This window comes from Amaranthus tricolor, chromosome 8 (assembly GCF_026212465.1).
Source record: "Amaranthus tricolor cultivar Red isolate AtriRed21 chromosome 8, ASM2621246v1, whole genome shotgun sequence".
NCBI classification, from domain to species: domain Eukaryota; kingdom Viridiplantae; phylum Streptophyta; class Magnoliopsida; order Caryophyllales; family Amaranthaceae; genus Amaranthus; species Amaranthus tricolor.
The window spans coordinates 26,698,197-26,840,447 of NC_080054.1; the positions used below are offsets into that span (position 1 = coordinate 26,698,197).

At 33.7% G+C, this 142,251-nt stretch overlaps 13 protein-coding genes and 2 long non-coding RNA genes across 21 annotated transcripts in view; 9 read left to right on the top strand and 6 right to left on the bottom strand.

The window, feature by feature from the left end:
• Positions 1 to 4,565, bottom strand: part of LOC130821184 (NADH dehydrogenase [ubiquinone] iron-sulfur protein 5-B) — a 5,434-nt gene extending 869 nt beyond the window's left edge. The window contains exon 1 of the mRNA XM_057686867.1: positions 4,192 to 4,565. Coding sequence (XP_057542850.1) covers positions 4,192 to 4,341 — 150 coding nt within the window. The 5' untranslated portion in view covers positions 4,342 to 4,565. The remainder of the gene's footprint in view (positions 1 to 4,191) is intronic.
• A 5,300-nt stretch (positions 4,566 to 9,865) lies between these two features.
• LOC130821186 (uncharacterized) lies at positions 9,866 to 12,368 on the top strand. 3 transcript variants are annotated; one of them, XR_009045305.1, is made up of 3 exons: positions 9,866 to 10,172; positions 11,026 to 11,103; positions 11,927 to 12,368. It is a non-coding gene; the product is annotated as an uncharacterized LOC130821186 (long non-coding RNA). The 3 variants fall into 3 exon arrangements; XR_009045304.1 differs by having other exon boundaries at positions 11,026 to 12,368; XR_009045303.1 differs by lacking the exon at positions 11,026 to 11,103.
• Positions 12,369 to 13,294: 926 nt separating this feature from the next.
• LOC130821188 (uncharacterized) lies at positions 13,295 to 22,631 on the top strand. Its single transcript, XM_057686873.1, has 14 exons — positions 13,295 to 13,901; positions 14,423 to 14,542; positions 16,354 to 16,419; positions 16,500 to 16,601; positions 17,427 to 17,510; positions 17,592 to 17,710; positions 17,803 to 17,904; positions 18,394 to 18,510; positions 19,408 to 19,473; positions 19,619 to 19,685; positions 20,524 to 20,577; positions 20,666 to 20,755; positions 21,579 to 21,617; positions 22,307 to 22,631. Exons 1-14 carry the CDS (start codon positions 13,830 to 13,832, stop codon positions 22,424 to 22,426), a joined length of 1,218 nt encoding a protein of 405 aa, XP_057542856.1. The 5' UTR covers positions 13,295 to 13,829; the 3' UTR covers positions 22,427 to 22,631.
• Positions 22,632 to 23,343: 712 nt separating this feature from the next.
• Positions 23,344 to 39,444, bottom strand: LOC130821187 (dynamin-2B-like). Of its 4 annotated transcripts, none has more exons than XM_057686868.1 (23): positions 39,263 to 39,429; positions 38,988 to 39,177; positions 34,910 to 34,960; positions 34,715 to 34,835; positions 34,495 to 34,587; positions 34,149 to 34,210; positions 33,906 to 34,023; positions 33,438 to 33,777; positions 32,274 to 32,421; positions 31,993 to 32,094; positions 31,764 to 31,883; positions 31,327 to 31,410; positions 31,054 to 31,181; positions 28,726 to 28,810; positions 28,450 to 28,597; positions 27,702 to 27,778; positions 27,221 to 27,277; positions 26,550 to 26,688; positions 26,316 to 26,464; positions 25,813 to 25,926; positions 25,666 to 25,733; positions 24,725 to 24,900; positions 23,347 to 23,978 (listed from the first exon to the last, which is right to left on the bottom strand). In XM_057686868.1, exons 2-23 carry the CDS (start codon positions 39,135 to 39,137, stop codon positions 23,758 to 23,760), a joined length of 2,751 nt encoding a protein of 916 aa, XP_057542851.1. In that variant the 5' UTR covers positions 39,138 to 39,177; positions 39,263 to 39,429; the 3' UTR covers positions 23,347 to 23,757. The 4 variants fall into 4 exon arrangements, with proteins under 4 accessions (XP_057542855.1, XP_057542851.1, XP_057542854.1 ...); XM_057686871.1 differs by having other exon boundaries at positions 38,988 to 39,169; positions 39,263 to 39,424; XM_057686872.1 differs by having other exon boundaries at positions 23,344 to 23,897; positions 38,988 to 39,426.
• Positions 39,445 to 41,818: 2,374 nt separating this feature from the next.
• LOC130821189 (40S ribosomal protein S8) lies at positions 41,819 to 44,879 on the bottom strand. Its single transcript, XM_057686874.1, has 5 exons — positions 44,726 to 44,879; positions 44,511 to 44,583; positions 43,531 to 43,861; positions 42,820 to 42,986; positions 41,819 to 42,193 (listed from the first exon to the last, which is right to left on the bottom strand). Exons 1-5 carry the CDS (start codon positions 44,727 to 44,729, stop codon positions 42,115 to 42,117), a joined length of 654 nt encoding a protein of 217 aa, XP_057542857.1. The 5' UTR covers positions 44,730 to 44,879; the 3' UTR covers positions 41,819 to 42,114.
• Positions 44,880 to 45,847: 968 nt separating this feature from the next.
• On the top strand, positions 45,848 to 48,781 carry LOC130821190 (B3 domain-containing protein REM16-like). Its single transcript, XM_057686875.1, has 4 exons — positions 45,848 to 45,967; positions 46,985 to 47,489; positions 47,586 to 47,770; positions 48,251 to 48,781. Exons 1-4 carry the CDS (start codon positions 45,854 to 45,856, stop codon positions 48,572 to 48,574), a joined length of 1,128 nt encoding a protein of 375 aa, XP_057542858.1. The 5' UTR covers positions 45,848 to 45,853; the 3' UTR covers positions 48,575 to 48,781.
• Positions 48,782 to 51,966: 3,185 nt separating this feature from the next.
• On the top strand, positions 51,967 to 53,212 carry LOC130821739 (B3 domain-containing protein REM16-like). The gene is made up of 3 exons (XM_057687523.1): positions 51,967 to 51,993; positions 52,097 to 52,768; positions 52,880 to 53,212. Exons 1-3 carry the CDS (start codon positions 51,967 to 51,969, stop codon positions 53,210 to 53,212), a joined length of 1,032 nt encoding a protein of 343 aa, XP_057543506.1.
• A 1,326-nt stretch (positions 53,213 to 54,538) lies between these two features.
• On the top strand, positions 54,539 to 65,723 carry LOC130821191 (DExH-box ATP-dependent RNA helicase DExH9). Of its 2 annotated transcripts, none has more exons than XM_057686877.1 (14): positions 54,539 to 54,950; positions 55,626 to 55,826; positions 55,909 to 56,127; positions 56,893 to 57,231; positions 57,636 to 57,740; positions 59,050 to 59,160; positions 59,674 to 59,924; positions 61,287 to 61,410; positions 61,508 to 61,790; positions 61,865 to 62,019; positions 62,792 to 62,941; positions 63,014 to 63,246; positions 64,116 to 64,380; positions 65,054 to 65,723. In XM_057686877.1, exons 1-14 carry the CDS (start codon positions 54,696 to 54,698, stop codon positions 65,237 to 65,239), a joined length of 2,877 nt encoding a protein of 958 aa, XP_057542860.1. In that variant the 5' UTR covers positions 54,539 to 54,695; the 3' UTR covers positions 65,240 to 65,723. The 2 variants fall into 2 exon arrangements, with proteins under 2 accessions (XP_057542860.1, XP_057542859.1); XM_057686876.1 differs by having other exon boundaries at positions 54,540 to 54,950; positions 64,943 to 65,723.
• A 1,262-nt stretch (positions 65,724 to 66,985) lies between these two features.
• LOC130821192 (DNA-directed RNA polymerases II, IV and V subunit 11-like) lies at positions 66,986 to 69,880 on the bottom strand. The gene is made up of 5 exons (XM_057686878.1): positions 69,716 to 69,880; positions 69,517 to 69,606; positions 69,344 to 69,422; positions 68,268 to 68,363; positions 66,986 to 67,347 (listed from the first exon to the last, which is right to left on the bottom strand). The coding sequence occupies exons 1-5, from the start codon at positions 69,766 to 69,768 to the stop codon at positions 67,315 to 67,317; spliced, it is 351 nt and encodes a 116-aa protein (XP_057542861.1). The 5' UTR covers positions 69,769 to 69,880; the 3' UTR covers positions 66,986 to 67,314.
• A 3,041-nt stretch (positions 69,881 to 72,921) lies between these two features.
• On the top strand, positions 72,922 to 78,670 carry LOC130821195 (uncharacterized). The gene is made up of 5 exons (XM_057686879.1): positions 72,922 to 73,143; positions 74,974 to 75,042; positions 77,034 to 77,156; positions 77,455 to 77,639; positions 78,179 to 78,670. Coding segments are annotated over exons 1-5 (453 nt in total). The 5' UTR covers positions 72,922 to 73,068; the 3' UTR covers positions 78,180 to 78,670.
• Positions 78,671 to 83,998: 5,328 nt separating this feature from the next.
• LOC130821250 (uncharacterized) lies at positions 83,999 to 88,064 on the top strand. Its single transcript, XR_009045316.1, has 3 exons — positions 83,999 to 84,427; positions 85,159 to 85,228; positions 85,644 to 88,064. It is a non-coding gene; the product is annotated as an uncharacterized LOC130821250 (long non-coding RNA).
• A 1,972-nt stretch (positions 88,065 to 90,036) lies between these two features.
• On the top strand, positions 90,037 to 102,075 carry LOC130821206 (auxin response factor 1). Its single transcript, XM_057686886.1, has 15 exons — positions 90,037 to 90,546; positions 93,413 to 93,539; positions 95,187 to 95,290; positions 95,673 to 95,768; positions 95,872 to 95,928; positions 96,642 to 96,794; positions 96,995 to 97,079; positions 98,218 to 98,308; positions 98,466 to 98,630; positions 99,624 to 99,743; positions 99,818 to 99,893; positions 100,021 to 100,189; positions 100,275 to 100,729; positions 101,026 to 101,216; positions 101,498 to 102,075. Exons 2-15 carry the CDS (start codon positions 93,494 to 93,496, stop codon positions 101,667 to 101,669), a joined length of 1,980 nt encoding a protein of 659 aa, XP_057542869.1. The 5' UTR covers positions 90,037 to 90,546; positions 93,413 to 93,493; the 3' UTR covers positions 101,670 to 102,075.
• Positions 102,076 to 103,202: 1,127 nt separating this feature from the next.
• Positions 103,203 to 116,153, bottom strand: LOC130821205 (CLP protease regulatory subunit CLPX2, mitochondrial). Its single transcript, XM_057686885.1, has 15 exons — positions 115,242 to 116,153; positions 114,182 to 114,243; positions 113,981 to 114,081; positions 113,760 to 113,843; positions 112,440 to 112,486; positions 111,524 to 111,598; positions 110,094 to 110,171; positions 109,467 to 109,523; positions 108,153 to 108,223; positions 107,956 to 108,055; positions 107,755 to 107,859; positions 104,828 to 104,890; positions 104,631 to 104,753; positions 103,853 to 104,008; positions 103,203 to 103,416 (listed from the first exon to the last, which is right to left on the bottom strand). Exons 1-15 carry the CDS (start codon positions 116,043 to 116,045, stop codon positions 103,342 to 103,344), a joined length of 2,001 nt encoding a protein of 666 aa, XP_057542868.1. The 5' UTR covers positions 116,046 to 116,153; the 3' UTR covers positions 103,203 to 103,341.
• An 835-nt stretch (positions 116,154 to 116,988) lies between these two features.
• On the bottom strand, positions 116,989 to 134,191 carry LOC130820130 (protein root UVB sensitive 6-like). The gene is made up of 13 exons (XM_057685384.1): positions 133,731 to 134,191; positions 132,884 to 132,982; positions 132,197 to 132,310; positions 129,989 to 130,060; positions 129,789 to 129,899; positions 128,051 to 128,170; positions 122,188 to 122,289; positions 122,025 to 122,097; positions 121,810 to 121,893; positions 120,658 to 120,722; positions 120,441 to 120,542; positions 120,168 to 120,350; positions 116,989 to 117,637 (listed from the first exon to the last, which is right to left on the bottom strand). Exons 1-13 carry the CDS (start codon positions 134,070 to 134,072, stop codon positions 117,578 to 117,580), a joined length of 1,527 nt encoding a protein of 508 aa, XP_057541367.1. The 5' UTR covers positions 134,073 to 134,191; the 3' UTR covers positions 116,989 to 117,577.
• A 4,831-nt stretch (positions 134,192 to 139,022) lies between these two features.
• LOC130820768 (2-C-methyl-D-erythritol 4-phosphate cytidylyltransferase, chloroplastic) overlaps positions 139,023 to 142,251 on the top strand; it is a 6,535-nt gene continuing 3,306 nt past the window's right edge. The window contains exons 1-5 of the mRNA XM_057686275.1: positions 139,023 to 139,324; positions 139,409 to 139,480; positions 140,031 to 140,086; positions 141,127 to 141,206; positions 141,303 to 141,385. Of these exons, the coding sequence (XP_057542258.1) occupies positions 139,115 to 139,324; positions 139,409 to 139,480; positions 140,031 to 140,086; positions 141,127 to 141,206; positions 141,303 to 141,385 (501 nt within the window). The 5' untranslated portion in view covers positions 139,023 to 139,114. The remainder of the gene's footprint in view (positions 139,325 to 139,408; positions 139,481 to 140,030; positions 140,087 to 141,126; positions 141,207 to 141,302; positions 141,386 to 142,251) is intronic.

A 142,251-nucleotide genomic window follows, 5' to 3' on the forward strand; every position in this document is an offset into this window, starting at 1 on the left:
TTAGTCCTTAATCTTCTTTACATTTTTGAATAGGTTAAAATGCCACATGTCATTTACTAATTGGCTTGCATTTTCCCTCTCCAGTACTTCCTAATCTCCAGGGATCCCTTCTTTTGTTTGAAGTTTAAACCTCAAAAAAAATTATCCATAAAAGTCAAAATACCTATTCAGCAAAAAAAAAAAAAAAAAACTTATTCAGCATATTGTGTGTGATACGAGACTAATTTAGGTAGATACCATAAACGTAATGGTCAAACTTGTTATATAATTAGTGCAAAGTCAAATTGTTTATACGAAGTTGTAAGAAACTCCGGAAGTAAAATTTTACAACAAGAAAATCAACAGAAAATGTACAGAAAAATTGACTACAAACATCACATCATTTCTTTACCTTCTTATAAGAGTTTCAATTTAGGATTATTCTCTGAGTAGTCCCAAATTTAGGTAGTGGTTTCCAAGTTAGTCCTTGGTGACCTTTATACCCTGATGATTAAGCAATTTTTCTTACTCCATTAATATTCAGTAACTCCCTTAAGTTCTGCTTATCCCTCACCTTATTCTCCCTACAATCTTGCCAATTACCATAGTTCCTTGTCCTCTAATACTCCCTTGTTGACCTAGATATCAAAGTCATTCACTCATTTAAAATTCTCCTCGGAAGTACAGCCATCTTTGGATTTTGCAGTTCCACTGGCTTAATTAGAGTGAGAGAATGTGAAGAATGTTTTCAATTTTATCACTCATATATCTTCGAATTTTCTTCAAAGAAGAAGCATCCAATGTTGGAAGACATACGACAAACTCAATAAAAAAGAGCACAAAATCTGATGGTGAATCTCAATTTCTATGCTTATAGCAAGGCTTATTTGATTTTGATGGGAATCAACAAAACAACACTCTTATCTTCTAAACTAGCATCTAAGAACTACTTTGTTTTGTCAGATACTTTTGACCAATTTATGTGAGAACTTTGACAACCAAAATACCAAATGTTGCAAGTAAAAAATTGAAGGGACTAACATTGTATCCCAATCAAAAAACCATCAAAGTACCAAAATTAACAGCAGCATAAGTTCAAGTGATTTGCATGCGTGACTAAGCATAAAATAGTTCACAAGTGACAAATAGCTCTCTATCATACCTATATATTTGTAAATCTCTAAAATCTATATACACAGTCACATGAGACAAACTCAAGATTCAATGAGCACTTTATCCAGTAATATTAACTTCTTTCTACTCTTCATTTGTGGTAGCTATTTACTATCAACTTGCTTATCACTCCCTTGACATTCACTTCATACATCTTTGTATTGGAATGTAGGAGGGAGTTCGAAAATGTGCTCTTGCTAAACACGATTAGCTTTATTGCTCTACACTCTAGCTAAACATCTCTGCCCATTCAGACTCAAAATAACTAGCTCACCTATTACTCTAATTTGGAGAGCAAGAAATGAATGCAAGAAGGCTAAGAGTATGCCATAGGAAGATAACTTCTTTCTCTACCCATGTCTACTTCATTCCCAGACATGGTACATAGCATTCACTGTATTTTAGAAATCTAAATACATTGACTTGTTGGTGGACAATGATAAAATGAGAGCTTTTACATACATAACCAAAAACATAAGTATTTAGAGATCAAACCTGTAAAGGGCCATTTGGTTCACCATGTAGTAACACGTATGGGTTTGGACTTTGGATACTAAACTCATGGGTTTGGAATGAATGATGTGTAGAAAAGCGTACTTGATTCTACTTGTTTGGTTAATTTCTATTTTATGTGCACTCTCTTCCCTACCGCTCTATCAAACTCTCCAATCTCCAGAACTGAGACCACCAACTCTCTTCTTCAAATGGTTTTTATCTCCCTCTACTATGTGCTTTTTGTCACTTTTTGTACAATATTAAGGAAGCAACACATAAATTGAGGCATATATCAAAGGAAAATAACTTGGTCATTTGCTAGAACAATTCATGATTTGTGAATTCAACACAAACAAAACTTTACCATCGCAATTAATAAATCTTGACCAATCTATAAAAGTTCCAAAATAAGATGATTTTTTCCCACCATTTCCATGCTTACAATTCAAAAGAGTAGCCACAGTTGCAACCACTAAACAAAGGGAAGTAGAGAAACTGTTGTCGAAGCAAAAAGAGAAAGGTATTGGCCATTGTAAGGGAAAGATGGTGACAGAGAGTAGTGATTGTAGATGGGTTTTCTAACGTCCGACTAAAGGCAGAAATGTTGTTCTTGAATAAAAAAAAATAAACCTAAGGTTTAATTATATGGGTGCAAGAACCAACAAAAGCCACCTACCCCCAAGGTTATGTGAAGCCCATGCCCTTGGGGGTTTTGAAAGTGGATTTGTAAATTTTCATAGTCAAATATAAGGTATGGGTTTAGCCACTCAAGTGATTCCAAATCCACACCTGATATTTAAAAAAGGTGAGCCAACTACCTCCTAATGCCCACCAAACTTCCCAATACTTATAAACCCAAATGAATTTTTAGTAACTAACAGATCCAAAACATGAATAAAAACCAGCTCCGGTGAAGAGCAGAGCTAAAACATGATTACATATAGAGTTTAAAAATAGTCATCATAATATAATCCCAATTTTATGCTACAAGATATACAACTGATTTCAATGGACTATTTTAGTAAAGAACGCAAAGTCTCTCGATCTAGTGTAGACTTAAAATGTCAAGGCCTTTATTCTGTCCCAATGTCCAGCTGATAAAAAAGTATCCTCTCCATCATATTTTCTAAATCTTCACTGTTGCATAGTGGCATCTGCTCCCACATCGCAGGCTAAATTGGCTGCATTTTCTCAACTCTACTTAAGGAACACTAATGAATAATTATATCATGTTATTGTACGATTGCATCAATCACAACCATCTATGATTCTACCAAGGATCAAATAAGTCATGTCAAAAATAAGCAGGTTGAAAAATCTTGGCGCAAACCAACCAATCTATTTAAACATGTCAACATCCTGTTGATAATGATTAAATGATCAATTGTGTTAACCCATTTCACCCCTTGAAGCTATAATTTCTAGAAAACTTCAATGATAAATCATTTTCAGTCAAATTTCAAATAAACATAGCATAACGTCATATTTAACTAAGCACCGACCTTTTATTATATTAATATATTAATATTTCATGAATGAAGTGAGATCTGGTATCTTTTACCTTCATATAATATTAGAACTTTATAAAATTCCATACTTAAGTTAAATAGGTAACTGCAAGTTGTGTCAAAAACCAGAATGCTTATCTCACCAACATTCATTAATCGGTTAAATTTAAACATGTTAAAAACGCTTCAACTCTAACCCATTTATTTAGTTTGAGGTTTAGTATCCAACTTCACTTACTTGATTCCGCCTCAAATCTCTCAGGCTCTCAGCTTAACAAGTACTAATCCATAAAGCAATGAATCCATGATACCAGCCCATTAGTCTCCTCTATATCATTTCATTTTACTCAAAAAGATTGTCCAAGTCTCCAAACACCTTCTTATTGAATGATATTCCAACTCATCTCCCCTCACTACAATTTGATCAATAATCCAACAAAATTTTGCAAAACCAAAAATACCTTGAAATATCAATTGCATTAAGACATTCCTAATTCAAAAGAAAAAAATAGGAAGGCCGTTTAACCACCAATCACCTCTAGATGAAGCAAAAAAACTCCTCTTTTGAAATTCATTCACGCTACCCAATCCAATCAAAAAATCACATAAACAATGCGAAAAAAGTTTGGGGAAAATTAATGAACCACCTATTATTCTTCATTCTCTAGATAGAAACCAAACAAAACTAATTCCAAATCAGCAAGCAGTTCATAAATCTTTTTCAACCTCCTTCATACCAATCGCAACTAAAAAATCCACACATCATCTATCCACAACAAAACCATTTGAACTACAATATACCTGGTAGTTTAAACTACTCATTAAAAATAATTAGGATAAACTGAACAATACAGGAAACTATTTCACCGCTAAATCAGCAATAAGCGAAACAAAAAATTAGGGTTTCATATAGTAACATGACATAACAGCAGAAATGTGTGATGAATGGTGACAAAAATGAGAGTGATGCAGTGAAATCGAAAAGATCTGATCTGAAAAGATAAATGATAACAAAGAGATAGGGAAGAAAACAAACCTCTTTAGAGTGATGAAGACACTCGAGATAGTCTTCGCGAAGGAGAGAACAATCCTTAGGTTCACGACAACGAGACATACATTCACTGAAATCAATCCAGAAATCGTAACATCTACCCTTGTTGCCCGAAATCCCCCATCCTGACGCCATTGTTGCTCTCTTCAGATTCTCTCTCTCTCTGGTCGACTTTTCAGAAATGGACGAGTTTACAAGGGATCACCGGATCAGCCCACCCAATTCCTAAATCAAGTATCCTTACAAATATTGTTTTCATACAAAATTCAAACAGCTATTCTCTTGGATACACTTTTATTCGTGAGACCTATCTCAAATCCTTCTATTCGAGAAACGTATATCAAGTCCAGCTGTAACAAATATGATTTTAAGCTATTTAATTATCGTTTTAACTAAAGATTATTATACTGTATTTAATATACTGTATTTATTTATAAAGATATAAAATTAAATAACTAAGGTTTATCCTCAGTTTATCTTTTCTCTTTTGTCTCGGTTTATCTTTTCTCTTTTTCTTGCTTAACTTGCCCACTTCTTCGTTTCTCATCTTCTTCCAACTTTCAATCTCCTTCTCATAACTCAGTCTCATTCTTCAATCTTCACAGTTTGAGTCTCAGTTTTCAGTAGTTACTCCTCAATCATAATTGCATTATTTATTTTCGCCATTTGAAACAAATTGCCTCTAAATTGAACAATATCGACATTATATATTGCTTTTGAGTTTTGAAAATTAGTAGAATATTAATTTTAAAATTTAAAATTTTGCCTAAATCAGTAAATATGTATCAGTCCAAATTTTCTGCCCAGAATTTTATAATAAAAACTATAATTAAATCTGTTAAAATAATCAAAAAATAAAATTGAGTACCCGGTATTTTAACCCGTCTTATTCGGGTACCCGCATTAAATGGGTCGGGCATGGGCCGTTATAAAGGTACCCTGTTAGCCGGGTACCAGGTAATGAACACCTCTAATCCGGAGGGCCTAGCTAGCCCGATGGAGAAAGTTCGTTTCATTTATAGATTTATGATTTAAAAAATTTGAAAGAAATAGTTTTAGTAAAGATAATAGAAAAGAAAGTTCTATCTATAGGTCGATGACTTTAAAAGAAAATGTTTTGGCAAAGAAAATGAATAGGTATTTGATTTATAAAAACATAAAATAAAGATTATAGAAAAAGATTTTATAATGTATTTTTCTAGTGTTGAGTTTGCAAAAATATAAGTTTTGTAAGATATGATTTATAAAGCCTACCTGCATATGCATTTGAGTTTATAGTATGGTATCTAGCTTGGACTTTTTGGCTAACACTACATGCCGATGTATGACCTACATGAAGGTTAGAGTCTCTAAAGCAATGCTCAGTCATTTTGTGTGATTATAATTATAAGTTTTCCTTTTCGCTATATTTTATTTATAATTAGTATTTTGGTTGGGTTGTGAGAGGATTTAAGCTATGTTAAATGCGTACTCAGTATAAGCTGACTATGTGGTTTTGTTCTTTGAACCTATCCTGGTGGGATATAGATTTTGAGAAGATTGAGATTGATGAAGTCAACGGTAGTTGAAAGTGTAAAGATTAATAATCAACTAGTAATCTCAACCAACCATGTAAGTAAAGCAAATCTTTTATTTAAAATTATTTTAGTATTATTTTTGGATTATCAAGAAAAGATTCCACCCTACGAGGTGGTGTAATTTTGAAATGTTTGGTGCGTGTGTCAAGTGCTGGTTGTTATTTTGAAATGTTGATTTTGAACTTGCAGGGTGACTTTAAGTTAAATGAAAAATTTTGGTTTATCTGATTTACAAACGGAACTCTATCGGATTTTCTGCAGAAATTTATATATTTTAAATTGTTTTTAAATGATTCTTATAATTTAATTTCTTTACATATTTCAAAGGTTGTAAACTCTAATATTTAAATTCTTTGATAGATGTCTAGTGGATAATATAATTAGCTGAGTAATTGATTATATTATCAATGTAATAGCCCGATATAAGTGTTAGGTTTCCGCATTAGTTTAAATCAATCTTATTTAATCAGCTGGTTAGTTTCGGATTGTTACAATTGACCATTAAAAGTTAATGCCTACTAACCGTATTCTTAATGCCTACTTACATTATTCTTAATGCTTATTTATCGTATCCTTAATGCCTACTTACAATATCTTAAATATCTACTTACGTCGTCCTTAATGCCTACTTACAATATTTTAAAAAAATATAATGGACCGGCCCAATTAGAGATGGTCTCTTAAAGAGACCGTCTCTCACAAGAATTTGCGAAATTCAAATGGTTATTTTTTTAATTCTCAAACTATTTACTCTAGTTTTAATTATTTTTTAAATATAATTATTTTAATTGTTCTCTTTTAAAAAATTATGGTTATTATGGTTAAGGTTGAAAGTTCGGTTTGTGGTTTAGTTTTTCATAAAATCAAATCAAACCAAATTTATTTCGGTTTTTGATTTTTCAATCCATTCCAAACTAAGTTGGAATCAAACCAAACCAAATTAAATTGGTTTAGATTTTTTCAGACCAATCCAAACTAAAATTTTCAACTAATAACAAATCTAAACAGCAAATCGAATTAAATTACTCAAATTATAAAGCAAACATATTTAAAATCATAGTTGCAAAAATAATGGGAAATGACAAAATAAAATTATAATCATTGCATTAAGGTTTATTGTTGTATAAGATTGCTTATGTCGTATTTATTAGTATTGCAAATTAAAATCTTCTATTTGCACATCAAGGTGCATAAGATTCACTCAATAAGTAGTTTAGCTCAATGTAAAAAGTAATCTTGTATTTCAATTCGGTTTAGAATTTCAGTTTTTGGTTCTTAGTATGCTCAAACCAAATCTAAACCAAAATATTTCGGTTTTGAAAATTTCAATTTAAAACCAAATCAAGTTTTAAAAAAAGTCCAAACTATATTTCTTAATTGGTTTTATTTGTAGTTTTTTTCCGAATAACTTTCACCCCTAACTATGGTCTTTATAAATCAATTTCAGGCTAATTTTATGTTAATGTTTTTTTTTTTTTTTTTTTTTATGTTTTTGATTATGATATGATATTATATGTTGTTTTACAGGCAGGTATATTAATATGTAGTTTATCAATGTAACCTCTCTTTGTATGAGATTGCACTCGATTTTTAGTAGTAATATTTAATGTGTAGTTGAACAATAAGACAAAACAAGACAGAAGTTTATATAAAAAATAGTAAATAATACGAATAAAGAGAATAAATTTGTAGATAACATTTAAGAAGGAATTTGATATTAACTCGACTTATAGTAATCGATCGAATTTTATCTAATGTTAATCCAATTAAATCCCATTTTTATATATAATAAAAACTAATCAAATCATAATTGAATTTCAATTGGGAATATACCAAAAGAAGAAATCTAATATTTAATTAAAATAAGATGATGTAATTAATGCAAACCGAAGAATCAACCTTGACTAAAAAGTGGTGTAAGTTTGGTAAGATTCAGAATATTTTGACATGTTTAACAATTATATTTGTTTAATTTTTTTCACAAATTTTTTTTAATGTATTATTAAAATTGTTATACTAAGTACTAATAAAAAATTATAAATAAAAAATACTTTTTATGATTAGCTTTTGGTTACATGATAAATTTCACAAAAGTTTACACTAAAATTAATTTTGTTACCTTCAATTAATTTGGTTAACCAACCAAACCGTAATACTTACTGATTACCTCTCAATAGGTCGTAAGGCCCATAATTATATCACATTTACTTTGCATAATAAATTGTTGTGAGAGACGATCTCTCTGAAAGACGCATTACATATATAGGCTAAATAGCCTAATTAATATAAACTAAAGAAAATGAACTCTCACAGGAGCAACTAAACTCCTTAATAGATCCCATTCAATATAATTAGAGTTTAGAAGGGTTTGAAGATGAAAAAATTGAAATTATATAAATAACAAAATTTTTTGTGTGATACGGTTCGCCGTAAGACTTTCTTCATACATGAGCTGAATAGGCCAAGGCGTTCAAAATAGACCCGACAATCCAATATTCAACCGAGTTTATAATCGAATCCGATTTGACCCGACTTAAAAAGAAATTTATAATTATGTAAAAATCAACATGAACACAAAACTTGATTTTAAACCGACCCGAATTAACACCTCTAAGCCCAACTAACATAATTATTAGCATACTAGATAGATTTCCCGTGTAAAACACGAATGCTATAAATATTTACTGATATGAACAATGATATTATAATATAAAATTAATTCATTTATAACATAAACTTAATTATTAAATCTTTGTATTTGTTATGATATTATCATTATCAAAGTGAATAAATAATTTATTAAACAACAATATTAAAATATATACTCTTAGTAATTATTAATAATTAAGACAAATAAAGATTTTCATGTATATTCTTTCTTTGGTTTATGTAAGGAAATATAGTATTTCAGTATATCATCACATATAGTTATAGTTAATCAACAAATACTACATGTTTTAATGAGTTAATTGTTTCCTTAAATATTATAAGTCAAATATAAAAAATCTTCCCTGCTAATGATAGAAGAAAGGCGAGAAAAATTTTAATGACAGTATGATACATGTCTCAAGTCGTTTCTTCATTAACATATTTTACTTCATTGATAGATTCCCGTGTAAAACACGGATGTAATGAATGTTTACTTATATGAATATATTAATATTAATTTATAAAATTAATTCATTTACAACATAAACTTAATCTTTTAATCTTTGTATTTATTATAATTATACAATTGACAATGCGAAGAAATAATTTATTATATAATTATATTAAAACATATATGTGAAAAAATAGACAAAAATTTTCCATCAATCAATAAAATCTTATCAAAGTGATTATCGTAAAGCTATATTATATTGATGAAATCACCCAAACAAGTTCAAAAAAGTCTGTCAATAGTTTTTACTTAATTTTAATTACTACAATTATAACATGTAATAGAATACTTTGTTTATTATAAAAAAATATTCTTTTTTTTATGGTCCTATCATAAATAGATTTTAGATTTTTCATCAATATATTATATTTTTATTTCATTTGTAGTATTTTATCATATATGATTATAAAATATTTTTAAAAGAATAATAAAATATATAAACTGAATATAAAATGTAATATAAATTTTGAGCTTAAAACTTAAGATTGTGCATAAAATAATAGAAAATTAAATTATTGTATTTTGTCGTTTTATGGTTGGATGACTTCTTAATTGGCGAGTTTTTAATGACGTAATTATTTAATATTTTAATAACTTTTAAAGATTTTACAATTTTATTTAATTATTTTTGAATTAGTTTTAATAAATTTCTTTTATATACGAATTTAACATACTTATATTAAAAATAAATTTGACATTACTAAAAATAAAGAGGTTCGAATCAAAATCATTTTATTTATTAGAACTTGTGAGCATACATAAGTGAGCATACATAAGTGAGCTTTCTTCGTTAGGTACTTTAAGAAAGTAATGTAGAAATAAATAAATAAATAAATAAATAAATAAATAAATAAATAAAATAAAATAAAATAAAATAAAAAAATATTAGGATTTTAAGTAGTAAACACCCATTGCTCCCTCATTTTCAGAAAAAAAAATCAGCTTCCCTAACTCCTTTCTCCCTCACTCACGGCTGTCCCTTGCGCCGCAGCCCTCACTCACGGCTGCCCCTTGCACCACAGCCACCGGCAGACACCTCCCCCCTTCCACGAGCAGCCCCAGGCAGCAGCATAACAAGCTGCGTGTTCTTCTCCCCACCAGCAGCCGGCTGCCCCTGTGTGCCGCCAGCAAGACAGCAGCCTTGTGGTGGTCTCCACCATCCCACACGGCCTCGCATCACCACCACAAGAACCACCAACCCCTTGACCCATTTCCTAGTTCCACCCCTTGTAAGAAATCTCTCACTTTTCTAATTGATTAATTTATTTTTTTTCTAATTAGAATCTACCATATTTATGAGTTGTGTGTTGATTGTATATTAGTTTCATTGAATTTGAGTATGGGTAATAGTTAAAAGGTATTATCTTTGAATATGAAATAATTAGGGTCTGATTTAGAGATGAAATTACTAATAATGCGTGTTTTATGCTATATTTTGGTGGTGTGATGATTGATTGAATAAACTTAAAGTTGTTTTGAGACTTAGTCGATTGATTGTTGTTGTAATAATTAGTAATGTGATGATTGTAGTTGGCTATGAGAGTGATTTTTGGTGGTTAAATTGAGAATAGTAGTTGCTAATTGTTGTGGGTTGATTGTTGTGGGTTGGTTGTTGTGAATTACAAGTACTCTTATTAGGTTGTTATTGAAGTCATAATGCATAATTTTATTAAGGCCATGAGAATAATACCAACTTTTTGTAGAAGGTTGTTAAAGTTACTTGTCGTGATGTTTGATCATAGTTCTTTCTAGCTTTGGAGAAAGTAACAAATAATATTGTGATTCGATAACTCTAAGATTTGTCTTATCGTTATATTAGTGTTATATTAAAGTTCTAAGGCTTAGTTGTGATTAGTTATTTTTGGATAATGCGAACCGATATACTCCAAACTTGTTGATGTGAAGAAATATTCACATATACTTTTACTTTTAAATTGATGAAAAGACTTGTATTGAATGAGTTGTGTGCGTGCTAGAGTATCGAAAACTCATGTTGAATGGATGATAGTGGTTACTTTAGTATTTAGTTGGCATGACAAAGTAGTTAAGAGAACTTATTAGTTCTGTTCCTAACTTGTATAGGTTCCCAGTTTATAAGAGGAAAGTAGAATCTTAGTTGGGTGACTTTTGTAAGTTTTGGTCGTGCAGTGACGCTTACAGGTGCGTACACGCAGTAATTAACTATCATATTCATTGTTTCATAGTATTATCAATATTTCGTGGTTATATGCATCGTATTAGAATTATAGAACGCCAGAAAGTAAATTCTGCTATCGAATAATCATAATAGTGATATAGGCAAGTAGAATGAAAGCATTAGGAGACTATGAGAACAAACTCCTAAATAGTAGAGAACGCATCATGGTTGTGTGTGGTATCGAAGTGATTTCCTAGTTATTAAGCATTGATTATGATTAGTTGGCGTGACTCAACTGGATTATGTCCGGTTGATTTAGTAGTCTCCTAGGTGAGATCCGACGGGATCACCGTAAGGGGGGTATGAGCATACTTTTGTCATTTGTCGCCGAGTGGCCAATACCGCCCCTTGACCGAGGTGTTACCATGCGGGCCTTGCAAACCCTAATATGGTGGCCTCTTCACTGGATTGGTACCCTAGTGTGTTGGTTTTCCTGAAGGTAAGACCTGAGAGGGTTAGCTGGAGGGGATATGAGCTCATACTTTGCCATGGGCGCCGGGTGACCGATAACGCCCTTGGCCGTGTCACTATGCCATGAATAGAGAAAAGATCCACTACCTTTGAATATGCTTTGAGGGATTAGTAGTTGAAGAGAAACCATGGTTAAATATAAGTGTTTAGTCAGATGAGTAGATTCGTATTGCTGTGCTATGTCATCGTCTATTCCCTTGTTATATGATTCTAATTGTTATAAATTCATTGATTACTGATGTGTATGTGTTTGTTCATGACTTTCTATGATGTTCCTGCTATGATACATTTGACTTTGGTCATTATGTTGAGCAGCAGGAGGATCATAGCTTGGCATAACAGGTATAAGAGCTTCTTTTGCTTGGCTTTGGGGAAACAGTGGAGTACGGTTATAGCAATTACTATACGATTATCCTGACGTTGTAGCTCTTATATTACTTGTTAAGTTTTGAGTTGTATAATTACTTTTTTTTTGAGCCATGTGATTCCTTGTGAATTTATAGTCCGTTGCGTAGTTTTTCTGGATGTATGATCGTAAGAATAATTCTTTTGTATACGTTAACGTTGGAACCACGATCCGTGTTGGAATTAGAGAATTGATGAGCCGACGATAGTTCATCTCGCCGTGACACCTTTTGGAGGGCTTTGATATCTTCGATTTGTTTAGTTGAATTACTCCATTTATCGATCTATGTTATATCTTCAATTTCAGCAGAGATGCTTTTGAAATTTCCACTCACTCACCTTTTTAAGTTAATCTCTAACATTTATTTAAATCCTTTTCTTTTTCTTTTTATGTTACATCCGAATGTCCGCCCGTCCTTCACGATTTTGGTTTTGTTTAAGGGGATGAAAATTCAGGGGTGTTACGTTACTGAAGCAAACTTTTATTTTATTTAAGATTTGAGTTATAAAAATTATAGGTTTATATAAATAAGTATATTTATACTCAATCAAAAAATATTATATTTTCAATGAGTTAATTGTTTTCTTAAATATCGAGTCAATTATTAAAATTTTTCATATCAACAATAGAAAAAAGACGGGAAATTTTTAATGAGAAACGTGTCCTATGTTGTTACTTTATTATTATATTTAAATTATTTTATTGATAGAATACTTTGTTTATTATGAAAAAAAATATTCTTTTTTTATGATTGCATCATTGAAATATTTTAGATGTTTTTTTATCAATATATTATATTTTGATGTAATTATCATGTATGATTATAAAACATTTTTAAAAGAATTATAAAATATATAAACTGAATAAAATATAATATAAATTTTGAGCTTAAGACTTAAGATTGTGCATATGTTAATAGAAAATTAAATTATTTTATTTTAGTCTTTATATGGTTGGATCACTTTTTAATGAAGTAAACTTTAATTTTATTTAAAATTTGGGATAAAAATAATTATAGGTTAATATAAGAAATATATTTATAGTCAATTAAAAAATATTATATTTTCAATGAGTTAATTAGTTCATTAAATATCAAGTCAATTATTAAAAGTTTTCATGTCAACATTAGAGAAACGGCGAAATATTTTTTAATAAAAAAGCGACACGTGTCTTAAGTCATTACTTCGTTAATATATTTTATTTCATTGATAAGCTATCGCCTCAAAATCTCTTATAACCGTCAATAATAATAAATTGGTTTGAAAAAATAGTCAAAATTTGAAGGTGACATGATTAGTCACTCCAATGCCCCACGCCGTTCCCCTCTTCTTCCACACACCACAACACACCAATCACTATCACCATTATTATTATTATTATTATAAACATTAAAGCACATAACTGTTTCTTTATTTTAGTTATTTATTTACCAACACATTTATGGAGTTTTATCTCAATCAAATTAAACAGTACAAAATTAGATTATCACCTAACCCTTTCAAGTCTTTCAACCCACTTAAAAGTAGTTTAATTATTTGATCTAAATAATCAAAAACTCAAAATTCAAATTTCTACCCTGATACCCGTACGTATCCATACCCAGATATCCATATCCGTATCCGTATTCGTTTCTTCTGCCATTGAACAGCCAGAGGAAGAAGAAGAAGAAGTATCATCATATTGCTTGTCAACTACGGCTATTTTCTGTTTGCCTTTATAATCATAATTCCCATTATTCTTATTCTTTACTTTTTTAGCCTGCCTTTTCTTCCTCTTTCTGTCTACTTACATCATAAAAGGCGTTAGACTTTCATGATTATGGTGTTTTTTCAACTCCATGTCTCTTCAACTTCTTCAACTTCATCCATGGCTTCCCCTTTTTCTGTAAGTTTCTTTTTCCACTTTTACTCCTGCTACTTTTTTTTCTTTATTGATTGATTTTATGTGGGTAACTGTCGAAATTCAAGTTTTGATTTTTTTTTTTTGTTTAGAGATTTGGCAATTGTTTCCATGAAAATGAAAAGGAATTTTTTTTGGATTAATCTGAAAAGGGCAATTTTATTTTGGAGTACAATGAAAAGGGTAAATTTTATTTTGGATTTAAATGAAAAGGGCAATTTTTTTGGAGTAAAATGAAAAGGGCAAGTTATTTTTGGATAAAAAATGAAAAGGGTAATTTTTTTTTGAGTAAAATGAAAAGGGCAAGTTTATTTTCGATTTAATTTGAAAAAAATGAAAAGGGTAGTTTATTTATTTATTTATTGTTTGAGAGGAGAATTGTAGTTTACTTTATACTACTATTAATTAAGTTTTTGGATGAGAATGGATAATTTTTAATTTTTTTTATCGAATTATTAGTAAAATTTCTGTTTGTATAAGTAATGAAGAATTTTCTTTCTTCTCAGGTAAATGCTTTCTCAGATACAAAGAACAGGTTGTATATGTACAGAATTTTGATAGGAGTGTCTCTAATTTGCTTCACTTACTTCATTGGAACTGCTTTAGTTGCCAAAGATTACAGAGAAGTTAGATTCTGTACCCTTTAGCCTTTAAAATCTCTTTGTTTTTCATTAAGTGTATTGTAGAAGTACTCTATATACAGTGCTGTTTCTGACAATATTCGGGCCCTAGGCGAAAAAGAAAAACTGGGTTCTTGTATAAGTAAAATTTCTGGTTTTTTTTCTCCAACTTAAATATACGAATTTAAGATCATATAATGATAAGATACAAAAATTTAATCAAAAAACTGATTTTAAATAATAAGGATCTACTCAAATTGAGCCCGTCATGAGTTAGACCCTGGGCGGTTGCTCCTAAAAACTACCCCAGGAACGGCCCTGTCTATATAGTTGTCCTTTTGTTTGCAAATTTGCTTCAAGATAATTAATTTTTGGGTCATAAAGATTGGAATTTTCTGATTTGTAATGTTTATAGCATCAAGTCCCTCTTATGATAGACCCTAGTTCTTTGGAGGTGGGGGCAGAGAGATTAATCGTATTGAATATTAATTACCATGAGCTAGTGTAAAATATCCTGCCTAAAGGTTTTTTTATTTTACTGTGACGAAATATAAGCCGATCTATATGTGATATTGCAAAAGGCGTACCACGATTCATGACCGATTCCATGGTTGTGAGCTTGTATTTTTGCGCTATGCCACGTGCTCGTCAATTTGTTGAAATGTTCACACTGGTGCGATTGAATCGGAAGTTGGCTCTTATAGGTATGTGAGTGGATGACTAATTGTTGAGGTGAGGTGTTTGACCGTGAGTTGTCTTAAGGATGGATGCAATAGTTGTTCATGTTTAGAGCTCACATGTGCTATGGTATGGTGTTTACGCATAAACCATGAAAATTAGATTTTGGTGGTTTGTCTGTTCTATTTCTATGTGAGAAGTTTGTGAATGCATGAATGTCATCAGTTTGTTCGATAAATCGTATAGTAGCAGTTAGCTATGTTAATGGGACTCGGGTACTCATGTTGGATATGGGTGCATGTCCAAGTTTCAAGCTCTTCTATTTTTTGAAGAATGTCAATGATTTTGACCTAAAATGAAGTGTCAAAGATCTTACATGGGCACTTGAGGTATAAATGAAGAATGCAAATTAGACTTCTATTGCCTTAATATGGTAATAGACCCATACGGTTGTGGCACCTAGTTTAGCTTTATGCGCCTTCACTAAGTAGGGATTTTGGGTATTTCATCAGTCATCGGCTTGCCTTTTCCAAGCTAAAATTTGGATCATGTTTGCTTGTAAATGACACTGCCCTAGGGCTAAAACTATCAGTTTTAGCTTTTGGTTAATTTGATTCCTTGATATGATATCAAAAGCAAGCATGACGAAAGATCATAGCTTTGAATCTCCTCTACTCCTCATTACGTTAAGTGAAATAATTAGATCTGTGTATGAGGAGGGCATGCACCGCATTTCCAAGCTTTGCACTTCCTAATACCAAGACCAATACACTTGCTTTGAGTTTTCAATCTCATCCGCCGTTTCAGCCGTAACTTACCACTAACTTTTGGATGAGTTGATTCCTTGACCGTTAAAATCGAACTGAAATAGTCCTCAGAATGGAAGATGCCTTACTAGCTTACTTTTGTCCCAACAATTCATATTGTGCAAATATTAGAAGCACCTTCTATTCTGATTTTTTCCTGAATAGCTTTCACCGACATAACATGGAGTTTCAACTTTCAACTATACCACAAAGACAACGGTGTCAGAGCCCTAATCCCAAAAGACTTGAATCAACAATGATATGTAGTTTGATTGTGCACTTATTTTGTAATAGCTTGTGATTAAATCTTTCTGATTATATCACTCTTTGCAGAGAATATCAAAATGGCCAATGGAAATGATGGGTTCTGCACATAAACAAAAATCCAATTTTTGTAAGGTTAGTTGATTGAGTATTTTTTTTTTGGCATGCCAGATCTTTCAACTATTATTTCAAATGTTAATCTAGTTGAATCTTAGAATCAATGTAGGCCCCAAGGAAGTGAAGCATTGCCTGAGGGAATTGTTGTCCAGAAATCCAACCTGGAAATGCTACCCTTATGGGATTCCTCCTTAACCAAGGTATGTAGTATGCTATATTACTTGGACTCTTTATTTTGCTTCACGTACCCATGTCCGATCCTTGATACTCGGACATTGGATTGACAATCACACACTTCATTTTAGGCATAAAATAGAATATTTAGATGTATCCAACACTTGGACACGTACTAGTATCCACTATCCAGCATCATTACTCACGTCCAATTAACATAGGTAGTATGCAATAAACTATTGGTTCTAAATGCGAGTTTTGCATTATTGAACCATGTCATTCGATAACGAACTGAGAAACAGACACGAGGCATACTTTATAAGCAAAATTAGATGTTATTTGTGATTAATTTGATAACGGACTTGTACACAATAAGACCGGCATAAGAGAAGAGTTGGCTGCATATAAACCTGATGAGGTTTTCTTCTAAAACCAATTGGTAATAGGAGGAGTAGACCGTCAAGCTTATATGGTAGTCAACCTCTTTCTAATTCTTCGATGTGGGATCACATCTGAGTTCTTTTTCCAACAATTTGATGGATGATGCCTTTTGTTATGCAAGACCGTAAATAATTAATTGGTAGAATTTGTTGAATTAATCAGTAATTTACTTTAAGACAATATTTAGTTGCACTAAAGATTTCCATTATGTTTTCACAAATTCTTGTATGAGACGGTCCCACCGTGTGACATGCCTCATATTTGGGATAAGTAGCCCAATAATAGAAACTTTTAGCTTATGGGCTTCTTGTTTTGAGGTCGTCTCACCGTGAAAGGGTCTCATACAAGACGGGCTGATATGTTTTTATGTTTCGGTTTTTTAGTGTGTTCGCTTCATTTGGTTATTTCAGGTGAACTTGAAGCCTTCTTTAAACTTGTTGGCAATCGCAGTAGGAATGAAGCAACGGGGGATAGTAAATAAAATCGTCGAAAAGGTGATAGCTTATGATATATGACGAGTTTTGTCGCACTGCTTATTCATTATGCTTATCATCAATCCTTGTAATGCAATTCAGTTTCTTTCGTACGACTTTGTTGTCATGCTCTTCCATTACGATGGCATTGTCGACAAATGGAGTGAGCTCAAGTGGAATGATCGTGTGATACATATTTCCGCTAAGAACCAAACAAAATGGTGATTTTCCGATCTATAAAGTTCTTTATCATGGTGTACGCGATGTTTAGGAAGTTTGCTATGGGAATGAATTGGATTTTGTTTTGGTGTAGGTGGTTTGCCAAGCGTTTCTTGCATCCCGATATAGTGGCCGAGTATGACTATATATTCTTATGGGACGAGGACCTTGATGTTGAACATTTTGATCCGAAAAGGTAAATTGTCACGTTTAATTTTCGATAGTACTTTCTAGAGTAGTATTTCGGATCGCCCTTCTGACTAGCATCTTGAAATTCCAAAAGTTTTGTTGGTTTGCAAACTTTCATCATGATCGTACCCGGTGTATCTCATTTAGAGGTGTCCTAAACAGACCCGACGACTTGATATTCATCCGACTTTGTAACCGGACCCAATTTGATCCGACTTAATAATGAATTTACAATTATGTAAAAATAAATGTGGACACAAAACCTGATTTTGAATCGACTGAAACACTTGACCCGAAATTGACCTGATGACCCGAATGAACACCTCTAAATTCCTATTAATAGGAATTATGTTCAGGGTCTGGGGAGTGAAGGACAACGGCAACTCATACCGTTATCAAAAGATATAACAAAGTTGCGGCTAGTGAGACCCTCGGTTTGTTATCAGACCCAGGTAATTTACATAAAAATGAATTTAATTTTACAAATTTGTCGCAGGTACATCAGCATCGTTAAGAGTGAAGGACTAGAGATATCACAACCAGCTCTTGATCCTGTTAAGTCCGTCGTTCACCACCCAATCACATCTCGTAATAAAAATGGAAGAGTACATAGGTATGGGATACCAGGTTTGATGAAATGATCTAGTGATAAATTATAATGCAACTGACCAGCAGTAAAAGATTTGTTCTATTACCTCATTTCAAATATTTTCCGGACAATGAGTTAGGCTACCAAGTTTTATTCTCATTACCACAATAGGTTTTGTGAGCAAGATAAGTTCAGTTGAGGGCTAATAGTTTTACATATGGAAAGATGGTTGTATAAGATTACTGATATCAAGTGAATAGGACATGCTCTAAAATTCATCATCCCAATGAGTCCCACTTAATGCATGGTCTGGGGAGATGGGGAATGAAGGCAGATCAATACCCTCATGACTAGGAAGTTGTGATCGAAGGGAGCCCCATAACTCGAGTATGGCACATGAGGAACTTGCAAAGGAAAAGCCTGCAAGCAAAAAACATCACCATCGAAGAAGACAAAAGTAACCATACTACAAGCAGACTAAAAAAAACTAAGAGACTCACGCACGCTCTTAAATTCACAATTTCAAAACTCAGGGTCAGTCCCGCCCCTCGCTTTTTTGTTGGCTGAACATAAGATTTTGTTATGCCAATAAGGTACTGACTTCGGAGTACACAGGACCGACCCTGAGTTTTGAGAGGCTCAGGGCAAGATGACAATTATGGACCCCTAATTATTATATAGAAGTGGAAGAGTAGGAATATCAAGATTAGATAAGTATGAATTTTGGTAAGGCTTGTATAGTTTTTGGGATGGCCCAGGGCACGGGTCCTCTCGCCCCCTCATAGGGTCGGCCCTGGGAGTACAAGTACGAAAAAGTTGTTTTTCTTTTGAACGGACATTCTCTCCCTCCTTGACTTCGTCCCTTTTTTGGGTACCAATTCCTAGATACTTTTTTTACACATCTTTTTTCTGAGTGAGCAGAAGATATTACAAATCAAAAGGAAGTGGAAGATGTGATGAAAACAGCACTGCCCCTCCATGCATAGGGTAATCATCTTGAATTATGCAATTTGGTTTATATGAATACAGTTTTGGTTGTGAATTTTTCGTGCTTTATAGTAAAGATTCTGTTGATTTATGCACTAGGAATTAGGGTTTCTATACTCATTCTTGTTTAAAATTATTGATGCAGCTGGGTAGAAATGATGGCACCAGTCTTCTCTAAATCGGCTTGGCAATGTGTGTGGTACATGATCCAGGTACAGGCTTTTTACCGAAAAATGCAATTCGAACTTGGCTTCATTTGGGATTGTTTCTATTTACTGTGAACATATAAATAGAAGTTTTTAGAAAGTCTTGTTGATGATTCTATATGCATTAGCATAGTCCAATAACAAGGTTGCATCACGAAATAAAACGGTAAAATAAGCATTTTTATAAAAAAAAATACCTAAAATAAGTGTGTTGTTGTCCGAGCCTAAAGTCAGGTTTGTTCGCTGTTACTAACAACGAACAATAGAAAAAAATTACTTTATTTGCTGTTAGTAACAATGAACAAAGGGGGACAATATCATAACGTTTGAAGGGACAAAAAAATTACAAACTATGTTTGTTTGCTATGACTAACAACGAATAAATTATTTGTTGATTTTTTTTTTAAGTTATGACATTGTGCCTTTTAACAAAGTAAGTTTTTTCTATCATTCGCTGTTTTTAACAGCGAACAAACCTAATCTTAGGCTCAGACATGAAGACGCTTATTTTGTGAATTAAAATTTTCTGAAGCTTATTTTGGGTATTTTTTTATAAAAATGCTTATTTTATTCAATCTTTCGTTGCATCACCGCATTGCAATTGTATCGCAAGGATATTTTATTTATCGTGACCGAAAATTAGGCCGGATTGACCGCATGATCCATTTCGCGATTGTGACCGAAACCTTATTTAGTTGCCAAATGATTAATTATTTCTTTTTTTTTTTTTTTCTCATTTTTTTGCTTTTAAGGTACTTATCATCTATGTTTGGCTGGGTCATTTGGCTGCCCTGCCTTAGAAATTGTGATTTTGAGCTAAACAATTGATTTCTATGTCATGCAGAATGACCTGATACATGCTTGGGGCTTGGATAGACAACTCGGTTATTGTGCACAGGTGATCCTTTTTTTGCTGTTATTAAAAGCTTCAACTACTACAGTTTTCGGTGCCGCTAGCTGATTTTTACATTTGTTCTTATTTTCAGGGTGATAGAACCAAAAATGTTGGTGTAGTGGATTCTGAATACATAGCTCATCTTGGACTACCTACACTTGGTGTCATAGACCAAAACAAGGTGGGTGTTCTTTACATTTATGATAGGAGCTGTTGCTTATACAACTACTACAACAATGCCAAAGCCTTAATTCTAAAAGATTGAACTCGGGTACATGTATTAATAAATTAATGTCAGTGTAGGCGTCCATGTGAATTTTTCTTTTCCATTCATTTCGATTTTCTACCATCTCGACCTGTAGTCTAAATTAGTGTCGTTCTTGGCATTTTATGGATCCTTGGCAAACTGAAAGAAATGGGCTCTCTCTATGGAGGATCGATTCTAAACTATAACGGGTGTTTGAAAAAATAATAGGCATACTCTACATATCATAATTGTCGTTATAAATGTAGACATGTTATATACTTCATAATTTTTTAAGTGTATTTCATTTACCAAAATTTTCTGATATCAAAGCCCTTTTTAATTTGAGCTCTATGCAAATGCCTACCTCGCCTATAGTCAAGAACGACCCTGGTCTAAATCTTTCATATTCTTTTCCGCTCCCACTTTCCGGGTCATCTTCAGTCTTCCTCCTTGAACCCGAGGAAAATGATATGAAGGATTTGAACTTATTTGACATATATTGCTACTATTTTGAATTTTTCACTTCATTTAGTTACTAAACATTCTACTAGAGCCTATTTAGGACAACTCTATTGTTGTAATCAAGGCTTTGACATTTGTTGTACATTCTGATATGTTCATCTGTTCTTACTCAATGCTACATAATTTCGTGAATTTTTTAATTTGTAGATATATTTTCATTTAAAATCCCCCATTCCGATCACAATATGAAATATCCTTTCTAACGAGGTGTTTTATCTATTCGATTGATTTGCAGGAGTTATCAAAGCCCGTAAGAGTTGATAATCGATCTGCTGTAAGTTCTGTGCTGCGTTAATTGATATATGTTATCAAGTTCATTTGGAGGATTTTGTTTAACTATTTGCCAGTTTCATTTTGTCCAAGTGCAAATCTTTTTAGGGCTTTCTTTTTTTTTTTTATCGAACTTTAATTTACTTATTTTCTATTGAATCAATTTAGAGGAAAATAAGTACTTCTAATTAAGGTTCTTCAACGATATTCATAGGTTGGTCTAGGAAGAAAGTTTTAGCTCCCCCTCGTGAATAGGGGTTTAATTTTTATCACCTGAAGGAAAATCAATTCTCGTTCCCCTTTTCCCCGTTGCCCCAAACTAAAAAAATAAGGTTCTTCCGCCAATTAGAATCGGAACAATTGGAACACAAAAAGAGTAAAATATTCTAGCCAAAAACATAGAAATATAACATTCTATTACTCCAACGCCACGAAATGGTTCCCACGTAAATGGGATTTGGAGGGTGGTCGTTGAGTAATTTTTCCAACTTATTAAGAGGAAAAAACAGATTGAATTGGAACCCTGATTAAATCACTCGGCTAAAGCGAACAGAGTTTTTTTTCCTCTAGTCTACCTTGGTGCTCAAATATACTTAACGCAGTTGTACTGAAATTAAATATTATTATCTTCATATATTATTTCCTGATAATCAAATAAAAATAATATTAATAAGAATGATTATATTATTATAGGTGAGGAGACAATCATTCATTGAAATGAAGATGTTTAGTGAAAGATGGAATGATGCAGTGAAGAATGCAAAGTGTTGGACTGATGTATACAACAAAACTGAAGAACAAAGTAAGTTATAAGTCAATTTTGAGTTGCAAGAAGCCAGCCATATGTACAGGCATATACATATACACATTTTTTGTATTGCGTCGTCTTTCTTGGGTCGTGATTTATTACTGTACATATTATTTTATTTGATCATGTCATGTGTAAAAGAAAACAATTAAGTAAGATTTTGTTGGATTCTTTTTGCTTGTATAGTTTTAAATATTTTTATTTTTTAAAGGTATTTCTATCTTGAAGTAGTGTATTGGCAACTATCTAGAGAGATATATTGCATGAATTTTGTTAAAGAGGGTGACACATTTTCTTTCCTAGTTGATTTGGAATTTCTAACGGGTAATCCAACTAATTTTGAATAAACTGAAACTATATATATATATATATATATATATATATATATATATATATATATATATATATATATATATATATATATATATATATATTGCGAAGTTTCAGTGAGAACTAAATTTATATGAGAATCATTCCGCGTGACAAAAAAATGTTACTTTTATATAGAAAAGGTGTTACTTGTGGACAAAAAAATGTTATTTCTATTCTAAAAAATAAACATAATACAAAGATATATTTTTTCGAAAAGTAATATCTTTTTGGGTAAAAAGTAATATCTTTTTGTGAGTTTTTTTCATAATTTTTTTAACTTTTTGCCTAGAAGTATCATCTTTTTTTTAAAAAAAGTAACACATTTATAGTAAAAAAGTACACATTTTTGTAAGGCAGATTGGTTTTTACGGTTAGGTTCTCACCAAAACTTCTTCCTATATATATATATATATATATATATATATATATATATATATAAAGTGAAATCAAGCATGGCATAATCTAAAATAGGTCTATCAAAAATAAATCCTATTTGGTCGAGTCTTATCACAATTATGGCAAGAATCACTTTTTCCAGGTAACAGGATCTAATAATTTTGGTTCCAAAACAAAAAAAATTCATAGCTGGATCATAGAAACAAAGTCGAATCATGTATTACACCCGGATGTAATATTAGTAACAAGAACCAAATTATCACTCTTTTGGTACTTCTATATTTTTATATCATCTTGTGCAAAGATGTTCAACAATCAATGTGAAAGACATCATTTCCCCCCGAGAAACAGGGGAAACAAGAAATTTTCAATAAACAAACTGCCGATACATCTCAAAAAATCCAGTTGTCTGGTGAAAGGATAAACCCGCCCAAATCTATCTACAAGAATCACCTATTCTTCTCCCAATCTACAAAACTATAATAACATATAAGACCAGAAGAAATCACAGATGTATCGTAATATTTAAATCACCACAAATTCCGCCTATCTTTATCTTCGTGTGGATCTAGTATCTGCCAGATGAAGGTGGGGCCGGAGGCAATCGTGTTGGCGTGCGACGGCTGTTTGAGCTTGAACCAGAACCAGAATTCAAATCACCGTTTTGAGCTGGATCACTGTATTGTCGACTGGGAGTCCTAGATAAATCTGTAGGCCCATTAGCAGCAGCATCAAATGCAGTTCTCCAATCATCCCCAGCCCCTGACCCCCCAGTTCTTGGGCTACTTTCTGTACAGAAATAATAAGACAACATTTTGATATAACGTAACAAAGCCCCTGAAGATAACGGCACATTTTATTGTTTTAAGATATTACATTGGCATGCACCTTTTGCTGAGTGTATAAAGAAAGAATATTAACATATAAATTGAACAGCGAAGTAGGAAAAGCCTTATGCAGATAGGAAATTTCGATTGACTTTTCTTGGAAAGATCCAAGTTAGGTCATATTTAGGTTGGGTAATATTCAAGTCTATTAAAGATACATTTCTTTCAATCAAATGAAAATCATGTAATTCAATCTCACGCATAAACAAGATAATTAGGTTCATGTAATCATGCTACGTGTCAGTTTCCCAACACCTAGATGGGAAATTTGTTAGGGAATAGTGACATCAACCAAACGTTCAACCCAAATTATGCCTACAATTCTCTCAACCCCTCTCCAGCAGTAAAACCTTTCAGTTGATACCAAGTTTAAAAAATGAAATCATTCTTAAAGCTAATGAGGGAAATTAATAATGATACATATTATGTAATTTCACCAAGTATGTGAGGTGCAATTTTACTTTGGCAGGGAAGTAAAGAATTTTGAAGCATTAAAAATTCTGGAGCTTCTACAGTACAATGAGCATAGGAACAGGCATTACCACTTTACCTGTACATCTAATGTTCCCCAAAAAACCATAAACAAAGGCCAAATCCATCAGGTGTAAAAAGTACTGCTAGCATCAATAACAGATTATAAGATGATACCTGCACCACTACCACCATCAGACCACCCAGATGCAGCAGCTGCCCGGTTATCATGAATGCTTAGTTGCCTCACAAGCTTTGATAAAATGGATGACTGCTTTGTATAACGTTCTCTTTTACGTTTCACATTCTGGTCTTCTTGAAGGAGTTCCTCAATCTTTGCAGAGCTTTGACCACTAAAATGAGAAGCAAATATACAACAGAACACATCAAAAGAAAGGCAAGAAGAAATAAGCAATGACACGTCTTTACACCCACCCTAAGAGAAAGGAGATCAAGGCTAAGTTTTCCAATATGAAAATATGTAGTATATAGTAAGCTCAAGTCCAAAAAGTTCAGACATATTCGTCTGAAAAGAAAGCAGCCCAACTTTTGTTCAAGTAGTATAAACTGTAGAATAAATCATCCGAGTATTCAACTTATGTTTGCCAAATAAATTTCAAGAAAATGAACATAAACATGCAATATTCGAGAAAACAAATACTAATTCCCTCTAAAATAACTTCTCTCAAGTTTCCTAATACAAGGTCACATCCATTGAGATTTAAAATTACCTCTAACCACAAAGTACCTTGATATTCACTCTAAAACATCAAAATCAAGTTTGCTTGCAGTTCCGTTTGCCAAAATCGCAAATTGGTGTGCACAAAAGAATTTTGTCCAGCACATTTCCAGTAAATTTTAGCCCAATCAAACTTTCCCCTTGTGTTCAAATGCTTTCTTGCTCATTCATTGGTCTACTCTACTAACCCAGCTCCTACTTTTACAGCTCACATATAATTATTTTAGCAATCAATGAAAGTACTCACAAATCATCACAATAAAGATCTGACCAATTTATATATCAGACAGAACATTCCAGGGATTACAAACAAGGAAAATCAGATCTTAAACGGCACAGAACCTAAAAATGTTAGTCAAGAATTCACAAAGAAGGCTACCTTATGGAACTGTACAATTGATTAAGCATGTCCTCCTTAGCTTTCTCCACTTGGCAAAGAACAACAGCCTGTTCCACCAGGATCACCAAATATAAGAAAAATGGAATCGTGTCATAATGAGAATTTTGAAGAGAGAAGATTACTGACTTTTGGCACATTTGCAGCAAGGCTATTTAGGACTGCTTCTACATACCCCCGCACTTCCTGGGACATCCAACGAAGCTCTTCTTCTGGGTCGGCAGGTCTTCTGGCCATTGTGTCCTATAACAATGTACAAATTTGCAAATTTTAAGCACATTGATAGGGGGCGAAAACAACCCTAAAGGCAGATATAATTATATTCACAAAGATCATCAACCAAATATGCAGGGAAAAAACATTGGATGACACTGAAGCAGAACAAATCCAATGTTTATAAAAAATGCCAAATGTCTAGTATAATTTCGGTCGTGATTGTCATCCACAGATATATATTGTTCCATAACCATTGAAAGCAAAATACTGTCAAATTTCTAGAAAATTATGATTTCTAGACCATATAAGAAGCAAAGCATCTAGCAAGAATTAATAGTTAACATATCATTTAAGATAATGCCAAACCTATCCTTAGTAAACACAAGAACAAAACCCAAAAAGAGAGAAACACTCACAAGAGAACCATCAGAATGACTCTGACGGATTGAAAGTCCATGTTCACCCGTTCCTTGACCGGTTTTAAGAGTTGCAATGCTCTTCAACTTGTTTATCCACTCAACCTTGTCCGCCACACTCTCCGCTTTCAGCAATACAGCACTATGTGCTGCATATCAAATGAACAATTTAATCTACAACCAAAACTTGATCAGACAAATAAAATGAATACACTAAGCAACTACTTTCCAAACCTTTAAGAACAGTCTTGTATGGTACTTTATTTGTCAACTTGAATGTAAGACTAGGACCTGTATCAGGTCCATTAGACTTCTTGTCCTTGGAGCTTTTAGGAGAGTCTTCCTCGTCAGATATTTCCTCAATTTGACACTCCTGAGAAATCATAGCAAGTAATTCAAAAGATGGGTCAGAAGTAAGATATTAAATGGTGTAATTATACTGGATTGCATACTATTAAGCATAGTAGTTGCACATCATGGAACTGGCAGTAACGGCTGTCATGCAAGTAGAACTGCATCACATTCTAACAAGATTTTTGATGTTAGAAAATGAATTTTGTATCTTCAAGCAGGCGTTAGTGTAATGAAAATTAATTAGAATAATTTTAAATCCAGTGTACAAACAACAAGTTAAAAGCAAATTAGTGGGTAATAGCAAGGCATTTGTGGTTTTAATAAGCACGGCCTGCTGATAACTTAATAAATCTCAAGACAAAACTTTATAATGTTTGACAAAAATATATATATTCTTTTTAAAGGAACCTTCATTTTTTTCAACTGTGATTGCGGAGTAGAAGCTTACTAAGTAGCAGTACACAATATATTCAACAAATTCAACAGTTGCAATCAACCCACAAAAGGAAAATAAAGACGACACTGTGACTCTGAATAATAACTATTTGTACCTCCAACGTGATTACACCACGAAAATGTCTTTCTTCTTGTTTCTCCGTGTATCCAAGCTGCAAGAGAAAAGTGTGAGATTAATCTATGAATACTTGCACATTGTAGTCAAACCATTGTGTAAATGAGTGGGTTTCTTTGTAAATGCAATAGATAGGAGTATAAACTGATAAAACAACCAAGGATTTTGACACAAGAAAGGAATACTTAGAAGAGTCCAAATTAAGCTCAAGACATTCAATTTGAAACACAGAAAAAAATGTGAAAGGGAAATATTTGGGCTCTTCAATACATGAACAATAGATAATAGAAATCATCAAGGAGATAAGAAAAAATCAAAGCTAAGCAACAATTACTCGGGCATCTGAAACTTCTCTTGATGCAAATTTTGACGTGAGATAATGATGAGACCAATACAACAAGAGATAAAATTAGAAGAGAAAGAGTATAGAGCTCAATTAATGTCTACATAGATATACAAACCTTTCCGGTTTTTTCATTTAACACAAACCATCTTCTGCTCCAACTGTTGGTTTTAGCACTCTTTTTCAACAAGAAACCTGAAGTTTTCAATTAAGAAATTGAGCCATAAAAAACAAAAGCAATTGAGAAAGTAAGCAAGCTATGCAAAATCAGGGATCAGATTCAGCCATTCAAACTCAAACTATTGAACATTCTTCATGAACAAAGCTACACAAGTTACATATGGCAAGACATATCATACACACATCAACTATTATTGAAGTTCCAGTAGTTAATTTCTTACAAAACCTTCTTGTCTTCATTAAACCGCTCATTCAGGAAGCAAGGCTACTAAAATTTGCATTAGTTCTGACCACTTATACCCTTGGTTAAGATGAAGAGATAGAATAAGTTTGTGGATTAAATTAAAAGATCGAGAGTGAGACCATTAATAAAAAAGAAAATGGTACAAAATCAAATAGACAAACTAAAATAGAACATGGTGCTGGTTGAGAGGGAAAGAGAGAGTAACATGCAATACAAAGTAGTTAAAAGAAAGCAATGACACATCAACATACATTATAGCACATCATAAATTCATATAGGTTCATGTAGTAGTTCATAGGATTTTCATATGCAGAGTCACAGTACATAATATTAGGTAACTATTGTGATCCATTGTGTGATTTTGATAAGGATCCTAATTGAAATAGAGACAACACCAACTCCAACAAAGGATTATTTTTCTATTTCATTCATAGGGACAAACCTGCAGTAATCTCTCCCTCAGGCCCAGCTGTCTTTAGACCAGAACCCTCTTGTCCCTCTTTATCTTTGACTTTATCTTTGTCTTTGTCTTTGTCGGACTTTGAATCCTTCATTGATTTTTGTTGACTTCCAGTAAGAGGACTTTTTGCCTACATAAACATGAAGACCTTCAGTATTTTGAAAGCAAAAAATGGCACACATAAAAGGTTTGCATGATTCTGTGCTCAAGTACCAGCCAACAATTCTAATTAAATATAAAAACAGAAACAAATCCTACCCTATTCAACATTGATTGCTCTGCTTCCAAGCCTTTCTTGGAAGATCGGCCTTTTAGTTCTTCTTCACGTCTCTGTCTCTCCATCCTAGTAATCGAAGTAAAAAGGGGTTATGATATGTCATTAACTGCATATGTAAATTAGAAATTAAGGATGGTAAACAAACTTCAAAAGCAGATGATGCAAAGATCAAAATAAGTACGAGTGATGGCAACTCGGCCAGAATCCGACCCTAGTCACTTGTTACAAGTCCAACAGACATAATTTGATGTGAATCAGCAAAAAAACACCAGGCTTTAAATCTCATATATAAAGTCCAACTTCACATCATAGGAGGGACAGAGTCAAAATCTATAAAAATCCGACAGTCCAACTAGAATTTGGCTCCAAGCCTCACCAACGACTCTAATTTGTTCATCGGTTGTGGAAGCGGTCACAAAAGTTTGGTTTCAGTAACGGTCACAAAACGAATTTCTTAGTTAATATATATGGTCATGCCTATTTTTCAGTCATGGGAAGCTCAAAAATCTTTTACAATATGGTGATGCGCCTTGTTTTTCACCATTGCGTATACATATTATTAGACGAATTTCATTTTAAAAATCACCAATTATGTAAAAAGTAACTTAGTTTGGTAAAAAAATCTAACTTCTAGCAAATGAGTCGAAAAAGAGTTCGACTAATAATTCTTATAGTTAAATAAAGAGGGTGCAGAATGTGCAAACCCCACTACGACTTTGAGCAATTGGCATTTTAATTTCTATGAGTACTCTCTGAGTTAGGGTTTGCACATTTACTAATGAAACCTATTCTATATTCCTCAAGGCATCTATTCAAAATGTACTCTATTATAAGCCATGCACATGATTCATTGATTATCCGGTACGTACAAATTGGCTAATCCCACCTTAGTATTAAAAAGGTGTAGCGCATACATGTGTAAAGGGTCTCTAGAGACTAGGCGCAAGGTCAAGGCATGGCACTTGCATATGTGAGGCACACGTTTGTTACAAAATTGTACATTTTGTGGAATTTTTTACAAGCAAACTGAATAACAATTATGAATAAATGGTGGAAAAAGTTCAAACACCTGCTGCCACTTAAGTAATAAGCCTACTTTTCTCTGAGATATTTTGACTTTTCTAAAGTGAAAAGAACGGGGAAGAAAGAGAAAGGTGGAATACTCGCCGGGTGTCACATGAATATCCAGGAAATAATTTTCAAAATAAAAAAAATGGACAAAAGTCCAGACTGCATAATGGGTAGATATCAGATTAAGGCCAAAGCAAATAAATTTGTAGAGAGAAGCAGCAGAATTTTAAAAGAAAGACGCAGCAAATTTCAAAGAGAAGAAAGAAGCAATACATGAAGAGAGAGACGCAGCAGATTTCAAAGAGAGAGAAGCAAAGAGAGAAGAAAGAACAAACGTTAATAGGGCTGCAGACACGGGTAAACAAAACATGAAGATCACTGGAAAAGACTCATTGACGGTGCCTACCATAACTAACACCAACATATAGTCCAAATTTTCCCAACTTTGCAAATTAGGGTTCTGGTTTATTGTTGTAATTGAGGGGGTTCATGGTAATTAATTTTTTAAAGCTTAGGGAAGGTTCTGCTTTATCAGGAAAAAACTTGGATAAGGTTCTGTGGAAGAATCATTTATTTTCACTTAAATTTCCTACTCAGATCTTCAGTCTTAGTTATAAACAAAAAGGCAGTAAGGCGCACAAGGCATCTTGAAGCGCCAGGTCAAAAACAGCCTGAAGTGCATGCTTTTCTTGCGCTCTCTGGAGTCTGGACATTGTTTTTCCTAGGATAATAGAAATGATTATCTTCACGCTTCCCTGTGATTGATGCCCAGGCGCGCCTAAAGCGTGCTATAAAACTAAGAATCCCATAATGTCAATAAAAAAACACGATCCATCAAAACATGCTCACCTGTAGTGGGATACAAGCCACACGGACTAAACTAACAGTATAACTATGGCACTCAAACCCCTTCCAAGAGTCAAATGTCAAGTCGCGTGTCAAACACACAGGATTACAACCATAAAATATAATATTGGACACATTAGAGTATCAGACATAGCCGTCGTATCAAATTTTCATGTTGTGCCAACACCCAACAGGTGGGCTGAGTGAGATGTCTGAATACACAGCAATATACAACCAAGCTACTTCACACAAGATATAAATTTAAATGTTATCTTGGTGAGTTGCTTTTCAATTTCCATCCCAAAAGCTAGAGAGGCAGGGGGTGCACGACCACTATCCATAAAATAATTTAGGCAAATCATTAAATGAAAAAAGAAATATTGTAAAGGTACCGTCTCTGAACTAGACGAATGAAGTGTTGAGGTGGGACAAAGGCACGCTCCATATCTACCAAATCAACTACCATTTGCTTTGCTTTGCCTTTAAACACATCAAGTGCGGAAGTTGCAATTGCAATCACCTGTTTTTTATATTATATCAGATAAGTATGTGAACAACCAGCTCTATATATTTTGCTTTTCCATTTGTAAAACAACTTACACCTGTCCTTTATTACACAAATCAGAAAAAACTAGATTACATTGAACCACATATACAAATATTACCTCTCTCTTAAACGGTGGGTATCTTCCAAGACCTGGTGTAGCATTCGCAGCTTGAGACACTATATCCACAAGTACATGATGTACCTAATTTAACAAGACATCCGAATATTAAAAGGGTAGAAACTAGAAAGTGTGGGTTCAAGGTGCAAGGAATTTGGCCTGTCCATAAGTAGTTAACAAAGAAAACCAATCTCCCATAGAACAGCGAGAATGGTTATATGCAAAGGACAAACACAAATGGAACAAATTATTGCTAGCTTGTAGTAGTGTGAACTTGCCCTCCTAAAAAGGAGGAGATTCATCCAGGTGCACGCTACTTGCCACAAAAATATACTTCAAAAGCAGCCAGTGTTATGCAAATCACATCCTAATTTCTAAATAATATACAAAACAGATCGGCAAGAATGTCATACTGCACAATATGATAATATGACTACCTCATCGACACAAAGCCGTGATGGTTCTTTTGCCATTTCAAGGATATTCTTTATCAAGGATCTTAACCCCTTTTCTGGAGATATAAGATATGGTTGGTAACCATCTGCTTCAAGTACAATCTAACACAACGAAAATGAGAAAGAGAACAAATTAGTTTAAATAAAAATCCTGCTAAAAGCAAGTGAAATCATGGATGGAAAAAAATAGATCTAAAGAAAAGGTAAGCACCCTTTTGACATTGTTGATATCAAAGTGTCTGTCCAAAGGAAGCTGCTTAATCCTATTAGGAAAATTTCCCTCGAAACTGGCAACAATCTTCCACCCATTCCCCTGAGAAAAATTTAAAAGCAATTTTAAGTTAAACGGTGCATACAAAAATCCGTGTCAAAAAGTGTGTGTCAAATTAAGTTCCAGGTGAAGAGATGTGAAGAGACAAGATATAAATATGGAATTTATTGCTTTTCAGATAAAAATGGGCCTGACATCCAGGATAATAAAACTCCTTTTACCTCACCACCAGTGATATGCCTAAGGAATTTCTCTTCAAATTCACGGCAAAGCTCTAATGCCAAAGCTCTAGTACCTTCAGAACTGGAAACCATAGATTCCCCAAGCTTCACTAATTCATCCTGAACTATCTGAGACTTGCCTTGAAGTCTGTAAAATACAACAAAAATGAGAAGAAAAAAAGGAAAAAAAAGAAGCACATTAATTTGATTACAGTTTTGAACTTCTCCACTGCTATCATTTAAAACTCAGATTTATTAATATATTTTCTGTATCAAAAAAAAAAACTCAAATTTATATGTTTAATTCCTGAGTCCTGACAGCACTTCCAAAGTTCCCCTGCTCTTCGCCTCACAATCACACGCTTCCTCTATTTGTTCTTAATTAGGTCGTTTCTCCCAAACAACTCCCAGTTCCGAGAGAAATGAAAAAAAAATGGAGGAAGTATAAGTTGCTGACAACACTTCCTCTATGGTTTCCAGCTCCCAATTCTAGACGGCACTTCCACAGTTTCCCTGCTCTTTGCCTCACAATTACACACTTCCTTATTTGTTCGAATACACTAACCAATTTGTTCGGAATTGAAGAAAAATAAGTTGCTGTATGTTAACTAATTGACAAACCAACAAAGTGGTTTATTCAAAATTTTACAAGATATTTCAATTATAGAAGCTCTAGTATCAGGACGTTGTAACACCACAAGCACTACCAACATTCCAACCCCACTTACGATAGGCAACATAGCAACTACCAGTTACTCCACCCCACCCCGCCCAAAAAAAAACCCCAAAGAATAATTTTGCACTTAGTTTGGAGATGGGGATAAGAATAGCTATTATTGTCGGACTATAAAAATGAAGGTAAATTCAGAGAGATAAAGAATAAAAGTGTTTTAAAATAAAGAGAAAAGGGGATAATAGTATTATTGAATGATTAACATTTACTATGAAAAAAAGTGTGAATTTTTTTGTGACATCAGCATGAGACATATATACAGGTATACAGCAATCAATTAACATAGATGATGCCGTTGATCGAAGAAAGCTAAACAAGCAAATCATCCTGAGATGTAGCTTCCTAGAAAAAATGACAACTGCACCTTCAAATGAAGAGTTTAATTATTTGTTTTATAGTAGGGGGTGTGAGCAATGGCAAGAAGGATATACCCAGAAAGGATATTAGGAAGCCTAACTTTCATACGATTGCGTATTTGTGTAGCTAAAGATTCCACCAAAGCTATTCTACCAAGCTTTCCTTGGGGCGCCCCCGTTAAGATAGACTTGAGGCTCTCACTTTCAGCTCGCCAGGCAGTTTCCAAAGAGTTCTCAGATCCACCATTTCCAGAAGCAGTGGCAATTGACACGGACTGACCAATTAGAGCAACCCATGGCATGTCAGCTGTGCTTCTTGGCCCTTGACCCACTAACAAAGCCTGAACAGCAGCTAAGGCTTTAGATTCTGAGACAGCTTGATCTATTTTGCTGATTACACCAATGGTTCTTGTTCCTACATTCAATCAAATAAGACTTACAACCAAAATAGCAAGCAAAGATCAACAAGAACAAGTATATTACAATTATATTGCCTAATCAGTAATTAACAAAATACTTCACGAACATAACGCATCAACTCACCTTCTGAGTCATACTCCTTCGCAATCCTGAGAGCTTTGGAAGAAGCAACTTCCGGCGCCTGAGAAGCAGGAATTATTACCAGCAGAATTGCATCGTTGTGTGCAACATATTCACTGATCTAATTTTAAAAAAGAAAATAAGTCCATCCATCCAACACAGAATAATAAGCAAGTCAAGAATAATATGCATATTGCTACAAACTAAGAGGCTAAATATATGCTAAGAAAGTACTATACAACTCACCATAGAATCATCCACAATTCGTTGTTCAAATCCAGGCAAATCAATTAATTTCAAGGGAGGAGCTGGAAAAATCAATGCAAAGCCATCAAAAGGAAACCACGAAAGAAAGGAAGAAGTGCAACTTTTAACATCTAAGAAATTTTTGGCAGACATTAAATTTTTAGGCTGTAGGACTTCTAATATCTATATTTGAAGAGCAAATTCACATTTGATAAGGGTTACAATAACCAAGTCATAACTCGTAAACATCGTGCATAATTTGTCAAATCGACACATATTGCAGCCTCATTACACCCTGCACATTTGATAGTAACCAAAAGTGACAGCCAAAGGAAAAAAAACAAACCTGCACTTGTACGCAACTTCAAGTTTATCTCGTCACGACTCTTTCCGGATGAACCTTTGCTGAGCCTATCCTGAAGAGAATGCCTAAGAGCACCTATGGTCAGCCCAATTGAAAAGAATACAGGTTAGTTGCAAATATAAATTTTGTGAATTTATCAAGATAATCTTAGATCAAAAGCTAGAGGTGAGCAAATAGGTCATGTTTCTTTGATTAGCCTTACTTGCAGACACCTGCTGAGTTTTATTGTCAATTTGCAACACAATAGACTTGCTACTTAGAGAGCTATCTCTGTTCAAATCGATGCTTATTGGAGCTCGCGTAGCACCATTTTCACCAGTTGGCTGTTCACAGTATTAAAAATCACCAATCATGCACCTAGTTTACAAAAAAAAAACTTAATCCACGAATTTCTTACCAAAACAGGATGTCCAATCAAACTATTCAACACTGCCGATTTACCCGCACCCTGAAAAATTATTACAAGAAAAAACTTTGCACTTAGTGAATGTTAAACATAAACAGAAAAAGACACTAGAGATACCTCAATCACCAGAATGATAACCAACAAAAAATCAATTGTAGTCTTTGCATTCTCACCAGCATAAAATCAAAAAGTAGCAGAGACAAAGTAGAATCATAAGCCAAACAGCTGTAAAAAATGTATCAATAGGTAGCACAACACCCCAAAAAACAGAAACTTGTAAATTGATGCATAGACCCCCTAATATTTCATAGTAGCAGAGAAAAGTTTGCACAACAATTGAGTTTATTATGAGCATGAAATCAATAGTTGAGATTATTTGAGAAAGCACACCCCATACTTGGGAATATTATGGAAAAACTAATAGTTGAAATTATTTTAAGCAAATGGACAATAATTGAAATTATTATTGTCTATTTTTTTCATTTTGATATTGTAAATTTTCAAACAAATTTTATATTGACTTTTCTACAAATATTTTATTTTTTGATAACTTTTTCTATTAGTATTTTGAAACACTTACGAGATTTCATTTTAAGGCAAATTATTAAAAAAAAAAAATTAAAAAGTGGACCATATATAAAGCAAAGGATTTATTAGTCTCTCCTCACTAACCCCTCATAGTGCAAAAATACAATTTTGGTCACCATCGTGGTAACGGTCGAGAAACGGATTTAGAAGTCAATGCAGTTAATTTTGCATCCTATATTGACCTATACATCCGATACTGTGATGCAACCATGTTCATGAGCTCCCTTCTATTTTAACCGCTCATTATCTACCTTACAACCTTAGTATTGAGATCCTTTGGATTTTGCGCAGCCAAAACATGGTACCTAGACTAGGAAAAGAGGAGAGAGCTCAAATTAGTTAGCTTCTCTTATGATTTAGCGAGCCAAGAGCAACAAACCAGGAACATCAAAACTACAAGCTTAGTTCATAAGGAAAAAAAAAAGACTAAAAATAGCATATAAAACAAGAGAAATCAGGATGCATAAGTGGCTACAGTTTTGATTTTCTTCAAAAATAATTCAGCCAACCCCGATAGTATTAGCATTTATGTCATGCATTTTGAAACATTTTGGCACAAGGTGAAGAGATTTTAAAAAGTGTCCCTAGGAACACAATGGACATGAGGCGTGGACGAGCCCATTGCTCGGACAATTTAACACGGCTAGATAAGGCGATTCCTCTAGGTGAGAGCCTTACAGAATAAAGCACCTAAGGCAAGCGCATTACATAAGCCGATGTGATGCACACACCTATAAGGTATGTTTTAGTTATTCAATTATTTTATCGTTTCTTTATCTTCAATAATTTTGCTCTTCTCTTCTTTAATCCTCTTCTTCTAGGTTATTTTAAGAATTTGAACTGATTTTTTTATGGGTTTTTTAGGGCACCTTTAAGCCTTGGGAAACATAGCACCTTAGGGTGCCTTAAATCTTTTAAACTACACTCAGGATCAAAAGGGGTAAGCCAAACTAGGAGAATATGAGAATTACAACAAAAAAGTTAAATGTAAGTTAAATGTAAGTGGATAATATACTTGGATTAACATTGGAATTATTGTACTATATGAGTATTAGATGGGACCAAACAAAGAATAATATATGTTAGCGAAAATCTCTCACGTTGATTTGTTTTGGTGATGACCTTATATTGTTGGGATCAAGGAACATTGTTGTTAAATGTTAAGTTCTTATCAAAGATTTAAGGCAAAATGATGATTGATGATAAGGACTACTAGGAGAATATGAGAATTACAACAAAAAAAGTTAAATGTAAGTGGATAATATACTTGGATTAACATTGGAATTATTGTACTATATGAGTATTAGATGGGACCAAACAAAGAATAATACTCCCTCCTATTCAGCTGAACTGTCCCATTTGACTTTTCACACTTGCCGAGGCAACATTTTAACTCTTAATATCTCAAATTATGCTTAATTAAAAATTATAAAAAGTTGATATTAATAATCCTTGTATTGAGACGAATCAAACAAGATCCCATATGACTATGTTTTAACTTATAGATTAAAAGTAAAATACAAATTAAGAGTGATAAGTGAATAGTGCCAAAAAAAAATGGGACAATTCAGCTGAATAGGAGGTAGTATATGTTAGCGAAAATCTCTCACATTGATTTGTTTTGGTGATGACCTTATATTGTTGGGATCAAGGAACATTGTTGTTAAATGTTAAGTTCTTATCAAAGATATATTATGAGAAAGATAAAAAAATTTCACAAATAAAAAATAATTATAATTCCATAACAAAAGTGAATAATCAAGAGGAGTAAGATAACATTAAACATAACAAAAAGATTTGGTGTATTAAATACTTATATAAGTTGTCTGTTTCAGAAATTAAAAGCTAGTAAGTTGTGACTTGTGCACTTAGAGTGTTAAAAAGCACTTCTTATGAGTTGAGTAGTTTTCCCCTCCAAAAAGAAAATTTAATCATTAATAGATCTAGGCTCCTCCATAACATGTTCACTCAAGGAAAGATACAACATCTTTGCTACGACGAAGATTATAAAGTAAAAATCCCAACGTATCAAAAAAAAACCTATATATAATGGCCTAAGGAAAGCTAACCAATGAAATTTGAAATTCACAATTAACGCTTACTCGTCTGTGCCAATGAGATTGTTATATTTCCTATCCTAGAAATGAATAAAACCAGAATTAATAAAAGAAAATGTGTACTTGTAAAAAAACACCATGAGGCGTAAAGAGTATAGTGGCGCACACATGCTAAAGGCTTCATTCAAATTTGTAACTTTCCAATGATGTGTTTGGATCCGAATCAAATGGATTCCAACATCAACTACGCAGTAGGAAAATCCTCAAATATTCACAAGGACGTTGCAATAAATGCATGACAACCTTGAGCACAGCTAAGTAAAGACACAAGCTTGCATGAAAGAACAAAGACATACTTTTTTAACTTAGTATAAAATACCCTACTACACATTCAATAATAAGTTGCCACATCAGCTCATTCCATTGTTACATGTGCATGCATGCGGCCCCTGAAAGTGAGATATCATTTACATTTAGGCAGCCGTCACCATTCACCACCACTCTATTATTAAAAGTTCTATTTACTTCTGTCTCTTATGTTGATTTCTTCTTTCTCACGTTCTTGAATGTTCTATGCAATTTCGTTCTAGCATTTCTTCGCTATCCTTTTTATCCGCACACACATTTTACCAGTTTGTTCCGCATTTCGGATAATTATGGTTGTATCTACTCATAAAGCTAAGGAAAAGTTGTGAGACCACAAAGATTAGACTAACGGTACACACGAAAGTCAAAAAGGAGATTACTTAGTGATCCAGAGTTTGGACAACTCCAAGTCAATGATGACATATAAATACCCTCATATTCCCCACTTTCAAGGTATCTAAAATTAACTTCTACTCACTTATTGTTCTTAAACATTTATTAAAGCCTCACACCATAAGCAAACCCTGGTAAAGTTCCTCCAAGTTAAGGCCACAATACACTTGGGGTTAGAATTAAGCTTTCTAGGTACTCGCTTTTCATACTCATGGACTTGAGTGTCAGGGCAGGCATCGGAGTCAACCTATGGGCCCCTCTAACACACCAAGTCATCGGAGTACTTTTATAGCACGAAGAACTAGATAGCAAACTACAATGTAATAAATTTACATTTGAATGAATAACTAACCGCCTTCACTTCCAAATCATGGAATGGGAGGGTAAAGTTCTTTATAGAATGTGAAATGGTTTGTAGTGAACGTTGCTTAAACACATCATGACTTTCAAAGTTTCAGTATAGGTGGTAAAACAGATAATTCTTAGTCACTAAGAAAAATGCAATAGCACGGACAGAATAACATATCTAACACTCCTCAAATGACATCAAAAGGCCAACCACTAGGTCATATTATCAAAATCACAGCATTCAAATCAAACCTAAAACAACAAATCGAAGTAGCTCTTACTGATCAAGCAAATGAATTTGAAAAATGGAAACTTACTACATTGCCAAGAGCAACAACATTGAGGAAAGTAGAGTTCCGTCTAGATGAAGAAGAAGATGAAGTATCATCAACATCATCATCAGCAAGAACGGCAGCAGCTTGACGCATGGACTCAGAAAGTTGTGACAATTCTTCAATCGCCTCCATAACAAGTTATTCTTGTAAAAACAAGATGAAATCTATAAAACTGGAAGTAGATGAGATCAAAGCAAGAGTAGATCAAGAGAAAGAGATCGAAAGTGAAGCTAGATGAATGTGAAGAGAGAGAAAACCTAATGAGGAAAGTACAAATTGGAAGGAGATCAAGAGATTCCTCTTCACGCAAGTGAGAACGAACCAGAAAGAGAGAGAAAATTCAATTCAAATGAATTTTCTTCTACTCTCCCTCGTAGTTAGATTTTGAGGAGGTGGTCTGTCTTCAATTTTGTGGTGCGTCATAGCAACAAAATTATTTAGTAACAAAATTGGAGTTTTGTTTCAATTAAAACAGAAATTATATTTCTTATACGAAAACAATAAAATTATAGAGAATATATTTACGGCCCGTTCGGTTGATGGTAATAAAATAATGGGAATGAAATGTTGTAATGGCAATAGTAATGAAGGAATGGATATGAAAATTGGTAATGAATATTCTTTTGTTTAATGTGCATGACTAAAGAATGGTAATGAAAGATAATATTCCATTGATTGCATTTGGTTGTTAGTAATAAAAAATGGTAATGACTCTTAGTTTCATTATTGTATATGTGTATCTAAAAGCATTATTGTATCTAAATTATTCTATTTAATGATTCTTTTTTTAATAATAATATTTTTTTGGATAATTATATACATTACCTTTTTTTTCTTCATTATTTTTTTTCTTCAGCTCGAAACAACATTACCTTATTTTATTACCATAGTAATACTTCATTACCATTACAGCCTAATACCATGTTGTTTGATGGTAATAAAAATGGCCCTTTTTGGTAATTTCATTACCTTATTTTATTACCATCCATTACCATTGAAGGCATCCAAACAACCAAATTTTTTATTACTTAATTTTATTACCATTATCGCCCTCTAATATCATGTACCAAACGGGCCATTAGTGGTTGAATGTTTTCAAGATGAATAAGAGTTTTGTATGAATCTATCACTATAATAATAGGCGTTTTTTCATTTTAATAGTAAAATCAAAATACGTAAGGAGAAAAAAGTTTGGCTAAGTTTAATATCGAGTTGATTACAATTCCTTTTTTAAAAGGAAAAATTACCCTGAATAATACGAACTTTCACTGATTTTTCTACAATAATACGAAATTTCAATTAACCATGAATAATACGAACTTTGATACATATTTCCCGCTGGCATACCATTTTACCTGTTACCGGTAAACTTATTCATTCCTTTAAAATTTTTTTTTTGGCTGATAAAACTAAGTAAGAAAAATTACCCTGAATGATACGAACTTTCACTGATTTTCCTACAATAATACGAACTTTCAATTAACTATGAATAAAATACGAACTTTGATACATATTTCCCGCTAGCATAATAAAGAAATAGAAAATTTACCGTTTCTCCAGGTAAAGAACCGGTCAGGTATGCTAGCGGGAAATATGTATTAAAGTTCGTATTATTCATATTTAATTGAAAGTTCGTATTATTGTAGGAAAATCAGTGAAAGTTTGTATTATTCAGGGTAACTTTTCCTTTTTAAAATGCAGTTGTTGTATTATCTCAAATTGAATGTCAAAATTAAAGTCAAGCTCAATTGATGATGAACCCAATTGATTGTAATTTGAAGTTGTATGCAAATTCATTATTCATTATTATGAAAAATGAAAATCGGACTTGTTATTTAAAACAATGTAGCTATTTTAAATTTGTTTAGAATGACCATCTTTAAGGTTATTAAAAAACGTACAATTAATTTTTTGTTTAGGTGAAATATGAGTTGATCAACATTCGGTAAAAGTTTAAAACAGTTCACTTATCATAAAATAGTGAACAAACGCAATTTATTTATTTTTAAACAAAATTGTGTAAAGAAAGAATAAAGTTTAACAATAAATTTAGTTGCCATTTGATTCAATAAAAAAATCATTTATGATTTAGTTATAAATGTTTTGAATTACGGGGAGCTGAGGAGAAGAGACGGTTAAGTGAGAAGAAAAATACTAGGTGAAAATCAATCATAAAACCTAATTCGAAAAAGACAATATTTACTATAATCAAAACAAGATCCAATTATCAGCTCATTATCGCCTTATGAGTTTGAAATGTATGTTACCTACCATGATCAACGTTGGTATAAGTTTTGGGTCGATTACCAATCCAGATTCAACATTGAGACTGTTTGGTTAGCACCCTGTTAACTCAACTTTTGGTCGATTTTGAGTTGGCCATTTGGGTAATTTGCACTTAAAAATTCCAAAATAAACAAAATATAAAATATTAATGTAATTTTATGAGAATCAAAGAGCTGCATTGTGTTGCTATTTCAATGTTCTTAGTATGCGGATTGGTAATGTTAAAGCAGAAAGCCAGAAACAGTTGTTTGAATATTATCTATCACATATAATGATGAAATCAATTGGTTAAGGAAGAAACAGTTGGGGACAGACGATACTGTCATACTGATAGTGGCATTTAAGAGGGTCGAATAGAGCAGGCATCAGGCATCCGGAGTGCAGGCTTTGGGCGTCAGGCCATCTGCCAAAGCAAATATCCACCTTTGCATACATAATTGCAGTTAGAACTTGCAAGAAGCTTTGCAATTAAAAATCCTTGATACATAATTCCCTAAACAAGTCAAATATAATAAAACCCTTGAAAAAACATCTCAATATGATGCAGACTATCATAAGATCATATTAACTTTTAAGTTGCAAAACTCGAACAAGAGACAGAATAGCAGGCCGTAGCTTTGAGTAATCTCAAACGGGGTTTTTTCTGTGAACTAACTACAGCATAATACGAAGCATCACACCACATATAACAAAAGGCTTTGGATAAAGCACATAACATTAACTTAATCTCAAGTGCAAGTCCAATGCCAAAGCAAGGACTTAGGACCAAGGAGAAATTGATGACAGAGAAACAAATATGAATATGATCCTACAGCAAAAAAATCTAAGCGGCTCCTGCTTTGCCCTTCTTCCTTTGGATTTTCTTCATGTAAAATTCCAGCTCTTTTCCTTCCAAAATGTATCTGGCAAATTTCAATTCAAAGCATTTTATTAGATAGTAAAGAGGAGGGAAGGAAGAGAAAATCACAACCAAGTACCAACAACGAAACCAAGAGAAACAAATTTAACTATAGCAAAACATACCACCGATGTTTAAGAAAATGATTGGAGTTTGGAGAGAAAAAACACGGGGAATTTAAAATTTCTTTTACTAGGGAGTACATGATTTTGTTTAGGTATATTCTCTTTGTACTGGAACAAAGACAAGGCCCAAATACCTCAACAAGTGACAGCATAAATTTCAGCTATACTCCCTTTGACCCACAAAATTTGTCCAATTTTCTTTTTTAGTCTGCTCCACCAAATTTGTCCTATTTTTATTTTTGGTCATGACCCACATTCTTTTTTGAATTCTCATTTACACATTTAACTTGTCTTTTCATCTCATCCACACATTTCTGCCAGTACCTCACAATATTTATTTTAACTCCTTTTTCTTGGTTTCCCCCACCAAATGCCTATGGGGTATGGGTAGAGGAAGCAAATGACAAATGTAATTATCCTCATATTTGAGCATTAGTTTTTGCTGTTTGTCTATCTTCGTCTAAATTTCTTCACTTGCTAGAAGAAATGAACATAAATTACTTACCCATCAGCACGACCACATTGACCAGGACGGGATGAAATGCAAGCCAACAAACGACCACTGCCAAATTGCTCTTCAATGTGAGGATCCAAAGTGCGATTTTGCTGGCGCTTTTCCAGCTTTCGCACAACATGATTACTCTTCTTAGCTTCTTCAGTCGCCTCAGCCTCCTATCAACAGGTTGAAAAGTGTGATGATGAAACCATCACCTAAAAACAATTCACTAAAAAGGACAGCATGAACCCCAAATCCTTTAACATACTTCCTCCAGTTCAGTTCAACCAAAAATCTCACATTTTTAAAAGTGGTGCATTTAAAATGAAGTGTATATATATATACAATAAATACACAGAAAACACATCCTAAAAGTAAAGCCCCCAAATGTTTTAGCAGCATATAGCAATAATATCAAATAAATTTTTTTAATATAGTCGTTGGATAATTGGATACATAGAAATGTCCAACATTTTTAAAGAAAAACAGTATAAATCAATATGGACCGCACACAAAACACTAGGAGCATTCACACAGAAGCACAATGTGATATAAGTCAGATGAGAATTGTGAAAAGCAATCCAACACCAAAAACCTAAAATGATCAAATAAAATTATTATGTTCTAGGTTCACTCTAGAGCTTGGTAACCAAGCTTTTACATCAGCATAAAGCAGATGAGGTGCATAAGAACCCAGTAACAATTTTGAACTGAAATTACCTCTGTTTCTTTCTTGGCTGCAGCAGCCTTCTTCTTCCTCCCGATGTCAACACCATAGTGTTGGAGATACCACTGCTTGAATGGTGCAGCATCAACTTGGACAATAGCACTCTTCAACAAAGTCTGTGTCCTCACAAGCTCATTGTTGGATGCATTGTAAACAACGTCTAAAATACGGGTCTTGCGAGTCACAGCCTCGCTACCCCATGAATAATTTCCAGTATCCAACCTCAATGCTCTCCACTTGACATTACCACCACGAACCCTAACCCTCCTTACTGTCTTGTTGCTTGACAGCTTTGTCATAGCAGGCTGCCTCCCAAGCTCATACCTTTTCCATAATAAAAGAAACCCGTGAATAACAAGTCGAAAACATTTTTGCACAAACACAAAACTGACTAAAGAGGCCAAAAATTCACCGAGGACAACAATACAACTGAATCAGGGAATTAAACAAGCTAAAAAATCAGATAAGAGTCTAATAGTTGAAATGATTATGATTCAGAATTAATGTCAGCCGAGTGACAAGCAATATCCCTCAACAATACTCAGCAGTCAGAAAAGCAGAAATATGATGACATTGCAAAGCGGAGCAATAATACACAATAGTTTGTTAGGCCCAATTTATGTTATACTCTTTTCGAAATTTTGGGGCTAAAACAAGTAACTACACTAAAATAAGAGTAATGTAGAATACTGTATACAAGCATTTGAATCAACGTGACACAGGGAAAGCTTATATGGTTGCAAACTAAAGCAGCATATCTAAGTAGCATTGAATTCAATAGAGAAGGGTCACCAATAAGTGACATTAATTGACTCAATCCGCGATCTTGGAAATAAAATATTCAATAGACGTAATCCAGTAAGAAATTCACCAGTTCAACTCCCAAAAAGCACAATTAAAAACGATGATAAAAAACAAATCGAAGTTAAAAATTCAATTTGATTTTAATTATGGAAATAAATAAAAAACATACTTTCTCTTCTTTCTCCAAGCCTTCTTCTTGCCACCAGTGCCACGCCTCTTGTGCATAGAATCACGAGAAATACCTGCAAAATTCAAAATTAAATCCTAATTTAGAGAACCAAAATCAAAATTCAACGCCATTTCAAGGTAAATTTGATAAGAAAAACATCTAGATAGATTTAAGGTAAACATAACGAATAAAAGAGAAACTTGAAAGGTTTTTACCCATTTTTTTCGCAGGTAGATGAAGAAACTAGGGTTCCTACTTCGTACTCTGTGTGAAAAAAGGGGGATGAAGGCAGTAAGAGGATGAAGAGGAGATGAAGATATGCCAAGAACCTAAAACCCTAGCGAGGGATTTTAATTATGGGCTCGACTTAGGGCTTTTTGCAATAATTGGGTGGCAACCCGACCCAATATATTATTGTAAGAAAACACTAATAAATGAACAGAAATTATTGTGTGAGACGATGTAACATTCCCCATACATGTGCCGAATGTCTAACTAATACAATTATTAGCATACAAGGTTCTTGTTTTGAAGTTATCTCGTCGATAAACAATCTTACACAAGAATAGCTTCTAAATGACTCTAATCTAATTGTAATTATGTTTAAGACGATTTCATTAGGGAACAATTGATTAAATACCCTAACTAAATCAACTAAAATAATTATTTTCATATACAAATTTTTGTTTGTTTAGTATATAACACGTAATTATGAATGTTAAACTTACTATTTCAGGAAATGTATCAAGTTCGATTCTCAAATAGCCCTTTTCTTCCTCATTATTTCTTGTAATCTAAAAGAAAGTAAGTAGCTATCCATATGAAACACGTTAAAGAACAGCACAAATTTTCAAATAAGACTGTGTAATTCACAGTGAGACAATTTCTATTGGGTTGTCCAATATATACTTACAACTTAAAAGTGATCTGTTACAATCGTAAAGTAATCAATTAACCTTAACGCAATGAATTATAACCTTAAAGGGGTTATTTATAATCTTAGACTGATCACTAACAACTTTAAAGTGATCACAAATTAAATTATTAGTTGATTGCATAGGTGTATCTGATTGTGATGGTGAAATCATCACGCAAGACTTGGTGAAAGATTAAAGGAGTGGAATTTAAAAGTGGGCTAACTATCCACATGAAAGTAGCTAAGTCACCCTTTTCTTAGCAATAAATATTGAATAATTATGTGCTAAATCCTTGAACAAATCCATCTACTAAGTAGTATGTACAAATCCCAAACTCTATTTTATTGCTTTATTTAATTTCTTTTTCTTTCTTTTTACATAAATAAAATACTGGGTTTTATTGACTTCAGGTGTGAAGAAATAAGAATGGAAGACAAATGTGAAGAATGTGAGAGTTGGGCACAGAAAATGTATTGGAAGCACTTCAAATGCCTGCATTTTTGTCAAATTCTGGAGGGTCATGACTTTCATTCTCAACTTGTTAGTATTATTCCTTTTCTTTGCATGCATCTTCCTTTTTATTCAATTGTCATCATGAAATTCTATATAAGATATTCTAGGGTATAACCTTCGGTTTAAGCTTTTGCTTGGTCGGGTCTTTTCACTTGGTATTTAGCATCAAATTTTTAATTTTTGAAAATTATAGGGACGAACATTACATCTAGTCCTAGAGCATCAACTATCAGTATAAATTTTTGGTTAAGTTGATTTCTTTATAGTAGAAATTATATAATTGGAAATGTTTATAATCAAACTATCAAAGTTACACCATTGAAACCATGAAAAGCATATGTACATGCATAAATGTTAAGGTATATAGAATTAGTATGATATGATGCATGTCTTTGTAGACCATCCCAGACCCAACTTCCTTATCACCTTCGATAAGGGTATGGTATGCCGTCTTTCATTGCTCCTTAGACGGATAAACCTTGATCATAGCAATATAAAAAAGATGATGTGGCAGTTGTGTAAACAATGACCTGAGTTACTGATATGTGGCAGTTGTGTAAACATTGTTACCTGTACACATAGATCCTAATTTTGGTGTCCAACATGTGTCCAAGGGTATCTCTTCAATGCCTTAAATTTTGTGTGCTACAATCATTGTTTGATCACACTGATTTTGACTAGTCTAACCAGCTAATTTTGAACCCATCAGCTTATTCGAAAATAATCTTTCAACCAGCTAATTTACCAAACACCATCAGATAGTTTGACCACTTAACTCGCTAATTGTATCAAAACAAGCTGAAATGGCCTAATAATCTACTTTGCCAAACACCCCTTTATATAGTAAGTCAGTACGAGTGTCGACTGCACATTTGTGTCGATATGGGTATGGTGCCTAAATGTGCCGTGTCTAGGTAACATTGAATATACGCAGCCAGCGATAGGTCTAGTAACATTTCAGACTTGTTTGTTCGTGGTAGCAATAAACTGTTGTCGTCGACAGTACTGCCCTAGTGCTTACTTATAGTCTTATACATTGATTAGGTAATCCCCCGAAAGTTCTCCGATAATGTAAAGGCAAAATTACAAGAAACCGTAACTTTAAAAGCGCCTAATGGAACCGCAAGTTGGCAAGTAAAGCTGATGCCAAGTGATGATGCGCTGATTCTGAAAGATGGTTGGAGCGAATTTCTAAATGCATTCTCTGTACAAATGAATGACATTATGATCTTTAAGTATACCGGAGAGTCTTGCTTTCACGTACAAATATTCGATCGAAGAAATTTATGTGAAAAGGAATCATCCTATTTCATCCGAAAATGTGATCACTCGGAATCTGATAGATTACATCAGGACATGAAATTTGTCGAGCAGAGCCCAGAAGAGGTAATGCAGGAAGATTTTGCGTCGACCCCACCAAATAAACGTACGGGCGATACGATCAGCCAACCGAAAGTTTATTCTGTTGATGATACCGGGACTGCAAATGAGAAAGCTAGGCTTAGAAAACCGGCTTGTACTTGGGAACCGGTGGCACTTCCTCGAGCTGGTATGGTAAAATAAGGTGTTGGGCTGTTAACATAAATAGATTTGGTTGGTGAAATCCTGATATTGTCTGTATTTTTGTGCGGATTTTTGCGAACAGGAACGGATAAAGAGAAGTCGATAGCGAAAGAACATAGTAAACATAATGTGACTTATGTTTCAAGGAGAAGGCCTGTGACTGAAGAGGAAAAGAATAGGGCATTTCAGATGGCTAAGGAAGAAGTAACTGAAGGAAGTTTTCTAGTAGTAATGCGACCGACTCATGTTTACAAGTCATTTTTCCTCGTAAGCAATATTTTCAATCATTTGAATATGCTAAATAACGTTAGTTTCAGCGTACCATGAACATTCGTTATTTGTGTCACATATATAATTCGCTATTAGTTAGCCTTTTGAATTCGTAATTTGCTCAAAATCGCCAAAAGTAGCTTGTAACCGAACATATTTGTTTTTATTCACGATTTTTTGGGAGATTAGCGAATTATATGACCCAGTTCCTGATAATTCCATCCTGTACTTAGGTCATTTTGTTTGTAGAAATATGTGTTTCGCTCTAATCTATTGCATTTTAGAATGATTCTATAAAGCAGTGTAGCATAATTTGTCAATTAATTTCGCTGTTTGATTCGCTCAAAATTATCCTAAAATCGCCAAAAACCGACCATAATTCTCTTTTTCATTCGCGATTCCTAAGGAGATTATTAGTGAATCATGTAACAGTTTATGAATTCATATTAACATGCATTTTTTGTGTAACATATGCAGACAATTCCAGCGGAATGGAATTCGAAGTATCTGATGAACTACGAAAAGGGACCTGTACGTCTTAATATAAAAGATCGAACATGGTTAACGAGGCTTGTATTCACTTCCATGCGACGTGGTATTATTAGTTCCGGCTGGAAAGAATTTTCGCTAGACAATTGCTTGGAAGAGTTCGATGTTTGTGTGTTTAAGTTAACCAACCAAAGGCATGAGCCGTCAGTCCTCAATCTCGATGTTAGCATATTTCGTGTTGTTCCAGAAGCGGTTAAATCCATTCGCGTACGTCCAGCTTACAGTAGGAATCGCAAGCTTTCATTGCCATGATGTGATCATTGCGTGCACGACTGTCGTAAAAAAACGCGCCCTCAAGTTTCAAGTGTGTCGATTTTTGAAGCTTTTGTAGACGTATGTTCTACATTTAGCGTCTTACCGATCTTAGCCTAGTGCATGTATATAGAACATGTATGTAAAGGGCGTACGATAGGCGTTATGTTTTGTTGTATGTGTCGTTGAAATTGATGGATGCCATCTATCTATAATCTATAAAAACTACTAATAAAAAAACAAGACCGACACGTGTTAGATTCTCAGCGAAAATATTCCTGCTAATTTTTGTATTAACATGGCAGGTGAATTTGCAATAAAAATCATTCCCTAATATAATATAATTTAATGCGCATAAAAAGATTTGATGGGCAGTATTTACCTTAGTCAAAGAGAATATCTTCTTGATATAGAAAAATGAAACATGATTAAATTTTTAAACCGATATTATTTTCCAATATATTTTCCAGAATAAAAGAGAACAATATCTTGATATAGCAAAATTATTTTTCAAGATTATTTACCAACTATAGAATAATTATATCTTAATAATTATACTAACTTGCAAATTCTTGTCATTGCTACTACTTATCTACTTCATATTCTTATTTGCTTAAAAAATTAGTTTTATTTAATAGATGGGTGATTTCACATATAAATAAATTTTTTAAAACAATTATGTGAATGGTAATATTTTTTCAAGATCTTTAAAATGAGATCAAATTTGTAATATTTTTGACTCTTTTTTAAAAAAATCAAAAAATCATTCAATTATTCAAAAATTAAGCTTTATTATAAAAAATAAATTTATATTAATTTATTAAAACCTTTAAAGTAATTTTTTTCATACAAATATACTTGTGAAAAAAATAAATATAAGATCTCACTTAACTATATTTTAACTAAAAGAGGTCGAAGAGTGAGTTATTCTTTGAACAACAAATTGACAAGAATTATGTGACATAGTCTGAAAACTAAAATAAAGTGATATGAATTTGCATCTCACTTTATAATTTGACCAACATTAAAATAGATTATATTAAATAGCAACTACTTGCCCACTTTTTATTTGCTTATCAAAAAGTAGTATTATTTACTAAATAGATTATATTAAATAAAAACTACACAAACGGTCTTTTTTATTCAAGATATCTAAAATGACACCAACTTTTTAATTTTTTTTGACTCTTTTTAATAAAATTGAAAAACTTTTTCAATTATTCAAATAAAAAATAATTAAGCTTTATTAAAATAAATTTTAAATTTTTTATAAAAACCGTGAATTAATTGTAATCATTTAATTGTTGTAATAAACTTATGTTATTCACAATACATTTAATTTTACCATTTATTATTTTTATAATTTTATTGAAAAGAAATTTTAAATATTCATTATATATATATATATATATATATATATATATATATATATATATATATATATATATATAATTGTTAAAATATTGACTAATAACAATCTATATAATCTTTAAAGTAGATAATCATTAAAACAAATATTATGCAAGTTTAAAATTAACTCAAAAAACTATTTTCTAATCTCCGTGCATAGCACGGGTATCTATCTAGTTTTGATCTACTAGTCTTGTTGTCTAGTTGAACTTGATAGAGTTGTCTCTAACAATAGTTATCTTAGTCTATTTTACTAATTTTATGTGATGCACTATTAGAGATGGTTTCATCAGAGACTCAGAGTTTCGGAATTGATTCCGTACTTTGAGGTTGTCTGCTGAGAGACGGTCTCTCACAGGAGCGTTGGAATTGATAATCCCATCTTTGTCTTTCAAATGCGTTCATTCGGGTCATTAGACCAGTTTCATGTCAGATTAAAACAGGTTTTATATTCACATTGATTTTTATACCATGGTAGATTTATTTAAAGTCTGCTCAAAATTAATTTAGTTATAAAAGATCGAATAAAAATCGAATCGAGTCTGTTTTGAACAATGCTTCATACAAATGTAAAAGCAATTCACATGGAAAAGGCTTATAATAAAGGATATAATAATGAAATTAAAAAGCCAAAGTGGTTTCACCTGCGGGTCTGCCTCAATAGGGGCTTTACATAGGGCGGACTTTTCAAGCCCCATTTAGCCCGGTTCCACTCATTTTTATTAAAATAAATTATTATTATTATCCCTATTGATCAATTTATAATAATTAAATTGTAGATACATTAATAATCCCCATTGGCATTGTCATTTATAATAATTAAATTATCCATCAATTATGCTATTTACAAAAGTCCGTTTTCAATTCTTATTAAACCCTTTTATAGCCTACTTCATTTTAATTATAGTAAAATCCGTTTTTGACCCGATCCATTTATAATCCGCCCCGAACAAAACCCTTCTAAACTGGGTCGAATGAGGACTCAAAATGGGCCCCGGCTCATGGAACACCGCTGCATGCAACTAGCTAAGGGACCTTGTTCTTAGAATATAAATAGAAATTACAAAAGCTACTCCACTTAGTGCTTAATTTTGTTCTTGGTCCATGTACTAAAGTACTAAGTACACACCTAATGCTTTGTTTGATTTCTATTTGTTTCATTTTACATGAAATAAAATTCTTGGTTTATTGACTTCAGGTGTGAAGATATAAGAATGGAAGATAAATGTGAAGAATGTGAGAATTGGACCCAGAAGATGTATTGGAACCACTTCAAATACATGCATTTCTGTCAAATTCTGGAGGGTCATGATTTCCATTCTCAACTTGTTAGTATCATTCCTTTTCTTTGCATGCATCTTCCTTTTTATTCTATTGCTATCATCAAATTCTTGCTTATATCTTTTGCAATCTTGATTAGATTCATTGCTTTTGATCCAAAGATACGTAGAATATATAATATATTCTGGAGCGACAACCAATAGCTTAACTTTTGATGGGTTCGGTCTTTCAATTGGTATTAGAAAATAGAAACCAACACGACAAAAAATTAAAATTCTAGAATGGTTTTTAGCACTTGGATTTTGAGAACTCACCTCTATAATTGAGAATTTGAGATTCCATAGAGATTTATTATGGGACATCATTGCACTTATATCTTAAAAAAAACAAATTCTCGGTTAGAGCATATACCACTTTCTTCAAATAAGATCTTGCTTACCTGTGTTATTTTTGATTCTTACCGTCTCTCGTCCCTCAGCTTACTTTGCACATAGTGAACAGGTTTTCTCATATAAGTGTTCACTCTAAGACTATAACTAGATAAAGAGTGATCAATTTAGAAATATAAATGATCAGTTTAAGACAGTAAGTGTATATTGAGCAGCCTAATAAATATGGTTTCACCATAAAACCGTCTGATTTAAGAATTTGTGAAGTACATAAGCGTGTCCAATTAAGGGCCGAGCATGTTTGACGCAAACATGCATTGTGTTGGCTCGGGTACTTTTGTAGCTAGCTATGTCCTGTGATTCAGACCTGTTCATTCTTAGTAGCAATTACATTTGTTCATCTTGGTAGCAAATTGAACCTTATAGCTTACAATTTGATTAGGTAATTCCCAAAAAGTTTTCCGAAAATGTAAAGGAAAAATTACAAGAAACGGTAACCTTGAAATCGCCTAATGGAACCGCGAGTTGGCAAGTAAAGTTGATGGCTCGCAACGATGCGTTAATCCTCAAAGACGGTTGGAGAGAATTTCTGAATGCATTCTCTGTACGAAAAAACGACATCTTGATTTTTAAGTACATCGGGAAGTCTTGCTTTCACATACAAATATTCGATCGACATACTTTATGTGAAAACGAAACATCCTATTTCATCAGAAAATGTAGCCACTCGGAATCTGATAAAACACATCAGGATCAGGACCCGAAATTTGTTAAGCAGAGTCCAGACGAGGTTATGCACGAATACTTGCACGATGATTTTGAGTCGGTCCCACCAAAAAAGCATAGGGGCGATATCGCTTCTACTGAAGAGAAACCTCAATTTCAAAAACAGTCTTGGACTTGGGAACCGGTCACACTTCCCCAAGATGGGACGACTAAACAAAAGTCGATAACGAAAGAACATCGTACGGATATTGTGACTTATATGTCTAAAAGGCGGCCCGTGACCGAAGAGGAAAAGAATCGAGCGTATCAAATGGCTGCGAAAGAATTAACCGAGGGCAGTTTTCTGATGATAATGCGACCATCACACGTTTACAGGAAATTTTTCCTGGTAATATTTTGATTTTCGATTTTGTACTAAATCGATGATCCCTTCGTTTTATGTTGTCCGTTCTAATCTTAGATTGTTACTTGACATGCGTTTTTCGTGTAATACATGCAGTCATTTCCAGCAGAATGGATTAGCAAGTATTTTACGAGCTATGAAAAGCGACCTGTGCATCTTAGAGTGAAAGATCGAACATGGTCGACCAGGCTTATATTCAGTTCCAAGAGACGCGGTGGGCTTAGTTTTGGCTGGAAAGATTTTTCGTTAGACAATTGCTTAGAGGAATTTGATGTTTGCATGTTTAAGTTAGCCAGCCTAGGGCATGAGCCAGCATTACTCGATGTTAGCATATTTCGTGTTGTGCCAGATGCGGTGAAATCCATACGTGTATCTCCCGCTTCTAGTAAAAGTTCCTCTAACAGGCATTGCAAGCTTGCGCAACCGTAGTGTGATTATCGTACATTGTATGATTGTCATAGGCTCGCTAGAAGGCGCTCGCTTGTTTCAAGTGTTGTTTCTTAAAGCTTTCTAGCTAACTTAGACTTGTTTTTGTTACTGGTAATATGTATAGAACTTTAGGTTTTGTTCTTTTGAAATATGTTATTGAACTTGATCGACTCTTGAATGTAAGTTGATGTAAACTAGATGAGGTTGGCTCGGTTGGGGTTGTATAAGAAATGACTCTAACCATGTTTAAGTTGGTGGTTAGAGATTTAATGATGATAGAACGCTACTCTAAAAAAATGTCAACAGTTTAGTGGTGTAAGTAGTTGCTTTCAAAACGTTATAACTTGTAAAGTTTTAAAACCTCAAGGAGCAATTTAAAATTTTCTCAATAAATTAATAATTTAATAGGTATCATAAACGCAAATTTTACCGGAACGGTAAAATTTAACACAATTAATTAGACAATTAAATATCTGACAATTACAATTATACAACTACAACTACTTAGACAGATAACATCTATCCTTTTTCATTGCATTGCCACCACATTTGATTTATTTGCCCCTGGAAATCATCTCTTTAAAATCTCTCTTGCCTAAATTCTCTTAAATCAATCTCAACTAATAATTTGTGTATTAAACTAAAAAAGAAGGTCAACATCGAAAATGTTGAGATAACTAATTTTATGCAAAGTTTTAGAATTTTTTTTTACATTTATTGATTTTTTATTAAAATGGGTTATAACGTTTAATTCATATTATCAAACTTTTAAAATTATCGAATTTTTAATTCATGCATGATGTCATTGTAAAAATTAGTTTATAGAATTTTTAATTAATATAATGTTAAATTTATCAATACAATTTGTTTTAAAAAAGGGCCAAGTATATTCATAGGAGCAGTTACATTTTGTACGACTTGGTCATTTATTTTAAAGATTTTAATTTTAACTTTTCACGAAATTAATCAAAAATTAGACAAAAACTTTTAAAATGTGTATAGAATATTTACAAAAAAATTTATAATTAAGAAAATTTATTTTTTTCAAAACAGCTAGTCTCTTGAAAAACCATTTCTTTAAGAGACGTATCTCAAGCCATTAAAGATTAATATCTACTTACCTTATTTTTAATGCTTATTTACTGTATTTTTAATGCCTACTTTTAAAGATGGTGAGACCATTTCTCACAATAATTTGTGTTTTACAAAAGAGGTAAAATTAAAATTTAAATAAAAAATAACGATAAATTAAAAAAAGTTAAAACAAATAAGAAGCCATTTTCCAAGTTAATGGGGCAGCTCCAAAACGTCTATATTAAATTAAAACTCGTGTTTTCGTTTCACTTTTCAGTTTTTCAATTCACTCGTTCTTCAGGTTTCCGCCGCAAAACCTAACAGAAATTGCATTCTTACTAGTTTTCGATTCACTTGTTCTTCAGTTTTCCAATTCTATTTAGATTATTCTTCCCACAACATTAATACAATGGATTCTGATTCTGTCAAGAGGAAATTATCGCCGTCATTAGAGGAACAAAAACCCCAGAAAATCATTAAACCCAACATAAACAACGACTGTGTTGCTTGCTTCCATGACGTTTCTTACCCAGAAGGCTATATCGTGCCTTCTTCTTCGTCCCCTACCCCTGCCATTACCACCCCTGCTAAAGAATTTAACTTTACTCTCGACCCTTTTCAGGCTGAAGCAATTAAGTGCCTTGAAAAGGGAGAATCTGTTATGGTATTTTTTTTCCCTTCTTTTTTTTTTTAGGGTTTTGTGTTGTTGGGTTTTTGAATTTGCTATAATTATGTTGTGGTTTGTGGTGTTTTATTGGAAATTTGATCCAATGTTTGTTGTTTTGTTGACAAGTGTGAATTCCATAATGGGATTTATGGTTATGTGTTGTTTAGTTTTTCAAATTGCTAAATTTGCTGTGATTTTTGGGTTTTTACCGAAAATTTGATCCCATGCTTGTTTTATAGAGAACTGTGAACTCCATAATGGGATTTATGGTTATGTGTTGTTTAATTGTTCAAATTGCTAAATTTCCCTGTGGTTTGTGGGATTTTATTTGGAATTTGATCCCATGTTTTTTTGTTTTGTAGAGAAGTGTGTATTTAGGAATGTGCCAAAACTAATTTTTAGACATTGTATATCAAGTCTTCTTCCATTTAAGCACCAAAACTTGTTTGATAGATGTATTGAAATTTATGAAATGAACCAAATGAACTGAATAACGGCTATCACAAATATACACACACGACTACAACAGTTAAATTTTTGGATGTACAACAGCACTTTGACTTCTTTGTAACATTCTGCCTGCTAATTTTAGTGCAGATTCTTTTTGTTACTTCGATGAGTGATTGTTGTTGGTTTTTATAAAATAGCCTATTGATCGACTATCCTCGTTAGGTGTCAGCCCATACCTCGGCTGGAAAAACGGTTGTCGCATCATATGCTATTGCTATGTCATTGCGGAACAAGCAAAGAGTGATATATACTTCTCCTATTAAAGCTCTTAGCAATCAGAAATATCGAGATTTTAAAGAGGAGTTTGGAGATGTTGGTTTAATGACAGGCGATGTCACTGAAGCTCCTCTTGCTTCCTGCCTGGTAAGCAGCTGCTGGCTAATTGTGTCCATTCTATTATTGTTGTCTTATTCGAGTAGTTATCCGAAGTTACATCATTGTGTAGGTTATGACAACAGAAATTTGGCGAAGTATGCAATATAGAGGATCAGAGATTATAAGAGAAGTGGCATGGGTAATATTTGACGAGGTCCACTACATGCGTGATACGGAGCGGGGTGTTGTCTGGGAAGAAAGCATAGTCATGGCTCCAAAGAACTCTCGATTTGTTTTCCTTTCAGCAACTGTCCCTAATGCTAAGGAATTTGCAGATTGGGTTGCAAAGGTGACATATCTACCATTATTCATTTTCTTATAACCGTATATATACTATATGCCGTATGCGTAGCATGTTTTAGCTGAAAAGCACTCTATGTTTATCAACTCCAACCTGGTTTTCTTTATGAGAATATAGAGTGTTGTACTACCCTAACCTCAAAAGACTTTCCTAAACAAAGTAAGAATGGAACTTTTCTTAATTAAGACTTTGTTGAACAAACTTCCATGCACATGACACATCATTTTACACATCCCCTATGGCCCACACGACATGTTAAGTCCATTACAGCTAAATACATGCCATTAAGATAAATTATTACGAAGTTGGAAGTCTTATGAGCCTAAAAATTAAATCTTGCATTGATTGATTAATATTAATTATAAAACCTCACCTACTGTGAATTATAGTTGAGTTAACTGATTAAAGAAATATAGATTAATCAAGAAAAAGTTGGCCATGATTTTATGTCACTTTAAATTTGAACAAGCAACGTAGATGCTCTCATCGCTTGAAATTCAACATGGCACTTTTCAGATATTTGCAAGGACAATTTATGCTTATTGTTTCACTATGTTTTGTTATATGTATTTTCCTACTTGTCTAATTTGGTCGTCATAGAACTATTCATGGTGGTGAAAAGGTCCTTCAAGTAATTGAGTCTTGAGTATAGCTCATGTGATAGTGTTCCGTAGTCTGGCACTCCTAAAATTTTTTTAGTGATAATATTTTTTTTTGGTAATTTTGTTTTTTAACATGTTACTATTGATGCAGGTTCACCAGCAACCTTGTCATATTGTTTATACAGATTATCGGCCCACGCCACTTCAACATTACATATTTCCTTCAGGTGGAAAAGGCCTGTACTTGGTGGTGGATGAGAAAGCCAAATTTCGCGAAGATAGCTTCCAGAAAGCTTTGAATGCCCTTGTGCCTGCGACTGAGGGTGAAAAGAAGAGAGAGAATGGGAAGTGGCAAAAGGGCGTGGTGGTTGGTAAGTTGGGAGAAGAAAGCGATATATTCAAGCTGGTCAAAATGCTTATACAACGCCAGTATGACCCCATTATTTTGTTCAGCTTCAGCAAGAGAGACTGTGAATTTCTCGCTATGCAGGTACAAGTCGAATACATTCATTATCGTCCAGTCTTTTGACAATGTTTTCTGTTCTATTTTTTCATACCTTTTCTATGTTAATAATTTTTATTTTAAGTTCCATCTAATGCTAAGTTTAGCATGAATTATTTAGTCACTAATCACTGTTATTATGAGTTCTGGATACTTAGTATGCCACTTACTGTGCCCCTAGAAACGTTACAATGGTTTTGCTTCTGTAAGACGTTGATACATGTATCTATATATGATTTTTCTGTGGCTTTTGATTTTAAGCTCATTATGTATTTATTTTATCACTTTAAGCATGCTAGTCTCAACCTGCGGTTTTGGCATTAATTCACTTCATTGCTGAGTTTGAAGGTTACTTCTCTAAATGTGTCTTTCATTCTTTTGTTGTCTCTTAGATGGCAAAAATGGATTTAAATGGGGACGATGAGAAAGTGAACACAGAAATGATTTTTTGGAGTGCAATGTCCATGCTATCTGATGATGATCAGAAGCTTCCTCAGGTATTTCTTCTGCTTTTTCTTATTCAGTTGTTCAACACATTTATTCCTGAGGCATTAAGGTGCACCACGATGAGTGTTTTTTGTGGGAATTAGGTTCCTTGTTCCTCAGCTGTTCTTTTATATGAAAGTATAATCAGGAATTTCAGCATTTAACATGGTGTTTGTTGTTATACAACTACGCCTCTTTTTTTTTTAATTTACTTTTACCCTTATCTATAAGAGGGTTATGTTCACATCAGTAACCAATCCTTTGGTCATCAATTTGGAAATTTGATATTTGGTTTTTTGAAAGATGATAGAGATTGGAAGAAGCTAGGACGAGAGGGAAACAAAAAAAGACAAAGGGATGTTGTGAATTTTTTTCCTTGTCTTGGGCTTCTCCCTCTAGCTCCCTTTATCTCACATGTTCCAAATGTTGACTATTTGTTTATATATTTTTTATAAAAGATGACCAAGTGGTGACGAAAATCCATGAGCACCAACCTAATCGCTCTAAGCTTAAGGACCACTGTCTTTTCAGGAAACTTTGTCCTTTTTAATGCACTCCTATCATACGAGTCTATCATCACACCAAACAGAGGAGACTTTGCTGTTTAGATACACCATTATTTTTCTGTTTATGATTTCTTTCCAGGCCTATTGTTCGATATTTTTTTTGTTTTTCTTTCTTGGACAACAACAATGTGGGTATAGTTGTCATTCTTTGATACACATTTCAGTGTAGAGTAATATTGTACTTCTTGTCTGGTCGAACAATAAGATATGAAGGTTAGCTACACAAGAAGGCCAATATTTTAGCTAGCTGCAGACTTATCAACATACTTTGATTTTAGGTCAGTGGAGATTAGCGGGGAAATCATAGTTCAAAAATGTGTTTCCTGTTACGATTGTGCTAATCTGAAGTTGGGGTTGTTGTATATTTTCCAAGACTTTGAGAATAGATATTCCTTAAACTGGTTTCTTTAAAGATTTGGGTTTGTGGAGGACTGTAGGGATGTAAAATTAGGAGGTGGATATGTTCATGATGTAAAACCTTTTTTATGGTGCAATATCTTTGTAGTTTGGTGCATTAAATGGCATGAAGATTAGTGTATGAAAATGGTATTCCTAATTTAAGGTTGTTGAACATGTTTTTATTTTTCTTTGTTTCCAATTTCTATTTTGTGAGGGTGAGCAGCTTTTGAAGGAGTTTTTTTTTTTTTTTTTTTATTTATTTATTTTTTTTTTTGTTTGTTATGCTCTCAGTTTGATAAGTGGCACTTCTGCTTTGACATTGTTGTGTAATGCATCAGCTTTTTGTCCTCTGTAGGTTACAAATATTTTGCCTCTCTTAAAACGTGGGATAGGAGTTCATCATTCTGGCTTGTTACCAATCCTGAAGGAAGTTATTGAAATACTATTTCAAGAAGGACTTATAAAGGTAAGAAGGCACACATTATAATTAGTTGTAAAAATCATATCTATGATGTTGGTAATTAGTGATTATCATTGTGTTTTAAATGGCGATTATGTGTGCATCTGGAATCCTAGGCCTTGTTCTTTTAAATTAAAAACAAATATCATCAAATAATTTAGCTTAATGGGTAAAAATCATTTTTGATTAGCAAAAACCAATTTTAATCACTAAGCAATTTTTAAAAAATTAGTTTTAGAATCTTTATTTAATATAAATAATTGAATCAAAAAAGTTTAGTTATAATTTTATTCCGTAACTGATTGCAGATATTCTAATATTCTATAGAATTTCTTAAGTGATCTCTCGTCTGGCTTTCCGATTTCCTTTACTCCAATTTGATCTAATATGCATAGTTTTTGAGTCAGTGTTTAATCCATGTGCACTCCACGTCTGTCATTGGTTTGATTTCTTATTGAAGTATGTAGAAGAATTTTCACCATGCATGAAATGGCCTAATTCTGAATGAGATTTTTTCAGTGTTTGTTTGCAACAGAGACCTTTAGCATTGGTTTAAACATGCCTGCCAAGACCGTTGTGTTTACAAATGTTCGCAAATTTGATGGACATAAGTTCAGATGGCTTACCGGTGGAGAATACATACAAATGAGTGGTCGTGCTGGTCGGCGAGGTATTGATGATCGTGGAATATGTATTCTGATGGTAGATGAGAAGCTTGAACCTTCAACAGCTAAGATGATGCTTAAAGGAAATGCTGATAGTTTGAACAGGTATCATTCTATATCATAATCACCGTATCGTGAAGGTTTTCAAATTTACCATGACCAAAATATAAGCCGCATTGACGGCCAAATCACACACAATAGCCGTTTTGCTACTGTTACCACGATCGTGATGAAAATTGTATTTTGGCACTATGCTCTTCGTAATTGCCGTTGCCATTATTTATGGCCCTGAACTTGTTGACTTGCAATTGCAATTATTTATGGGCTTGAACTTGTCTGCTCAATCCATGACGCTTGGGTAGAATTAAGTTGGGGTGTGGTTTGGGATGAACTGCCATTTGAATCCAGAGCTAAAATGAAAGTAAATTTGATTTGGTTATCCAATTTATTTAGTCTTCTCTTAACAATTCCACCTTGCACTCATTATAGAATAATCTCACTTTTTATGATATCACACTCCGTTTTGTTATTCAATTACAATCTCTGATTTACAACCCATTGTTAATAACAATTAAAAGTTGGATTGCTCTGAGGACAAAGTTATGAAAGAGATTTTGCATTGTTAAGAGAAGATCGATGAAAGATCCTATCATAAAAAAGACCAAAATAAAACTTCTGCAGTTTTTCAACATAAAGTTGGTTCATTGAAGGATTTCTATCACAAGATTTACATTTCTAATAAAATTCTAAAGCATGCCCATGGTGCAAAAATACGGTAACGGACACGGTAATACGTTAATGGAGGTGATGCAGTTTTTGTATTGCCAAATTTCAGTCTAAACCATGAAATATCGCTTGAAATGGCCCAAAATGCGGGTTTTTTTTACACCTTTACGATACGTTAATATCGGTTTTGTAAATTTGAAAACCTTTACGATAGGATATGATACGGCATTGTTTTTACACTATGAGCATGCCAATAGCCAACTTGTTCTTTTCCTAATGAAAATTTACTTGAGGACGGGGATGTGAGCACATCAAAAACATCTTAATTCTGCTTGCTTAAAATTTTACATGTTGCTGCCTTGACTTTTCCAAAGATATATGACAAACTAGTTTATGCCATAGGTTTTAATTAACCAGCTCCTAACTACTATGTCCATGCTAATTAAAGTTTGAATATTTTCGCTACCTTCACCCAACCTTCATGATATTCCAATAAGGATAATGCTGCTAAAGTACACCTAGCATCAACCAACTATATAAAAACTCATCAGCATATTGACCAATGTAACCAAGAAACAGTCTAAAGAATTGTGATACGTGCCTTAAATGAAGCTTTGAAAAATAGCCAATTTGTCACCTTAAATGCATATGTTTGAACTGGAAAGTTGAATGTATGATATTGAATAATTGTCTGGATTATCTTGTAAATTTTCCTGTGTGACTTTTTTTCTCTTTATGCAGTGCCTTTCATCTAGGCTACAACATGCTCTTGAATCAATTACGATGTGAAGATGGTAACCCTGAAAATTTGCTTCGTAATTCGTTCTATCAATTTCAAGCCGATCGTGCAATTCCTGATTTGGAGGTTATTAGAGTGACATTTAGAAATGTTTAGCAAGTTTCATATTTCCAATCAAATATTGTTGTTCTGTTGTTTGATACGTGACTTTATTTTTCCTCAGAAGCAAGTGAAAAAACTTCAAGAAGAGAAGGATTCAATTATAATTGAAGAAGAAGAAAGCTTAAAGAATTATTACTCTCTGATCGAACAGTATAAAAGCTTGAAGAAAGATATGTGTGATATTATATTTTCGCCCAAGTATTGCTTGCCTTTCCTGCAGCCTGGAAGACTTATTTGCATCGAATGTACAAAATCTGATGAAAATCTGCCATCCGTCTCCATCGAGGACAATGTGACTTGGGGTGTCATCATAAATTTTCATAAGATCAAGAGCATTTCCGAAGGTAAGTGTTTTCTGGAAGTCATTTTTGACTGCTTTAGGTAGTAGCTTGCTCTCTTATTGTTAAGTTTTATCTAGATGAAGAAAGTAAAAAGCCAGAGGACGCAAGCTACACTGTTGATGTTCTCACTAGATGTATGGTCAGCAGAGAGGATGGAGGAAGAAAAACTACTAAAATTGTTCCACTTAAGGATCCTGGGGAGCCTATCGTAGTGTCTGTTCCACTTTCTCAAGTAAGAACACATTTAATGCTTTTTGTTCTTGTGATTGCTTTCTCTTTCATCACTGGAAGCATTCTCTTCCAGTGATTTTACAAACATTTTTGTTTATCCTCTTTTCACAGGAGCATTTGACATGAAAATATAACCTCTGTTAACAAACAAACTCAGTGAATGGATCATTTGCATAGCAATTGCAATGCATCTTTTCATTATCTGTAGAACTCCAGAAGCCTCCTAAAATACTTGTATACCTTTTTGAAAGGCCCTTAGTTTTGATAGGCGTGAACGCATGAGGTGCGTTAAGGGTTCGTAAAATTTAGAAAACCAAATAAAAAACCTTTGAGAATACCCCAGATAAAAACCCTAACAAGTAGAGAAATAAAGCAGAAAACGAGAAGAGAAATAAAGGAGAATAGAGAAGAGAAAACGTTATGCCCGCATCAAAGTGTCTATCCCGCCTAAAATACCTGTGAATGTCTTCCGCGCTCTTAGGTCAGTTTTTTCGAAACTAAGCAGTCTTTGAGTAATAGTAAGACTAACCAGAAAGCCTTTATAATGTGTATGTTGTTAGCTAGATATAGCTGCCCCTCTTTTATGGATTTTTGAAAGTACTTCCTTATAGTAGAGGAATCAAAACATTTATCCAATTTATCATATTTTCATAGATCATAATTCACAATCACTAGTTATTAGACTCTTATGATTGATAGTTGACTCAGATATGATGAACTTGTTCCATACATTTTTCAAGAGCTTGAATTATAATGGAACTTATGTATAACAGGTCTACAAGTTGAGTAGCGTACGTGTGATCATGTCAAAGGATCTTTTGCCACTAGAGGCTCGAGAAAATACTTTGAAGAAGGTTTCAGAAGTTCTTTCCAGATTCTCTAAGGATGGGGTTCCGTTGCTAGATCCTGAAGAAGATATGAAGGTCGGTAATTCATAAACATGTTCTCTTTTTGATAGTTTCCTGTCAGTTAATGTCAATATTTGTATTATTCAGGTTCAAAGAAAAACATACAAAATGGTTGTTCGTAGAATTGAAGCATTAGAGGGTCTGTTTGACAAATATGAAGTGGCAAAGTCTCCTCTAATTAAGGAGAAACTTATAGCGTTGCACAAAAAGAAAGAACTTGGGGCTAAAATAAAGTCTATTAAGAGACAAATGCGTACCTCTACTGCATTGGCTTTTAAGGATGAGCTCAAAGCAAGGAAACGAGTTTTAAGACGGCTTGGGTAATAAGTCTACGCTTGCATCTTTTTTAATGCTTTATTGTTGAATATATAGTTATTAATAACCGATTCCATTTGTATATTCTCGATAGGGTCAAGGATTCATAGTTTATTGTTTTCATATTATTTTGTTCTACAGTAAAATGACTCATGAAATCATGTGCAATTCTTATTCATGTAGAGTTAAATGATGTCTGCTATCAAAGGTTGCGGAGAAACAACCTCTGGTAGTATAACTTCATAAGGATGAGGTTGTGTACATACAATCCCCAATTTCCGCGCCTATATAGAATCCACTTAATGTCATTAGGATACTGGAATATTGTTGCCTAATGGTTGGCATGTTGCATGTTTAATACATGGTTTATTGACCTGGATGGATCTGTCTGATCACTATGTCATACAATTTCCTGCTGTTTTAAAATTATATTACTGTTCCTGTCAGTAAACTGAGAGCTTTGAATTTATCAAATAAGTTGGTTGTTACATAGCTCTACCAAGACATAATTTTTCTTCGGTGTTATATGGACTCGAGTACTGATGTTGGATACTGGTAAAGTGTCGGATATGTCTAAATATTCAATTTTATGCCTAAAATGAAGTGTCTAAGTGGCATACCAATGTCCGAGCATCAAGGATCGGACACGGGTACGAGAAGCGAAATGAAGAGTCCGAGTAACAATTTTTCTTTATTGATTGCTTGACAACATGTTTTTGATTACTATGTGCAGCTTTGTTGGTGCTTTGTTTATTCCGAGTATGTTCCATAGTGACATATTATTTAGTTGGAACTTTGGTTTTTTGCATCAGAACAGAACTGTGAATTTGTTGACGTTATCCTCAAATTCTTTCCCCTGTTGGTATAAATGCAGATACATTACGAATGACGACGTTGTGGAGTTAAAGGGGAAGGTCGCCTCTGAAATTAGTAGTGCTGATGAGTTGACTCTCACAGAGCTTATGTTCAATGGCACTTTCAAAGACATAAAAATAGAAGATATGGTGGCCCTTTTGTCTTGTCTTGTGTGGCAAGAAAAACTTCAAGATACTCTAAAACCTAGAGAGGAACTCGAGCTGCTTTTCATACGACTGCAAGATACTGCTCGGAGAGTTGCCAAAGTTCAGCTCGAGTGCAAGGTAGCTTTTCATTTACTTTATCTTTTTTTCATGCATCTTGTTTTTGCTAAACCCATAACCTTTTGTTTTGCTGAAGTGATGAACTAATTAATTTGAAGTTCGAACTTGTTTAACTTACCGATTTTTATATATTAGAAAATTTGACATTAAATAGTCCAATCTTTCACCCATCTGCTGTGAACAATCCCACCTGTATACTATTTTTTGAAAATCCAACATTTGCCCTTAGTTCGCTGTAGATAATTCAGCCTTTGTCTTAGTTTGCTGGCAGTGTATCCTATTATTACCTATTATTAGTAATATGTTATGTTATGGGCAAATGTATGGCATAGGTTAGATTATTAGATAATAATTCAAATGTAGGATTATTCATAGCCAATGAGTGAGGTTCGATTAATAATGTCAATTTTTCATTTATATAAATATAACTATATAAATAAAATAACGAAAAGACCCAGGACCCAGGACCTTCCATAACCTGTTACTTTCGCTAAATGATGATTGTTCTGCTACTGAACAGAAAGTTATACATCAATGTTATCTAATGAACGGTAATACTCAGGTCCAGATTGACGTTGAGGGTTTTGTGAGCTCATTCCGGCCTGATATTATGGAGGCAGTTTATGCTTGGGCCAAAGGATCAAAATTTTACGAGATTATGGAAATTACACAGGTGTTCGAGGGAAGCTTGATTAGGGCTATCAGGAGATTGGAAGAAGTCCTTCAGCAACTGATTCTCGCAGCTAAATCCATCGGGGAGATAGAGCTTGAATCTAAGTTTGAAGATGCTGTCTCTAAAATCAAGAGGGATATCGTCTTTGCTGCATCCCTGTATGTGGGATCCGAACCAGACGTATGAAAGCAAGGAAAAAAAAAGCAGCGGAACATTAATGACTAACCATCCACTTTTGTTACATATCTCAACACTCCTCAATCACCTTAGCTCTGGGTCAGATCTCAACAGATATTTCCTGCACCTCTAACCATGGATGTAAGGGTGGCGCCGAAGGCTCCACAGGCTGTGAAAGTGGCATCGACAAAATTTTGGAGGTGGTCGTGGCGGTGGTAGTGATAGTGATCGGCGGATGACGAGCAGAAAAGGAAGTCATAAATTAGACTGCTTTTTTTGTTCAGTGTAAAAATTCTTGTTTTTTGACCAGAATTTGAGCTTCATTATTTATTTGACCAATTGTTTATACTGCGAGGGATGTGTCGGGTGCAGAACAAAAATATACACAACGTTGTTTATTTTACATTTTTTTTTGAAATTTTAGGCCTGAAAACAAGTCGTTAAAGTAAAAGAAATGTAAACTGATAGTGGGAATCATGATTGCTTTTGTTGAGCTAAGGATTTGAGAGGAGGAGTGCTGGAATTTTAAGGAGGAAAACAAACGTAAACTAATTTTAAGGAGGCTTATGGCCCTACCAAGTACCAACACCATGCTCCTAGTCACAAGTCATGCATTATGGCTCAATATGTGGCGTATGTTTGATACCAATATTTCACCATAAAATGTAAATCATATTAAATTTCTTGAGAAAATTTTAAAAAATGTTGTACTAACATGTTATTAATTATAAAAATGTTGTGTTCCTTCCAATTTTTGTTTTTCATCTAATTATCCTAGTCAATTTTGAGGACATTTAGGGTTAAAGTTCTAGGTTTGCCCATAGTGAATGTTCAGCAGCAATTAAGCATTTCAAAATTCATTTGAATTTTGTAGTGATTGCTCAAGAGAGATTGAAAAAAAAAGAGCTTTTATTGATAAAAAATTCCAAAACTAAGTGCTAGAATAAAAAATTCCAAAAATAAATATCTTTCATCCGAGTCTAACGTAAGAGATAATCTATTGTTACTAACAGCGAGCGGCTACTAAACTAAGTCAAAACTCAACTCAACAATCGCCGGGGACGATTGTTGATCAGCCTTTTGACTCAGTTCAATATTCGTCCGTTGTTACTAACAAGTGATTGTTAAACTGAGTCAAAAAGTCAGTTCAACAATCACCCCCTGTTGGTAACAGCAAGCAATTATTGAGTTGTCTTTGACTATGTTTAATAATCATCCGTTGTTAGCGGGCGATGTCTTACTTCAAGTTCGGGCAAAAAACGTTTATTTAGAAATTTTACTTGGGGGCGGGGCGCCGCTTACTTTTGGAATTTTTATAATAAAAAGCATTTCTTTTTTCATAATAATAATAATAATAATAATCTCAACCAAAGGTCTTTATAGATCCTCATTCCCAATGGAACCTTAAGGTTCTCTCATATCATCTTATTCCCTCAACCAAAGCTCAATTAGTTGAGCCTCTGGTGAAGGATCATACAAGAGAGCAGTACTTTTCCCCTCATCACATTCTCATAAAGAATGAAGATGTAATAAGGATGCAAGTTCATAGAATGAAGATGTAAAGTATAAGGCTAATTTTTTATTTTTTTTTTAAAAAAGGGACATGATCAGTACTCAGTTCCAAGACAAAAAGCACCCATTATCATCACACCTATTATATCCCGCTCATTAAAGCTATGATCAAGATTTAGAAAGGAGTGCACAACGACAGACCATACCCTTATCAAAAGAGATAAAAAGGTTGCGGCAAACACATAACATTTGAAAGGTGGCATCTGAAACTCAGTTTTGTTCGACAGACGAAATGAATATAAAAACAAAAGAACACTAAACTATGATCAGCAGATAAGTGAACTAAGATCAACAAAATATGATGCTGAAATGCCAGGCATTAAGTTACACCCTAGATTGGGATCTGAATGCACAGGCAAAAACAAGGTTTTCATTCTTATGTCATACTGGCATCCACACATACAAACATATGCACGAAAATTACGTTTTTAAGTTCGATACGAATCAGCAGACTATGCCTTCCTTCAGTATCCATTCGTGCAACTGACAGGGCAGTATTTTACTAGCTTGGATCAGTATTCACTTGAAGCATTTGTCAACTCGACCTACAAATGCAAGTAGATGATGTCAGCTCACTGACGCAAATGATTCCATTAACTATTTATGGAATTATAATAGAAGTAAAAAGGAATGAAACTATCATGACCTGAAACCGAAATGAACCGGCCTTATAGTTAAATATGGAATGAGAACTACTCAACCTGAATGATACTTACATGCTAATGTGCCGTGCAAGCATCAAGTCGTAACATGAGATACAGCAACAATATAGCAAAACAGTAACCTCATTCTTAAAAAGCTTTTGCTCACATGTCACTCAATGAAATATAATCAAAACTTGTCAGTTATAATGCCGTGTGAATCAACACTTGTCATATATTATCTTCGACTCTTTCCTATTCACAGATTTCCATAATTCCCTTTCTGCCATTTTTCTTCCAAAAGCTCAATAGTGGTCCATTCTCCTTAAGACCTATTGAGTGCTGAGTCCTAGTCCCACTGATGCTAAGTGCGGCCCCTTTTATGTATCATCTTCCTTCCCCGATTCCATCACCATGGATTGACAACTAAAGACTTACTCAAGATTGAAATAAAACCCAAGAAAATATCCAATCATTACAGGAAAATCACAAGCGAAAGTAAACAGGTGCTTGCGTGCTTCACTGAATCTCAACAACGGAAAGGAAAATATAATCAGAAAAGCAGCCAATCGTTTCTTCAATGGGAGTTATAAATATGGTGGAGAAAGAATCCATTACAGCAGGTGCTCATCATACAATCAACTCAAGATACAATAACACAACAGCAATAATACACATACTCCAAATAGTTAGAACTTGCAAATGGTCAAATATCTCTATTCGGTTTCAGACGTAGAAATGAACATATAAAGAATAACATGTAAACATGTATATAAACAAAAGATGAAAACAAGAAACTGCTGCAAGGGGTGATGGTTTTTCACCTCAAAAGCTCTTTTTAGACAATCAAGTTCCTTATCAAGATCACTAATAGCTTGATTGTATGCCTGCGTTGGCGAGGACTGGCTTGTAGTGTGAATCTGCATAAATAACCAATCAGTTGGTTGAAACAACACTTGAGACTTCATAAGTTTCTCGAAGAATTCTGAAATCACTATAGGATTCAAACAAGAGCTCCCAGTTGCCAAAAACAAAAAAGGTCTTTCAAGTGCGAATCTAATCAGATATGCTGAAGTAAACAACTCATAAAATTTTATTGGAATGAGATCATAAATATTCTAACAGAAAAAATGAGAAAAAAGCGAAAAGCACCAACTTCCTTAAGAGGTCAGAAAATAAAGCCAACAGCATCACCCATCTTCTGATTTGAATGACGAATGTATTTATATAAAACAGCAGCAAGGTCAAGCGGGTGAACATCTTTTTCCCTTGTTCATAATACTAGTAATGAACATAAACCCAAGTACTCTCGAGGGTCGATAAAAAAGATCAATCAAAACTCAATATAGAAAATAAATAGGAGGAACCTAGTTTAGCCACAAAGTTAAACATAAGATAGAGCAACCTAGTTTACAAGCGGGACATGAGGCCTTTTAACGCATTTTTGTAACAATGACATGAATATATTATTGATGCGACTCATGAAGTATAATAACATGAATATATAAGTAGCGTCCAAAATATACTTTCATACGGTGTCCCAAAAACGGCCAAAATTTTACTCCCATACAAATGTTCCATACATAGAACATATAACATAACATGAATTTCTACCAACATTCCATAACCCAAGTTCCATTAAATGGCTCCATCTACGTGGGTTTAGGGGTGACCTTTGTTAGTGATAACAAATAGGTTGTTTCCAATTGTCTTCGGCAGTATAACGTTAATTTATATGCAGCAACAAAATATACTTTCACACAAAGTACTTTAGATGTTAATAAATAACATACTAATTACTAAGAATAACAACATAATCTATAGAAGTATTGACATACAAATTCCCAAAACATAAGAATGAGCACAGAAATCAAAAAGGAGTAAAGAAAATAAAACCAACCCTAACAAGAATTTTGTATTGAAGTGGGTGAGGAAGCTTGTAGCCAGCAAATAGAACATTTGGGTCTCTGTGTAATTGCCTATTTCATCATAAGAAAAATACACAAAAATAAATCAAATTGAAGTAAGGAAATCGAAATCATTAACTTTAATTAGTAAAAATTGGTGATTTACATGCGAAGGATATTGCCAATGGTGTGATCTTCTCTCTCGATTGTAAAAGAGGCGGCATTGATGATCTTGGTGTCTCTCTCATACGAAACCCTAAATTGTATATGTAGATAGTACACCAAAATCAATCACCATTAACAGTTACATTTACATGCAGAATAACACAGAAAATGAAATTCAACAAAGAAAAAAAAATCCATACTTTTTAACGCCTTCAGGGACGACGAATCTCTCGTATCGATCAGGAGCATTCATTTTTTTCTCTCTCTATTCACAGTTTCTTATTTGTCCTTCTGTGTGAGGATTAAGGATTGAGGAACAGGACTGATTTCAGGGTTCTGTTCAGTAGAGGGTGGTTTTAACTTTTAACTTGCATTTCTCTCTTCCAGCGTGGGTATAAAAAAAAATCGAAAACCCAATGTGGTAGCCAAGTTTTTCGCTTGTTAACTAAAACTTTTAAAAAATTCACGCGGTAATATAAAGTTTATTAAATTATTTTATCGTGATTTTTTTGCACATAAAACATTAGCAAATATTAATTTTGAAGCTTTAAGGCCGTTGTACGCCTATTTATACGACTCACAATTTCAAATGTCATCATTTTCAACCTTTTCCTCTAAAATATAAACCCTAACTCTACCATCTTCCATTCAAATATTTTTCCCTCAAGTCTAAAGATGGTAGAATTAAGGTTTATATTTTGGGGGAAAAGGTTGAGACTGATGGCATTTTAAATAGTAAGTGCATAAATAGACGACCTTAAAACTTTGAAATTAACGTTTGCTAACGTTTTATGTGCAAAAAGATTACTGAGAAACAATTTGGTAACCCTCAAGGTTACCGCGTGAATTTTTAAAAATTTTGGTTACCACGTGGAAAACTCAAAACCTCAGGATTATCACGTGGAATTCCCAAAAAAATTTATTCCGTTAAATAAATTCTATGATAATTGTTCATTGAAATTAAGAAAAATAATTATTAGTGAATATAAAAAAATTTGATCAACAAAAAGTAATAAATTTGATGAAGAGAAAGTAGGGTGATCGATATGCGATGTTAAATTGGTATACAGGTTTTTAACGGCCTAAATGTGTATGATAAAATAAGATCACATCAACATATTACTCATTCTTTTTCGAAAAATTATCCATAATAATCCAACCTTTTTATTGATTTTCCTATAATAATCTCAACTTTTGATTAATAATGAATAATCCCAATTTTAGGATTACTTATCTAGGACTATGGTTGCCGACTTGCCGTAATGATGACCAAACTTTGTAGGTTAGTTGCTATTAAATAAAAGGAAAATAAAATAAGAAAACAAAATTATTAAAAATCAAAAGTTAAAATCAACAAAACAAAGTTACTTGATTTTTCTTTTATATTTTTTGATTTTCTTATAATTTTATATTATATTACTTTTTTATTTTCTTATGCAAAATGACTTATTGTATTTGTAAGATGTTACATTGGTGCAGTATTAGCAAACACCCCTAATATTTTAGAATTATTTATGTTTAATCAAACGTTGGTATTATTGTAGGAAAATCATTAAAATGTTAGATTATTCTAGGTAATTTTTCCTTTTTTTTATTGTTATAATCATGTTATTTACGCTATCCAATGTACAATTTTAATATTTAATATTTTTAATTACATATAATTGAAGATTCAAAAAAATTAATATTATAAAAATATTCATTAAGATGAATAATACAAATTTCCACTTAATATACATTTGCATTTATTATATCTCAAGAAGTATATACAAAATGATATCAATGGATGAAGAATAATTGCTATACTAAATATATATAACTAAAAAATCTAGAAATTGTTATCACTCAAGCTATCATAATTTTCTAAATAAAATCTTTAACCATCGTTTAGAATAGTCAAATATAAAGGATTATCATGCAGAGTTCCCTTTGTATTCTACCTTCTACTATATTCATGTATAATACTTTTTCCGATCCATTATACGGGTTATATTTGACTTTTTATGCAATCTAATCCATTGTTTTGATAATTTATATATTGAATTATTCACATTTAATAATTATAAAAACTTAATATTATGAAAGTATCTCATTAAACGATTTAAACAAGATCCCACTTGACTATATATTTTTCTTACACATTAGTCGCAATATACAAAACAGCTTGAACAATAAATAATGGAAATAACCATATATAGCAAGTATTTTAGAATGGAGCAAGTAATGTGTAACCACCAACATCTAGCAACGCAGAAAGTTGCTCTTATTCGGTTTCACTTTGTCATTGGGATGTTTGGTACTTGGCTTTTATATTGGCTTTTTAGTTTACTTTTGGTTTGTTGGTTAGTTAAATAGCCAAAAAAGTGTTTGGTAAATAGCTTTTAAGCCAAAATAAAAAGTTACTTAAGTTAGCATTTTTTATTAGCTTTTGGCTTTTTGACCCACAACCAATTCTTAAATTTACCAAATCTCTATAAATAGTTGATTTTTTCAGCTAGTATAAAAGCCAACAAAAATAACTAACGCTAAGTTTGATGATGGTGATATAAAAAACAATAAGTTTCACAATGAGGAATGTATTGATATCATGTGGTTATGAAGAAAGGTCATTGAAATGATGTAATAAATCACTAGAATTCTTCATCACGAAAGAAAGTAAAGGAATTTTGTTGTTGTTTGGTTTCTTTGCACTCGTTCAACTCAACAATTGAGGGTTTGAATATAATAGAGTTTGAACCAATGAAAAAGAAAGTTAAATATGAGTTTTATGAAATAAAATTTGGTTTTAGTCTTGGTTTAGAATCGTAATTTATACTAATTTCGTCAAAAAGGGACATTGAATTGTTGAACAATCAATTTAGGTAATGAAAAACATATTGTATGGATACCATCATTTGTCAATATTGACAACTGTTTTGATGATGTAGCCATGGAGTTTAGCGGAAGCAAAAAAAATTAAAGGTTGGTTTGGAAGTGAGATTAACATTACCCCCATCGACGGGTGAGATAAGGGTTTGAACAATCAATTTTTTTTTGTGTTTGGGAGTGTTAGACCATTAAGAGAAGAATGAAAAAAAATCAAAGCTCTTAATACCATGTAGAGAGTTTAGAAAAGTGTTACATTACATTGTATTTATACTAGAAAAGAAATATCTAAAATATTACTTAAAATAAATAAAATGATAATAATTATAATATAAAATAATTATATTCTCAAGATAATTATCATATTAACAAAGTTATCTTAATTGATATGTAGAAATCAAAATGATATACAGTTATGTTCTCTGTTAAATAGAACACTGCATATCGCATCTATCCGCCCATTTGATAGACAATTGAGATAGAAGTATCACGTAAAAGTATGGAATGTTCTAATAGTCCTTTCTTTTTTAGGCGGAAAAACCGTTACAAAGTCAAATAAACTAAATAAACCCTTAAATTGTTAATTTCATAATCAAATTTCCGATGAAAATAATCTGCTTCCATCTTAGGGCAGCGCGGCTTGTGATTTCTCTTCTACTTACCTAATATCGATTCTCAAATCAAATCAATGGAAGGCGGTATAAAATTCAGCATTCGAGAGCTCAACTCTAATGTATCTCTTCACAGAGAACAGCTTCAACAGGTTCTTTATTTCTCTGTTCATCACTTTTAATCTTTTCTCTAGTCCGGTTTTTTTTATTGATTTTTGATCAAACTTTATCCCTAGAAAACACCCAAGACCAATGGCAAGGGTGTTCAATGCAATGAAATGACACTTTAATAATAAGTGATGAGAAACAATAAGAAAAAAAGCAAAAATAAAGGGACAAAATTTACGAGGTTCACCCCCAATATGGGCTACGTCCTAAACAATGGAGTTCTGAAAAACTCTTAACAAGGAAGTATTACAGAAGATAAAGAAAGATGGGTTTGTGTTTCTAGAATTTGAATCAACATTGGAGTGAGTGTATGATACTCTTATTTATAGTAGAGGCTGTATACAAATAATTGGGCAAAGGCCCACATTAAAACATTTCCGTAAAACTTATAGCAAAAGAAAACAGAGTGCATTCTGGACCCTCGCTCGACCGGCTTGAATTTCAGTCGAACAGTAGATCAGAATGCTCACTGATTAGGTTGAGCCAACTGGCTTGATCGAGCATGCCACAGGGTAGGTCGAGCGGCTCATCAGAAAGTCCATAATGACTCCCACATCATCATACACACCTCCACACACCATCAACCTCATCATACACCATTTGTACGCTCAAAGTCACACCAAAACTCCTAACAATTTTACTTATTATATTTTTGAGTTAGGGTTTGTGACAATTTGGTTGTCTTATTTCATTGCGGAGCGGAATTGAAGTGTTTGATAAATACTGTTTCCAGATTATCTTTATGTTATTCTGAAAATTATTGCATTTGATGTTGGGAGAACTAAGAAATCTACAGCCGTGTTTGGTTGTTGGTTTAAACAGTTGTTCGTATTATTGTATTTCTCTACACAAGTTTAATGGTCGTTTTGTTCTATTTAAATTGTCTTATTTTCTTACCAAAATTCATTCCATTGAATTACGACGATGTTGTATTGTGCTGCAATGAAAAATTATGAACAAAAGCTTTTTTATGAATAAAGTTTCGGTTGCCCTACGAATTGTTACCATTAGTACTATATAGTTTCAACAAACAAACGATACCTACTCCTTGTATGTTGTAAGTACTTCTATAAAGCAGGTATCGAGAGAATTAGTAAGGTTAATTGCAACAAAGTGTGTTTGCCTCGTTTGCTTGGACATTTGACTATGGATCGATTCCTGTGTTCATATGGAAAAGAGTGTTATTTGAATCAAGCCATTGTCATTTACTTGAACATTGTTTATGAAGGAATGAGAAATGTGAGACTTTTAACATTGACTTGAGTTTGAGACTTTATGGTTGAAAAAAGTCCTGTCTCTTGTTTTTCATGTTAGACTTTTAGTTGAGACTTTGGGGTTAAAGTCTCTACGTTAAATACCTGTCCCTAAATGATATTTCTCTTGAGGATTTTGACCAAATTTAAGTCTCTTTCTAGTTCACTTATGTTCCTTACAAACAAACACTTGAGAAAATCGGGCTGACATAGTATACACTTACAATCTTAAAACGAACACTTATAATCTTAAAATGGCCACTTACAATTTGAAAGTGACCAATTATAACGGTGATCATGTTTTATAGTATTAAAGTGATTACTTACAACCTTAAGTAATCATTTACAATTTTAAAGTGATTAATTATAACCGTAAAATGATCACTTAAAAATTTAAAGTGATAACTTTTTATAGTCTTATCTATTCCCTTTAAGTGATTAGTTATAATCTTAAAGTGATCAAGTAGAGAAATTGATTGATTGTATGGGTTCGTTGTTATTTGATAATTTGTGTTGTCTTGATTCAAGTGATTGTTCATTGATTAATTTCTTTTTTTTAAGGTGAAATATCTCTTGGATGTTGACCCAGGAAATTCTGAATATAAGGACATGGAAAAGGAACTTAAAGAGGTGATTATATCTAGAACTTTTATTGACGACTTCCACACCTATTGTTTCTATATATATTTTTTTTCTTTTTACTTCATTGTGATTGCTCATGCTTGGAAGTAGGGATGTTCAAAACCGGATGTGATCCGATTATGATATTTGGTTTTCCGTATAGTAAAAAATACGATCCGGAATTCCGTATAAAAACTAATATCCGGATTTCCGAATCGGATCCACATTTTTTAGGTTTAAAATTGCCAATTTATATTTTATGTGCATTTTCAAAATGCCAATAAAAAATATGATACTTTTAATTTATGAACAATTCAAAACTTAGAAAAAGGATATGAGATGGCATGTTGCTTCTGGTTAATATTTTGAACAAGCCACCAAATCGCTTTTCCACTTCTGTGATAAGGGGTTCACATCTGGAGAATACATTTGCATATCCTTTAAAGCATATGGTTCTGGTTTATTTTGTGCAAGGTTTCTTACATTTGCAGGTCCTTGATGTGCCTTATGTTTGACTAGTGGTAATTATTGCAGTGTGCAATGCTCTGTATCAAGTAAACTTCATGTTTCTTAAGTTATTGTCGCGTTTGAAAAGAATGAGACTGAAGAGAGCAGAGGTGTTTGACAGTTTGAGAGGATGAAGGTCATTTAGTTTAGGGTTTGAGTGAAATGAGGATCAAGGTTTTTTGAGAGTGGCGACTGTATTGACGGGATTTATTTTAGAGTTTTGACTTGTGAGAGCCTTCTATTCTAAAACATAAAAAATAAAACATAACTTTTTTTTAAATACAAAGCTGATATATTGCTTTTAAAACCCCCTCTTCGGATGCGATCCAAACAGTCGGTTTAAATATCAGATTACCGATCCAAATTATATAGCCTTCGAAATTCGGATAAAAATTCTAGATTGGATCATTATGCACACCCCTATTGGGAAGTCTAGGACGAAACTTGTTTGACATGGCAAAAAGCGACGAATCTCATTGGACTAATTATAAGGTTGAGGATATACAATTTTAAATATGTCTCTTAAATGTATAATTTCTGCATATTAATCTCTTGTACTGAATGTTTTGTTGCATAGCATTAAAGTTTTTTAAGATGCCTTAATTCTAGTTGTAATGTTGTATAAAGTGAGACTCTTTGGTTATGGTTTGTTAAATTGTAGGACCCTATTGGATAGAACTTCACTCAAGTCCATTACATTCCCGTGGGTGGGGTAACGGTAAGAGGGACAAGGTGTAAGTATGAGGAAAAACCCCACCCCAACGATGAAAAAGGTCAAAGAATGAATGACATTACTTAGAAAGAGAAAGATTGAAAGAAAGGAAACAGTGTTATTTAGCAAAAGGAATTTTCTCCAATAGAAGAATGAAAAAAAAATGTGTCCAGGGTCTCGTCCTTGTTTGCCAACTATCGAAGACCAAGTGTAAAATTGATCCACAACCGCAATAGCTGTTAAGTGGTTTGAGTTTAAGTTATAATCCTCGCTTCTTTTGTTGAATTTTATGTGTATCACCAAGAAATCATCATACTGCTGAACAAGCAAAGAAAACCAGTGCTCTTAGGTGGATTGCTTCTTAGTTTGTACATAGTTTAAACGTATACATGGTTTTTAGTGAGAAGTTTAGTTCATATCATGTGCTTACAGGAAGCTGTAATGGGATTAAGAAAACATTTAATGGCCCGTTTGATAGGCGGTAATGAGGTGGTATTAGGTGGTAATGGAAATATGTAAACAAAAAAATTTTGTGATCAAAGTTTCATTACCATGGGAATGACATGGAACTTTTGATTAAATTTTACACTATAAATCATTTCCATTTCCACCATTTAGTACCACTAACCAAATGGGCCGTTAGAGATGTTTATTCTGTATACTTCCTCATGGTTTCAGTCTTTCAGAAGTTGATTTCTAAGTTTGGAACTTAACAGTTGTATAGGATAAAATTTTATCATCGCATAAATTTTATTACACTGAACTGTAATGTCTTTATCAGGTGATTGCTGTGGTAGAAGCTTTACTGGCAAAGGGAAATGAGAGGTTTGGTTCGGTCATTGGTACGAATGCAAGTGCCTCTGACATCCTGCAATACTCAAATAGTGTAGCTCAGTATGAAATGGTAGTTCTCTTATAACTCAGCGTTCATATATATATCACTTGAGGCAGTGACTTAGACCTATGACCGTCCCAATTATAAAGGAACTTCTAAACACTAACGTATAGAGAATCTGGTTAATAAGCATTGGTAAAAGTTAAAACAAAATGGCCTCCAAATTGCTGATTTCACCTACTAAATTACGTTGAGATTATGAAATAAAAAGTTCAGCAGCTAGTTTCTGAAACACAAACGTGAGATATACCTTGGAAATGGAAAATGGACATTGCATTTTGCTCTTGCATAACACTTTGATTTTCAGGTTGATCCCTCAAATTTACGATCAAGTAATGGTGATGACGCGGACATTGATGCTTTATTGAAAGCTGAAGTAACTAAACAGGCCTTGAAACGGAAAATTTCATCAGCCGCAGTTCCTGATAGCCAGCCACGAAGTACAGTAAAACTTCGTATAAAAACTAAGGACCCTGTCATCATGAACATGTGGTGAGTACTTAGTACATTACTTGCTGCCTTATATTTTTTTTGCATTTATGGGTTGGGAGGGTTCAGCAACATGCCACAGGAATAATTGAATCTTAGCATCTTAAGATGAGTATGAATCTCGAATAACCTTCATACGGTTGTTATATTCCTAGGATCTTATCCTCGTCTCTGAAAGCTTTATTTTAAGATGAACTCGATTCATTTTCCTCTGACTTGATACAGATTGTAGGAAGGAAAATGGAGTAATCCAAGTTTGTCCTGTTTATAACCAATTTCTTTTCAAATTAGGACCCTTTAAGAGAAACACACGCGCATCTTCCTTGCCTTCCCTTCGCTTTTGCTTTGTAGTTCCGTTCTTTTCCCTTCTGCAATTGTCGTCCAAACATATTGTTAATAACATATGTAAACAAATCAAATAAGCTTTTGTGACCTTGTGGGAGGTCTTGACTCTTGAATGTATACATGGTTGAGTGCCTGATCTTGTACCTTGCATTTGTGTTGATCTGCGAATTTTTTGATAGCGTTCTGTTGACGTGCAGAAAGTGGCAAAACGGAAGAAGATACATTCATTTAAATCAAAAGTGCGAAGGGAACAAATTGAGATACACTCACAACAGTTATGCAAGGGGTTTCACAACTCACAAGGGTGAAACGGAAAACCATCAACCATTAGCCTAACTCAGAATTCTCAAATTTATGTGGTTACTTGACCTATGAATTTTTTATTTGCCATCTACTTTTTATAAACTAAAAAGGCCAACAAGGCCCTATTTTTTTGTATCTATTCATATATAACACTAGGTCTACCTCTTTGCTTGTTTCCATTCTTGTTTTTGTCTTGTACCTTTATTTTACCTAAATATTGGTAGTAAGGTGAGCATAAATCCATTACTAGTGGATGGAAAGATTCAGTTTTTGCCCTTTTTTTTTTAAAATTATAGGGTGGGTTAAAAAAATGAATGAGTTATCTAAGAATCGATGAAAATAGTGGTATTTGCTATATGAACTCATAGATTAATTCTAGTCCTATAAGTCAATTTCAGTCTTTAACAACAATAATACCAAATCTTTAATCTTAAAAGTTTTTCTGCTATATGAACTAATAGATAAGTTCTAATGGTCGTTCACATGAATTTTTCTCACCAATTATATTATCTACCATCTCGTATGCTTAAGTTAAGTCTAAATCTTTACTATTTTTTTCACTCATGCCCTTTAGATCATTTTTGGTCTTTTTTTTCTTTAATCTCATGAATTTCAACTTTCTATATTTCTTATTAATTTACACTTGTCTTTTTAGCCTAAGTGCACACCTCTATTTGGGTATGGTACGTAGTTTTTTGTATCTACAGTATTGTTTAGATTCCTAATTCCTGTTTGCATAGTAATCTTGGGCAAATGCTAAATTTGTTATCTTTGTTGCCACTAGGTTGGTTCCTCCTTAGGGCACAGATTAAAGGAAAAAGTACTATGGTGAGCCGAATATAGTAGAAACTTTTAGAGAGAAGATCTCAATTCTCTCTAAAACTCCAAGATTAGGATTAAATGTCTTCAAAACAGATTAAATGATTCGATGTTTATCCAATTTTGTAACATAAATTAATTTGATCATATTTTAATAGTAGATTTCACAATTATATAAAAACTAACATGAACAAAATGAAAAATAATAAATGCGAAAAAATAAACAAGATTAGGGTTTTGATTTGTGAATACTTACTGTATTGAATTATAAAGAACATAAACAACTATTTATACAAAGACTAATGAGTTAATCTAGGAAACAAACAATATATGGAATATTTACATAATTACCAATATCTCCTAATATTTCCTACACTCCCCCTCAAGTTAGGTTTTCGGGTCACAAACACCAAACTTGCACAATGTCTGTTCAAAAGCTTCCGATATTACTGCCTTTATAAGAATGTCTGTGTAACACCCCGTTAATATACCATTAAATAAATAGTTATTCAATATACTTTAGTTGATTAAAATATTAAAACACGTGCATTTTAATTCGTCATCGTTTAAGTTTTCATAGTACGTGTGTTTTGTCGCGTAATAATTTTATCACGTAACGGTTTTATCGCCTTACAAATTAATTGAACATTTAATCAAATTATTGTTATTAAATAAAAAAAATTTAATTAATGGAAAATGAAGGGGAGGTTGGTTTCTAAATTCATGTAGCTCCTCTCCTTAATGCCATTGGGGACATTTAAGCTTATGAATTAATCTCTTTCTTAATCATGCCTTAACCTTTCATATGGATGTTTAGTATAGAACCAAAATCATTTCCTCCATTCCATTCAAACAAAGAGAGAAAAAGAGAGAAAAGGAGAAAAATAAATTCAAGGTTTGGTTTTGGCTCAAGTGTCCTAATTCAAGCATTTTGTTCTTTGATTGGTAATTCTTCATGATTTATAAACCTTTAACAAAATTTTAATTTGTTTAAAGAATCATGTTCATACTATTTTTGAAATACATAGAAAAAAATGATTAGTGATGAAAACATGTTATTAAAAGTATGTTTATATTTTATTTCATGATTTTATATGATGATGAAATTATGTTTATACGTGTATATATCACTAATTTATATATAAGTATTTCATGGGTAGAGATTTAAAAGAAAATATGTGATGGGTTGATTTATAAAATAAGGTTAATTGTGTTCAAGATATAAGATTGATAATCATCATTTAAGCAATTTAGATGTGTTTGATTTTTAAGGATTTTAGTTGATATGTATATATATTAGTATGTAATATTAATTTTCAAATGAGAATATGAAAATGGAGTTATATATTTTCTGTTTTTATAAAATTATTAATAATTTTGGTTGATTTAATTATTTTGGTAAAAGGGTGATAACACATGTTGTGTTACGGTTTTTGTATCGTGGTCGAAATCTGTTGAATTGAGGAATGAGATTAAAAGAATTAACTAAAAAAAATTGAACATAATATATACTGTCTTGGGAGGCGTGCCTTATGCCTTTATGGTTCAGGTGCGTTTTGTTCGTTGTTTCACTGCCGATTGAATTACAACTCGCTTAAACGCTAAAATCAATTAAAAATAGTAAATGAGTGTTAAAAATTATGAAATTTGGTAATCAAGGTAATTGATGTCTTCCGCACGCAGTGGTGAAGTCAAATTTTCAATTTGAAAATTTTAAATTGTACAAAAAGGGCTGTAAAATTACGAGTTGTTTTTAAGATTAAGAAATATTGGGTTTTATGATTTAATCATTTCATAATATGAAGTATAGTGATGCCAATACGTGATTTTTCAATGTGTGTTTGTGTTTAGGACCTTGATTCATACGAGGTTGAGATACTGTACCTGAGGTGATTGTGTTGGATTGTCGTGCTACTAAGGTACACACTTAGACCATTCTTTTGTAGCTGGTTATGTAAAGTAATGTTGTATTCATTCTATGATGTGATGTTGTATATCACCTAAGGCTTAGACACCTCAAATAATTTGAAAGGAGTTTAACTTGGAAATTGAAGATGATTGTGTTTATTACCTCTATGGGGTTACTACATTGGATTTGGAATCATTATTATTTGTTTCCATGGAAATTGTGGATCATTACGGTCACCATGGGGGTATGTATACTTTACCTTTTACGACCCCAACAGGACGGGCAACGTCTTAGGTCGGAGGTTGCCTTGGGATTAGCTCTCCCATGTGTATTCCTCCAAACTTTGGTAACACTCTGGCGACCCGAATAGGCTGGACAACGACATGAGTTGGGGAATTGGAAAGTCGGTTATAAACTAAAGTTGTTAGAGCCTTTGCATGCTAGGATAAACCCATTGCTTGTATGTAACCTATATAATGCACTATATGAAGTCTCTAACGTGTACTTGTTTATGCTCTTTGGAACATGCAATGATGTTGTCATTCGACAACTAGCAGTTGATTGCAGGTGGGATTAGAAGAGTGAGAATTGGACATTATTACAGTAGTTGAGCAATCCAATACACTTGATTATTGCTATATGTTTAATGAACATTAATTTATTTTTCAATCACAAGTACTTTTACCTTATAGACATTAATTGGTTTGATGAGGCCAAAAAGGTTCTTGAGCAGTAAACTTATAAGATATTCGCTGACTTATTTATTATTGTTGTCGTTTATTTATTTCTTTATCACTAGAATGTCGTCGGACCTAGAATTCGGTTTAACTGAAATGTCCGACGTGTAACCCGGAATTCATATTTACATGTGAATATTTGGTTCATTATAACTCGAACTATTACAGTCTGCTAGTTGATCTTTTGATTTTACAAAGGAAAGACTTATAATCCTTTTCTCCAGTTTCTTTTTTATAAAGTTTCTGTCGATCTCAACATGCTTTGTGCGATCATGTTGAACTGGGTTTTCAGAGATACTGATTGCTGCTTTGTTATCACTGAATAATTTGCATGCCTTTCTGTGTGGAAAGTGTAGTTCGCCAAGGAGTTTCCTTAGCCATATGACTTCTGTTATTCTTTTGGCAATTCCTCTAAACTTTGCTTCTACACTCGATAAGGCTAGGAGGTCTAAGTCATCATTCTTTTTGTATAGGATCCCTCTGCTACTTGTTCCTTTCAGATACCTTAGAATTCTCATAACAGTTGTCATATGCTGTATCTGTGGTTGATGCATGAATCTTCTCACCACTTCGACAGCATAGGCAATGTCTGGGCGTGTGTGGGAGAGGTAAATGAGCTTGCCAACTAGTCTCTGATATTGCCCTCTATCTGCTAGTTCTTCTCCTTCAATCTTCTGTAAGCCATGATGAACAACTATAGGTGTCTCTGCAAGCTTGTAATCGAGCATTACAGTTTCCGTAAGCAGGTCAAGGATGTACTTCCTTTGACTAATAAAGATACCTCCTTTAGATCTCAAAACTTCAATACCCAGAAAGTACTTGAGTTACCCGAGATCTTTCATCTCAAATTAACTAGCCAATTGTCCCTTAAGAGCACAAATTTCTTCTTTATCATCCCCTGTAATGATCATGTCATCCACATAGATTATCAAACATGTGATATAACCATTATGTCTTTTGAGAAACAAAGTATGGTCTGAATTTCTTTGGTTATAACCAAACTTTGTCATTGCTGTAGTGAATCTTCCAAATCATGCTCTTGGAGACTGCTTCAGACCGTACAAAGCTTTGTTCAACTTGCATCCCTCTCCTCGATCATAGTCACCTGAGTAGCCTGGGGGTGCTCTCATATACACCTCTTCTTCTATTTTCCCGTGTAGGAAGGCATTCTTCACATCGAATTGGTATAGCGACCAACCTTTATTTGTAGCAACTGAGAACAAAACTCGAATTGTGTCAATCTTGGCCACCGGTGAAAAAGTTTTGGAATAATCTACTCCATATGTCGGAGTGTATCCTTGTGCCACCAGTCTGGCTTTACACCTTTCAAAAGTTCCATTGGCTAGGTATTTGATTGAATACACCCATCGGCACCCCATTGTTTTCTTTCCTAAGGGTAACTCACATTTCTCCTATGTTTCATTCTTATTAAGAGCAGAGATCTCTTCCTCCATCGCTTTTCTCCATTTTGGATCTTGGAGAGCCTCTTCTACGTTTTTGGGCACATCATTGGAGTAAAGGGAATTATTAAAGGCTAATGCAGTTTTTGAGAGACCCTCATTACTTCCCTTATCAACCATATATCTAGATCGTTATGCCTCAAACTCTGGGTCATATCTTTTTGGTGGGACTCCCCTTGTGCTTCTAAGAGGTAGCTCATACTTGTTTTGTACTTTAACACTAGCAACTGAATTAGGAATATTATCAATGACTTGAGGAGCCTCAAAAATTACCTCTTGCGGTTCAGGATGCTCATATAATAGACTGGAATGGGCTGAAGAGGAGTAATATGGCTTCAGAGAGATCGTCGGTAGTTTCGCCTACCTGCTCTTTTAGGTCTTGATCAATCACAACTGGGTGTATTAACCAGCTTAGGTCATCATTAACACTCTCCCCTTGAGGATCATGTTGGGTATAATAGTAGGATTGTTCAAAAAAGTCAAGATCCATAGTGGTATACATCCTGTTGTGAATAGGATCAAAACACCGATATCCCTTATGATTAACGCCATAGCCAAGGAAGATACACTGAATAGCCCGGGGATCAAGTTTAGTTCGAGTCTGTTTGGAGAGATGAACATACACAACACAACCAAAGATATGAGGAGGTAAGTGTAACATTTGAGAAATTAATAATTTAAGACGAGTGAATTTAAGAGAATTATCAGTACAAGAATAATCTTAAATATACATTATGTAAATAATCTCAATTTAATCCTTCCTTGTCCTTTCCTTTTCATTTTGGTCCATGAACGAAGCCCTTATTTTTTTTGTGGTCACTCAAAAGAATCAAGGCAAACAATCTAATCTTTCTTTCTTCACCTTCGAACCAGAGTCCCAAAAAGGAAAGCAGATTATACCCTTCTTATTCCTTCTCCCTCCTCTGATTCTTTCAAACCCAGACTCGAACAGGAAGCGAGCAAAAACCTTCATTCCATCTTCTTCCTCACTCATTCTCAAGACTTTCGAAAAGCCTTAAACAATACAGCCTCTTGTTTTGTTTCTCAAAACAGGCGGTAATCAAGATTTTGGTTGGGTTTCGGAAATTGCTAGTCCATGATCTCTGAAATTCCTTCGCAATTAAGGATAGCCCACAACAATTCAATAATTGGTTGATCTTGATCACACCACCAACACTTCCTTTATTTGCCTCTGAAATTCTGCCATAAGCCAAGAAGGTCCACTCTTTTTTTTACCTTATTTTGTTTTTGTTTTTTTTGGGTTCATTTCTTCCTTTTTTTTTGAGATGCACTTATTATTAAAAAAAAAAAATAGATTCTTTTGATCTTATATTTCATTATGTAAATTATTATTATTTAGCATCAAATTTTGTAGTCTCATGAAAGTGATGTGATCTCAAGAATTAATGTGGGTATGCTGGTTCATATTAGAGTAGATAGAATTTTTGATGTTCAATATTGGTAGATTTTGAGATTATGGATCTTATTGTGGAATATTTGTTGTGGTAAGATGTTGAATAATTGATATTTTTGAATTGGGATTTGAATGTTGTTATTAATAAATATGGGTTAAAGTGGTGATATGAACCTATAATTGTGAAATTGTGGAATTGTAATTGTAGTAAAAGCTAATTCTAACAACCAAATTTGAGTAGTTTAGTGATCTTGGATGTGTAGTAGTCTTTTGAATATTTTGATGGACTAAAATGGTTATATTTGTTAGTTAGATGTATAAAGAAGATAATGAGTGTTGAGAATCCTCTAGGAGAATATAAACAACCTTAGATTCTTTTAATTGCTTAGAAATGACCTTATGGCATGAGTTGTGGGAGTATTAAGAATAAAGTCTTAGTTAAGGTGCGGTGGCTAGGAGGAGATGCAATGAGTTAAATAAACCTAGATGGTAGTATCGAACGCTTTGTTGTGATGTTATGTTTGTTATGCTCTAGGAGACGACGTCATCGAGGAACCTTTCTAGTGATTGCGGAGAAACGGACTTAGCACCTTGAAGCATCTTTGGTGAGTAGTAGCAGTCCCTTAAAAAGGGTCTGGCCAGACTACAGTCTTTGAAAATGTTTTATTAAAGTTCTTGAAATTTATATTGTTGAGATAAATTTGTTTATGAATGATTATGCTGATATTGATATGGTCAATAGATCGGGCTTACGAGCTGGTCATTGACGGAGTGGGGGGATATTGTCTCCTATTCCCCTGTTTTGAGGTGAATTGTCATTCAAATATTGACTAGCCTCACCCGAGAGTGACATAGCCTTAGAGCTATGGATGTTCCTCTCAACTAGACTCCCTGTGCGCACATAGATTTAGGAAACTGATGTTGCTTTTAAACCTTTGTTTTGAATTACTGTGTTTTATTGTTTTGGATTGTTACTTCTCATTCAGTTTAATCTAATTCCTTGTTGTTTCCATCTTTTAGTTGTTTACAGATCGGATCCGGTCAGGAACGATGGGTTAGCAGAGCTAAATTGAGTTCCAAGGATGTTATATTAAGCTGAGCACGTGAGAATTTATAATTTTGTATTAGGATTTTGATAAATGTATATTAGTCTTGGTTGTGTTGGTTATATTGCACTCGAAGTGAATTGTATGATTACCTTGTGTTTTAGTTAGATATTTGGTTTGAGAATTAGCTGAGTTAATTACGTCAAAGAGCTAGTGACCCCTTTGCTCAAGTTTTGGAAGCTTGATTTAAGTTTCTTGGGAAATGAATCCCGTGATGATCCTGATTACTTAGTCAATAGTAAGTCGGGTTATTACAATAAGGAGTGAGAGGATGGTAAGGGAACAAAGGAACCTAAGGTTTCAAGAGGAGTTTTGTGTCTTAAGGGCTTAGAGGGGAGGCGATTGATGAGATAAGTAGCAGTAGCTATTGCCTCGGGCAAAAAAGAAGCTGGTGTATGGGACTCAATTAGGAGGGCTCGAGTGATTTCAAGCAAGGTACGGTTTTTGCGTTCAGCAATCCCATTTTATTGTGGAGTGTTTGGGCAAGAGGTTTGATGTATCATTCCATGGTCTAAAAAGAACTATTTCATGCCTAAGTTAATGTATTCCCCCCATTGTCAGAACGTAATATTTGTGGTTTAGCATGAAATTGATATTAAAGCCTATTGTAAAAAGTAATAAATACTGAAAAAAAAACCTCTGATTTGTATTTCAAAAAATACACCAAGCTCATACAAGTACAATCATCCACAAATAAAACATAATAGGATAATTATGAGAAGAAAAAATAGGAGCAGGTCCCCACACATTAGAATGTATCAATGAAAAAGGACTAGTAGTACGAGTAAAACTAGACAAATAAGAGTGTTTATGGCTTTTTGCCAAGACACAAGTTTCACACTCTAAAGACAAAACAGTAGGTTTTAGGGAAGGGAACAAATATTTTAAGTAAGCTAAAGAAGGATGACTCAGAGGCTTGTGCCACATCTAGAGTTGGTGATCAGAGGACCCGCGAGCAAGCATAGCCTGACTTTGTTGAGTCGTCTCATCTACATAGTATAAACCTCCTCGTTCAGTACCACGTCCAATAGCTGTCCCGGTCAGAGCATCCTGCACAATACAACCATCAGATGTTATGAGAACAGTACAATTGAGTTCTTTAGTCAGCTGACTAATAGATATAAGCTTATGAGTTAAACTAGGAATCCAAAGACAGTTATTTAAATGAATCGAGGGAGAGGAATAAAGGAGATCGCTTTTTTCTTTATCTTAGGACTCATCAATACCACCCGAAAATTGATAAAGTATCTGTTTTTGTATGAATGTGTTGAATATAGTCATGTCCTCAGAACATTTCATAGGATTCGGCATACGTCGATCTATTTCTTTTCACACTGTATTCATTTTACTAAAGTAAATTTCAATAGTCATTACCTTGTGTTAATGTGGCAGCCTTCATGCTCAGATCAAAAACTTGTGGTTCGTCTCTTCCACTACTAAGAAGAGTTTCAATTCCTTTCCATAGGTCTCTTGCTGTGGTATAATCTAAAAATTGATTCACCAATTCACCATCAATATTTTCTATGATCCATGAGAAAACAATTTGCTCCCGTTGTGCCCATTGAATATATTCCGGGTCAGTAGGCGGTACGAGGGCATCGGTGACGTGATTGAGCCGCCCTTTACCTCCGATAGCAACATGCATCAACTTGCACCATTTTGTATAATTATGGAAAGTCAGTTTTTCCGTCACACGAACAGATGGGTTTGTTTAGTTTTTAGAACATCTTATACATATGTTCCTTTTGCTCCATTGAAAAAAGTTGGTTTGTGCTGGATTCGTTTGATTGTTCGGCCATTGTAGGTAAACACCGGTAAATGATGAGTACCAAAAAAGGGTTTTGTCGGTTTTGAACTTTACGGCTCTGATACCATGAAAAATAATTAATGCGGAAAAATAAACAAGATTAGAGTTTTGATTTGTGAATACTCACTCTATTGAATTATAATGAAGAACATAAACAACTATTTATACAAAGACTAATGAGCTAATCTAGAAAACAAATAATATATGGAATATTTTACATAATCATCAATATCTCCTAATATTTCCTACACAAAAAACCCAAATTTTAGCCAATCCAAAAAAATTTGATCCGAATTAAATTGACTTGATGACTTGAATAAACGTTGTCTGAAAAGTTAAATGAAATTTAAAATTGAAAAGTTTAATGAAAATCAAATCCAAAACGTTGTCTGAAAAAGACAATACGTACCCTAAGTGACATAAAACCTGATTCTCTAGAATTATCTTTGAAACATTGGACGTGATTGAAATTTAAAATGGTTTCAAATTGTTCTTATATAAAAGAAATAAAAAATAGAAATTTGTATATTGTGTAATTTCAATGTTAAATATTAACGATAGTTGAAAGTTTATCTTTTCATGGGACAATTATCTCACAAGTCACAATATTGAAACAAGAACTTGAATTATTCCGATTAAAAGAAATAAAATTCTTTTTAATTTTCATCTATATATTTAAATTATCTTTCATTATAACTATATAATTTTTCATTTCACTATAAACTACACTTTTTACCTAGTTTTACCACTTTTCTTCAGTTATCTCACCTTTTGTCTTTGTAGCAAATGCTAGAGGAGGAGTATAAGTTTTATTATAAAATTTACAACGTGGGACTGCTTTAGCTGTCTCACCTTTTGTCTTTGCAGCAAATGTTAGAGGAAGGGTATAAATTTTATTATAAAATTTACATCGAGGAAATGTTTTTTATCTATCACACATTTTATCTTTATAGCAAATACTATAGAAGGAGTATAAATTTTATTATAAAGTTTACAATGCGGGACTACCAAGCTCAACTATTTGAGATATGTTTAATGAAACTCCAAATCAAGATACCCTAAACCTCACCAATAACCACTTTATTTATTAGGAAAAATTACCGTCAATAATACAATCTTTCACTAATTTTCCTACAATGATACGAACTATTGATTAACCATGAATAATACAAACTAACATGTATATTTTCCATTAGTTACCTATAATTGTAGGTCATTTTGTAAAAAAAAAAGAAAGAAAAATAAAAACAAAACAAAACCAACCATTCCACCCCTTCCCTAACCCATCCCAACCCCCATCCTCTCAACCACTACTACTCCACCCCTCTACGGTGCCTCCACCCCCACTCCCCTACCCGACTCCCACCCATCCTCTACCCCCTTTGCGGCCAACTCCTCTTCGCGACTCTCACCTTAACCTTCAACCCACCACCAAATATCCATAACCTAGTTTGCCCATTCACCACGACATTACCACAATACCCAGATTCGACCACCACTCATCTTAATCTTCCTCATCTTTATCTTCGTTTGTCAGGCTTTGGTCGTCGGCGTGTAGCTTTTGTTGGTGTAGTTGATTGGGCTGGCTATGGCAGGGGTGGTGCTAGGCAATAGGATTAAGGCACTGAAAGTAGAAAGGATCAATGGCATTGGGAATATGGGTGGGTTGGGTTTGCCAGAAAAGAGTGGGTTGGGAGGGTCGCCAGCGGTGTATGGGTTAGGTGGGTCTCCGACCGTCAGATGCTCGCAGTTGGTGGAGTTAAGGGTGATGGGTGGGTGGAGAGGGGAGATTGGAGATGGGATTTTTTTTATTCTAATCATTCATATATATATATTTTTTATTTTTTTCTTTAGATAACTTGTTAAACAAGTTATAAGTCATTTTGTACACCTGTGGAAAATACACATGTTAATTTGTATTATTTATAGTTAATTAATAATTCGTATTATTGTAGGGAAATCAGTAAAAGGTTGTATTATTCACGGTAATTTTTCGTATTTATCATTCTAGTTCTTCATTTTAACCCAAATCAAATGTACTACTTATAAAATTTAACTGCAAATTTAATTAGATTAAAAAATAATAAATTAAAAATTTTAAAGTTGTAGTAGTAAAAGTTAGGTGAAAGAATAAAATACCAAATCAAGATTTTTTTTTTCTATTGACTATAACTGTTAATAATTTTTTATTATATACTTTTTCTCTTTTTTTTCATTATAAGTTTTTTCACTTTATGAGAGAGAAACTTAAATTTGATTTTTAAAGTGTATATTCAAGACAAAATATATTCATGTAAGATCTTGTTAGATTCGTCTTGATGCAAAGAATTTTAATATATAATTTTTTATAATGCGTATTATGAGATATCGATGCTCAAAATTTGCTTTGAAATACGAGAAAAAGTAAAGTGGACAAACAAAAAAAACGGAAAAAGTGATAAATAAAGAAAAGTCTAAATAATAATTCTATCTAAAAATGTGGTATTCACTTCAACCAAACAAAATGGACAAATCCTCGGAAATTGATTTTAAATTCTCAATTTTCATGCGTCTGATGTGCATAATCTTACAACAAGAAAATGAAAGTAAATTTTCAAGTAAAAAAAAAGTAGAAAAAAATGGAAAAGAAGAAGAAATAATGAGTGATGACTGCTAAGAATAAAAAAAAGATGAATAATAGAAGAGAGGGGATGAAGCTGTCGGCTTGGACCAGGCAAACACGATCCAAATCCACATCTCTTCCCTGCAGCCTACCCTTTTACCTCCCATTTCCCCCCACACCCACCACCCTACCCTTTTCCTTTTCTCTCTCTTTTCTTCTTTTTCCTAACCCTATTTTCTTCTTTAAATCCCAATTTTCTTTTCCAATTTTTGCTTTTCTTTTTACCAAATTCTATCTCAGAGCTTCAGCTTCAGTTGGGTTTTTTTTTTTTTTTTTTTCGGGTTTTTTGAAATATTTATGGGTCATTTTGATCTAGTTTTAGTTCAGATCGGTCCTCCTTTTGTTGAGGTATGGACTTTCATGGCTTTTGATCTTTTTCTGTATGTTTAAGGTTGAATTTTCATGTTTATAAGGTTAATAATTATTATAGTTATTGTTGTTGTTTGGTATATTTTTTTTGAAGGGTATGGATTTGGTTTGTTCTTTTTTAGTGGGGGTTTGTGATTTTACTGAGGTATGAGGAATTTGATGTGGAATTAATGTTGAACTTACTTGGAAAGTATTGCAAATGACAAAGTTAGTAATTTTGATCAGGGTTTAGGAAATATTACTGGGATTTTATTTATTGTAGGTTATTTTAACTGCAAATGTCAAAGATATGATCTTTTTGTTTGTAGTACAGATGATCTTAGTCGGGAAAAGTCGTACATGCTTCAATTGAGTTAAGAATCGATGCTATCAACGTTATAATCTTTAATCAGGGAATGGCGAAGTTATAATCTTTTTGTTTTGGAGTAATGGTAGGCCGAGGGAACGGGAGGTCTAGGGGAGAGTCGTACATGCTCCAATTGAGTTAAGAACTGATTCTCGTCAACATTATAATCTTTAATCAGGCAATGTCAAAGTTATAATCTTTTTTTGAGTACAAGATAGGCCGAGAAAACGAGAGAGCTAGGGTAGGGGCAATCATAATCGAACAACATGATCTTACTCAGGGGAAAGTCGTACATGCTCCAATTGAGTTAAGAACTGATTCTCGTCAATGTTATGATCTTTAACCAGGGGAATGTCGAAGTTATAATCTTTTTGTTTTGGAGTGCAGGCCGAGTGAACGGGAGGTCTAGGGAAGGGGCAGTCACAATCAAACACATGATCTTACTCGGGGAAAGTCGTACATGCTCCTATTGAGTTAAGAACCGTCAATGTTACAATCTTTAATCAGGGGAATGTCAAAGTTATAATCTTTTTGTTTTGGAGTGCATGGTAGGCCGAGTGAACGGGAGGTCTAGGGGAGCGGCAACCATAATTGAACCCATGATCTTACTCGGGGAAAGTCGTACATGCTCCAACGAGTCAAGAACCGATTCTCGTTGACATGTAATCTTTAATCAGGGTTGTTTGGGAAATATACTGGGATTTTATCTACTGTATATTATGCTAACCGCAAATGTCAAAGCTATAGTCTTTTTGTTTTGGAGTACTAGGTAGGCTAAGGGAACGAGAGGGCTATCGGAGGGGCAGTCAGAATCAAACCCATGATCTTACCTGCGGAAAATCGTACATTGCTCCAACTGTGTCAATTGTCAAAGACCCGATCCTCGTCAACATTATAATCTTTAACCAGGGCTGTTTCGGAAATATTACTGGGATTTTGTGTACTGTATGATATGTTAACTGCAAATGTCAAAGTTATAATCTTTAATCAGGGTTTTTTAGGAAATATTACAGGGATTTCATTTATTGTAGATTTTGTTAACTGTAAATGTCACAAGTTAGTAAATTTTGATCAGGGTTGTTTGCGAAATATTACTTGATTAAATTTGCTTTCTTCATATGCTGGGCTATGTTGGATTTAAGTATAGTTTTGTAAGCTATCGTTTATGTTGTTCAGTCTTTTGAATTTGGTATGCTCTAATGAATGTTCTTTGAGACATTTCCCTCTATAAATGTTTTGAATTTTCATGAACAGGTTGGTTATTTTGACCATGAACAAATTTTATCCCATTAGTAATTTGTATAGGCAAAAAAAGGGACCCTGAATGATATAAAACAAGCAACATCAGTGATATCTAGTTTACTGTATGAAACAGGGTACAAATTCACATTTTGTTACCTTTTTTTTTTGAATCAACCCACAATTGTATCACCAATTTTTTTTTATTTAACCAATTTGCATGTTTTTAAATAAATTTGAAAGGGTGATTGCTAATTATAGGTAATACTACTTAGTAGCGAAAGGGAGAATTATATGGGCTGTAGCACTCTTACGGTTTTTCTAACATAAAATTTGACAATGTAATAGGCAATAGGCATACTTGTAAAAGGAAATTTAGCTATTACTCCCTCCGCCCCTTTCAATTTACACAACTTTCCATTTTAGTTTGTCTCATTGATTTTGCACCCTTTTCTTTTTTGATAATGGTCCCACGCTTATTTTTTTATGTCATCCACAAACTTATACTCCCCCTCTATCTTAACCATCCGTTTCTATCATTTACTATTTTTTGTCTCATTCTCCGATCCAATTCCCCTTTTCACTAAATTTCACCTATTTTGCTACTTGTGCAAAATTAGAGGGACCAAGGGAGTTTTTTTTTTTTTTTTTTTTTTTTTTTTTTTTTTTTTTATCAGAGATCACATTGATTGATTATAGTTTTTGGGTATGCTGATGGTGTCAATTGGATGAAGTGTTGAAGAATGTATGGATACACACTAAAGCATAACCAATAACAAGGTATCCTGGAATAACGGCCAGTTTTAATTGTTCACTTCTCGTGTCCAATCAAGCCCGCAGAAAATCAGGCAGTAGTTTTGGTTGAAAAGTGGATGGAAATGCAAAGCTTGTGAAAAAAAGTTTGATTCGGTTTTTCCGTAACGCATGCTGATCTTGAAATTTAATAGTGCATTGTTTGTGTGATCTGAGTTGTACGAATGGAGCCAACTGTGATTAATTATTTAAATCTTGAAGGATACAGAGGTCTTTAAATGCTCATCTCCTTATATAGTCTTTGCATAATCGATCATCTTAGTTGTGCAGTTTTGAGGTTTTACTAACAATTATAACTTCTGTTAAGCGCTGATTTTTTTTTTTTTTTTTTTTTTTTTGATGTGTTATCAAAGATCACCTTCCTAATGTGATGCTTACCATTAGTGGTCATGTAAGACACGTCAAAGTGTCCGTTCACTTTACAGCGTTCCTTTACACGTTTTGCAGTAACAAAATACACGTTTCATAGCTTCGGGAAGAAAAGTAGAATATATATTAGAGATCTGTTGTAATTGTGGGTAGCTTCTCATGGCACTTCAAGACACTCATGGGTCTGGTGGACGGCCAAAGCAAGGTTTGATCTATTTTTCTTTCACTTTGTGTCTTGTAGTTTCTTGTTGCATTGTAAGGGTCGATTCATTTTAGATGGTGAGGCAATTTGGGTGTGAGAAAGGCTATCGGGTTATTGTGCTTCATTTCCATGTTATGCTTTGATATGTTATTTTTTTTAATTTAATTAAAGTTCTTGTTTCTGAGTAAGCCTTCTTTCTCTAATCAGTTTAGAATTAAGTTTTGATTTTGGATCGTCTGCTTATGGAAATGTATCTTATTATTTTTCATTTATCTTCTTTCTATATGCAACTTATTGTACTGGAATTTTGTCTATCACCTTGTATCAGACTACTTATTTTAGTTGTCAAGCAGTGGTTTGTTTTACTTTTTACTGTACATTAAAGAGTCTTTGGTTGATTATCACTCAACAAAACTCGATGACACCCCCTCCCGTGACTAAGGAGACATACTCTTGCGCTTGCACCATGAACACTCACACATTAGCACGCACACGCATGGTAAGCTATGTTTGCTATTTTTGGAAATCTTGCTTTATTTTTTTTCTTCATTACTCATTCTCATGATGAAGTAATATCATTTTTATAGATAGTAATTTCATATTCGTAAATTCTTTAAATCCCATTTGTATTATCTCTTGGCATTATGGACATTTTAAATAATCAATTTTTAGGCGTCATGAACTATGGATAACTTGTGAAACTTCATGAAATTTTAACTCGGAAAATCCGAGGGGGGATGCAAACTAGATTGAGATATGGTTTTTAATTGTAACAATGATTGTTGGCTTTAGTAGCTGAATTTGATTGTCTATATCTAAAGGAAAACATTTGTAGATATACTACTCTTTAATTTATCAAAGGTGTAGTAAACTCATTATTCAGTTTTTTGGCGGAGTTGTGGTCCAATGTAGTAAAACATTCCATTACCCCGAGACCCACCAATGTAAAAATTATTTATGACAAAGGAACCAGTACTTGATCAGTATGATCGTCTAAAAAAAAATGCCAAATCACTTAACCCCAAAAAGATTGGGGTTGGTCAGTATTATCATATGGACCTTTTGTTTTTTTAATATTTTGCAACTGTGACCTAGTTGAGCTCGGCATGTTGTAATCAGGGCAAGGGTTAAATTTTCTGAGGAATGTAAACTGAGAACAGGAACTGTAAAATTTGTGTCATTGTATCATCCAAAAATTTCTGTTTTGCTGCATTTCCTTCTCTCAAAATTTTTTTGTAGGCTTTTGTTACTTGGATTGGTTTTAAGGCCGTTAAATCTATTTTTTTTCCTTTTCACAACTTTGTGCTTTCAACTCTAGGCATCAAAAGCTTCAAACAATCTTTTTGGATCTAGAATTTAGCGTGTTGGTTGTTGTATGACTATACATATTTATTTTATGAACTGGTTTACAATTAGACTGGACTTCTCTATATGTATTTATTTTGTGCAATCCTATTTTTGACTTTGCCTTTGTGGCTATTTCAATCGGAACTGACTCTGTTCATCAAGCTCCTTGTAGTTTAAGTCTTGGAAAAACAGGCTGGAGACTTTTTATGGTGCTGTGTAGTTTCTTGTTATTGTCCAAACATTTGGAGCTCTATATAATTTTCCTTCTTAACGCTATGTTGATATATTAATGGATTTTTATAGATGCCTTGTACAAGGAGCTGTGGTATGCATGTGCTGGACCCCTGGTAAATGTTCCTCGTGAAGGGGAGCGTGTTTATTATTTTCCTCAAGGTCACATGGAGCAGGTAGGGGGATCTTTTTTCTTTTATCTGTTATCTTTTCTTTCCGGACTCTGGTAATTTTGAACTAGTTCCTGATTTCTGGATTATTTCCATGAATTTTTTAGTTGTTCTTCAAAGCTAAGGGAATATCCTATGCTTTTTTCTTTATTAATATTTTTCATTCAAGATCTTTTTTCTTTGGAGATGTTAGCATCTTTGCCATTATTTAGGCCGTTTAGATAGAGAGAAATAAAGTCGTATTTAAGAATATATTTCTTTTGATAGATGTAGTTCGGAAGAGTCAAGTTCCTAGCATCGCTTTGGTCAAAAGCTAATCTTTTATTTTTGTGTTTTTCGGTAGGAGATCTTTGTAGGTGTGTATGTAATTTCTTTTTGTAATTTGCAGCTTGAGGCATCGACGCAACAGGGACTAGAACAGCAGATGCCTTCATTTAATTTGCCATCTAAAATTCTCTGCAAAGTGGCTCATATTGAGCTTCGGGTTTGTATCATTACAATTACATTAAGTTTCTTCCACATTCTGTATGGTGCGTTCATTTGTGGTTTATGGAATTGGTTTTAATTTCCGTTATCGTTCTGTACAGGCGGAACCTGAAACAGATGAAGTGTATGCTCAGATAACTCTGGTTCCTGAATTAGACGTGAGTCTTTCTTTCAACTCTTTTCTATCTGCTGGTTTTAAAAACTCAATTTTTTGTGACAATTCTCTTTCTCTCAACTCTCAAGTATTGACAAAAGATGCACTTGTCAAAGTAATTGGAATATACTCCCTCCATTCCTTAAAGAAGTTCTCATTTGCCATTTTGGGTGTTCCATTTGTTGTTCCCTTAAAGAATCTTTCTATTATATCACAAATTTTGGACAAAAATAACCTTGTCGATCCTCATTTTAATGTTTAATAATGCTCATGGTCCCTACATCTAACTTTTTTTTTTAATATTTTTATATTCTTTTATGGTCCCCACATATTTTCCACTAACTTTATAAAAACATTTTTCATTAGTTGTGATCCTCATATTTTTTCCACTAACTGCTTTTAATATTTTTTTAATGTTTATGATTCCCATTTTTCCTCCATCAATTTTATTATTCAACAAAATAATATATCGACTATCTAAAAGATTCTAATTTTCTTAATTCCCGTGAACATTCCTTGTGGGAACTTCATTATGGAACGACGGGAGTACATGTTTTTATTGTTCTAAGAGCTAGTCGTATGATTTGTACAATTATTTGTGTTGCTTATACCTGGCTATGTTTCATTGCATTTATATCAGTTCAATGAATATAAATGTTTATTTTTCCTCTCAAGAGCATAACGTGCATACGAATTTTCTATCTGTCTTGTTCTCAGCAAAGTGAAGTTACAAAGCCTGATCCTCCAGTGCCAGATCCTCCTATGTACAACGTGCATTCATTTTGCAAGACTCTAACAGCTTCTGATACTAGCACACATGGAGGATTCTCTGTGCTTCGGAGACACGCAGATGATTGCTTGCCACCTCTGGTGAGGCTTAGTGCTGAATCTTAAGCTTTCAAGAAAAGTAGGTTAGCCTAAAAGTTTAAGGAAATGACGAGCTTATTAATACCTATTGTCTTGCTGATAATAACGACAAGAATTATGCTGTCAATTGGTTGCGGAAGGGATGGAGATGTTGTGTACTACGCGTACTTTCATTAGTTCATGTTAAGTGCTTTTCTGTGCAGGACATGTCTCAGCAGCCGCCTTGGCAGGAGCTTGTTGCTACTGATCTTCATGGCAATGAATGGCATTTTCGGCATATTTTTCGAGGTGAGCAGACACATACATGACAATGTAGTATTGTCTTACGAAGTTGTGCTTCTTTTGAGCATGAAGTTTTTCCCATATCACTAAATGTTGGTCTATTGCCCCCAACATTTAATGTTATTAGAAATTGTTTCTACAGTTTCTGGTGCTTTTGGGGGGCATTTGTGTGAATTTTGAACATTTTGCCTATTTTTATTGTTCAATTTTATTATAGTGGCAGTGGCTTGTATGTTCTGTTTTGTTTAGGGATATTACTAGTGATATTGGTAGAGTAGAAATATGAGTGAGAAGTAGTTGCAGCCTAGGTCAACTTTAACCTACCAAAATGGCAACTATTTGAAACATGAGGAGGACCAAGAACAAATTTCCTCTGAATAGTATCTGTACAAGTTTAGCAGGATAATCTTTCGATGAATCTGGTGGGATTTTTAGTATATTTTTGGATTCCTTGAACCCTGGGAAAATTTTACGGAAACTTTTGGGAAACTGTGGGGCCCAACAACAAACAATGGTGACACAATTTACATTACTCTAAATTTTTTTTTTCAAAATTTCTTGGGAATGCTCAGTTTCAATGGCCTAACCGATTTCCGCTGCTTTTTCTTACTTTTTCTATAACTAGAAAGAAATTATCCAACCAAAGTAAGCCAAAGCTGCGTTTAGATAGTCTGAGCATGTACTCCCCCTTTATCCCTCTGTTACCTATTTATTTTTGCATATTCCTATAAGAAGGGTTTTGCGGGAAGAGAAAGGAAAAATGTGGTTGAGATACTAAAAAAGGAATAGGGTGAAAGTTTAAACATCAATTTGAAACAAACTGAAACCAAAAGTTCAAACATCAAACGGAAAGCAGAATCAAAGGGGACTTGCTTGCACTTGTATCAGTATTTTTCGAGATGGCTATTGCTAGTGGTCAAAAGAGACGTGTGGTAATGGGCATTTTTAGTCAGTAACAACATTTTAAGATCTGTGACCATGTTGTTGTTCTGACTTGTGGGTGTGACGGGTATGGTGTCTGCATATACCAGTGCGGACTTGTTATGTATTACATATTCTATAACCAGTTTTGCTGCTATTGGTTTTCTTGGCATACCAAGTTGTGGTTCTGTAAAAGTTGTTTAATTCTAGAAACATCACGCAGGGCAACCAAGGCGTCACCTACTCACTACAGGGTGGAGTGTATTTGTCAGTTCCAAGAAGCTAGTAGCTGGTGATGCATTTATATTTTTACGGTAATTTATATGTTCTTTGTTGGAAATATTTTTTTTGTTTTTTACTGGGGTAACTGGTAAAAGTTCCCGTTTCGTTCATAAATATTGTAATTAACTTTATAAAAAAATTCCCTTACTGATTTTTCTACTTCTGTGTTACCTTTTTACTTATCGATAGGGGTGAAAATGGAGAACTGCGTGTTGGAGTGAGGAGGTTGATGAGGCAGCTAAACAATATGCCATCTTCTGTTATTTCTAGTCATAGTATGCACCTTGGTGTTCTTGCCACAGCCGCTCATGCAATTCAAACTAAGACCTTATTTTCAGTTTTCTATAAGCCGAGGTCAGTCTATTTCTATTTTGCATTGCAGTTCATTTCTTGTTGTTCTAGAGAAAGGTTTTTTGGTATGTGCACTCTTGATATTTTGAATTAAGAGACTAAATTGGATCCATGTCAAGTATAAAGTGAATCTGTCATGACAACATTAGCTTCCCTGCTGATTAAGCTTTTATAAAGATGCCACCTTTTTTTACCCTTTATCTCTTGCTTGTATAATTGTATGTAATCACTCATTTTGTTTGCATAACTGTTGTTTTTCCTTCTGTTGATATGATCCTTGTCTTCGCTGCAATGCTGTTCTTCTATTGTTAATAGGAACTTTGTGCAGATGAAGTTCATACTTATAAAATAGAAAAAGAGCATTTTGTTTTGATTCTTGCATTCTAATGTTCTCTCTAGTTGTTACTATAAGCTTCTTTGTATGACTTGGTGAGGCTTACTAGTTGTTACTATAAGCTTAAGGTAGTTTTTTTTTATTATCATTTCATGGTCCTCATTAGACCTGTGCAGTGGCTTGTGGGCGCCAGAGGCCCTCATCCAACCTTCTATTTCTAAGGGTTTGAAAGGCGGGCTCAAAACAGGCCGGATTGTGGCCTGGTTAATTAGGTCCGGCTCATTCAATTCCGTTTTATTTTTACGAGGCCGGCCCATATTTATTTGAGCCCATCTTGGCCCTTATCCGACCCGTTGTATAGGTGTAGTCCTAATCGAGAGAGAATAGGAATCTTTTGTCTTTCAATAAGTAAATCTTTGTTATGTTATAGCATATTCAAACTTGCATGTCGAGAGACTATTATCTGACTAAGCAGTCATTGCTATGTATGATGGATTAGAGGGTGGATTGTCTTCACATGTAATTTTTGGGGCAAGTAGTACAAAAACTATCACCGATTGGGGTTTTCATTTCACTTTTTTTTAATCTGCTTTTTTTTTTTCTTCGTATTATTTGATCAATGGGCTCCACTGTTCTTTCTGATGAGAGCCCTTTTGTGACAGAACTAGTAGGTCCGAGTTTCTTGTAAGTGTGAACAAGTATCTTGAGGCCAAGACACACAAACTTTCTGTTGGGATGAGGTTCAAAATGAGATTTGAAGGCGATGAAGTTCCAGAAAGAAGGTATTTATTAACGGGCCTTTTTTTCTAGTACTACTTCGGACGCATCTTTATCTACTTGTTTCTTCATCTGACAGGTTCAGTGGCACTATTGTTGGCGTCAATGATACTTCGCCATCATGTTGGACAAATTCCGAATGGAGATCTTTAAAAGTAACTACATTTACATTGCTTTATGTATCCGGGGGGCTCTGTTGGGAGAATTTGTTGGTACCCAATATCATTAAGTTGTCTTGACATCTTTTTAAGTGCTATATTTCGTTTTTTGCATTGTTTTCAGGTTCAATGGGATGAACCTTCATCAATTGTGCGTCCGGAGAGAGTTTCACCTTGGGAATTGGAACCACTTGTGGCAACTAATTCTACTAATTCCCAGCCTACGACCCAAAGAAATAAGCGGCAACGTTCAGCAGTGACACCATCCCCAGCAACAGATCTGTCTGCTCTTGGTATTTTTTTTTTGTTTTTGTTTGGCGTCAATGTATTTCATTAAGTTTTCTGATGGTCTCTCTTGATTTTTTTATTCTGCACTAGGCATCTGGAAGTCTCCTGGTGATTCTCTTTCTGTGGCATGCGCCGAAGTTGAGCGTCCACGTGATCAGTTGTCGTCTGTAACAAAAGCAGGTTCTGCTGTTTTTACGGCAAACAATTCCCTTCCTGCAATATCCAGCCCGTCATTATATTGGCCCAATAGAGTAGACAACGTGTCGGAGTCACTTGGTTCAGTTATCAACAAAGATTTTGGAGAAAAAAGAAAGCAAAATGGTGCTGGCTGCCGTTTATTTGGCATTCAGCTTTTTGATCGTTCCAATTTGGATGAAAATTCTGCTAGGGTTGGTGATGATCAGCCAGTTCCATCTCTAGAAGCTGAATCTGATAGATCCAATGTTAATCGCTCTGATTTACCTTCATTGAACTGTGATCCTGACAAATCGTCACTAAAGTCTCTTCTAGACTCTCAGAGTAAGCAAAATCGTACCTGCACAAAGGTAATGCATTTTTTTTACTTGCTACATTTTCATTTTTTTTCGTTTGTGAATCTCCTCTTCTTTCATCGTGTCTAATTTTTGTAAAGTTGAATAAAGTAGAACAAGAGTGAATCGGATATGGGTACAATCTCTTTATTATTACTAACAGTAAAATTGCGTCCATCCACCCCAACACCCCATCTAGTGGGAGCCAATTTTTGTCAATCAAATGATATGGAACCCTTTTGACCTAGCACTATGGTCTGGAAACGCATTGCGCTAAGAAGAGCTAAAAGTTGATTAATGGCGTTCATTAGGTTCATATGCAAGGTGTGGCTGTTGGGAGGGCTGTAGATTTGACCCGATTCGACTGTTATGAGGATCTTCTTAAGAAACTGGAGCAGTTATTTGACATTAAAGGGGAGCTTTGTGGTTCATCGGGGAAATGGAAGGTGGTCTACACCGATGATGAAGATGACATGATGATGGTGGGAGACGATCCCTGGCAGTAAGTTTTCCTTACCCTCTTGTGTATGTTCTACGTTGTACGTGAAAATGGATTTATTTGATGTAACATAATTTGCTAGCTAATTCGCTTTTTGAATTCGAGATTCACTCAAATTTGCCCAAGAATAGCCCAAAACCAACCATAATTCACTTATCTCATTTAGCGATTTGCGAGGAGATTAGCGAATCATGTGACCCTGCCAACGAACCCACCCCAGAATTTTTCGTCTCCCTGTCATATGAAGAATGTTCGTGTTGAGTTGACTCTAGGTCTCTTTGCAGTGAGTTTTGCAGCATGGTCCGAAAAATATATATCTACACATCTGAAGAGGTGAAGCGGCTGTCACCAAAGAGTAAAATTAGCGTCGAAGAGGATGTCAAAGCCGGTTACGCTGATGTTGATCTCCCGGCTGCTTCTGAAGAGCAGTCATCCGCTGTTGGGCCAAGTTGCTAATTTTGGCTCTCCTGGAATCCAGGGGAATTCGAAAGCCTTTCATAGTTCAATCTAAATAAATGGATGATAAAGACAATTGCAGTAAAGAAAGAGCGGGAGATGTTAAGAGTGGAAATATCGATGGTCAGCGGGAAATATGTATGATGCAGATTACAGCGCAACATATGGATACCGAAAGGGAATGATCGACTCCCAGTATGTTTCTTTGCTTGTAGTAGTGAAGTTTTGTTTCGGTTTTTAATATTTCCGCTATGTTGTAGTAAAATAGTAGGTTGATATGTTGGTGACTATTATAGTTTCACCATCTTCGTTTATACTCCCAGCCTTGTATCCCTTAATAGTGTTTTCTGGTGTTCGACGGAATCTACCTTCCTTTTGTATATATAAACATGCCTATTTATAGTTTTATGCTCCTGTTTTTATATTCATTTCAACTGTTGAGTTTGTATCACCTTTTGATAAAGCTACGGTACGTAGTCATTTAGACCTCTTTAAACCCTGGTTATAGTTTCTATGAGCAGAATTTACCAAATATGATAATAATAATTGCTTCTTTTTTTTTTTTTTCCTGAAACGGTGCGTCGATCATTCCCCAAAAACCACCACCCTTAGAAATGAGCGAGTAGGATTTCCTTCATTATTTTGTCATGAAGGTATTGGTACAAGAGAAAGATGAGTGGACTCTCCAACATGTCTAACCCCTTTTTTTTTTAGTACAATTCATATTCCCTGATTTGCATATAAAAATCAGACTTTATAGGAATGGCCCATATATATATAATATGATATAATAAGAGATATTCTTGTGAAAGACCTTCTCATGATGAGATAAATTCAAACAAAAAACTCATATTCTCTAATATGTATTAAATGGTTCAATCTATGTATGCGGCGTATATCAAGGCTCATACATCAATTTGTGATATAACTATATCAAAAAACTGTAAGAATATTTTTACAGCAACTAAGTCTAATAATAACGCAATGAAATCCGACCCACGCTACCCAACCCTTTACATAAGCACGAAAATGACTTAACCCATTACCAACCCTTTACATAAGCACGAAAATGACTTAACCCATTACCAACCCTTTACATAAGCACGAAAATGACTTAACCCATTACCAACCCTTTACATAAGCACGAAAATGACTTAACCCATTACCAACCCACCCCTTGTTGACGACCCATTTTTAAGTAATACAACCCTTGATCTATTAGGTCGACTCAGCCCTTTGAACCTCTCTAGTCTCATTCCCTCTCTTTTGATCTCTACTCATCTACCTTTCACTTTATTTTATCTAATCCTCCAATTAAAATGTTTGAACTTAAAAAATGGGTTAAAATAATCATTGGCTATATGACACAATTGGTCTTATAATGATCACACCTAGAAGTTGATTTGTAGTGAAAAGGATAACGTTTTGAGGGCAGGGGAGAAGTAGCAAATGGAACAGCATGAGGGAACCCTAGTTAAAAAAAAAGAACCTGATGATTTAATACTTCTATTTTGCAGATGTACACTAAAGTAATTGTACGAAAACACACGATTGGATAACACATTATCATCATCATCATACCCAATATACAAAATCAGATAACACATCCAATACATATTGTAAAACTTTTCAGAAAGTGTGGGGGGGAAGTGGGGATGACTGAATCTACATCTTACAAGCTCATAGCTCTATGCACAAGCTGCATATCGCTTTCTGGCAATTCGTTCTTCCCCACCTCATATTTCTTCTGCATAGCACAAAGTTTTCCAATAATCAAGCTCCAAAAATGCGTCATTGTCAGCAGAATATTTTTAAACATAACTCATCCGTCATTGATTGAAACAAAACATGTACAACTACAAGCAATAATGTGATTTTACTCTAACGGTCCGTTTGATTGTCGGTGATAAACGGTGGGGAATAGTCATGAAAAGTTGGTGTAACTTTTTTAGAAAATTCCTTGACAATTTTAACAGTCATGCTTGTTATACTTCAATGACCTTATTTTTTTTCACAGAATCCATCCTAATGCGTTACCATTTAGAGGTGGTACATTTTACTAATGATAACAATACATTTTATGAAAGTTCACAGTACACATCATTCTTAATACCACTAATTAGTAATATTAGTACCATCAATCAAGCGGGGTAACGGATAATGTGAAAATTAAAAGAACTTACAGTCTTATCACTGGATTTCTCCTGTAGAAAATATTCTAATGCACGATCTCCACGTAAAATTTTTGCTCCAAGACCTATTTTGTCAACTGATCCAACAGCTTCCTCATCCACTACAACTGCATCTACTCGATCAGTCCCGGTTTTCACATCTGGAACCTACACAAACAGAAGCAACTATCATTTACACAGCACCCTTGTCAAAGAGGAGATGTATATTCAACGTAAAAGTGCAATTAGTATGTCCCATAGAAGAGCCGTATGGATACATTTATATTCCACAGACAAGGACAAGAGAATTATGTCAGCAATATATGCAGGAAATCAAGACTAACGATATTAATAATCCAATATACAATTGAACTCCCATAGTTAATTTCACTCCAAGCAGAAGATTGAGGGTTGATTACATTTTCCGAACACTTTTTTAATGGGAAAGATCTGCTATCAGATAAGAATAATAAAAAGTTCAATCACGATGTGCAAACGGGAGATAGCCTTTGTATCGAAATACTAAGCTTGGGTCTATAAATGCATGCCAAACCTGAATGCTTCACATATATTAAACATTACCCAGGAAAAATCCAGATTTATGCTATCGAGTATCATATACTTCTATTACTAAAATACTATATCTTGTTTTGGCAAAACTATATCTTAAAACAGAATAAAATTGCCATATGTCATCTATATTTTAATATATTAAGTATATGTGAGAGTCAACCAAAAAAATTCACCCTTGATTGCCAAATAATAAATTTTACAAGTTCATTCAAATTACCTCAAACATAGCTTCAGTCAGAATGTTCTCCAATAGCGATCTTAAACCACGAGCACCAGTGTTTTTTGCCATTGCTTTTCTTGCAATTAATCTCAATGCTTCTTCTGTGATATGAAATTTCACCTGCACCACTTTGCAGGTCAAATAAAAGAACCTCAAACATTAGATGTAATAGCAAGAGAGGACGGTCAGCTTACATCATTCATGCTAAACATTTTCTTGTACTGCTTACCAAGGGAATTCTTTGGCTCCATAAGCACCTGAAAGACACTATTGAAGTGAAAACAACACTTTTCAAAGCATAACTTTTAAGTGGGGGAAGAATCTACATACTCGGGAGGAAAGGGGGAATGGATTTTTAGTATTATGCTAGTAACATAAATCTACATACTTGGGAGAAAGGGGGAGTGGATTTTCAGTATCATGCTAATAATATAATTCCTGGCACTGAGAATACCTTTGTGCATATGGAACTATAAGAAAAAGAAAAATGTAAATTGTTTTGTATTGTTTTGTTAGCTTAGTGTGTATCATCTGAAACATGCTAAGAAACGTTTAGTGAATATCGAAAGATTGGTTTATTAAAATTAGAGAACAAGATTGTATTATATTAAGATATTAAGGTTTCTCTTCAATTTTAATGTTCAAAAAGTGCCAATTGGTCTAGATCTTACACCCTTCTCTCACTGGTCACTAGCCACCAACACACCACAAAAAACACCAACACCTTTATGCAATATGGAGCTAAAACAAATTAAGAATATGTAACTTGCTTTGTATTCTTTTCTTAGCTTAGAGTATTATCTGATTAATAACAATTACATATTGAAATGTTGGGTTTTTAAATTTGAGAACTAGATTGAATTGTATTAAGATATTAAGGTTTCTTGTCATTTTAATTTTAACGTTTAAAAAGTGTCATTAGGTCTATATGTTGCACCCTGCTCCATCTCTAACCGGTCACCACCACAGAAAAAGAATTGTTTTGAACGACATGTACCGCATCGAATCACATCACCTGCGATGTAAAGGTTTTCGGAAAAAAACACAGATAATTCCCACGTTGTAAAGGTGTAAAAAATTAACATTTTGGACCGTATCAAGTAATATCTCATGCTTTCAACCAATATATCGGCATTACAATAACCACATCACTTGCATTACCACAGTACCAATCTGTTACAGTGATCGCGACCGTTACCACATTTTTGCACTACTCATACAAACAATCTTCATTTTCCTAGCAAACTAGAGGGAGCCAGTTCAACTAACAAATATGATTAGCCACTTAAGAATGCAAGTCTCTCGGGTAGAATCCACGATCTTACATTCCTACCCCACTATGTGATCTGACCATTATGACCAATCATTGAACTGCCAATTTTAGCAGCCCCAATTACTATGGGCATGGTAAGTGGTAACTACCTAATAAGGATTTAGACCGTCTACACAAACCAACACAAGTCTTTTTCGCCACACTTGTCCTCCACTTATATGCAGCCTAAGTATTAATTCCAAGAGGTCACCCATCTTGAAGCTATTTCCATACCAAGCGTGCTTTAGCAAATGAGCTTTTTTGAAAAGATGCACCTTATTGGTATGAGTAGTACTATCAACCTTTTTTTAAGCTAACATGTTAGTTCGACTATGACCACAATAGCCCATGTTAGTTTGACTCTTCATCTCACTTTTCTACTCGTGCTGGAAACACGACACTCCAATAAGTGTATGGAGCCCTTACACTCTAATAATCTTGAACATATTTCAAGAGAGAAAAAAGTAAACACGATGAAAAAACTTCCATGTGATATGTGCTCATAAAAGAGCATGAGTGAAATTAATTAAAATTAGTCACCAAGGTAACATGAAAGATGTACACAAGGATGAAGTGTTTATAGGTGCAGAGCTAGTAAAAAAGTGCTCAAAATTGGAAATATGTTTTGTAAAAGTCGGGACCCCGCTCCCGAGTGCAATCTTAGGAAATTGTTTTAGTGTCTGAAATTTTTAGCTTTGACATGTCTCAAACTTGGAGTCTTCGACGTACCATACCAGACACTAATACATAACATAGACAACAGCTCACAGGATCTAGAAGTAAAAAAGCATCATTGACATAAATTTTCCTCTTACTTCCCAGTTTCAATTTCTACCAATGGTACAACTGTTAATATATAGTCATGGAATATGACTATTCTGTATTAAGATGATTTTTCCAGTTTCAAATTCTTCAAATGGTACCACTGGCTCATCACACTAGTTATTTTGGAGTTATAGAATCCCTCATACGTGGCATGTGTTAAGATGATGGATTAGAAATATTCCTCTTTGTGTTTCTCCATAGATGTTTTGAACAATCTTTAAGTAAAAGGATCATACCTAAGGAGTAGTTTTGGAATACCAAAACTTTAAACATGGAGAATATTCTGGATAAGTAAGAAACTTGTCCAAAAAGTCTCATTTGATTTGAACTGTAATGAGCTTAAAAAGACCAAAGACAAGCTTGATTCCAGAGGCATACTTATATTCTGAGATTAATTAAAGGGGTAAGAGTGTGACTGTAGCCAACTCTGGCTTATAATTTCTGTCCGGGGAGAAGGAAATAGCACACAGGCTGCTGCATCAATAAGTGGAATCACTTAACATTACGAATATATATATATATATATATATATATATATATATATATATATATATATATATTCCCCGAGCATTATTTAGCCAATATGTCTTCTCTAGGTGAACAATGTAACACTTGATGAAACTCAAAACCCACTTGAGAGGGGAGAAAAGGAGAATCCCTCACATGAGTTATATGGGGTTTAAACCTAAACATCTAAATCACAGGGTCAAGAGGTGGTGAGCAATTCAACTTAACTCCTTCAAATTCCAACTCAATCAAACATCCAATATATATGAGCCACACACATGTTTTTTAGTCGCATTTAGCAGCAAACACCTATTGGCCTCTCTAAGCAGAAGGTACAAATAGCCTTTATATTTTACCCAGACCACTTTTTTACTGGATTCTTTTATGGGAGTGCTGATGAACAGAATATGGAGAAGTGTTTCGTGAAATCAAGTGAGAATTCACATAAGGAAACAAAATAAGAACATTGAAAAACACCTGAACAAGTTGATCCTCATTCAATGCTGATAAACTCACTAAAACTGGAAATCTTCCAACAAACTCTGGAATGAGACCATACGCAATGAGATCACTGCTTTCTACCTGCAGTTCAAAGACAGCTTGAACGTGAACTTATGGTCAAAGCAGCCAGTAGTGATAGCACAAATGTGGATATTTTCCTAAAGTTCAGGATCTCACAGTTTCCAATAATGATGATGCAATCACAGCATTTGTCATCCCTCCAGATCTCATGTTAGCACGAACTGGGGCTCCAAAACCTATTGAGGAATCATGATGCCTGAGCAAATAAACAAATGAATTACAAAATGTCTGACCACACTAAACAGCGCATGTCAGGGACTCTAGTCAGGGATAGAGAAAACAAACACACACACCTTTCAGATATAGTTTTTTCCAGGTCGATAAATGCTCCTCCACATATGAACAGAATATCTTTCGTATTGATCTGAAAAGCATCAAGCACTCCATTGTAATACGAAGATGATATGTAACAAGGTCTATGTACATCATAAATCAAAGGTTTTAATACACAATAATATGATAATATTCTATAACCTTCCTCCATGAGTCACATACTTCTATGCATCCTATGCATACTACTGAACCTGGGTAAGTAAACCCAGTGCAAAGAGAGCTGCACCTAGGTGCCTTACAGTAAAAAAACGATTTCATCAAGTTATACTGAAAAACATGACTCATGATTCTCTTCATAAAAATGCAAGCACACGAGGTTAGTAGTCTTGGTTCTCATCATAAAATGGAGATGAAGCATCAAAACCTACTTAACAAAACTTCTCTTTAAACCAGCCCTTCATAATCAAAAATGCAATGGCTAAGAAGGTAAACAATTCTCTTAACACAATTAGTTCTGATGACACAAACAGAGCATCATGACCCCCATAGACAATTAATGTATCCTATATATTCAACAATAGATAACAGTAGTAACAACACTTCCAAAGGCTTAATCCCAACATATGGACTTATTACATAACCTATGATTAAAATCATGGAGTAACAGCCAAGATGTTATTCTAACATAGCCATTATAATTCTTCTTAAATATGAATTAGATTCTTAAAGGTCCGTTATAAGCTATAATTTAAATATATGTTATAAAACTAAAATTACTATGATAAAATGGATATTTTCAAGTTAGCAATTTACATTGTGATGTCCACAAAATGAGTCGTCAACACAGCGAAGAGTCACGTCCTATACAATGCAACTCTTACCGAATTGCGACGACATCCTTGATTATTTTATGGTTCTAACAAAGCTTACTAGCGTTCAATTGCATTGACTTAAAAACAGAAGGCCGGTACTCATCTAAAAAACTATTTTGAATAGCTAATAGAGGTAAAATAATAACTTTTTCAAAGAATAAAATCGGCCATGCTTACTTAGCCTGTTGTGATAGAGTGGATGAATTTGTACTGATAACACGACTTCATTAAATTAATTTTTTTTCCATTCTGGGTGCTTTATTTGTGGCATGTCTAATGATGTGGCTCAATAAAAATAATGTGTTCCACATCATGAGAAACTACAAACACAAAATCATATTTGAGATTTGAGCCAAACGATAGGCAACACAGGAGTGCAAACACTTGAAACATGTTTGAAGAAAAGTTGATGATCATGAGACAAACACAAATCATCAAAAATCATTGGCAAATCAGTAATACCTGTATGCTATCACCACGAGGATGCTTCCGTGCTCCCTTGTCAGGAACATTCACTATCTAAACAAAAAAGATGAAACATTAACTAAACAAAAAAGATGAAATATTAACTATCTAATCAGTAAGGATAAATTATGCAATAAGACATCAAAATTATTGTTCAAATCAGGTGATTATGCAAATTCCAAGCAGAGGCACACAGGCACTAAAGATGGATTAAGCAAGCAACAGCAATAGAAAGAAGAATAAAAAACACCAATGCTATCGGAACAGGAGTTAATTACCAGCATTAGAAAAATGATTGTTAACGCAGTGTTGTATCAACATGTTCAGATAGGCCATTTGGCATGAATTACACTCAATGAAATTGTGTTGGATTGCCATGATTTATCAGATTTCAGTTTTCAATGGCATCTAATAAGTTAATGAACACTAACAAAGAAGCAAAAAACTAAACACATAATTGTCAACAAGCAATCGCAACTGTCAAATTCACCAACCAAGGAGCCAGGGCTGACAAGTATTTAAGCTGACATTACAACCCATGAACAAAGCAGTTAGACAAATGAAGTTCATATCAAAGAAACTCAATGCGACAGACATGGGTTTTGGCAAGGACAGTAAACTCACTGTTCCTTCCAGCATTTTCAACAATGCTTGTTGAACGCCTTCACCAGATACATCTCTACCAATGATAGAGCTTTCAGCCTGTAAAAATGGAGGAAGAGAAAGTGGATAAAATTTTAGATATAAAGAAGCTACTAAAAAGGCAAAGAAAGGGTATAAAAAACAAACACTAGTAGTTTTAAAGAAGCTATGTAAATGAGGATACATCACTCAAATCTCAAAACATGTGAACCAGAAAGTTTGAGGAGAGCCCCCAGATCATATGCTGTAACGACTCAAATTCTGAATGCACAACTCTCTCCCACAAAAAATGTTTGTACAGGCCCAAATGCTGCAAGCTTTAACCAAACCAACTATATGAACCCAGAAAAAGAAGATCATACTAAGATCTTCATGTACAAGCTTATTGGTTCTAACTTCTCCCACTTATTCCATTGAAATGTGAATAAGTTCACAAGGGCTTGAAAAAGGTTGCAACACACAGAAGGCAAAGGGAAATAAGACACACTGGAGAGTTGAATTAATATATCAAACAATTCCCATTACAGTAAGAAATAAATAGTAACATGTAAAAGCTTATTGGTTCTAACTTCTAAGCATCACCACAGCGAGACCGCCCCAGCATTTCACTACATCTACATTATGACTTTACGCGGCTGTTTTACAAGCTATTTACAAGACCTTAGCGTTCCAAAGAAAACTGGACACGTGAAGAGACTTACTAAACAAGCTAATTATACAAAATAAAACACAATATTTGAAAACCAAATGTGATTATCTGGAAAACTAATAGAGAATACTGAAATCCTAATATGCCAACATTCGACCCCAGCTTCCACAAGATTATCCCAATTCCCAACAGAAATACAAGTCAGTGAATTTACATCAAATCACAGACAGCACAATATTCTTAGATACTCAAGTTTACCATTTAGAATCCTGCATGCATGTGAAAGTCATTCAAGTAAAAACTTGTACAAGATCAGAAATCATTATAATTAGAAACGGAATTGTAATGAGATGTTATTTATTTTGGCATTGTGTGACCCCAAATTTTTGCAGCACAAATTGGGCTGTCATTAACCACACCAGACCAAACTACAAACACCCCTCTACCAATGCCTAACTATTTCATGAGCCATAGACCTTAGAAAAGGACTTGTAATTTGATGTCAGGCAACATTTATTATGATACAACAAATGAGAAGTAAAAAACTATATCTTATCTTATCATGTATGTTGCATGCATACAAGCCCCTTAATTAGATAAAATAACACAAGATACAATTTCAATAAGTCGTAACCAAATATATAAGAATATAACAGTACAGTCCAGATGAAAATTAGCATAACCTCAGGCCATAATGAAATTTGAAAAAAATGAGATCGATCTTCAATCAATGAAAAGCTGGATATAAAATGTAAGCAAATACCTTCTTTGTGATCTTATCCACTTCGTCAATGTAGACTATTCCTTGCTGAGCAGCTTCCACATTAAAATCAGCAGCCTGAAGCCGAAGAAATTACCGTTTCAAATTATGAGATCAAAGTTTTTACTAGTACAAAAAGATCAACAAGTAATTTCATCTACTCCCTGTAAATAATAAAATTATTGTTGAAAGAAAGCAACAACGATAATATGTTTAAGTCAACTTTGATAAAGAATAGCTACTAACTAATGTTGGAAAATAATTAAATAACCCACATGTGATCTCACATCGAAGAAGTAGAGAGGTTGACAACATAAAACCTTGATGGACTCTTCCTATATCACCAATTGGTTTTAGGATGAACCTCATTAAGTTTATATGCAGTCAATTCTCCTCTTGCAAGGGCAAAAGATTAAGACAAGATGGCCCTCCAACATGATGGGGCACCTTGCACCTGGACTCAAGGATAACCTCAGTGTTCAATCAAAAATTATTCTCACAATAGAGAAAAGTTCCATTCAAAAACAAAAAGTGACATGATAACGTGTACAAAGTACACAGTACCACATAGCATGACAGCACTCATTTAAGCTTCTTATGATGGACTCTTTCAAGTTGATACTTGATATCATGTTTCTTGCTCCTTCAACCTTCAGGTCATAGTTAATAGTGAGTTTGTCAAACCACAAACCATCCTTAGTTATTGAAACAAACAGGTATACACAATCAATCAATGATGTGAAGGATCTCTCACTTATGTAAAAGAAAAATCCACGAACTTCTAAAGGTAAAACAAGAAAGATAATTCAACAAAGAGGTAAACAGAAAAGAAATATGCCAATTAAAGTTAGAAAGAATCATACTGTAAATAAAGCTCATCCATATAGCCCAGAGTAACTCACACTTTATAGTGACTTACCATCAGTAGCTTGTACAATATTGATTCAACATCTTCTCCAACATAGCCTGCCTGAAGCAAGAAAAGAACATAGACTCAAATTAAATTGTGTACGTACAGTATCATGAACAGTCAGACTAGAGGATAACATTCAACATCAAAGAAATTTTCAGCTTGTTCTGCAGACAGAAATAACAGTGCGACCAAAAAAAACTCCAAAATCATCATTACCAGGCTGAATGCCCCAGATATAAAGATATAGATAAATTCTTATATGCTTGGACACATGTTTACAGAGAGTTTTAAAGAATAGTCCTAAATTAGAGCATTTAATAGAATTAATATACGAAATGAAGATCGAGTACAGTACAATCGTTGAGCTTACAGCTATAGTGTACTACAGTCAAACAAAAGTGTCCACTCGACTATTTTGAGACGAAAAATCCATACTTTGACCCATAATAAATTGCCAGTGGGTTTGACATGGCTGCATGGGCACTCAAAAAAATGACAACCTAAAGTAAAATAGCAAGTGTTGGGAAGTCGTAAGGATGATACTAGGGATGGATTCTTGTATTTTATTTTTAATTTTCTTCATTTAAATTTATTTTAAAATATATAGCTTTTGAATGTTTTAGTGGGGCATAAGTCATTCGCATGTATTTTAACATGAACTATATAATAGTTGGCCAAATTTTGAGTTAATAGTGGGATTTATTTTGAGCTATTGGGCAATAATTGACATTGTTTTTGATTTTTTTTTTTTGAAATGAAATTCTATTTGATACAAGAAACGCTAACTTAGTGTTTCGCATCTTAAGAAACAAAACTTAATCAAATATAAGGTCATATTGTTGTCCAAATACATCGACTAAAAGTAAAAAATATATTTATAACACTAATCATAAATCAAAAATCTTCTATCACAAAAGTAGAACATAATATAATCATAACAATATAAAAGAAAAAAAAGGAACAAACAATTTTCCATCTTCATGCAAACAAGAAACATAAATTTAGTGTTTCAAATAGCGTTTTTGAAACATTTTGGTACGAAAAATTCTAAACACAATATGGGACACAGTTTCGTGCTTCAATGGGTATGGCACTATAATGGAACATCTAGTGGCACCACACAAAGGTCATAGAAACTCAATACTCCATCTAATTCAAACCCATGGAAATGCCCCCTAGCAAAGACCAAAGAGTAGGAGAAAGCCTAAAAAACCGATAATTATGTGTAGATAGAAGCCAAGTATGAGCTACGTTGCCAGAGAGCTTACATATTGACGTCATCATTTCATAAACAATCAGCTTAAAAAAATCAATTAAAGGAAACACTTGCCTGAGTTAGTGTTGTTGCGTCTGCAATGACAAATGGCACATTCACCAAGCGAGCCATTGTTTTTGCAAGTAATGTCTTCCCTGTCCTTACAACCAGCATCAGTGCAATATATCAGAACTAAGTTGTTCATCCCTTGCACAAGTATGTTGTCATGTATTTTAAAGGATGGAGCAAGCTATGATATACAATTATCAACAAATCAAAATGCAGTCCATACCACAACCAGTAGGACCCATCAGAAGAACATTGCTCTTTTCCAATTCGACATGATCTAAGTCTTCACATTTATACACATTGTCATCAAAATCTGCATCTAACCTAGCATTCCAATCAACGATATGAAGAACCTTTAGTGACAAGCATAACAATTGACAAGAAAATTGTTTTTATTAAGAAACAAATGTCATAGAATGCTAACTGTTTTTGTTCAGAGGCATAGCGTATTCTCTTGTAATGATTGTAAACTGCCACTGAAAGCACCTGCAATTAAGTAGACATAAACCCTAACGAAAAATAATAAGATAAAAATACATCTCAAGGTCTTAAGTAAACAATGTGGCACGACTCAATCTCAAATTATCAACTAGGAGTTTGTATTAACAGGTGTCATAAAAACAATGTCTCCAACCCAACATCACAAATGATACTCTGCCTCGTGTTATACTTGACTAATTGGCATGTATTACGATGTCAAAAGTTATTTCTCATTACTGCTACTTCAGTTAAGAATGGGATAGCAGCCTTACAGGAGTAGATATCACTAGGTTGAAGTAATTGGAGGAATTAAATACTTGTGGAGAACCTCAGAAGAAGACTATTGCACCTCAGTCGACCTTGATGGGATTCAAGCTTTCGCATTATTGATGCTAATAAGTTCAGATTATCTTTGGAGAAACCAATGCATTGAAGAGTATAATGCTAGCTTTGATTTAATTTACCTTCGGAGTACCAACACACTCTACGTATGAACTAGAGCGCATTGAGTTATGCCACGAGTTGTCCTTAACTTATAAGAAATAAAATCAAGCTTTGAAACTACATCATGAACTTATATTAACTTATAGTTAATTAGGCCCTGAAGAAGACTGTTTTAAGTGTATGTCCTTTTTTTCCGACCAAAAAAGCATGTTTAACTAATTGCGAGAGCCTGTTGGTCAAACGTGACTTTATTTGTGGTTTTGCTAAACCTGTTCAAAGTTCAACCAAGACATTTAACTCAACAGCTGTAAGTATGTAACTATCTTATCAACAACCCACTCACTATGGGTCAGAGTGACCACTTCACTAGTTCACTTATGCATAAGAGTGCTATAAATGCAATAAAGTACACATAACTCCGATCTATTCCATCATCCAACATGAAAAGGACTAATAATTACCATCAATCCATCCAGATAATACAAAAAGTGAAACAAAATGCATAGAAACTTTAATATTATAGCCAATGAAAAGGTATACATAAAATTCAAGTTTCTGACCTTTTTAGCTCGATCCTGCCCAATTACAAAATCATGAAGCCCTCTGCAAATCTCCTTAGGAGTCGGAAACTCCTTCCCCAAATTCGTTCCGCCCCAACCATTTGTCTCTCCAACCAAATTGACCCCACCTCTTCGTTTGGGAACTTCCTCAGACATACTATCACAGTCAACCCTAGTAGCAGCCCAGTGATTCTCACCCAAGGATGGCGTTGCATCATCAGGAGACGGAGGAGGAAGATCCCTCACATAAGACCTCAACTTCTGCCACATAGAAACTTTATCATTTTCCTCCCCTTCATTTTCATCCTTAACAAACTTGCCATCCACCATCATCACATCCTTATTCTTACCCCCAATTTTTCCAATCTCAAAGAAACTACCCTGCAATGGTGTCATTTTAAAGGGGCGAAAATAAAAGGCAGTTTTGCAATGAGGACAAATATTCAACGCCTGGTAAATTCCAACTTCGTCGGGAGAAATCGATAAAGGACGATTGGAAAAAAGGACATTCATTTGCTTGGAACAACGAGGGCAGTTGATAACTGCTTTGATTTGATCGTAATCGTCGGAACTGCCTTCCCATTTGAGTCGACCTTGAAACCCCAACCCTAACCCTAACCGTAACCCTAATTTACTTTTTAGAAAAGCGTGAACTTGGGGTTGAAAGATATGAAAATTGGAGGGTTTAAGGGATGAGAAATGGCGATGGTGGTATGGAGATAGAGAAGAAGAACTATGAGGAGAAGTGTATAAAAGCGGAAATGGTGAAAGTATGAGTTTTCTTCGCCGGAGAAGTATCGACATGAGTGAAATGATGATGCTTTTTCTCGGACACTTAAAAAACAAACGAAATACTCCTAAGTAGTAATTTTATAGTTTTATGTACTACGATTAGTTGACTTTAGTAGCGACAATTGTGAAGGAAGAGTTGCTCGCATCTCTCCCTCGACCTTGCCGATATAAGTGATAATGACGATGCTCGGGAATCGAGACGATACGGTCTAAGTGAGAATCGATTCAAAAATCAAAATCGAAACACCACTATAGATACTCTAATGCCGTAAATTTTAATTATTTGCCATAATATCTACGTGGGAATAAAAATTGTAAATGGATTGATCATTAAATTTTATTTATTTTTTCATTTATTTAACTAGACAATAAAAATCAAGAAAGGATGAGAATTGGGATTTGGAAACGGAAATGTCTCACAAAAAATTAATGGAGAGAGGATGATAATTGAAATTGAGACTTATGTATTTGAATATGAAAAGAAATATAGTTAATGTTTATTTTAGCTCTAATTTCAAAGGGAATAATTTTTGTAAATTTCGAAATTGTTGGTTAATAGTAAGAGCACAAATTGTGGGACATTTACCTTAAGAGCACAATTAAATCAAGAAATGATTCAAGGTGAAATAAACCATTCCATCACCAACATGATAATGGGATCGCAATCAAACTATGGGAATTAGGATAGATGAAGAGCAACAAGAGAGAAGGAAATACAACTATATGAACTAAATTTTACATGGATAGAAAAAATAAATAAATAAAGTCGTACATTGCACAAATATCGAACTACTACTCACATTTAATCTAACAACTAAATGTGATTCATGATTGTATTAATTAATAGTACACTACACATGATTAGCAAGTTGATTAATTAAAGATTAAAATAATAAAAATAATAAATTTGCAAATTACTTCACAAAAGTTTGTAGTTAAACATTATTAGATCTCATTGAAACAAGCTTTCTTTATATTAATAGTATAGTAGTTACAGCCTTACAGGCACTCTTGCTATTTTACAATGATGTATAGAGGAAATGGAATAAAATTGCAAGCCATTTTCCTGGAGAAAAGGATGTATCTAACACATAGCCAAAACCTCCTAATCTAATAAAATATTGCCTCCTCAAACATAATAAAAAAAATACCACAAAACAGAAATACAATGACAGACAAGAAGAAACTAAAATTTCCTTCCCATTTATTTGGTAAGAGAACTTCTTACTTGCAGCAACAGCACAAGCTATATATCGAATAGGAAGACAGGCCGCCCGCCTTCTACATAATCTTTCTTAACAATACTGGATTGTGGAAGTCTGAAATCTTCCGGTGGATCAAAACGACCAATTGTATCCACAATTACTATAACCATTATAAAGGCTGCCACTCATATCTTGATGTTAACAGCAAGATAAAGATTATCACTGAATCAGGGTCATGTGAGTAGTCGTGTCATGCAGATGCCCATGTATCTTGACTCGAAATTCTTACAACGCCAAGATCTAACTTGTTTACATCGATAAAAGATATAAGGTCCAACCTTAATCTTGACACAACCGAGCTCGCCCAGGATTAAGAAGTGATTCTGACATCACCCATCCCTGCAGCAGATAATGTTTAACAGTCAACGTTCAATGCAATAGATATAGGGTCACAAGAATCACTTATTAGCACTTTTTTAAACCATTTAAACCCATTAACAAATTCTTTGGGATGATAAAAAGGGATGAGACACATTAGAATTTGCATACAAGTTCACTAACATCATCTTAAGGACATCAAGGAGACTAGTTTTCAGTAGATGGTGATACTCTATCCAATTTGGTAGCAACATATTCCTTTTTGGGTTGTAACAATTTAGTTTCCACATTGCTTTTCATGACAAGTTTTTGCTAGTCAACAAAATAGTTGATTCCATTCAATTTTACTTTGAAGCATTAACAATATCATCCATTCAATCTAATAACCAATAATTTATGTATTTACAACATAAAACCTCATCCCAACCTTAAAGAGCCAAAAATGAATCAAAATCCTTATGTATCAACTAAAGATAGAAGGATGAAGTATCCAACATTCCATTACAGCATTTTAATACCCCAATGTCGTTAAAACGACTCTTAATTTTGCTCCCACCTACACAGGAATCGGATGGCCAAATAAAAACAACCCTACCTCTTAATAACAAAGAGATTTTTCCAACCACCCTTTAATACCAAACATCATCGACAATTTCATATAAATAAGTGCTCATCATTTTATGAGCCATTTTAATATAGTCCACTATAATTCAAAAGCAAATAAATATACATCTTTGGCTCTATGAAGAATGAACGAAGGAAGGAAGAAGCATAAGAAAGCAAATTAATTTCACAAGTACATTTCTAGAGTGTTCAAAATACAAGAATCGGGTTTTTAAGTGTCATATCCACATGTGGCTGATTTATTCAAGACTCAATCAATTGCATTTTTGCGGATGCATATAATTCATTTAGCAGCAGACGTAAATCATGCCATAAAAGTCAGGTAATATAAATCTGTTCACTTTAACGAATACGTGAGATTAAATAGCAATTTATAGAAAGCCATCAACATAAAATCCTTAGAAGCATCAGGTTTTTATTTTATCTCATAAATAGGAGGCATAGTGCAAAAATATGGTTTCGGTCACGGTTGCGGTCATGGTCCGGATACGGAATGCGGCCTACATTTTGGTTGCGCTAAACTCAAAACCGTTACGATACGATCGCAAGTGATGCAGCCTTTTTTTTTTGCACTATCAGGTTCCTCCCTTGGCTACAAGATTTGCTGACACGCCAAATTTAAGGAAACTAAGAGTTCATAAAGCAGCCTTTAGAAGGCTGATAAGCCTCATTATTTGAAATTTCAGATCATCAATTAAGGGATGACATTCTATTACAACAACAACAACAACAACAATGTCTGAACCTTAAACCCCAAAAGGTATGACTTTCTACCGAGTGATTATTTTTCTCTGTGTCTAATAGAACAGTCTCTTGAAATGAGAAGCATAGTATGACAGAATCACATGTGATAAACCTAGAGATTTCAATGCAACAAAGCCTTCTCCAGCAAGGTTGAGTTTGAAGATCTAGCCAGAAGTTGGACTAATGAAGAGATTATATAATAAATTAACTTTTGCACCTCTTTGCTAAGCAGTGCATGAACATCGTAGCAATTGGGAGGACAAGAAAATTTTAGTGTACACAAACTAAAATCATCAATTGAAAAAATAAGGCGAAGGAATTTTCCAAAACCTTGAACAAACGTAATACAAGCATAAAAAGCATGTTCAAGTCTTTCAGACTTGGAATTGTTTCCTTACAAAAGCGGTGATCCCCCAAATCTGAAATTTTGTTTAATAGAATCAGAAAGTACAGAGTATTCAATTTGACACAACTACATGGTCTTACTCTTGAGTGAATTAGGTGATCAATCTTCTCTCTTAATACTAAGGTTGCTCTTCCTAGATATAGCCATTTTCAACGTAATTGCATGTATGTGACCAATATTCTGTACCCCACACACTGAAAACTATATCACATCAAAATAAAGTTGGAAAGTACCATTGTTGAAAATTTGCAATTAAACACATTTAGTATAGCACTTAAAGTTGATATCACCCAAAGTTAAATTGATTACTCCTGAAAAGTTTCTGCACTTGAAAAGCCTTGCATACAGAATACAAAGCCAGTAACAAGACCATAATGCAAAATAAATTCTTTGGCCTTTCCACATGTACAGTTCACCAAGAAAAAAATAGTAGTGGAAGTCTTGTACTAGTCTATATCTTCTATTCCTGGATACTGTAACCTTTTTTCTCAAAAATATGTACTGAGAAAACACATTTTTTAAAGCTATAAGTCTATCACCCCGGATATAGGAGCCAAGTAACCAAAATCCAGGCCCCTCCTAATCTTTACGGCTTTACCAATGATATTCAATTGTATTTTTTAACAACCCACCAAAACAAGTATAAGTAAACGAAAAAGACCTGATTAAGAAAATTTTAATGCCATAGAATGAGATACCTCTAACCCAAACCATGTACAGCAAAGATTCCATGATGATAATTATTGAAGTATAATAAACATGTTGCCTTCAAGTTACCTGTTCAGCAGCCTTATATTTGAACAGCCCATATGTAGATGAAACCATATTGCATGTATCAGCCACAAGACTCTCAATATTTGCAGGCATGGCTATAGAATTTAAGCTATCATGTTCATAATGCTTTCCAGAAGAGATCTGATTTTTGACTGAAGACTGAATAGAATGAAGAAGTACATGACTCTGCAAAAGTGAACTTCCAGAAAATCAGTTTAATTGCACCTGAAAAGTAGAAAAAATTCAAATAAATAAATAACTCTTAAAGTCACTTGCATGAAATGCCGCTTTTAAGATGTCTTCAGACTTTGCCTGATCTTTAAGCAATGCACACACTTTGTTCTTCAACGGATTGTATGTCACAATGTATCTCTCTCTCTGTGTACAAAAGCAATGGAGTCAGAGACAAATCAAAAGGAAATTGCAAAAACTAATGCATTCTGAAGCATGCTGTGACCCAAATTTGCAGTAACCAATTTCTAGCAACACAAACCTCAAAAAGGGGTTCTAAAGCAACATATAGACCTGGGTCCTGAAAAGCATCTTTGAATCTACAACCTGTCAAATTCAACAATGCAAGTTACCACTAAGAAGCAGATGATAACAGACAACAATTTTAAACTCTTAATCTCAACCTATGGGATCGGCTATATTATGAACCAAAACAAATTAAAGCGAGAGATCATTTGTAATACAAAAATATTTGATTTGCCCCCATCTAATACTAATCCACTGTTCAGAAAATCAATAAGAAAAATTATTCATCATATGCTCCTCCAAATTCCAATACTCCATGTACCCATGTCATCTTCACCCTAACTCTTTCTTTGTTAATCTTCTCAAAGCATGGTGCGAAACCAAGACGACATCATATCGTATCAACCAATCATAAAGGTTTTTAATGTAAAAAACTACATTTAAGGCTAATTCAATAGATGTCTTATGGTTGTGGTCGATGTTTGGCGCTACGACATGCGCATTATCCCTGTTAGTGCATCATTATTGCAATCGCGACCGAAATCATATATTGGCACAGCCTCAATGTTCCAGCCTTTTCCAATTTACAAACTATTATTTTCTTTGCACATGACCAAGCTAAGCTCACATTTCGTCTTACTCCAAGACCTTTTATTATATCTTCATTTAATATTAATCATTGAGGGTATGTGCTCCTGACCATCTCATTATGTGCTTCCCATCTACCATTACCATTATATGAAATGATCTATTTTAAAAGCCCATTACTTTGAACCATAAAGTAGTGTTGGGCTAATGGCATTCCCCACTAAAACTTTTTCTTTAATCATAGCAGCACACCTTCAATCCCACCTCTCCATTTAAGTAACCCCACTATACTTTACATCTTGATCAATATCTCCTTTATTGTAAACAATTGATCCAAGGAACTTGAAACATACACTAGGAAGGATCTCTTTCGTACTTAACTTTACACTACCTGATCATCCATGCAAAAAAGACATGCCACATGGCAAACTTTGTTTTACTCAAAATTAGTTCAAACCCTTTTGATTCTAATGTTTGCCTTCACATATCTAGCATAGTTTTGAACACGATGTCAACAGCAAACAACATGCACCGTGAAACTTAAATAGTTCATAAAAAATTGAATAAAGAATAAACATACCAAGTTGAATAGAGCTATCTTGTACCCAAGGAAAAGCAAATATGCTTTCTTTTGAATTTCCTTCTTTTAGAGAAGGAACTCGCCCTGCAAGGATTAATCCATTAAATACTATATCATTGACCAAAATGCTAAGAAACATAAATCACCAATTACTGAAATACCAGCAAGAGGTACTCAATTTGATTGTATGCTCCCAAAAAGATACCAAGTCATACCAGTTTCCAGAAAAGAGTCCACTGCCACAGAAAATCGAGCCCTGTTTAGTGTATGCAGTACAACAGACTTCACCTGTCAGACATTTTGCAGCAAGTATCAGCAAGATTGTAATTCTCAATAATGAATTTATGGTACAATGTTGAGCAAGAAAAATAAACAAACCTCTAAATAAGAGCTCATAACATAACCACAAGAAAGGAAGGCAAATGTTGTAAACAAGGATGGATTCTTTTTCGAAAGCATGATGCTTAGTCCAGTTCCCAACTTCACAACAAATGGAAGGCATCAGCTACAGATGAGTTGATTCAAGTAATAGCAAAACAAAGAATAATACTTTTTAAAGGAAACACACACAATTCAGAACGGAAATACATTACTGGATGCAACTGCAAACACAACCTTCATGTTAGATAATAACTTTTTTAAGTGGCAACTTCAAAGTTTTACACAAAGTAAAGCTAAAACAATCGTCAAAAAAAAACTGAGTAAGAGCAGTGCATGAAAGATGAAAAGAGATCAGAAAGTGGAATGCTACCTATGGTGAACTGGGAACAAAAGAGTTATGCAATTAATAAATACTAGTATTCATTAATTTATAAATTCTACCGTATTTCCATGAAATAAGAAGGGATAGCAGAAATTTAAGTATCGTTAAAATTATGATTTAATAGGAAGTTGGAAAATTAGTAAGTATAAAGGTAATAGATATTTGGTAAGGGTAAAGAGTAAGTTGGTAAGGGGGGAAAAAGAAAAAGAAGAGTTAGCAACAAGTCGCATAAAATTGTAGTGAAATCCTTTGATCTCTCAACATGAAAGCAGAAATAAAATGAAGAAAAGTATGCTACCCACAAAGTAACAAAAGGAAAATAAACAATTTATAAATAATAACAAATAATACTCCCTCCTATTCAGCTGAACTGTCCCATTTCCTTTTATGGTCAAGTCAGCTTAAATGTCCCATTTCTATTTTTGGCATGGATTTTTGACTATTATACCCTTAGTACTTTATCCTATTTTCAATTATACCCTTTATTACCCTTACTAATTTTCCCTCCCTTATGATTAATCAACATAATAAAATCTTAATTAATCCCACCCATTTACACTCCCTCCCTTTATAATCCTAAAACCCTACGTCCCTACCCATTCCCCATTTGATATTCTGCCGTTTTTCTTAATCCTCCATTGAAACCTTCACCTTCTTCCTTATCGTTCTTCTTGTTCTTCTCTGAAAACCCTACCCATTCCCCATTTGATATTCTGCCGTTTCTCTTAATCTTCCATTGAAAGCTTCACCTTCTTCCTTATCGTGTTTCTTGTTCTTCTCTGAAAACCCTAAAACATGGCAAACTCCAGTTCGCCATTAAAATCCCCCTGAAGAATCCTAACTCGAAAATCGACTCATCCATGAAAAACCCTAAGTCTCGTACTTCTTTACTTCTGAGAATCCCCAAATCTCCTTACAAATCGCCTTCTAAGATAGACTTTAAGGGGTTCGATGATGGAAACCCTAGATCTGGACTGAAATCGTTTGAGGAAGAGTCTTATGATTACAATGATGACTCAACTTCTGTTGAGACTGATCCTAAGTGGGGAAGAGAACTTGACTCTGAAGGTGAACCCATTTACACACCTGAGCCTGATATGTATCCTGATCGTGAATATTCTTCCATTGATGCTGTTTTTTCGAATACTGATTGTGAAGAAGAAGATTGGCTTGATAAGCTTGGTCCTTTCTCAAGTGAGTTTCTGTTTGTGTTGGTGCATGTTCATTTTGACTGATGATGATTTTTAAGTTAAACGTTTTTTTATGCATTTAATTTCATTGCTCTGTGATCTCAAAGTGAGAGCAGTTTTAGCCACCAAAAAATCGAACAAAGGGGGTTTGGATTGTTTTCCAACGTTTACTGCACAAAGATGTTCGATTTTATACTCAATGATTTCAAAAAAAAAAAGAAATTTACCTGAGAGTTCTAAAACAACCAATTTTTTTCATTAATGTATATTTGAATAAAAATGTTTCATTGAAAACAACATACAATGTTTGTTGTTTGCTTCTGAAACATCCCATGTTAAAGATCCCAAAAATATGTCCAAATTGAAAAGGAATTTACATTTGATTAATGAAGCTGTGCTGGTTATGCTTGTGTTTGATTCTGTGCTTCAGTGCTGTTGTTGCTTCTGTGCTGTTGTTGCTTTCTTCTGTGTCCCAAAAATTGTTGTTGGTTGCTGTTCTTTTGCTTAAACGAAGGTTGCTGTTGCAACTGTTGAAATTTGATGACTTTGGTTGTTGGTTACTTCTGACATTTCTACATTCAAATCCCCTTCTTCATATCCCCCTGCATACCCAATGACTTCCACAAGCTGATTCATTTTTTCATTACTTAGCTTTGTGAATAAATATTGAAGTGAATCCACAACCAATTGTTTGTCAATAGTGAGGTAATCTGGTAAAGTCCCTTCCCTAGCTGCCTTTGTTTTGTTCATGTGAGGAATGTGATAGTCAAACCCCCCCTGTTTTTTCATGACCTCTATCATACAAGCTTGTAAAGTTATGAAAACAAACCTTAAACATTGTGGACTCAGATTTTGAAATGCATTATTCACAGCCTTAAGCAACTCTTTAACATTGTAAGCTGATTTTGATATTGCAAAGCTTGAATTGATCTAAAAAAACCTAAATCTAGCACATTCATGTCAGGGGAATTTGGAGGTTGTTGCACTAATTGTATATTAAATCCATCTTTCATTGCCTCTTCTAAAAACCCTCTGTCATTGTGTGCTATATGAGGTTTAGCATTGTCTTGTTGAATGTAAATACGCTTGGATAATTCAGCAGGCCATTTTGCCCTAATTGTTGGCAGCACATTAGTGATAAGCATTTCTCTAATGTGCTCTTTTGTGATTGACTGTATTGGCTTAGTTTCCATCTCCCCCCTTTTCCTGTTCTTTGAGCTTCTTTTTGCTGGCTCCTGTGTAATAAATGGCCAAATGCCTATCTTTCCATCAAAAAAAACATCACCTTCAGTTGTAAATATAGGCTTTGTTACAGCACACATAAACATTATTTTTGGTATGAACCTTTTTGATTGACATTCTCTATGTGGTTCTACTTCACCCGGAGCTAGATAATAACTTTGTGTCTCTCGGGTTAGATAGAAATGTTTTTCATCTATGTGAACAACGTTAGTAAATGGCTTAAACTTGAATTGATCATTTTGTTCATTGTATTCACATTTAGATAATGCAAAGCTTAACCTGTGTAACTTGTTGTTTTCATTCAAAGCTGGTTTGATTGCGTTTGTGTGCCTTCTTATTACTTTGTTCCTCTTCCACCTACACACCGTTGATTGTGACACTTCCATTTGCTTTGCTACTGAATGCTGTGTACCCTTCAGTTCATATTTGATTGCCTTAAATTTTTCTTCATCAAACATTATTTTGTTTGCTGCTTCTTTCCCCCATCTCTTGCTGTTGAGGTTAATGATTGTGGTATTGGTTGTCATCTGCTTCTTGACATCATTCCACAATCGTGTAATTGTTTTCCTACAAACCTCAAACTCAATCGCAAGTGCGTTGATTGTGCCTAGCGCTGGTTTGCCCTTCTTATTTAATGCAGACAGTAGCTTCTGCATTATGCTTTCTCTTTGTTGTGTAGTTAATTGTTTTGTAGGAGCCATTGTTTTAGTTGATTGTGTAATAAATGAGCTTTGTCATTGTCTATTTATGCTTTCTGTTTTGTAATGTTATGATTGATTTTTTCTTCTTGTTGCACATTTCATTTTTGGCGCCATCTGCTTCTGTTTTCTGAAATTTTGGCTGTGTGCTTTGGGAATTTTCTTCAATTGTTGGCGGCAGTTTCTGAATATGTATTCAATTCCTTCTTTTTGGACATTTTCATTTTGAGTTTCAAAATAATGTGGGTACTGTGATGATATTTTCCATTTTGAAAAATTGGTTGTTTATAAATTGGAGGCTATTTAAGAAATTATTAATGCATTTTTTGGGTAATTTGGAAAATCTGAAGTCAATGATCGCAAAAAAATTCGCACTCACATGATCAGTAACGACTGCAACTACACCGAAGCTGTTGAAGAATTGAGAAGGCTCTCGGAGATACCGTAATTGATGTTTTTAATTTTTAGTACTCTTGACAAACTTATGTAATTTCCAAAAATTATTGTAAACGTAATTGTGGCGCAATTTAGGACTTAATTATGTAATTTAGGACTTAATTATGTAATTTAGGACTTAATTAAATTATCGATGTAATTGTGGCGCAAAAAAATTTCAAACTTTTGGTGCCAAAAAAAATCAGCTTTTAATTTGGTGGGAATCATTAATTCCTTAATCTTTACAATTAAAAACCCATAATACTACTCTCTCTCCTCTCTTAGGGTCCCATTTTGACTTTTCTTAAAATCCGTGAAAAGTCAAATGGGACATCTCACCTGAATAGGAGGGAGTAATATATAATTTAAAAAGAAAAAGAAAAAAAGAAAAAAAATGTGAGCTTGGAATGTGCATTCATCTATTTATAGGATATGAACCATAACTGCAAACTTGAAATGTGCATTTAATGTATTTATAACATAAAAAAAACATCTACAATTTCCTTTTACTCTCTTTGGTTGGCGTGAGGAAAAGAACACCAATTTTCTAATAGTTTGTTTGGTTCAGCCTTCAGCGTTACCTAATGTACTAACAAACCCCTATTAATTGAACATGCCATTTTGAGTAACTAACAAATTTATACAGCGAATTAGGTTATACTGATTTGGTTTCTCAAATATTAGAATAAAAAATGGCTCCTCCCCATTTAGTGCCTTGCTCAAAACCACAACATGACAACGCCTTCCTGCCACAAATCCATCGACCAAGCTACTACTTCTGTTCATCTATTCCAGACTTTTGGGTTACTAAGCCTCTCTCACGACTACAACTAAAAGTGTATGGTCTTGCCACAGCTAGTGTATGTTAGCTACAAAATGCCATTAGTCAAATCACTGCCTTCTCTCGTTACAGAGATTTAATTTGACTTAGTAGGATTCAATCATACAACCTCAAGATTCAAAACTTTCATCTTGGGATTTAAGGTTCAAGTTTTCAACCATCTAAAGCCAATTGATATTTGTATGCTATACACTTTAGCACAGTTCTCATCTTTATCGGGCCATAGAAGGGTGATTGTGGCGGTAATGAGGCCGAATGACATTCAAGTATGTGTGGTTGGTGGTCGACATGACATTCAACAAGTGTAGGGTGAATAAGAGGTGTAGAAAACAGTAGTGTTGAGGCAGTAGTGGGAGTAGTTGAATTTCTAGTAAGGATGGTCAATGGCATTGAGGTTCCCTGGTGACAACTATATATATTATACTCCAATAAAATCCAATGATATATTATTTATTTCTTCCCGTAATATAATACCGACCACTATATGTCGCCTTATTTAGGCCCTTAAGCATCGTGGGCTGCATGAGCTTGTGTGATTTGACAGCCTTATAACATGTTAGTTGTTTCCCTGATGCAATTTCATCCTCTTTCAGGCTCTAGTAGCCATAATGGTCCCAAGGGCAAATAATAGTGTGAAATTAATAAAGATTTCTTGACATGATCATTGATAAAAAATTTCTGATCCTTTTACTTGTACCCAATCTTTCGATAAGAGCCCAATTATATGAGGACTGAGGTACATTTAATGCATGATATATAAGTGTATATTGTATACAAAAATTGTTGTATGACGCGGTCTCAATGTGAGATGCGCCCCATGCATGGTTTTAATAAACCAACTAATACAAATTGTGAAAGTATGGACTGGCCGTCTCACTAGAGATGGTCTCTCTAAAGAGTAACTAAAGTGTAAAGTATTTACATATATACACATCCTGAGCTGTAAGGTAAAATTATTGTATTGTTTAAAGCAAAAATTAATAGAAGTCAAACAATTGCATACGCATAATCATAAAACTGTTTACTTAAGAACCAGAATCATCAAAAAAATGAACAATAGCACAAAGCATACCAGATCAGCAACATTGCCAACACATTCACCTTTGGCAGTGACATCTCCGATATTTTCCCCCTTTGCAAATGCTTTGTAAATTGGAGTACGAGTAGATGTTGACGTAACAGCACTAACATTCTATCAGGCAGCCAAGCAGATGAAGCAAGTTAGGCACACCATCAACAACAATCACAATTTCATACCCAAACATATTTAGGCCCAAAAACTACCAACATTATGACCACAAAGAAGAGGATACTGAAAATATTAACAAAGATAAACAAAGAGTGGTCCACATAACACACTTTGCACAGATAAGACAGAGAAGGCACAGGTATCATCCCCAACCTTCCAGGAGCACCAAAAGCCAATAGGTCTAAAGTGCAAAGTAAACAATCTAGCAATGTTAATCTACAAAATGCATCTTGCATGGTTGATAACTATGAGGATAGACTGAAAACAACTTGCGTGTTGGATAAATACAATGTCGCTGTAACCTTTTACAGATTTCCCTGGAAGAACTTCAGACAAATAATAAGCTCTTAATATTTAATCAGTATGACGTGGATACTTAATTGATTTGCCTCACAAGAGTGTAAAAAGAATCAATGAATACCTACCAAAGCCAGTAGCAGAATAGTGACTAGTGACTACTAAAAGCATACATGTTGATATAAATCCAACATAGCCATATAGGTATTTATATTAACAATTTATTGGTTATATATTTGGGAATTCAGTTTTGCAAATTAAGGTAAAATTTAGTATAATACATGAGTTGATAAGGTTTCTAAAAGATTCACAATTTAACATAAACAAGGATTCAAAGTTGCTATTCCTTTTACGAATATCAATTAAACACACTCACGCCTCACGCACACAATAGTTCAAATTTTCTTCCATTTATACATCACACGTAATACAAATTTATATTTACACAGAGATGGTTCAAGGACTGAGCACATAAGGGCCTACGGAATGAAGGTCTCTAAGTTTTTTTTTTAAGTGAAAGGTCTCTAAGTTTTATCTAGGTACTTATTGTTGTAACATGTGACCAATTACGCATCTTTGGGGAGTCTTAACGCATCACGTGGTGGGTAAGGATAAAGGTACTTCTTTTAAAGCAGTCTTCTGACAAGATAATGCTTGTAAAAATATATCCTTCCACGAAAGAATCACATTTCTTCCCAAATTTTAACTATCTTCACTCCCTTATTCAAATTCATATAACCTTACGTATGTAATTATTATCATGTAGTTTGACTTTGACATTTGACAATGTATGTCATTGATTTAAAAAATTCCACCTTAAAACGATTTACAAAAGTAATTTTTTTTAAATTACCCTTTTGAGCTTTAAATAGGTCCCAATTGAATAAATTGTACAAGGCACCAAATTTTTAAATCTGATACTTCTCCACCAAAATTTTTAAAAAGGTGGTTTTTCTCGGTCATCAAATACTATAGAAGGAAATTCTCACAAATTTTTCCTTCATATAATAAGCGGTTTGCATATATCTTCTTTATCATGCCTTTTGGAAGCTCTATAATACTCTTTAAAACTCAATAACGTAATACAATTAGGAGTTCAATTGATAAATAATTCAAGTATGTGTGTTAACAACAACGCCAAATTTGAACACATGAAGCATTCAAAGCACAAAAACCATGGTTGGAAATACCAACCATACCAAGAGAACAAGCCAATAAGCAAGATAAATGTAATTCCTAGTGATGTGCTGAGTAGAAATCTAACCTTAACAACATTGGCAGCACAAGCCAATGGAAGAAACAAGTTTGGCATAGCTGCAGTCGCCAGTTCAACCCCAGCACCCAGTTCCATCAATAAATCACCAGCAAATCTAAGCTAAAAGGAAAAATAGATAACAAGAGTGCAATGAATATCAAAGTCAAATTTCTATACATTAACACTTATAAAGAAGGAGAGATACCTACTTGTTTCAAATCATAGTCAAACTTTTTTCCTTGTCGAGAAAAGAGCATTTTTCCAACCCGGCCAGCACCATCCTACATACAATACTTAAATCAACAAGATTTCCACAATTCTGAAAGAAAAACTCCAAGAGTACATGGCCCATATTTAGAAGGCTACACAAAATGATAATAATAATAATAATAATAATAATAATAATAATAATAATAATAATAATAATAGTAATAGTAATCATAATAATAATAATAATAATAAAGAAGCAGGCATACTTCAAAGAAATAACTAATTTAAATAAAAGAAAACCTTATATTTTCAATTATACACAATACTCCAGTGAGATTAACAATAATAATGCTGCTCAGATGACCAATCATTGTCTAACCTCACATTTCACAAAAGCTTCCCTCTCCGCGTTCTTAAATTATATTCAAAGGTTCCAATTATTTTTTAGTAAATTCGAATGTTGCAAACAATATATTCTAGCCACTAGGACAAATGTGAAGAGTTTGACAATGCATCTTTTCATAACATAAGACAAGTTTGTGCTTGTGCTATGATGCTGAAAAATTCTTTAGGTTATTGATAAATTAAGTTCAGTTAAGATCTTTTTCAATTCTCAAATCTTAGCATCTTCACTAAACAAATGTGACCCGTATTATAATAAATCTTTAGTCAATATTAGGCTTCACTTAATGAAAAACTTTGGGGTGGTTAGGTATGGAAGGAAATGAAGTAAAATTTCAGAATACCTTAGCATAGTGGAATGGATTTGAGTCAGCTAAAAGCCTAAAACTTATGGGACGTATACCATATCAGTTGTGTGAACAACTAATAAGAGTTTTGGTTTATAGATGAAATTGACTCTCACCTAATTGACTAGTCTTTGGGCTCGAATTCTCCCGTTTGATCAAGAACATTAGTCTCAAAGAAAACTTAAAGTGGTAGCCGGCAAAGTGGTGGTCGAGGTTAAATAGTCATGATAGAGGGTTGAATGATATGGATTTTGAGTCCACGAGAAGATATGGGACTTTTCCATATTGGTTGTGTGGGCAACTAGTGAGAGGTTTATAGATCATACAAGTTCTCAATGAGTTCTCCTGTTTGATCTATTACACTTAGGTATGAAGTTACTTGAAGACCAGGCAAGCAAAAGGATGATTGGCACTCAGTTCCTCGCAAAATTACTAATAACACTATTAGTACAGCTACATCAGAATTATCCTAATTGAATTTGAAGTCGAATTATTGAATGATGATTTTCTGGTAGGTTTCTACATCTTTTGAATTAATTTTAAGTAGATTAGGACAACCAGTTATTTTAGTTTATTCAATTCTTTTAGGTATCCTATTTTGTTTACAAAAGTTTTGGGTTTTTTTGTTGATTTTTGAAATAGAGACTTTTCATAATCATTATACAACTTACTAATACAAGTGTAGAACTAGGTAGCAAACATTTTAGATATGCTACAAAAATCAAAGTATATCAATCAAAGTAATTCAGAGATCTCATACAATCACATCTTCGACATTAGCATGTAAAATTGAGATCAAAACCGTAGATTAGGCAATTGGCGTAGAGCCCACCAGTTTGATCCTATATGAGATAACAAGACCCTGTATAGAGAAAAGTACTATGGTCCATGTTGTTCGCTACAGAAATCATATTATTGGACAGAAATAGAGATACGGTCAATCTCATTAAGACAAAGCATACGGACTGTCGTTTTGGCATAAAGCATCTAAGCAGGGATGTTGTGAACATTGCTACCTAAAACAGTATTTTGTACAGCAGATGAGAATGGAGTCAATGAACACAACCTAGATTGACCCGGGAACAATTAGGTACGAGTTACATTATGAATAGAAAATAATTTCTTTTCTTTAAAGCTTTGTTTTTAAGATAGAATTTTCAATTTTCTAGGATTATCGCTTGATTTTCTTCCTTCTCTTTCCTTTAATTGGTGAATGGAGGCCAATATACCTTAACAAAATTGGTTAAGAGTCTGTTAGTTTTATTTCCTCGTAAAAAAATTGCAACCAAGTCAAAACTATAGATTCACAAACTCAGCAAGATTAAAATATTAAATTAGCATGATAGAGAAAAAAATAAAGCTTTTACAAAACCATAAAGGTAGAACCGTAGAAGCACAAGAAAACTGAATTTAAAGAAAGTAACAAACTTCAAATTCATTTTGTTAGGTTGGTTCTACCTTAAGGATCCAATTCATAGCTACAGCACCAGGGGCGGCTCTGTTTCTAGATACTCCCACGGAAGTCAATAGTGTTTGTGTTGTGAAGACACCTATAGCTCCACCAAAGAAGTGCTACAAGGAATATAAGAAAGGCAAGCAACATATAAGTTTTTCCAGTATCTATTCAAATTTTTGCAGTTAAACAGAACTATACATAAGCACTGGTGAAAGAATAAGCAAAATTCACCGAAGACTCTCAAATGATGAATAAGTTATAACTGCCAGTCTTGAAGCATTCCCAATGGAGCTTGTATTATTCTTGGAATAGGAATTGTAGGTGGACTCAATTAAATACTTTCTCTTATATAAAGTGTGGGACTAATGGATAACATGTGAACAACAAGGTGTCTCCTCCCAACCTTTCTAAACAAAGAGTAAAGAATGGTAGCTATTACCTGGTTGAACTTCAAACGTAGAGCTAAAATGTAGCTGATGCGACTATTGACGGGAATTAAATTGTGTAAAATGGGACCAAGGGAGTTTCAATGGAGAATCCCATCAAGGAAATGTTGTGGCAAGCAAAATGGAGGTGTTATGTAATGTGACATTTAAAGTGAGTCTTGGAAATGCAAAATTTAACACTCGACAGAAACCTCCAAGTTCAATTAAGACCAAAATTTTTTTTATCTAACTTTGTGATTTTACCTTTAATGCCCTAAATGTCATGTATGGTACATATGAAGGTGAGACGCTATCAGGAAAGCCTTCTGGAACAACATAAGATCGTATAAATGACATTAATTCCTGCAAAAGAAAAAGATAAAATGAATTCCCCAGATAGAAACATGAATAGACCAAATGCAGTCAAAAAATACATAACTACACATGGAAATACATAGAAGTTATTCAGCGCCGTTAATGGAGAGGCTCGACTAATCAATTTCCATAAGCCATGGCCAACTAATACATAATATCCTCCCTTTTCTCTTATAGCTACATTTTCCTAACAAAAAAAAAACTCTCACATGAAAGGGAGAATTGTAGTTACGGAAAAGAAAACGGAGGTAGTAAGTTGAAATAAAAAGAGTTAGAAAAATGTACTTTATCCTACATTGATTGTTGAACAAACATTAAATACATATCCCTAGAAGGTCATGAGTCATGACAAGAGCAAAAGGCAGCAAACTGAAAAAGATAGCATCTTACAAAATGACAGTAAACTGAAAAATGTACTTTCAAATAACAATTTTATATACATCATGCGACATTCCAATAGAATATTCAACATGTATTTAATCAAATTGGAGGAGATTGCTAAATAAATCTAATCAGCATAACTTGCATGTTGTAAGCAAATAATTTTCAATCCTTAGTTCACTCAAATACTAACACAAAAAAGAAAACAAAAATAATAAACAAACCCATTTAAACGATTCATACTTCATCTCGACAGCTCTGTTACTTACATCATGAAATTTGACTAAAAATTCAAATTTAAAAGTGCAAGTGCAGAACAACACCCAAAATAAAAGTCCATTAAAAAGGAACATACATCAACGGGAGCGAGAGGAGTCTGCAAAGAAACAGAACGTATAGATCCTTTCTTAATATTACCAAAAGAATCATTCTCAGCGATATACTTCCAACGCCGACCATCAATCTCCTCACAGCAAATCAATCGCAAACTAGAATCAATAAACTCATCTTCCACAAGCCCTAACCTCAAGTTCTTACTCTCCGGCATTGTCGGAGGAATCACCGGCATTGACGGAGGACCCGAAGCTAAATTAGCACTGATTCGAATCGTCTCTCTCACCAAAACACGAGCATCTTGCGAAGAGGTCGTCAGTGTTTGCGCCGGGGACGATGATCGTCGAAGCTTCATCGGAGGCATTGAAAATGTCGATGTTGAAGGAGAGAGAAAGTGGTCTGTGTCGAAGGAGAGAGAAAGTGAGAGACAATGACAGAAAGTGTAACAGAGAATTTTTAAGAGAGAGAAAGAAAGGAAAATGGGGTTTATTTATGGACGGTGTTTTGTGGGTGTGTAAATGAATGGGCCCACTTGATTTGTTAAGTAGTTTCTGCGACACGTGAGATTAGGCCCGCTTTATTTTATGTTCATCTTCAATATTTATTCTCTTGGTTGGGAAATTGGTAGTTTGGCACTTGCAAGGATTTAAAGTTGTGTTGGATTACAACTTGACAAGTCACCGTACTCCAAAAATTGTTATATTGTAGGAGTATATTGTATATTGTATATTGTATATTGTATATTGTACATAAATTATATAAAAGTGTGATCAAATAAATTATGTGGATAATGTTGATGAAGAATTGAATTGTATAAATGAGAATAAAAAAAAATTATTTTAAATAATCTCATTTAATGTCAATTTGCTATGAATATTTCCTACTATTAATTATTTCTAAATAATATAACATTTATATCTTTTTGCTGACAGTACTCCTGGCTACATTTTGAGCGGCTACTATAAGTACCTATTTTTCGTTATACTCATTTATTCTTCTTTACACTCATTTATTCTTCCTTATTATGCTTTTTCGTTAGTCTACCCACTCCTATTAGTGGTGGATACCTAAAGTAACCTGTTAAAATATAGCAAATGTGCTATCAGCAAAAAATATACAAATGTTGAATTATTTTAAAAAATCAATAGCAAATGGGCAATAGGTGTGATTATCCAAGACAAATTTTCCTAAATAAGTGATAAAAATATTAATATAAATCGAAATTATAGTAAAGTAAAAATGACGAACTAAAAAAAGTGTGACAATCTCTTAAGAACAAAAGGATTATTATTTTATATAATGGGTACAAATTTAATAGTTCATTATATTGATGACAATATAGGTGGGGATAAGATGGTTTTTAAAGTCTCATACTTCCTCAGTTTCATTTTAGTCGCTACATTTGCATGAGCACGGGAATTAAGAAGAGTGATTGACCTACACTGTAGATGATTGTTTACTTTATAGAGTATTGTATTTTATTATTGTTAATTAAAAAAGAAAAAGAAAAATAGGTTGTTAGGTTACTTTATAGAGTATAGTATAGTATTTTATTATAGAGTATAGAGTATAGAGTAGGATAAAAATAAGGGTAGGTAGAACTTTAAATGATTGTTTTATTACTAAAAACGGAAATGTAGCAAGTAATATAAAATTATCAAAAATAAAAAATATAACGGGTATTATAGAACGGAGAAAATATATGATATTATAGGTTTTATATTTTACATTTTAAAGCAAATAAGAATATTAAATTTAAAAAAGGCGGATATGATTGTGTTTGAGTCGTTGCGAGAAAAAGCATGGGTAATGTCATATAGATCATATTGCTGCTATGCCTTGTGAGACAAAAGTCCCTTTGGCATGTTGAATTAGCATGTCGATTCGAGCCATATTGTCAATCGGTTTATTAATTTTGGTTTTTATTTTACTTTTTAGTTAATTAATTTGTAAGATAACAAGTCTGAAAATCCATTACAATATTGCGTATCATTCCGATCCATGCCCTCAAATAGTACTAATGTGATATTTACTTTTTTTTATCCTTTAAATTCACTAAATTGTAAAAGCTTTCTATTTCAGAAGTAAAGATAGATTATTCGATACCGAAAATAATACGCTAATAACTTAACTTTATGATGACATCAATGTGAGTTGGAATTACATAACAAATCACAAACATGGTTGCATATTATTTATCCTTTTGGCAAATTTTTAGAATTTCTTTTTGTTTTTTATTTACAAGTTTATGTTGTAGGTTTGAATTTCAAGTTATAGATTAAAGTATATTTTGCCGGGTCGGGCCGGGTTGAAAAAGGCCCATTGATACGGTTCGGGTCGGGCCACAGTGCAGGCCTATGTTATTGCGGGTCAGAGAAAATATGGGTTGGATGAGTCCAATATTTCGTTTTTTTTTGTGTGATTTTTGAGTTTGTCGGGTTTGGTATTGGGATTACGATTGGTCTGACTATTGGTTATTATCTGTTCATCTACTTTCAGAAATCTGATGTTCAGGTATGTTTGTTTCAACTTAGTTTTCTTCAACTTAGCTTTTAATTTATGGGTCAAATCAGCAATATACGGAATTTTTGGTAGTTTTGAATTTTGATGGAACAGTAAATGGGTTTTGTTATTCAAGTAATTTGGAATATTTTATATCGTCTTTTGTAATAATGTTGCCTACTTCTCCTCTTGCTAGCGATGTGTAATGTTGTTGGTGTATTTGTTTGTTTAGAAAATTAGGTTTGAGATCGTTATGGAAAGGACAAAGATATTAGATTGTAAATATTATTATTTATACATAATTAAAAACATAAATTACAAATAATTGAAATAAACAAATACAATTGTTACATATTATACATAATTTAAAACACAAATTACAAATAATTGAAATAAACAAATACAATTGTTACATATTTTGGTACCCAAACCCTCACTTTTTCGGGCCGGCGGGCCAAACACCAATCCCAAATCCGCCCCAAAAAAATTCGGGCCACTTATTTTCTGCCTCACTTTTTCGGGCCGGGCCGCCCATGATCAGGTCTAGGAGATATAGAGGAGAATCGAACTCAAAAACTTATCTAAAGTAACTAATACTTGCTCCAACTGAGATGTGTTGGAATGGTATGTCCGAAATCGATGAATTAAAGATGATGTGCACACTTTATTATTCATTAAAGCTCTTCTTTCCATTGTCATATGGTTTTAGGATAATATCTCTTTTGCTTATGAAGTGTGTGCATCACTGCATGCCATATTTTCCCAACATTGACAATAAGTCTGACTCAATTTAAGATGGTATATGAGTCAAAAGTTGATTAATAAACTAAATGGTAAGTCCGAATAGAATCGCGTTCATACTCTAACTAATTACTCCCACATGCAAACTTAACGGAGGTTCGTATGTAAAAGGGGTGTTGAGGCGATTTGTCTAACATTGATAAATTAAAAAATTGTGCACACTTTATAAGTCATGAATAATGGAGTTCTTCCTCCTATTGTCATTTGGTATTACGGTGGTATCTCCTTAACTTATGAAATGTGTGCACTTGGTATTTTCTCTACTATATGCTAGTATTGACAATCCAACTCGGTTTAACAAGATAAGATCCAATTCTCAATATTAATTTGATCTAATGTAAGTAGGTTTATAGAAGACAACAAAACAATAAACTTTAACAACCCGTCTTGTATGAGACCGTGTTACTGTGTGACAGGTCCATATAAGAGGTTCATCAGTAAAAAAATCATTTAAAAAATAATAAAAATTGAGTTCGCCTTGTACAAGAAGCGGTTTTTAATAGTAGGTTTATAGGAGACGTATAATGAAAATTGAAAATTAAATTCACCTTATACAAGAAGCAGTTTATTTTAATAATTTGAGTTGATCCAATTAAAGTCATCTCACAATTGCTAAACCACATGAGATTCTTATAATAAGATGATTGATCATATGTCAAGCATCTTTCAATTAGAACGTTCTTCTCAATCCTCTCAGCACCAGCATTAACATTTAAAGAAGGAATTTCTTCCAAATCTACTTGCAAGGATTTAAAGTTGTAGTTGGATTACAACTTGACTACTCATTATTATTCATTGGGGCCTTCCCCATTACCATATGTTGATACTTTAGTTATAAAGTGTGTTCACTTTATATATTTTTAATTATATGATGACATTTATAATAAGTCTAACTCAAATTAATATGGTATCTAAGTCAAAAGTTTAACAAAAAAACTAAATGGTAAGTCCAAAAAAAATCGCATTCCTACTCGAATTGACTACTCCCACATGCGAACGTAACATGGGTTTGCATTTGAAGGAAATATTGGGATGATTTGTCACGCATCGATAAATTAAAATATACATAAGTCATTGAAACCCTTCCTTCATTGTCATTTGAATTTGGGTGATATCTTTTTGACTTATGAATTCTATGGATCTTATATTTTCTTCTTATATATTGATATTAGTAATAGCTTCAGGTCGTTTTAACAAAATATGACTCAATTCTCAATATTAGTTAATATGATGTAAATAGGTTTATAAGAAACAATAAAACTACAAACGTGTAATTACTCTGCTTCTATCTTCACCTGGTAAATGGTGAATGGATTATGGATAAGTTTTACCTCACTTATAAATGTTCCTTAAAGATATTCTTCACCAACGGCAGAGGCCGTATAGAATATTACTTCGAATACACTAAACACCTACTTTATAAAACAAGATACCTACTTCATTTATATTAAACATAAAATTTAAAAATATGTCTTCTCTTTAGTTTTCAACTTCAAACACATAATGTTGCCCTATTCACCTTAGACTTTGACTTATTGAATCGTCCTTCCTCTTTGACACAACGTCATTCACATTGTGAACTACGTTTTTGTATTTTTGTATATTCATCAAGACGTTCGTCGTTCTCAAAAGAGTGTCCAACATTAGAAGAAGATTTCATATCTAAAGCCACGAACAAAAAGGACGAATCCATAGAAAAAAGGAAAAAATATTATAAAATTAAACCCTAACCAATTCAATACATCCACAACACTAAATAAAAAAACATAATAATAGACGTTACATGTTAGTTAAGAAGAAGATTAGAGACAATAAAAAGAAAAATTGCAATAAAAATGACGTTATTGATTATATTTTGATTTTTCCACCTTCTTTTTCTAAAATTATAAATGAATTGGCCAATATATTAATCTCTCGTCTCTTAAAGAAATTGTCTCATACCTAAATGTGACATACCAGGTGGAAAATGTAAAATTATCACATGTAACTATAATGTAAAGGACTAAGGGAGAAAGTAACAATTTGTGAATTTTGGATCGTTCATCCAAAATCTTTACTCTCCTCATTATTCTTCTCAACAAAGAGAACAGAGGAGGGCCGAAAATGGCGTTTGTTGCACTGAATCATCTCTCTTTATCTTATCCTGGTTATGGTTTTCCGGCCAACACCTCACCTACCGCCATTTCTCTCTACCTGTCTAGTCAAAACCGATCTACTTCACCATTCCTCTCCCGCCATTTTTGGAAAACTCAAGTATCGGGAAACCCAAAATGGACAATCCATTGTTCTGCGAATGCTAGCCTTACTTCTGAGGTTTGCCCTTTTAACTTTACTTTTTCCCTAAATGGGTTTTGTGGGTTTTGGTTTTCCATTTGATGGGTCTTTGGAATTATGCAGGAGAATGTAATTGTGAAGGAAAAAAGTGTTTCTGTCATTCTTCTGGCTGGAGGCAAGGGCAAGAGAATGGGTGTATGTTCTTAACTCTACTTGTTCATTTACTTTTTTAACTTTTAATTTATGCTTGTGATTTGTTTCTTTCAACCAGATACTTTCTTCTTTCCCTACTATTTATACAATTTGGGATTGCACCTTGCTTATGCACTAATTCAATCTTGCTTATACACTAATTCAATTTTCATATCTTTAGTTGTTAATAATTAAAAGTAATTATAAAAAAACAATGTTGATAAAGTTACATTAACAAATCAAATAAGATTTGACTTGAATATGGTTTAATTTATAGATTGAGAATAAAATATAAATTGATGATAATGACAAATTTCAAATAGGTAATTAGTAGGATAAGAGGTAGTAGTTTACATTGCTTGGTGTAAAATACTGTGTAATTTTGTTCTACTCTTGCTTTTAGCATTGTTAATTTTCCGGAAGTAACCCCAAAACTTAAAAACCCTTTAATTTGATATCTAGTTATCTGCTTCATCTATATACTTGTACAATCTGCATTGAGAATTTTGCTTATCTTCTTAGTCTGATGAGTTCATTATGTTTGTTTAAACAGGCGAGCATGCCCAAGCAGTATCTTCCACTTCTAGGCCAACCAATTGCATTGTATAGGTATTTCACTTAACAATGTACACCATCTAATGTTCTCTAGCCACTGAGTAAGGTTTTGCAATTTGCATATCATGAGATGTATTGTAACAAGTTGTGTTATACCATACAGTTAAAGTTTAGGGGGTGTTTGGTTTCACTGAAATTATTTTCCCTAGAGAAAGCTGTATGTACACTATTATCCAATGGAAATGCAAATGGTAGTTAGTTTTATTTCATTTGGTTTGATGGAAACCTATTTCACTTTATATGGATTGAAGGAATTAGAGGAAAAGAAATGGGTGAATTTGGCTGGATAATATCAACTTTGAAGGTAATGAATTGGACGGAAGGGATTTTAAGGGATTAAGTCTCTTAAGTTTTGATGATAACCAGATCTCTACAAAGGTGGAAAGATTTGGAAGGAAAATGATATTTTTTGAAAAATTTTGATATTAATAATCCAACATTCCACCAATTGGTTAATAAACCAACCTTGGATTAATTTTTAATAATCTAAACTTTACCCTTAGTTTGCTATCAATATAACCTTTTCTTTTATAATAATTAAATTTTGGCTTTAGTTTGCTACCAACATACCCTATTAGTATGCCGACAACAAACTAAGGGCAAAGGTTAGTTTATTAAAAAATAATCCAAAGTTGAGATTATTCACGGCAAATGGGTGAAAGATTGGATTATTAATATCGATTTTTCCTATTTCTTTTTCTAAATTTTCCCTCCCTAACCGAACAACAATACTTCCCCTGGTATCCCCCCTTTCCTCCTTTCACTTCACTCCTTTCCCCTTCTCTTCATTTCCTTTCGCTCCTAAATTATTATCCAAACGAAGTATAAGACTAAGAGGGTGAAAACAGAGATGTTGAGGATGGAAGAGGGGAGGAAAAGTATTAACATTCGCTCAAATTGCCTAAAATTTGTCACCCGTATAATATGAAATCTTGGTGATTCTGCAATTGCTTTTCATGCTTCATTTACCAAGTAGCATTTGCATGCCTGTTCTTACATTTGTTTGCAGCTAACTATACACTTATGTTTTGCAGTTTGTACACTTTTTCTCAAATGGTAGAAGTTAAAGAAATTGTTGTAGTTTGTGATCCATCTTACAAGGACATTTTTGAAGGTGTAAATGGATGTCCTCAACATAAGTTGTTCTTCCCTGATTTTTTTTCTCGTTGAAATATGATATTAGGTGACAAAAGTTTGCCCCTTCTTCCAGACACTAGGGACAAGGTACCTGTAGACCTGACATTTACCGTGCCCGGAAAGGAAAGACAAGACTCTGTCTACAGTGGACTTCAGGTGCTAAATGTCGATTACAATGTTCATTCATTTCTATGTTAAGTGAAATTCTTCATATTTTGTTCTAAATGTACGCCATTCCATAATAGGAGAGGTTTTACAGTTGGAGGTACATTTGGAAACTTTGATAGGTACAGTGGAGTGGCAGACATTTAGAAGTATGTCTTGAGTCTATGCAGATTATTTCACCTTATAGAGAAATCTAAAAAGCCTTTTCCCGATTATTTTGTTCTCCTGTAAGGAGATGATGGAATCTAATTTGTAGGACCCTTTCAGAATTTTCTGGTGTCTATGGGAATAAAAAATTTTGAATTGATGATTCTGAAGGGAGTTGAAGGTAATATTGGGTTTCTTGAATTGGTTATGCTTTGTGCAAACTTATTATTAAATTTGAGATTTGTTTATTTAGATTGTACTGCAAAATCAGCCAAACCAATATTTACTTGGGGGAATTTGTAGTTTTTTGTCGAAGGAATCCAGAAAAGCCTATAGAATCTATACCCTTGATACCCTTGGGGCAATCGGGTAATTTTTTTTCAATGTACTCCTATAGTCCTATCTCCTATGTACTGACAACAAAAAACAATTGACTTCTAAATCATTTCAAATAAATCAAATAAACCTGCTTACCTACAATTAGAAAAAATTTGAAACCCATAAGGAACACCAAAAAGATGCATCTGCAACTGCCATTAATAAGGACTTCTGATTGAAAAAGAGCTAATGATTTCTAATGCAAGTATATGTTGGGTCTACTCATGCCTGGGATTTTGTTTGTATCGACCTCTATGGACAGTGTAAGTATATGGGGCAAGAAATTCTAAATGTGAATGCAGTGAAGGTGCTCCGAACTTTGGATCTGATGA

Bases quoted from the DNA above. Each gene is read 5' to 3' on its own strand.
- LOC130821205 (XM_057686885.1), bottom strand. From the start codon at position 116,045: ATGTCGATACTTCTCCGGCGAAGAAAACTCATACTTTCACCATTTCCG. The intron at 108,224-109,466 runs GTATTACTGATT...GATGCTTTTCAG, and splicing joins CTCGTGGTGATAGCATACAG to ATCAATACGAAAGATATTCT. The intron at 104,891-107,754 runs GTGTTTTTCAAT...AGTGTCTTTCAG, and splicing joins ATGAGGATCAACTTGTTCAG to GTGCTTATGGAGCCAAAGAA.
- LOC130821195 (XM_057686879.1), top strand. From the start codon at position 73,069: ATGGAAGGCGGTATAAAATTCAGCATTCGAGAGCTCAACTCTAATGTA. The intron at 75,043-77,033 runs GTGATTATATCT...TGTCTTTATCAG, and splicing joins TGGAAAAGGAACTTAAAGAG to GTGATTGCTGTGGTAGAAGC. The intron at 77,157-77,454 runs GTAGTTCTCTTA...TTTGATTTTCAG, and splicing joins GTGTAGCTCAGTATGAAATG to GTTGATCCCTCAAATTTACG.
- LOC130821190 (XM_057686875.1), top strand. From the start codon at position 45,854: ATGGAAGACAAATGTGAAGAATGTGAGAGTTGGGCACAGAAAATGTAT. The intron at 47,490-47,585 runs GTATGGTAAAAT...TTTTGCGAACAG, and splicing joins GGTGGCACTTCCTCGAGCTG to GAACGGATAAAGAGAAGTCG. The intron at 47,771-48,250 runs GTAAGCAATATT...TAACATATGCAG, and splicing joins TTTACAAGTCATTTTTCCTC to ACAATTCCAGCGGAATGGAA.
- LOC130821191 (XM_057686876.1), top strand. From the start codon at position 54,696: ATGGATTCTGATTCTGTCAAGAGGAAATTATCGCCGTCATTAGAGGAA. The intron at 55,827-55,908 runs GTAAGCAGCTGC...ATCATTGTGTAG, and splicing joins CTCCTCTTGCTTCCTGCCTG to GTTATGACAACAGAAATTTG. The intron at 63,247-64,115 runs GTAATAAGTCTA...GTATAAATGCAG, and splicing joins CGAGTTTTAAGACGGCTTGG to ATACATTACGAATGACGACG.
- LOC130821187 (XM_057686868.1), bottom strand. From the start codon at position 39,137: ATGGAGGCGATTGAAGAATTGTCACAACTTTCTGAGTCCATGCGTCAA. The intron at 34,211-34,494 runs GTTTGTTTTTTT...TGATTTTTCCAG, and splicing joins GAAGTTGCGTACAAGTGCAG to CTCCTCCCTTGAAATTAATT. The intron at 24,901-25,665 runs GTAGCCTTCTTT...TTCTCATTTTAG, and splicing joins CAATTGTACAGTTCCATAAG to TGGTCAAAGCTCTGCAAAGA.
- LOC130821739 (XM_057687523.1), top strand. From the start codon at position 51,967: ATGCATTGTGTTGGCTCGGGTACTTTT. The intron at 51,994-52,096 runs GTAGCTAGCTAT...CAATTTGATTAG, and splicing joins GTGTTGGCTCGGGTACTTTT to GTAATTCCCAAAAAGTTTTC. The intron at 52,769-52,879 runs GTAATATTTTGA...TAATACATGCAG, and splicing joins TTTACAGGAAATTTTTCCTG to TCATTTCCAGCAGAATGGAT.
- LOC130821189 (XM_057686874.1), bottom strand. The intron at 43,862-44,510 runs GTATGTTTTTTA...ATTATGGAAAAG, and splicing joins GCTTGGAGAAAGAAGAGAAA to GTATGAGCTTGGGAGGCAGC. The intron at 42,194-42,819 runs GTAAGTAATTTA...GAAATTTGCCAG, and splicing joins CAATGTGGTCGTGCTGATGG to ATACATTTTGGAAGGAAAAG.
- LOC130821188 (XM_057686873.1), top strand. From the start codon at position 13,830: ATGATTATGGTGTTTTTTCAACTCCATGTCTCTTCAACTTCTTCAACT. The intron at 13,902-14,422 runs GTAAGTTTCTTT...CTTTCTTCTCAG, and splicing joins CCATGGCTTCCCCTTTTTCT to GTAAATGCTTTCTCAGATAC. The intron at 17,905-18,393 runs GTAAATTGTCAC...AATTTGTCGCAG, and splicing joins GAACATTTTGATCCGAAAAG to GTACATCAGCATCGTTAAGA.
- LOC130821192 (XM_057686878.1), bottom strand. From the start codon at position 69,768: ATGAATGCTCCTGATCGATACGAGAGATTCGTCGTCCCTGAAGGCGTT. The intron at 69,423-69,516 runs GTAAATCACCAA...ATGATGAAATAG, and splicing joins ATTGGCAATATCCTTCGCAT to GCAATTACACAGAGACCCAA. The intron at 68,364-69,343 runs GTTGGTTTTATT...TTATTTATGCAG, and splicing joins AATACAAAATTCTTGTTAGG to ATTCACACTACAAGCCAGTC.
- LOC130821206 (XM_057686886.1), top strand. From the start codon at position 93,494: ATGGCACTTCAAGACACTCATGGGTCTGGTGGACGGCCAAAGCAAG. The intron at 93,540-95,186 runs GTTTGATCTATT...GGATTTTTATAG, and splicing joins TGGTGGACGGCCAAAGCAAG to ATGCCTTGTACAAGGAGCTG. The intron at 96,795-96,994 runs GTGAGGCTTAGT...TTTTCTGTGCAG, and splicing joins ATGATTGCTTGCCACCTCTG to GACATGTCTCAGCAGCCGCC.
- LOC130820130 (XM_057685384.1), bottom strand. From the start codon at position 134,072: ATGCCTCCGATGAAGCTTCGACGATCATCGTCCCCGGCGCAAACACTG. The intron at 122,290-128,050 runs GTATGCTTTGTG...TTTGTTGTGAAG, and splicing joins TTGGCAATGTTGCTGATCTG to TTGGGAACTGGACTAAGCAT. The intron at 120,723-121,809 runs GTATGTTTATTC...TGAATTTGACAG, and splicing joins AGATAGCTCTATTCAACTTG to GTTGTAGATTCAAAGATGCT.